Raw genomic sequence first — 144,179 nt, 5'->3', positions numbered from 1 at the left:
AATTAGATGTTAGGCTTACAATAACTGATAAAAATCAAGAAAAAACAATTATTTCTCTCGAAATGGATCGTGCAGATTATTATCTAAAATTCCAAAATATAGAAGGGGAGAATTTAGCTGAAGCCATGGCAGAAATGTTGGCGGAAGCAATGGAGGAAACTAAAGAAAAGATATTAAATGGGATTGATGAGGTTTTTAGAGTACACACTAGATATGCAATGAGAAATAAATTACCTAGAGAGGTGCATGTAAGATTTACCAAGAAAACAATAAGAACAGAGATATTACAGCTGGCAAGGAATAGCTCAATAAAATACAAAGGCAGAGAAATAGTGGTGCTGAAACAAATACCTAGCAGAGTAAGAGATTTGAGAAGAGAATATCAGTTTTTAACAAAGTGCTTAATCAAAAAAGGAGTGCGCTTCTGGTTGTTAATACCGGAAGGAATATTGGTGAATTGGCAGGAACAAAGACACAGACTTGATTCCATTGAGAAAGCGGAATTATTTTATGAGCAATATTTGGGGCTACAAGAGGAGGAAAGATTGAGAGAGGAAGAGATTAAGCACCAGGAAGAAGCAAGAGACACAGGAACGAGAAGAAAGAGCAATAAGAGAAGGGGCAAGATCAAAAGTTGCTAAAGTTCAAAGAGAGATAAGAATAACAAGATCAGCGAAAGCTAGTAATAAGTAAACTATGGAAGAAGAAATAAAAGCAATCTCAATAAATATAAATGGATTAAATTTGGTGATAAAAAGGAAAAGAACTCTTAACAAATTAGATAAACTGAATATGGACATAATATGTTTACAAGAAGTCCATATTAGAAAACAATATAAAAAATTGCTGGAATATTCAAAATTGGGAGAATTGTTTACTGCACTAACACATCAAAGTAAAAGAGGTGTGGTATTATATATTTAAAAAAACCATTAGAACCTAAACAAATATTTGCTGATGAAGAAGGGAGGATTCTTATGGTGGAAGTAACAATGAACTATAAACAAATACTTTTGGTGGCGATATATGCAACAAACGACAATCAAGAAGAATTTTATGGGAAATTACACAGGAAAATAACAGAATTTCAGTATGAAAATATCTGGATGATGGGTGATTTTAATGCGATAATAGAAGTTGATTTGGACTATAGGACAGCGGTTCTCAACCTGGGGGTCGCAACCCCTTTGGGGGTCAAACGGCCATTTCACAGGGGTTGCCAAAGCCCTCTCTCGCCCCCCCCCATGCCTTCACTCACCCTCACCCTCTGCCTCTGTTGGATCGCCGGTCCCCGTTCGCTTACCCCGCCCACTCCCAATCTATTGCTACCTCCGGAGTCCCAGCTGATGGCTAGAGGGAAAAAAACTTTAAATTCTTGCTGCGGGGCTTCAAAGAGCCGCCCTACAGCTGATCAGTGTTAAAAGAAAACAAATGAATAGACCGGTGCCTGCAAAAATAGAAAAAACAGCCCCTTTCCGCTTCAGCATAGGTTAATTACCATAAGTTGATTTGATCAGCCTCCGGACTCTCAGCTGATTTGCTCTCAGCTGTTTTGCGGAGGGCTCTGTTGCTAGCTAGTTGCAAAGAGGTAAATTCCTGGAGCAGATTTTTTCCCCCTACCTATGCTGAAAAAGCGAAATTGAAAGTAAAGCAGGGTCTTTGCTGCAACGTGACAAAATGAGGCAGAGAGATTTCTTTTTCTTTTTCCTCACCAAAAAAGGTAGGATGGGAAATGGCAGGTTCAAGATTTTAAAACACAAAAGAAAAAAGCTCTATTTAACTAGGGAATTGTAATAATTGAGATACTATTAATTGTATATTGTGTTGAAAGCAGAAATGATTAAGTTGTGGTTTGGAGGAATATATGGGGGAAATTATTTGGTTTATTATTATTGGTAAATATAATTAATTGATTTGTAAGAAATTGGATTGCATGGAAATAATTGGAATATTCATGTTCATATTGATTAATATACAAAAAAGATAGTTATATAACTAATTGATTTATATTAAAATGTTGAATTTGTATTAAACAACTGTATTACATAATTAACCAATGTGAGGATGGATATAAAAATAGATGACAATGCGAAGGGGTATAATATAGAATAGAAGGGAAAAATTGAATTTGATTAAGATTAGAGATGAGGATGAAGGGTAATATTGGTTTTTTTAAAAAATAGATGAGGAATAAATATGGCAAAAAAGAAATATAGAAATTGTAAATTTAATTGAAATGACTAAACACTGTGTTGGAAGAAATATCCTTCTGGGTTCTGCTCCAAATGGGGAAAAAGACACTGGAAACATGGAGACTGCTTGGAAAGATGGTTTAATAGTGGACAGGATCACATGGCTTGAGTTCCTGAACAGAAAAGGGGCAGATACAGTAAATCCTCGGGTTTTTATGCTCTCTCTGGCTTTGCATTTCTTGGGGCCCCGAAAGAGTATCCTGATTGGTTGTCAGACTCCCAGGGTGTGGGGGTCTTAGCTAGCCTTGCTGGCTGATGGTCACATGTGCTTCCCAGGTCACATGCTTCCCAGGTCACGTGTGCTGAGTTTCGGTTGCTAGATGGGGCCGATTGTGTTAGTTTCTGTTGCTATTGTGTTGCAAATGTCCTTTGACAAAGGATTGACTTTCTGCCTCTGGCCCATTAACAAAGGGTGGGGGGCAGGAAGGTGGGAGCTGCTTTGTCTGTAAAATATGCTTCTCCATTTCTCATCCAGGGAAATATAATATTCTGCCTTTTTAATATTTCTCAAAATATTTCATTCTTCTAGGAAAGGGGTGGGTGCTAACCTCCTACAACTGTTTAAATTTGTGAACCGGCCAAATACTCTGTTCAAAGAAAATACGTTGTATGTTTGTATGTGTGTTTCTAATTATTGCTATTTATTCATATTTGTTCTCTTTTATTCTTTAAAGTTTAACAATTCATTCTTTATCTTAATATCTTTATATTTGTTTGGGGTTGGCTTTCTTCCCTTTCATCTTTTTTATTGTACAGCAATCTTTCTCCTAAAAACCTACCACCTCTCTCTTTTCTTTCCTTCTTACTTTCTCTTCCCCCCCTCTTCTTCTTCTCCCTACTTCCTCTTTCTTTCTCCTTCTCCTCCTCTCTTCCTCCCTCTCTTACCCTCACTCCTACTCTAATTTCCCTTCCCTTCCTTCATCCCTCTCTATTGCTGTATCCTTTTATGCATATGGACTACTCAGAGGGCTGAAAAAGTTATTTTTGACTGGTCCTTGCACTTTTGACCAGTCCTCGAACTTATGACTGTCCTCACAATTTACGTTTTTGCCCTATCTTGTCACCATGGTGAAGAGAAGCAGTTGTGAAATGAGTGACACGGTTGTTAAGAATGCTGCACAGGCATAAATGTGAGGATGGTCATAAATGTGAGGACCAGTCAAAAGTCCGAGGACCTGTCAGAAATGACTTTTTTCAGCCCTCTGAGTAGTCCCTATACACATAGCCATGGCCACCCGGTCACATGACCAGCTAGCCATGCCCACTCAGTCACATGACCTCCAAGCCACGCCCACAAAATAAGCTATGCCCACAGAACCGGTAGTAAAAAAAATTAGAACCCACCCCTGGTTGGGGGTCACCACAACCTGAGGAACTGTATTAAAGGGTCGCGGCATTAGGAAGGTTGAGAACCACTGCTATAGGATGACAAAGACAAATAAGAAGCCTAGGAAAACTCTTCCAAAAGCTTTCTTTACAATGATTGAGGAATTAAGTATTCAAGATGCCTGGAGAAAAAGACACTTGAAGGAAAAACAATATACTTTTTATTCAAACAGACATATGTCATGGTCTAGAATAGATATGATGTGGATGTCAATTGATTTATTAGCTAATGTACAAGAAATAAATATTGAAGCAAGCATATGGGCGGATCATAATCCAATTACAATTACATGGAAGGGGCAAAGAAAGAGACCAAGATGGACTTTGAATCAAACAATATTAAATGAAAAAGAGTTTCAACAATTTATGGAGAGGGAATTGGTTTTCTTTTTTAAGGAAAATAAAAAAGAAGATACCTCACTGCAGAATGTGTGGGATACAGTGAAAGCATATATTCGAGGGTTGGCAATGACTTATTTGGGAAAAAGGAACAAAAAGAAAAGGCAAACTCAAAAAAAATTGGAAGAGGAGTATAAGAAACTAGAGATGTAATTACAAAAAGATACTCAATATAAAAGGATTAAAAACCAAATGGATTTGAAAAAGCATGAAATGAATTTAATTGAAAAAGAGGATTTGGCACATAAAATAAAGACTTCCAAACAAAATTTTTTTGAAAATGCAAACAAGCCAGGTAGATGGTTGGCATATAAAATGAAAAAGGAGAGAGAGAAAAAATTAATCAACTAATGGATGAGGAAGGAACTATATGCTATCGAAATGAGGAAAAGAAAAAAATAGTACAGAATTATTATGAGAAACTCTATAAACAAGAGACAATATCAGGAGAAAAGATAAAACAATACCTAGAAAGGTCTGCATTATCTAAAATTCCAGAAAAATACAAAGAGGCATTGGAGGAAAGGCTAACGATGATGGAATTAACAGAAGGGATTAAAAAACAAAAGAATGGTAAAGCACCGGGCCCAGATAGACTGCCATCAGAGATATACAAAACATTACAGGACGTAATAAGTAATACAATGCTGGATGTATTCAGTGATCTTTTAGTAAAAGCAAAGATACCAAATTCATGGATGGAGGCATATATTACACTTATACCGAAAGAGGATTCAGATCTATAAGAAGTTAAAAACTATAGACCGATTTCCTTGCTAAATGCGGACTACAAGATATTTGCATCAATAATGGCAAATAGACTAAAGAGGTTGTTAAATGATTTTTTTAAAAAAATTTTTTTTATTAATAATACAAATTAAAATCATTGGACATGGTTTGACTTCTCCAGTTTAGACATTTTCATCCAGTTTTACCTTGCAACATTGTTTCATTGTTAAATGAATTTATACATATAGATCAAAATGGTTTTTTACCTAAGAGGCAGATTAGAGACAATATGAGGATAATTTTGAACACTTTGGAATATTATGAAGCACAAATGGCACAGAAAAACAAATGGCATTGATGTTTCTTGATGCACAGAAGGCATTTGACAATGTGAATTGGCAATTTATGATAAACCAATTACAGACTATGGCCTTTGGGGGGAGATTTATAAATATGATCAATGCAATTTATAGTAAACAATAGGCAAAGGTGATGATAAATGGAGATATGACTGAGAAGGTTAATATCATGAAAGGAACAAGACAGGGATGTCCTTTATCCCCATTGTTATTTGTGTTGACATTAGAGGTATTAAATAGAAATATAAGACAAAATGAAGAGATAAAAGGGATGAAAATTAAAAAAAGAATATAAGTTGCAAGCATTTGCAGATGATTTAGTGTTTATTCTAGAGGAACCTCAAGAAGTAGGACCAAAATTAATAGAATTAATAGAAGAATATGGAGAGGTGGCAGGGTTGAAAATCAAAGATAAAACAAAAATACTGGTGAAAAGCATTACAGAGAAACAGAAAAGGGATTTAATGGAGAAATTAGATATTCAGATTACCAAGAAGGTAAGGTACCTAGGAATTCAACTAACATCAAGATGTGTAACGATAAAGGAAGTTGATTATTATAAATTGAAAAGACAAATTGGACTTGGAGAGATGGAAAAACTTACAATTATCATTAATGGGAAGAATTGCAACAATTAAGATGAATATATTACCTAGATTGTTGTTTTTATTTCAAACAATACCAATAAAATTGGAAAAAATACTTTGAAAATCTTAATAAAATGATAATGAAATTTATATGGCAAGGGAAAAAAGCGAGAATTAACATAAAAATGTTACAAGATGCAAGAACCAGAGGAGGGTTTGGATTACCAAATTGGGAATTATATTATCAGGCAGCAGCATTATTGTGGATGAAAGAATGGATTGTATTAAGAAACATAAGGCTATTGACTTTGGAGGGACATGATTTACAATTGGGTTGGCATGCCTTTTTATGGTATGGGAAAAATAAGATACATAGTTATTTTCAAAAACATTATTTAAGAAATGCTTTATTGTTAACATGGGAGAAAACTAGAGAACATTATTTGAGGATACTGGTTTGGCTTTCGACAATGGAAGCACTTATACAGCCAAATATTATTAATATGAGAAATATTTTTAGATATAAAGATATTTTGACTGAAAAGGGTGAGCTCAAAACTAAAGAAGAATTGAAAAAACAAGGGATTGATATGGTTTGGTACACGCAACTGCAAATACAATCTAGATATGAAAAAGATGGTTTTTATACGGAATTGACAGAACTGGATAAGCTATTACCAGGAACAGATGAGAGGGTGATAAAAAAAATTGTATAGTTATTTACTGCATATTAAACTAGAAGAAGAACAAGTGAAGGAAACAATGATAGCATGGGCAAAAATTTTTGGTTACATGATAGAATTAGAAAAATGGCAGCAATTATGGGATAGAAATTATAAGTTAACAATGTCGACTGCATATAAAGAGAATTTGTACAAGATGTTTTACAGATGGCATTTTCCACCGGCAAGGCTGGCAAAGATGTTTAAAGATAAATGAGCAAAATGTTGGAAATGCCACCAGACACCGGGGTCGTATTATCATATGTGGTAGACATGCATAAAAACCAAAAAATATTGGATAAAAATATGTGCATGGTTGGAGGAGATGATACAACAGCATATTGATCTGAAACCTGAATTATTCTTGTTGGGGATTTTACCAGAAACTTACAATAAAGAAAATGTATATTTGATAATTCACGTAATAACTGCAGCTAGGATTGTATTTGCACAAAATTGGCAAAATGAAGAGATTCCTACGGATGAGAATGTGATTAGGAAAATATTAGAATGTGCAGAAATGAATAGGTTAACACTTGAAATTAAAGAAAAGGAACAATCTGATTATTATAAAATATAGCCATGATGGCGAACCTATGGCACGCGTGCCACAGGTGGCACGTGGAGCCATATTAGTGGGCACGCCAGCTCAGCTCTGGGGCACATGCATGCGCCGGCCAGCTGATTTACGGGCCTTCTGGGCCCACCAGAAGTAGGGAAACAGGCTGTTTCCTGACTCTGGAGGGCCTGAGGGGGTGGGGAAGGCCCGTTTTTCTTTCTTACCTGGCTCCAGATCCTCTCTATTTATCTGGGAAGGGCGAAAACGGCCTTTCCCACTCCCTCGGAGGCCTGAAAAGCCCCGTTTCCCAACTCCCGGTGGAACAGGAAGTGACTTTTTTGCTGTCCCCAGCCTCCAGAGACTCCTAGAGATGCTCCTAGAGACTGCTAGAGAGGCTCCTAGAGACTCCTAGAGAGGCTCTGGAGGCTGGGGACAGCAAAAAACGTCACTTCCTGTCCCACCGGGAGTTGGGAAATGGGTAAGGTGACCAGATTTTAACATTGGTAAAGAGGGACATTATGGGCGTGGCTTATTTTGTGGGCGTGGCTAGCTGGTCATGTGACTGGGTGGGCGTGGCTAGCTGGTCATGTGACCGGGTGGCCATGGCTATGTGTATAGGGTAAGGTGAACAGATTTTAACATTGGTAAGAGGGACACCATTGTGGGCGTGGCTTATTGTGTGGGCGTGGCTTGGAGGCCATGTGACTGGGTGGGCGTGGCTAGCTGGTCATGTGACCGGGTGGCCATGGCTATGTGTATAGGGACTACTCAGAGGGCTGGAAAGTCATTTCTGACAGGTCCTCACACTTTTGACTGGTCCTCACACTTATGACCATCCTCACATTTATGCCCGTGCAGCATTCTTAACAACCATGTCACTCATTTCACAACTGCTTCTCTTCACCATGGTGACAAGATAGGGCAAAAACGTAAAATGTGAGGAGAGTCGTAAGTTCGAGGACTGGTCAAAAATGCGAGGACCAGTCAAAAATAACTTTTTCAGCCCTCTGAGTAGTCCATATGCACAAAAGGACTAACCAGAGGGCTGAAAAAAGTCATTTCTGACAGGTCCTCGCACTTTTGACTGGTCCTCACACTTATGACCATCCTCACATTTATGCCCGTGCAGCATTCTTAACAACCATGTCACTCATTTCACAACTGCTTCTCTTCACCATGGTGATAAGATAGGGAAAAAAACGTAAAATGTGAAGACAGTCGTAAGTTCGAGGACTGGTCAAAAGTGCGAGGACCAGTCAAAAATAACTTTTTCAGCCCTCTGAGTAGTCCATATGCACAAAAGGACTAACCAGAGGGCTGAAAAAAGTCATTTCTGACAGGTCCTCGCACTTTTGACTGGTCCTCACACTTATGACCATCCTCATATTTATGCCCATGCAGCATTCTTAACAACCATGTCACTCATTTCACAACTGCTTCTCTTCACCATGATGACAAGATAGGGCAAAAATGTAAAATGTGAGGACAGTCGTAAGTTCGAGGACTGGTCAAAAGTGCGAGGACCAGTCAAAAATAACTTTTTCAGCCCTCTGAGTAGTCCATATGCACAAAAGGACTAACCAGAGGGCTGAAAAAAGTCATTTCTGACAGGTCCTCGCACTTTTGACTGGTCCTCACACTTATGACCATCCTCACATTTATGCCCGTGCAGCATTCTTAACAACCATGTCACTCATTTCACAACTGCTTCTCTTCACCATGATGACAAGATAGGGCAAAAATGTAAAATGTGAGGACAGTCGTAAGTTCGAGGACTGGTCAAAAGTGCGAGGACCAGTCAAAAATAACTTTTTCAGCCCTCTGAGTAGTCCATATGCATAAAAGGATACAGTAATTGAGAGGGATGAAGGAAGGGAAGGGAAATTAGAGTAGGAGTGACGGTTAAGAGAGGGAGGAAGAGAGGAGGAGAAGGAGAAAGGAAGAGGAAGTAGGGAGGAGAAGAAGAGGGGGGGAAGAGAAAGTAAGAAGGAAAGAAAAGAGAGGTGGTAGGTTTGAGGAGAAAGATTGCTGTACAAGAAAAAAGATGAAAGGGAAGAAAGCCAACCCCAAACAAATATAAAGATATTAAGATAAAGAATGAATTGTTAAACTTTAAAGAATAAAAGAGAACAAATATGAATAAATAGCAATAATTAGAAACACACATACATACAATGTATTTTCTTTGAACAGAATATTTGGCTGGTTCACAAATTTAAACAGTGTTTAGTCATTTCAATTAAATTTACAATTTCTATATTTCCTTTTTGCCATATTTATTCCTCATCTATTTTTTTAAAAAACCAATATTACCCTTCATCCTCATCTCTAATCTTAATCAAATTCAATTTTTCCCTTCTATTCTATTTTATACCCCTTCCCATTGTCATCTATTTTTATATCCATCCTCACATTGGTTAATTATGTAATTATGTAATACAGTTGTTTAATACAAATTCAACATTTTAATATAAATCAATTAGTTATATAACTATCTTTTTTGTATATTAATCAATATGAACATGAATATTCCAATTATTTCCATGCAATCCAATTTCTTACAAATCAATTAATTATACTTACCAATAATAATAAACCAAATAATTTCCCCCATATATTCCTCCAAACCACAACTTAACCATTTCTGCTTTCAACACAGTATACAATTAATAATATCTCAATTATTACAATTCCTTAGTTAAAAAGAGCTTTTTTTTCTTTTGTGTTTTAAAATCTTGAACTCTCCTCTTTTGCCCTAAATAATTTTCCATTGTTTGCACTTACCTTTTTTGGTGAGGAAAAGGAAAATAAATCTGCTGCCTAATTTTCCAACCTTGCAAGCAAACCGCAAAGCCAACAGCCTGTTTTACTTTCACTTTCGTTTTGAGCTTGGTTTGCACAAAGAGGAAAAAAAAACTGAGCAATTTAGCAAGAGCAGAGCCCTGTGCAAATCAGCTGAGAGGGGGAAGCCGAGCTAATTAACGTAGGGCGGCCCTTTGAAGCCCCGCGGCAAGAGTTTAAACAGGTTTTTTCCCTCTAGCCATCAGCGGGGATTCAGGAGGCAGCCGGGAACCAGGAGGCAGAATGAAAAATCGGGACTTTTTTAAAACGCCGCGGGACGCGGGACAAATTGCTTAAAAGCGGGACTGTCCCGCCAAAAGCGGGACGTCTGGTCACCTTAGAAATGGGCCATTTCAGGCCTTTGGAGGGCCTCCGAGAGAGTGAGAAAGGCTGTTTTCGCCCTTCCCAGATAAATAGAGAGGATCTGGAACCAGGTAAGAAAGAAAAACGGGCCTACCAAGCCATCATGTGCCAGGAGCGGGGGGGGGGGTTTGCACGCACATGCGCGTGGGCATGCACGACCCTCCCCCGCCCCCCCCTCTCCTGGCGCGCGATGGCAAAAAGGTTAGCCATCACTGACATATAGGAATTATTTTATCAATGGTTAGAGAATAAATATGAAAAGTGGAAAAAAGCAGATGAGTGAAATAGAGAAAATGTTTTAACAAAGTTAAATAAGTTTATTTATCAAATTTATCAAATAAAATAAGTTAAGAGGATTGTTATAGTATTAGGTATGGTATATATTAGTATTAGTATTAAGTTAAGAATAGATAAAATAATAAATATGGCCATAAATCATAATTGTTATTGTATAAAATATTTGCACAAAATATTTGTACCCAGACGACACACTGTTTAATGGAAGATGATGTTCGAATCAAAATAAAATTTTAAAAAATTATTTTTTAAAAAATAATCAATTTTACATCAAACAAATTGTCATTGGCCACTGACATAGCATCCATTTTATTAAGCTGTTCTGCCATCGTATTATTAAGCGGAGTGTGGGAAGTGTGGGAAGGACACCCCAAAAGAAGACAGGAGGACAGACTTTCAACAGCTGAAATTCACAACCACCTGGAGAGGCCCCTTTTATCAGCACATGCTCAGAATGACATGCCTGGGACAAATCTGAACATGCCCTGAGCACACCTGTCACGTACAGGCCCACATGCCTTATGAGCATGCCTACTAACATGGCTCTACAGTGCTTGCTCAGAATGACACTAGGGGCAAACCTGAACATACCTTGAGCACGTTCCACCCCCCCCACCTGTCAGCAACATGCATGCTCTGAATGGTCCTCTCATGTACATTAGCCACACTGGCATTTTATGTTATTTTATGTTTAACCCTCACAAACTTAATGTGAGTTTGTGTGACATCCCAGTAAGGCTTTCTTTACTTCACTTTTTTACTAGGGGTAAAATACAATTGTAGTCTATTCATTGTAAACAGCCTAGAAAATGAAGGGACAAGCCTCACATTCCTTGCATTACAACAGAAAAAAGGGTTAGGGAGGCTTAGTGTGTTTTGGTATTGATTTTACTCTGTTTACTTCCTGGTCTGTGTAAACAAGGCAGCAGTTTTGGGTCACGTAAGGAGTCACGCTGGCTGCTGACCAATCAGAAATGCTTCTGGGTGTGTTACTAGCCTGCCATGTGCTCCGTATGCCAATCATTTTGTTTCAGCCAATGGGAACCCTTTCTGGGCATGTTAGAGGCCAGCCATGTGCTCTGGCTGTTAATATATTGGAGTATTTGGGGAAGAATAACCAAGTCCCTGCAGTGCTTATATTTTTGGATGCGGAGAAAGCATTTGATCTGATGTGAATAAAGTAGGAATTATAGCAAATAAGAAATAATGTGAATAAAATAGGAATCATACAGAGTCAGATATATGGGCTCTGGGGGACCTCTCTATTCACATTATTATAAGGGGAAGACGTGCTTAGATACATGAACTCTGAGAGAACCTCTCTATTCACATTATTATAAGAGAGGAAAGTGCTTGTTGGAAATTACATTAACAAACAGTTAAACCCCATTAAGTGGTAATATATCTTCTGAGACCTAGATGTCACGAAAGGACCGCCATATGGAAAACATCTGAGTGACCTCACTGTGAATGACACAAAGACCTATATGTTACAAAGAGTTACTTAATCCAATAAATTTACCTAAGGACAGCAGTAACTCTCCCATTAACAACTACAAGCACTTAAGAAAAGTTGTGTGGCTAAGATAATTTTATAAACTAAAATTAATGGTTTAAGTAATTAGATGAACACATTATCCAATGTATGTAACCATATAGGGAAAATCGGATGTATGATCTCATGTTAACCATATATGGAAAATGTATGATCTCACTGAATCCTTTGTCTTAGAAATGTATAAAACCAGTTGTATCAGGGTTCTTCCCTTGTTCAAAGCTTCAGGTAAAAAACTGGCTCTGAACCTTGTGCAATAAAACTGTCTCTGGCTGACCTAGGAATGTTGCTTGGTCCTTTCATTCCACAACAGATCAATTGAATTGGCATTTTTTAATGAAAATAATAGAGAAGATGCAGTTTGGAGATTATTTTACCCAATCTATTAAGGCAATATACCAGAAACAAACAGCACAAATAATAATCAATGGTAGTTTAACAGAAACTTTTAAAATTGAAAAAGGAACAAGACAGGGATGTCCCCTGTCTCCGCTACTGTTTATCTTGACTTTGGAACTTTTGTTGAATAAAATATGTGGGTCAGATAAAATAAAGGGAATTAAAATTAGGCATTATGATTACAGATTACGAGCAATTGCAGATGACTTGGTTGTTACTTTAACCCAACCAGTGCAATCGGCTATAGGTTTAATGGATATAATTAATCAATATGGACAAGTATCTGGATTTAAAATAAACACACGGAAAACAAAGATAATAGCTAAAAATATGACTATAAACCAAAAAGAAGAACTAGAAAGAGTAACACGATTCGAAATAGTAAGAAAGGTTAAATACTTAGGGGTTTATATTACAACTTCAAATGTAAAATTATATAAGTATAATTATGAACCGTTATGGCAAAAAATACAGAAAGAGATGGACAATTGGAAAAAACTACAATTGTCCCTGTTGGGAAGAATAGCAGCAATAAAAATAAATGTTTTGCCTAAGTTTTTATTTCTTTTTTAAATGATACCAATACTCAAAAAAGACGCAAATTTGGGGGAATGGCAGAAGGGTATTAATAATTTCGTTTGGGCAGGGAAAAGACCGAGAATAAAATTAAAGATAATGCAAGATATACGTGAAAGAGGAGGTCTCAAAATGCCCAATTTAAGATTATATTATGAAGCAGCTGCCCTATCAGCAATCAGTGATTGGATTAATTTAACAGAAGAAAGAATTTTGAATATTGAGGGATATGACTTGTTATATGGTTGGCATGCCTATTTATTATATGACAAGAAGGTGGATAAGACTTTTAAAAGCCATATATTAAGGAATGTTTTATTGGGTGTCTGGAGAAAGTATCAATATAAACTAAATGATAAGATACCTATATGGGCAGTACCCAGACATGCGATAGAGAATATAAATGTAGAACAAAAACAAGATGTGATTACATATAAAGAGCTTCTTAATATGGAAAGAGGTACATTACAGTTAAAGTCTTTGAATGTATTAAAAGAAGAAAGGGTAATTCAAACTTGGTTTCAGTACGGACAGTTACAAGCTAGATGGAAAGAGGATCAGAAAATTGGTATCATGCAAACGGATGAAAACTTGGTAAAACAAATCAGAGACCAGAGTCAAATGCATATAAAAAGGTTGTACAATACATTGACAGAAATAGATTCAGAAATGGAGTTAGTTAAAGATTGTATGATAAAATGGGCACAAAATATTGAGGAACCAATAATGATGGAAACGTGGGAAAAAATATGGGTTAGAAATGTAAAATTTACGCAAGCTCAAAATCTGAGAGAAAATTTTTATAAAATGTTTTATAGATGGCATCTAGATCCTAAAAAGTTAGCTCGTATGTACCCAAGTTTACAATCTAAGTGTTGGAGATGTGAGTGTGATGATGCCACGTATTATCATATATGGTGGACATGTAAAAAAATCAAAGCATTTTGGATAAAAATATGGTAGATTATGCAAAACATTCTTAAAAAGAAGATAAAGTTTACCCCACAGCTGTTTTTGCTGGGTATAATTACAGATTGTACGGTTATAGAGACTAATTTGATTTTAAATTTAATAACTGCAGCAAGACTTTTGGTGGCGCAGTATTGGAAGAAGGAAGATTTGCCTACGATTGAAGAATGGACACTAAAAGTTGCGAATTTAGTAGAGATGGCTAAAATTTCAGCATATTTGAAGGACTATTCAAATGAAAGATATATTTTGGAATGGAGAAGATGGATTGACTATATTCAAAACAAATATCGGACTAAAAAGTTTCAAATAGTTTATGAATGAAAATAGAGATTTTAGAAAAGTACTTATACTTAGTCAAGTAAAAGGGGAGTTAAAGCACAAAAGGAAGATAGGAGTCTATAGATGGTTAGCTTATGTTAGTATATGTTTGTTGAATGCTATACCCTGTATTTTGCTCTGGGAAGTCGGGGGAGAGGGTTGGGGAGGGAGGGGGGAGGGGGGAGGGGAAAATACTTGTAAAATTCTCTAAAATTTTTCAATAAAAAAAAAAATCGTTTCTGGGTGTGTTACTAGCCTGCCATGTACTCCGTATGCCAATCATTTTGTTTCAGCCAATGGGAACCCTTTCTGGGCATGTTAGAGGCCAGCCATGTGCTCTGGCTGTCAATCATTTTGTTTCAACCAATAGGAATCATTTATGGGGGCAGAGCAATCGTGTCATAAGCAATATCTGCAAATCACCGCCCCCTACAGACATGGACCAATCAGAAATACTTCAGGTCTTATAATGCAGAAGATATAAAGCAAGGAATTGAAAGAGAGGTTGTAATGCTGCAATACAGGATTACAGAATTTGCGATCAGAATCAGAGGCTTACAGGAAAATAACAGTGATGATTTAAGAAAAACATCTGCTCAAGTTTTGGCTGGGATCTTAAAGGTTCATCCTGAGGAGGTATTTAGTAAAATTAATAAGGCTTATAGAGTGAATTCCTGGATTGCAAAGCAAAGGCAACTGCCTAGAGGTGTGGTGATTTATTTTACAGATAAAGAGATAAGAAATGATATTGTGCAAAAATCCTTTAATTCTACTTTACAACTGAATGGGAGAAAAATTTGGATATATAAGGAATTGCCGCCTAAGATGGTAAGAGATAGAAAGAAATTTGGACTCTTGGTGTCTGAGTTAAGAAGACAAAATATTTTATTCAGGTGGGATGTCCCAGTGGGTATAATACTGAGATATCAAGGAGTAAGATATCAGTTAAATACTGTTGAAAAAGCGGAAGAATTTTATCATAAGGTACTTAAAAAGCAAAATCAACAAGAGACAGAAATTCAAGAAAAGCAGAAGGAGATGGAGACAATGAAGAAACAACAAGTTAAAGAGGTCTCCACAGATGAGCCGCTTTTGGATTCTCTTTCAGAGGTCTCAGCTGGATTATTTAATATAAGAGAGGCGGTTCCGGACCTTAATGCAATGATTTGTCAAGCCACAAACCAGCATGGAAGTCATTCAGTTGATATACAATTTACAGAACCAGAAAGATCTCAGCCACAAAAGCAAACCCAACAGGATCAAGTTATACATCAGCAAAACCAAATAGTTGACACACAACCTACAGAAAGGAATTTAGGATGGAGATCCAACCCACAAAAAGTCAAGAAAAGAAGAAGTAGGTCTCACAAATATAAAAACTTTTAAACTAAACAACAGTGCAATGCCAGTTACTTATGAGAGGACTGAATATACGAAAAGATAATTGGCAAAGTATTGGTTTATTTTATCCTGAGGATAGGGCAGATCTCTGTGGTGCTGAATTATTTTGGGATGTGAAAAAGGCCTTAAATCGAATGGTTGGAAATATCTTGTTTGTTTTTTTTGGATTTCCGGATAAATATATTACGTGTATGCTGAGTTATATGGCAAGAGATCTACTGGATTGGGGCACGCAGAAGATCTGGTTGTTACCCTATTATGATGGTTGGAACTAATAATCTGGATAAAAGACACCTCCATAAACATTATATGGAATATAATTATAAAGTCACTCGGGTGGTTGTCGGGGTTTTTTTTTTTCTTTCTTCCAATATGAAGATACTTGTTACTGATGGGGGCAGATGGTAATTGAAGATACTGAAAATACTGCTGGAATAAGGATGCGATGTTACCCTAACATGGGCGATGGAGTTTATCATCCAGTTGAAAGATATTACAGAAGATGCTATATGGATTACAATCTTAAAGTTTTTTTTCTTTTAGGATTTTATTTACATAAGGGAATATTTTTCTAGGGGAGTGGGCAGATGAATAAAGATATTAAGAATAATTATGGTAATTTTGTAGGAAAGTGGGTGGAGATAGGTTAGGTTATGGATTGTTTAGTTTAAAGAAAAGGGATATTATGTTTAGATGTGAATATATGTAATGAAGGGGGGGAAGGAAATGGGTAGTTGAACTGAACAAGTGTTAAATTAGGATTTATTGAATAGCCTTAGAGTGGAAGTATGCTTTGAAATGTTATATCGTATGGGGGGTAGTAAAAGGGCAGATCACGAGCAGAAATTGTTAAATTGGGAGATATAATATTATTATGTTAAATCAGGAGTTATTAGACATTGTTATAATAGAATCTCACTTTGAAATGCATATTATAGTATAGTATAAGGGGGGTATGATAATTTTATTAGAAAGAAAGGGTCAGTATATGGAGATGGAGTAAGTGGATAGTAAAGCATGATATAATCTGTTATGAATTTGGGTTTTATTATGAATAAGTCAAAGGGGAAGGGGGGGTGAGGGGGGTTAGGGAGGAGGGGGGGAAAAGGGGAAAAATTTGTATTTGAAAAACTTTTTCAATAAAATAGAAATACTTCAGGTGAATGATTAATACATCACAATACTTCCAGGTGAAAGGGGTTATGGGACAGGAAGGGGGGAAGGAGATGACATCACAGTATTTGGCGGTATGCCTGAAGTGACATCACTAGGTGCGGGGCTGAAACCAGTATGTACTGTCTTTTAGTCTTCAGCCATAAAATATGTGGAGAGTGTAGAACTGGGGCAGGGAAGGCTTGCAACTGAGAGGCTTTTAGTTCTGAGGAGAGGATGACTGTCAGCCTCTGCTCTTTCAATGCTTGCTTGCTCGGCTGCCATGGTAACGGGGAGGGGGAGCTAGAAGGGAGCTAGGGGGGAAGTGTGCTGGAGGAGAAACGAAAGTGAATCTTAGCTGCAGTCTTTTCTTTGAAGTGGATATCAGGTCAACGGTCGTGGCATTCCAGATTGATGACACTGCCAGATGTGTGCTTCCACATGACCCCTGGAGGACCTTTGGATTGGATGATTTATGCTGGACAGTGGGGAGGGGATGTTTTCTATATGTGATTTTCGCGCCTATGCCTCAGATCTTGCTTTTCCTTGGCTGCATTCAGTTCAATTTCAGTAAAAGTACCTTTATCTATGAAAATGGAGTCGGGGTTATTCTTGACAATGACAATGACCTTATAGTTTCTGCCATTCTCATTGGAGATGTACATTCACATTAGAACAACACATTAATCATGAACCAGTTTTTCTGGAAGCTTATAACATCAATTCAGGGTGCTGATTGTCACCTTTAAAATTAGCTTAGTGTTCTGTCCCCGTCTCACACATGCACACAAACAGTCAGCCAGGAGTTAATAAGACCAGCAGTCAGGAATTCCTTTGAGATAACAAAATTGGCAGCAACCCAGTAGCTGCCTGCCAAAAACTTTACTCACAAAGGGAGGTTTTTCTCCTCCGTCCGATAAACCAAAATAAGTCCACAAAGCCAAAGAATTGTCAAGTCCAGTCCATAATAAATCCAAGGAGGGCATATAACAAAGTTATAAGGAAATGATGCTGTCTTTAGTCACAGACCTGAGATTGTTTTTGTATCCCAAGATAGCTTTTCCAACTTTGGAAGGACTCCAATTTGTACAGGCAGGCTGATTGGCTCTTAGGTTAAATTTCTCAAAGTTTAATTTCTGATAAGAAACATGTTCTGCTCAGTTTCTTGCATTGTCTCTGAATAGACATACAGTAGATCAGAATAGTTACTAAAGTAATGCTAGCGAAACAAAACAAATAGTGTGTCCTTAGGAATACTGTTCCCTGTAAAGCTACAGACATGTGAAAAAGAAAGTACACCCTCTTTGAGTTCTATGATTTTACAAAATTGCAAAAAATCCAAGAGTTACATCTCAGACATTACAGGCCTGTTAGCATGTTAAATTTCATTTCATTACATTTCATAGGAGCGGGAGCGCTTGACTGAGGAAGTTGCATAATGAAAGGCTCTTGTTTGTTAATCGAGTCTCGTTTTTCTTATGGCAGCTGCGACGGAAATCGGGAAGGGGAGCCTAGGGCTTCTTTTCAGGGTAGGTCTTATTTTCGGGAAAACACGGTAGATTTATTGCAAACTTAAGCTCTCTAAGAATCTTTTTTTTAAAAAAAACAAGTTTTATTGGTTTTTTTTTCTTTTCTCCTCTCCCACCTTCACCCACATCTTTCTTTTTTTTTTTTGAACAGAGTGTTGGTCGTTTCTTATCTTATACAATTAGTCAAATTCAAATACATTTTACTCAATTACAATTTTTGTCAATATCGTCTTCCCCCCTTTCCTTTTTTTTGAATATACCTCAGTATTTCTATACTTGCATACATAAACACCTTCTTCATTTATCCCTAAATTCTAACTTTACTATTTGTACATATTTGTCCTCTTTTATACTTAAACAATTCATTCTTTTTCTTAATATATTTATATTTGTTTGTTCAGAGCTGCCTTTCTTCCACTTTTTTTTATTATACAGCAATCTTTCTTCTCAAACCTAACCTCTCCCTCTTCTCCTTCCAACTTTCTTTCCCCACCTTCTTCTTCTCTTCTCTACTTCCCCTTCCCTTCTCCTTCTCCTCCGCTCTTCCCCCCTGTCTTACCTTCTCTCCTACTCTGCTTTCCCTTCCCTTCCTTCCTCCCTACTCTTCCGTCCCTCTCTCTCCTTCCTCCTCCCTTCCAATTCCTTCATCTCTCTCTATTACTGTATTCATTTTCAATTTAATGTTTTCCATTGTGGAGTTCAGGCAACCCCGATCCCTTATCTTTTTAATTATTAACAATATATTTCATCTTGTTCTCTTTTTTCCTTCAAATCTTTACTCAAACAATTTTCTAATCTCTTATCTTTTTTACTTTTACCAATATATTTTTTCTGCTTTACTTCTTGCAAGTATAACATTTAAATCATTTTTATCATTTCAATTTCATTCAGTTTTACATTCAATTTCAATCATTAAATATATTTCTCAAAACATCTTAACAATAAATTTCCACTTATTCAAATATATATTTATAAAGCGCATCTTAATCCTTTCTCATTTTACCCAATCTGATTAGTTCTTAAAATATCTTAATTTGTCTTCTTTTCTCTTTTTAATTATGTTTCAAATATATAGTTTGAAATATTCCAAATATTACATTTACCCCAACTGGTTTATTCATATTGTTAAAACTTATCATTCTATAAACCTCCAATATTATTGAGCATGTGACATTTATTACAGTTTTCCCTTTGTTTCTACTTTTCTTTTCCTTTTTCGTATCTTTTCATTATTAATATTTTGTATCTTAAAATCGTGAAATCTTTGCCCTTTATTTCCCATTATTTTCCATCTCTTTTCCATCTTTCTTATCTTTCCACTGTAAATCCCAGTGTAATCATTTAAGGTTTTTATATTTTTCCTGTTCCACCCTCTTTTCCTTCTTTGTTTCTTTTCTTTTTGTCCATACTTAATATTACAATTGTCTAATTTTCCATAGTCAGTCTCTTTGTCTTTGTCTTCTTCATTATCCCACTCTCTTTCTTGTTTCTCATTAGTCATTTCCTTTTCATCTTCAGTGCATTCTAGCTCTGTCTTTGCCTCCTCAGATTTCGATTTTCCATGCAAATTTATAATCATTTCCTTAATTTCCAAACACATCGTCTTTGTCAGGGCATTTATTAATCCCATGTTTGGCTCTGGGACTAATTACCCTGGTTTGGAGGAGATGGATCGTGGCTTATTCCAAGTTGCAATAATCTGAAAAGAAACGCGAAGGAAGGTTTCTAATAAAACTCATTTATTTGTTATAAAGAAAATAAAACACCTCACTAACTAAGAAAAGTAAATTGTTACATTTTGGCAAGTGAGATCTCCTGCCGGTCCAAGACGGACCTCTCTGGCAGGAGAACAAAGGAAAAAGTGTGTGAGAGGCAAGTGAAGGAATGTGGGTGGATACGGAAACATGTAGCTTACTGATAAGAAGTTGGCAAAGCTACAGAGAGTCTGACAGTCCAGAAATAATGAGTTCAGCTGGCAAATAAAATAACGCAGTGACATTCCCCTTCTTTGCCAGTTGAGCGAATATCAGTTCATCATCAAATAAGGCACATCTTCTTGCGCAGATACTCGTGTTGAGCTGCTGGAAGTGGTTTGTTGAGCATATCAGCAATTTGATCATGTGTAGATACATATTGCATTTTGACAAAACCTTTTTTCACTAAATGCTTTATGTTTTGGTAACGAATGTCAATGTGTCTGGACCTAGAACCTGTAAAATGAGATTCAGAAATATAAACCACCGATTCATTGTCTTCCATCACGGTGATTGGTCGGATCGGGTGTGTCCAGATATCTGTGACTAAAGCATCAAACCAAGTTAGGGAATTACATGCATCTGAAACACAAGCATATTCAGCTTCAGTAGATGAACAAGAAACAAAATTCTGTTTACGTACTTGCCAATAAACAGGACATCCATTTAAGAACATCATATAACCTGAAGTACTTTTGCGTGATTTCTTATCACTTGCCCAATCAGAATCTGCATAACAACATAATTCTGCGTAATCAGTATGTGTTGGTTCTAACAATAACTTCATGTGTTTAGTGTATTTTAGGTATCTCAATAATTTCTTAATACATGTCCAATGAAACTGTTTTGCCTTACCTACGTGTCGTGATAAGAGATTAACACTAAGTGCAATGTCGGGTCTGGTCCAACTACTAATGTATAACAGTGACCCAATGACTGAACGATAAAGTGTTTGATCCTCGAACTCAGGACTTTCTTCTTGTGTCAAGTTGTGAAAATCTGTTTGCATGGGTGTCTTTGTTGTGTTAGCATCTTTCATGTTGCAATGATGCAAAACTTGTTCAATTTTATCTTCTTGTGAAAGACTAAACCCCTTCTGTGTTTTTTCAATCTGAACACCTAAATAAGTGCTAATATGACCTAATGATTTCAATGTGAAGTATCTCTGCAAAGCTTTGGCAAAAATTTCACTCATTTGCTTATTTGGACCAATATAAACAATATCATCAACATAAACAAGAACTATCTCATATGCATTGTTAGATCTTTTTGTGAACACGCACTCATCAGTTTCGGACTTAATAAAGCCCATTGAATTTAGTTTGTCAGTAAGACATAAGTACCACATTAAACCAGATTGTTTCAGACCATAGAGACTTTTGTTTAGGAACCAGGTATCCCCTTCTTGCTGTCGGAATCCTGGAGGACTTCTCACGTAGATCTCTTCATCTAGGTCTGCATGTAGATAAGCCGTGTCAACATCAAACTGGAAAACTTCTAAACCAAGGATAGTTGCAGTTGCTAAAGCAATTTTTACACTCTCAGTTCTGACTGTCGGTGAGTAGGTATTTGTGTAGTCCTCAGGATAACGTTGAGCGAAACCCTGAGCTACAAGTCTGGCTTTGTACAATGACTCACCATTTGGTTTCTTTTTGATTCTGTAGACCCATCGAGTGCCAATGACCTTTTTGTTTGCTGGAGGTTTTGCAGGTGTAAATACTTTAAGTTTCTTTAGACTGTCCATTTCAACCTGCATTGCATCATACCATTTGTCTTGCTCTGAATCAGGGAGCTGCTTGATTTGCGTGAAATTATCAGGTGGAAGTGTGACATTGCAAATCAAAGGCAAGGGTGCTTTTGTCAGTTGCCAAGAATATCGTTGTGGAGGGATTCCTTTTGTGGCCCTCTTGGAACGTCTCGGAACAACTGTCCAATCTTCTTCCGCTTCGTCCTCGTCCTCACTTTCATCGCTAGCGTCAGCATCCGCGGCTTGCGAAGACGGAACATCGGGTTGAGAAGAATCAGTGAAATCTTGATCATCAATCTGCGTAGCATCAGCAGTATCATCTCTAGGAAAATAAACTCCAGGATCATTGGAATGAATCCTGGACCAGTCAATATCTTCCTCAAAATTAGCAGATTGGGAAATCACAATTGCATGTTTAGAGTCAATAAATTTGCTCCATTTTGAGTTATCAATACCCATAAATCTCAGTCTCTTTGCTGCTGGACCTCCTTTTCTTCTTTGAGCTAAGGGAATGTTCACCATAGCGTATGAACCAAAAATATGGATGTTTTTAAGATCAGGCTTGTAGCCATACAACATGAAGAAAGGAGTCTGATTTGTTACACTGCTCCAAGTACGGTTGACAATGTAATTTGCATACTTGATAGCTTCACCCCAGTATATCTTATCAAGATTGGCGTCTTCTAGGAGACAACGCATCATGGTTTGCAGTACCTCTCTGTTGTCAGCCGGTGTGTCAGGGGCTGAAGTCTGATGAATAATTCTATTCTTACGCATCCAGTCCTGGAAACGCTGAGACATGAACTCGGCACCACGATCACTCTGGATTCTGGCGATGCGAACTTGGTGTTGGGTAGAAACAAGGGTTGCAAAGTCTTTAAAGATCTGAAAGGTCTCTGATTTTTCTTTCATAGGATATACATATCCATATCTAGAATAATTATCAACAATTGTTAGAAAATATTTTCTACCACCAAATGATGGCGGGAATGGACCAACTATGTCAATGTGAACCAAATCAAAAATGCGTGTTGACAGGCGTGTAGCGTGTTTGGGAATGGCTGCTGCTTTGGATTTGGCCTTTTTGCATACAGCACAATCCAAAAACACCTTACACCCCTTTAGATCCAAACCTTTTGCGAACTCCGGCATCTTCCTAAGAACACGGAAACTGGCATGCCCCAATCTTCTATGCCATTTATGGATACACCTGGAATGCAAAGGTTTACCTGTTAGTGAATTCTCAACATTAACATTTTTATGCGGAACCTCAGGCTTGCTCTGAGCAACCTGTTTACCAACTCTCTTTTTGTTGGCTTTAGGAGCCTTAGGAATAGCAACAGGATCTCTCACTGGAGCATCTCTCTCTGGGCCTGTGCTCTGCCTTTTTGGAGTTTGCATACTTGCCTGTGTTTGTGTTTTAGGCTTTGGCTTTAAGTAATAAACACCACCAATTAATATGGTTTCAGCAACAATATCTCCATCTTTAACTATGTAACTTGCTTTTTCAAGGTGGTGAACCTGAAACTTTAACATTCTAGACAAGTGACACTGACTAAGCAAATTACTGGTTGCTGTTGGTATGTAATAAACATCAGGAATGAATGCATCGAGCTCTTCAACATAAACAGTTCCTTTTCCTTTGACCTGGCAAGAATGATTTGAAAAAGAATAAAGTTCACGTAGTTCTGGTTCAGGCTCGTGCATTTCTGTGAAGAGTTCCTTTCTGTAGGTAACATGCAATGCTGCACCACTGTCCAAAGTCCACAGGAGTCGTCTGTCGTACTCTGGTTGAGGTTGTGGATCATTGGTTAAAGCCAGTGTGGCGAGTGGAGTTTGTGGATCACGCTGGGGACCACGACAACCTTGTCTTCCGCCTCTGCCTCTGCCTCTGGAATCTGTTCCTCTGGGCTGGTATGTGACAGGAGCTGGAACTCGTTGGGGACAATCCCGGGTGGCATGTCCCACACGATTGCAGGTGTAGCATCTTGGCATCCTTGGAGCATAGGTCCTTCCTCGGAAGGGGGGTCTAGCTGGAGCTCTTGATGCGGGTGGTCCTCTCAAGTATGGCGTAGCTAGCATGAATGCCTCTTCTTCAATTAAAAGTCTACAGACATTGTCCACTGTGCGTTGAGCAATAGGGACTTGGTTAATCTTTGTAACAGCATCTTTCCATTCATAGTTCAAAGAGTTAATAATGATGCTGATCATTTGAATATCTTCAATGTTATGGCCTCTTTCTCTCAATTCTGTTCTCAGTCCTTTCAGTTTGGTTAAATGTCCTCCAATTTGTTCACCAGGTTTCAATCTCGAACCGTGGAGTTCAGACATTTTTAGTTTTGACTCACCAGTTAGTGGAGAGACAGAAAATGCCTGATAAGGAGCCTGCACTTGGTACGCTGGCTGTGCTGGCAGAAATGCCTGTGGTATTTGCTGTGCCTGTTGTGGACCTAAAAATGGTCTTGGTTGTGCCATTGGAGGTGGGCCAGGAGGTGGCCCTATTTGCACTTGTGGCTGTGGCACATATGCAGGCATTTGTAGCTGCTGTGGCTGATGCACTGGAATCTGCTGTATTCCAGTTGCCATTTGTGCTTGATCTGCAATATTGGCATGACCTGCTGGAGATGCAGTCATTTGCCTTTGCTGTGTTCCATCTAAAAGGACACCAACACCACCAGCGGGTGTTGGAGTTTGAGCCCGTGGAGACACTTGTGGCGTTTCAGCTTGAATCTCTGAGTGAGTTAGAGACAGGTTTGCCAGGGTCTGCTGTAGTAATTTAAAATGTTCATCTAAGCTCCTTTCTCTTTCAGCTTCCTGTAGTAAATTACTTTCGCCAGCAGATGGTGCTGCACCTTCGGGCAGCTCAGTTTCAAGAAATGATTGCGTGGCAGGTTTATATGTAACTTGATCAGGGAGACTTTCATGTGATGTATGCAGTGCTCTCTGGTCTGATTGGCCTGACACAAAATCCACCAGGGGGAGTGTCTTTGGCTCTGAGGAAGAAGACAAGATGGCCTCTTTTGAAAATCTTAAGTCATGGGACTCTGTCTTTTCTTGTTCCAGCATAAACAAATCTCTCTTAAATCGAGACAGTTCATTTTCATAATATTTTACATGCTCACGATAGGATTTGATGGCCATCTCACGCTGGGTGAGCTCAGGGCTTTGAGAAGAGTAATGAATTACTTCTCTCTCTGCGTGGGGGTGAAAAAGCTTTGCCGTTTGTGGAAACTTTCTTGGCCTGGCACCAAGCACATCGTAATCTGTGGGCTCTGGTAGAATAGATTCATAGCATGCAAATTGAGAAGAAAAAGCTACCGACCTCAGTCGCAGTTCATTATCTTCAAAAGCAGCTGTTCTGATATCTGTCCTTTGATGTGTTTCCGAAAGCATTTTCAGATCTTCTTCACCCATGGCACCTTCTTGTTCCAATTGCGTAGCCGTAGCAAGAGGCTGGAATCTTGAGGGCGTTACTATCTCCTGTTCTTCTTCCAAAGAGGATAAAGCTCTGTGCTTCATTTTTCCTTTTTTCTTCTTCTGTTTCGGCATCTTAGCAAAATAATTAGCGTACCTCAGTAGCTAAAAACTAATTGCCTATGCGCTCTTATCAGAAGTAACAAAACAAGGAAAAAGCCATAAATCAAACCATCCTCGTGCTACCAGAATGTCAGGGCATTTATTAATCCCATGTTTGGCTCTGGGACTAATTACCCTGGTTTGGAGGAGATGGATCGTGGCTTATTCCAAGTTGCAATAATCTGAAAAGAAACGCGAAGGAAGGTTTCTAATAAAACTCATTTATTTGTTATAAAGAAAATAAAACACCTCACTAACTAAGAAAAGTAAATTGTTACATTTTGGCAAGTGAGATCTCCTGCCGGTCCAAGACGGACCTCTCTGGCAGGAGAACAAAGGAAAAAGTGTGTGAGAGGCAAGTGAAGGAATGTGGGTGGATACGGAAACACGTAGCTTACTGATAAGAAGTTGGCAAAGCTACAGAGAGTCTGACAGTCCAGAAATGATGAGTTCAGCTGGCAAATAAAATAACGCAGTGACAGTCTTTATCAGTTCATTAAGTTCCTGTTCCATTTTATTCTTTCTGGGTTGAATTATTCCAGTTTTAAGTCACATTGAGGTCCCTCTTTTATAATCATCAAAGTCTATCCTCTTGTAGGCAAAACATATCCTCCTTAGTTCTCGCCAGTTATCTTTTTAAAAGTTCAAGGTTTCATTTCTTCAAAGGTTTTCACAAAGTAAACAATTCCATGTCATGCTCTTCCTTCTCCTGCAGATGTCTCTCTATAATCCACAGTTCCACTCGACTAATTAACAAATCACCATTTTATTTGTAATCCACATCCGTGTTTATTGAGTCATAAAAGAGAAAAAAGCCAGTTTTCACCTCTTCTTTCACTTTTATATACCACCAATCAGTTTGTAATCCAATCCAAATTGAATCCAAGTTCCAGATTTACATTTACATTTGTCAATCACTTTTAATTCTTTATTCGGGTTTTTCTATGGCGCGCTTGTCATTCTCACTTTCTCTTTCCATCCGCCATCTCCCCCTGCCGCTATTTAGCTGCGATTTCCATGCCGGGGTAATTTTAGTAATAGTTTAGTAGCTAAAAATATTTAGAATTTTCTTTTTATTGTCTGTGGGTTAGCCAATCACTCACCCAACACCAGCACTCTGTCCAAATCTTCCCTCCTGCACATCGCTTGCTCCAGAGGCTCCAGCTTCATGGCGATTCACTCTGATCGCCGCCCCCCCCCCCGTCACTGGCTCAGAGAGAGTTTCTCGGGCTATCCAAGGGACTTGCCTGTCCTTCTTTAGACACCGAGCTACCTCTCTTTCTTCACTGTCCCTACAGGACAGCTTCGGTCCGAAGACCTCCCCGGTGTCAGTTCGTCTGGCTGGTTTTTGCCAAGCTCGTCGGAGCCCGGCATTTTCCCAGCCAGTCACGCTGCGCCGCTTCCGGATTCAGCCTATAAGAATCTGAACTACTAATGGTCAAAGCAAATTGGCAGCAGACAAGAGTCAACGGAATTCAAGGTGGGCTGGAGTTAGATCTCTTGTGGGCGTGAAGGGACATGACACCGATGACACATTTGACCCCTCCCTCAGGCTTAGCCTGGTCATCTTCAACAATGACAGTACAATTAGAAAAAGGCTAAACAAGTATGGTTTGTTTGGAAGGGTTGCCAGGAAAAGCCTCTTCTCTCTAAAAATAACATGGCAGCACAGCTTAGCTTTGCAAAGTTGCATCTGAACAAATCACAAGACTTCTGGAACACTGTCCTTTGGACAGAGAAGACCAAAGAAGAGCCTTGCTGGTACAGTGGTCTAAGCACCCTGTTATTAACACAGCTGCCCGCAATTTACTGCTGGTTCGAATCTCTCCAAGGCTCAAGGTTGACTCAGCCTTCCATCCTTTCTAAGGTAGGTGAAATGAGGACCCAGTTTGTGGGGGCAATAAGCTGACTTTGTATAAATATACAAAAGTATGAAGGCTATTGCTTAACGCATTGTAAGCCGCCCTGAGTCTCCGGAGAAGGGCGGCATATAAATAAATAAATAAAAAAAAGTGGAGTTGTTTGGCCATAATGCACAGTCCCACGTTTGGAGAAACCTGTTGTGGCCCCGCCCTCTGAGCCTGTCCCATCGGAGGAAGAAAGCTCCGAGCATGAGGAAGAGGAGTCAGCCAGGCCTCCCTCTCCAGGCCCCTCCCTTCTGGCACTGTCTCAGGTGCCGGCCGAGGGAGAGGAGATTAGCAGGGAGACAGGTGGCTCGGATGAGAGCGAAGGAGAAACATCATTCCTGGACGCACGCCTCCGAAGGCGTGATAAACGATTGCAGCAGCTCAGGAGGCGTGCTAGGGATTAGAACTGAGTCACTGGACCACACCCCAGAGACTATATAATAGAGGGTGGTGGCCAGTGATCCTTGTGACGAACAAAAGTAAACCTTGGATAGTCACTAAAGCCTCGTCCGGAACTGCTGAGAGAAATATTATTCTGATTGGACTTTTTGTACACTAAGTATCTTATCTTTCTGTTTTGTGGAAATAAACGCACTTGGCAGACGGTGTGTAAATCGCTGCCAAGTTGGAGATAAAGACCTGGGTGTGTGCCAAAGTGTTTCCTTAACCCTCGGCTGGCTGTGTTTGTGTGTGTGTGTGGACGGGGACAGATCAAAACCAAACAGCATATCAGCATAAACATTTCATACCAACCATCAAGCAGTGGTGGAGGGGTTATAATTTTGGCTTTTTTTTTCAGCCACAGGACCTGGGCACCTTCCAGTAATTGAGTCAACCATGAACTCATCTATATACCAAAGTATTCTAGAGTCTAATGTGAGGTCATCTGTCCAACAGCTAAAGCTTGGCCGACATTGGTCATGCAACAGGACAATGATCCCAAGTACACCAGACATTCTACAACAGAATGGCTGATAAAGAGAAGAATCAAGGTGTTGCAATGGCCCAGTGAAAGTCCAGACCTCAACCCGTTTGAAATGCTGTGGCAGGACCTCAAGAGAGCTGTGCATAAACAAATGCCCACAAACCTCAATGAATTGAAGCAATGTTTTAAAGAAGAGTGGGTGGAAATTCCTCCACAACAATGTGAGAGACTGATAAAGTCATATAGAAAATGATTACTTCACGTTATTGCTGCTAAAGGTGGTTCTACAAGCTATTGAAACATAAGGTGTACTTAGTTTTTCACACATGGCTTCTCCATTTTGGCTTTCTTTTTGTAAAATAAATGATGACATGGTGTAATATGTGTTGTTGTTCATCCGAGGTTGTATTTACCTACTTTTAAGAACAGCTAAGGACCAGATCAGTGGTGGGATTCAAATTTTTTTACTACCGGTTCTGTGGGCATGGCTTGGTGGTCATGTGACTGGGTGGGCAGGATGGCACCTTGCTGTGAGTGACATCGAGTTGGTCATGCCTACTCAGTCACATGACCGATGCTGCAGAGACAGCGCAATTTCCTACATACCTCCCCCCTCTTCGGCTGACAAAATAAAAGCCCATCTTTTACTGCTTGCCGAGCCTGCCTGCCGAATGCTGGCAAAAGGAGGCTAGGGGGAAAAAAAGAGGGTTCCTTCCAGCCCTATGATTCTATGATTCAAACATATTCTTTCACTGACCTTATGATAACCATAGATAATAGATCAATTTGTTATTGAAGAATATATTTTAAATAGTCATGGGTGGCTACTGTTAATAAAATTATTATCATTATTGCACCTATCAACAATCCATTCCCCTCACTCCTTGTTTTTCTTTTTTCTATCCCACTCAATCTCATGAATCCTGTATCCTCTTTTTTTTTTTTTAGTTTTTTTTATTTTTTTTCCACACATACAAATTACATCTTTTCAGAATAGAGCTTTGTTCCGGTCATCAATTTGTTCAATTTTTTGTCATCTTTAACAAAATTTTATCTATTCTATTTTGCCATAACACTTATTTCTTAATCTTAAATCACATATTCAACTAATACCATCTTTAAAAAATTAACACATATTTACTTAATCAAAACAATTACCCTTCTATTAACCCACCTTAAATCTTAATTCAATTAATAACTCATAATACATTTCAGTACAATTCAAACATATTTATATTTCATGATGCTCATTAAATCCTTATTCCATTATTACTTTATCAAATTTAAATCTTAGCTTTAATCTTAAAAATATAGCAATTTAACATTTAAACATAGTTCTTAATTCAAATAATGCTATTTAATGCAATTTCCCAATTATCCCAAATTCTATCTATTAAACCATACCATTTATATAACACCAATTAAGTAATTTTTGTTTATAAAACATAATCATATATTGTTTCAATTTTCTTTACTTTTTGTACTTAAGTAAAAAATGTTCAAATTATTACAATTCTTATACATATTTAAGCAATATCCCAATTATTGTAGCTATCAATTTTCTAATTTAACCTTTTCTTTTATCCTTTCACTGTTAATCCCAGTATACTCATCTTTATTCCACTGCTAATCCCAGTGTGATCATCTTTGTTCCACTGTTAATCCCAGTGTGATCATCTTTATTTTTCTCACTGCTAATCCCAGTGTAATCATCTTTGTTCCACTGTTAATCCCAGTGTAATCATCTTTATTTTTCTCACTGTTAATCCCAGTGTAATCATCTTGTTCCACTGTTAATCCCAGTGTAATTATATTTATTTTTTTTACTATTAATCCCAGCATAATCATCTTTAACTTTTGTAAATATATTATTAAAAGTATTCAAATTATAACAATTGTTATAGGTATTTAAACAATATCCCAATTATTATAACCATCAATTTTCTCAAGTAGTACCTTCTAACATCTTAATAAAAAATTGGTTCATTATGTCCATTGCTATATTTTCTTTTAATATAGTCTAATTTACCTATATTTTAGCTTCAGTCCCTATTTCATTTCTAAATGTCTGTAACATATTTCTTCTCATATTTATTAATCTCAGTATAGTTATTTTATAAATCCAAGTCCTGGATTTTTTAAATTTCCTTAATATTTTCCAACCTTTTATTCTTTCATCGTTCACTATTAATCCCCATGTAATCATCATTATATTATTGTTAATCTCAATATAATCATCATGTTATTGTTAATCTCAATATAATCTCTAGAGACCTCCTTTTTATTATTACTATTCACATGTTCAATTATTAATTCATATTTATTCACAATGTCTTTATCTTTTTTATTTTCCACTTCTATGTCATTATTTCTCCATCTTCATTTTCTTATCCACTCGTGTATACTCCACTTCAATTTTTATATCCTCAACTTTTTGTCCTTTATGCAACATTATAGTTATTTCTCTTATTTCCATTCTCCAAGTCAAATAATTATTCCAATTATACAAGTTCCGTTGTGTTCCCTTCTATGTCTTTTTTTATTCCTCCAAAAGTCAAACCTCTTGTAGACAAGAAAATCCTTCTCCATGAATTCTCATAGTTGTTATCTGTAAAGTTCACAATTTTCCAAAACAAAGAACCAAGTTGCAATGTTCCTTTTTACTCCAGATGGTGTCTCTCTGCAATCCACAATTTCCAATTGCTTAACAAGTATCCAGTTTGTTGCAATTACATCGCGATCTTACTTAGCTTCTCTTTTTCTTTTTCTTGTTCAGTTTAAAAATATCAGATCATATTTAAAGTCCAGTCCAAATTTAAGTTGCTCTTCTCACTTCTTTTTTCCTTTTTTCCCCTTTTATTTATACATCACTTTTTTTTCTCTTTTTAAAGCTTATTATCCATTCTTTTTGTATTTCTTGCAATTTTTTTTAAAAAAAAGGGGGGGGAAAGGATCTCTTTCTTTCTTTCCAATCTTTTGACCGTATCTAATTGTTTAGAGTTTCCAAATAGTTTGTTCAAAAATCAATTTTCAATTGGGTTTTTATCTCTTCAAAGTTACTTTTCAAAATCTTCTTTGCCCCCTTGCTCCTTAGCCGCTATTACACATTAGGGGTCTTATAATTGTAAGATGTTTCTCTTGTTGTTATTCAAGCCTGAGTTGGCTGTCACTCACCCGGCTTCAAAAAGACTCCGTTCTGTTTCTTTCTTCTCTCCAGCTCTACACTTAGTCTGGTTGTCCCAGCTTCGTGGCAGCTGCCATGGCTGCCGCCCCCCACTGCCGACTCACAGAGAGTTCCCTCTGACCTCCGAGGAACTTGCCTATTCCTCTTGGTCATCCAAGGCACCTCTCTTTCTTCCCCGTCCCTACAGGACGGTTCCGGTCTGAAGACCCATCGGCAGCGGTTCAGCAGCCAGGGTTTTCGTGGTACTCATTGGAGCCCACTAATTCCCCGACTGTCTTGCTGCGTCGCCAAACCGGAAGTCAATCCTGTATCCTCTTAAACAAGTGTGCTCACAGTATTTTGTGGCATGCCTGAAGTGACATCACTAGGGGCGGGGCTAAACCGGTATGTACTGTCTTTTAGTCTTCAGCCATAAAATATGTGGAGGGTGTAGAACTGGGGCAGGGAAGGTGTCAGGGTTCCAAGTAACACCCCCAACGAAAGAAAACTCCAAGGCTTGAAGTTCCTCAAAGTTCCATTTTATTAGAAATGTTATATTGGCACATTTGGGAAAACCGGAATCTGAAAGCTTCCCACTCATCTGAAGGAGCTAGCGAGCCAGGTGGTGGTTGCTACAACACAAAAACATTGTTAGAGGTTCCCTTCCCTCCTGTGCCTGGGAGTTGAAGGCCAGATGTAGAAGGTCCATCATAGGCGAGTGTCCCACCTCCCTGCAGAGCAACCCAGAGGGGCTGGTTAACTTCTTCTTTGAAACTGGGTGGGGTGGGTGGCAGCTTGGTTGGCCATGGCTTGTCAGGGATGCACTGGTGAAACTGCTGAACTAAATCAGGGACATAACATACTGTGTTTTTTCCCAGGAGCGATCTGCAACAGGGTAGCCTTTCCAATGAATCAAATACTGAACGCCTTTGCCTCTTTTCCTACAGTCTAGGACACTGAGTGCTGAAACTCGAGCATGTGCACGCCAGAGCACTGGAACCCAGACGAGAGCAGCTGGCCAGTGTGCATGCGTGTGGTGGCCAGCTGCTCTTCCAGGTTCCATCACATGCATGCATGCCGGACAGCTGGTCTGGCATACATGCGCACCGGCCAGCTGCTCTCTTCCGGGTTCCGGCACGCCAATGCGCACTGGCCAGCTGGTTTTCTGGCCAGCACGCATGCGTGCAACAGAACCTGGAAGAGCAGCTGGTGAAAGCACGTGTGCCCACAGAGAAGGCTCTGCATGCCACCTCTGGCACGCGTGCCTTAGGTTCACCATCACGGGTCTAGGATTTCTTCCACCTTGTATTCTGGTTCTCCCTCCACTATGACTGGAAATGGAGGGGGATGCTGGGATCATATTGCGCTTGGGGGAGCAACTTTGGAAAGTAAGGCTTGGTTAAATACTGGCTGCACCTTCATTGATGGAGGCAATTGGAGGTGGAAGGCTACAGGGTTGATTTAGAATAGAATAACAGAGTTGGAAGGGACCTGAGCCGCCCTGAGTCTTCAGAGAGGGGCGGCATATAAATTTAATTAATTAAATTAAATTAAATTAAATTAAACCTTGGAGGTCTTCTAGCCCAAGCCCCTGCCCAGGCAGGAAACCCTACACCACTTCAGACAAATGGTTATCCAACATCTTCTTAAACATTTCCAGTGTTGGGGCATTCACAACTTCTGCAGGCAAGTTGTTCCACTTATTAATTGTTCTAACTGTCAGGAAATTTCTCCTTAGTTCTAAATTGCTTCTCTCCTTGATTAGTTTCCACCCATTGCTTCTTGTTCTACCCTCAGGAGCTTTGAGGAATAGTTTGACTCCCTCTTCTTTGTGGCAACCCCTGAGATACTAGAACACTGCTATCATGTCTCCCCTAGTCCTTCTCTTCATTAAAGTAGACATACCCAGTTCCTGCAACCATTCTTCATATGTTTTAGCCTCCAGTCCCCTAATCATCTTTGTTGCTCTTCTCTGCACTCTTTCTAGAGTCTCAACATCTTTTTTACATTGTGGTGACCAAAACTGAATGCAATATTCCAAGTGTGGCCTTACCAAGGCATTATAAAGTGGTATTAACACTTAACGTGATCTTGATTCTATCCCTCTGTTTATGCAGCCCAGAACTGTGTTGGCTTTTTTGGCATCTGCTGCACACTGCTGGCTCATATCTAAATGGTTGTCCACTAGGACTCCCAAGATCCCTCTCACAGTTACTACTATTGAGCAAGGTACCACATATACGGTACCTGTGCATTTTGTTTTTCTTCCCTAAATGTAGAACCTTGCTTTTTCACTGTTGAATTTCATTTTGTTAGAATGTTCAAGTCTGTCAAGATCCTTCTGTATCTTGAGCCTATCTTCTGGAGTGTTGGCTATTCCTGCCAGCTTGGTGTCATCTGCAAATTTGATGAGTTCCCCATCAATCCCCTCGTCCAAGTCATTGATGAAGATGTTGAAGAGCACTGGGCCTAAAACAGAGCCCTGGGGTACTCCACTGCATACTTCCCTCCATGTAGATGCAGTTACATTGAGGACTACACGTTGAGTGAGGTTGGTCAGCCAGTTACGAATCCATCTGTTGGTGATGCTGTCTAACCCACATTTTTCTACTTTATCTAGTAGTAGGTTGTGGTCTACTTTATCAAATGCTTTACTGAAGTCCAAGTAAATTATATCGACAGCATTCCTCTGGTCCACTAATTTTGTCACTTTGTCAAAGAATGTAATAAGATTAGTCTGGCATGATCTGTTTTTGACAAACCCATGTTGGCTTTTGGTTATTACTTGGTTTGCTTCTAGGTATTCGGTGATTCGTTGTTTGATTGGCAATAAGGCATTTTAAAATGCTGGAATTACTTGTCAGAATTTTGATTATTTGTTTGAATAAATACAAACGAACTTGTTAGAATCTATGCTACGTTGAAGTTAAACGGAAGGCGCCATCTACTGGTGAATGGAATACATTATATTCCTACAACCCTGAGAAAAATACTGATAAGACAGAGGAGAAAGTGGAAATAACACCTGGAGGACTGCTGTGCTATCTATTGCTTTATACCAGTGGTTCCCAAACTTTTTCAGTCCACCGCCCCCTTGGTACTACAAACTCATCCTCAGTGCCCCCCACCCAGGGGTGGGTTCTACTTACCTTTACTACCGGTTTGCAATGGGGCCACGCACACGCGCTCACTTCACTCACGCATGCACGTGCTCTTCTGCACATGCGCAGAAGCGTTTTGGTGATGTCGGGATCGGTAGGCGGGGCCTCCTGTCAGTTTTACTACCGGTTCTATAGAACCGGTGAGAACCGGGGCAACCCACCACTACCCCCACCCCCACCCCCTATAAATAGCATTGTTCAGAATAGCACTTTGCACGACCCACTAAGGAAGATAGTAACAGTAAAATACACGGAATACAGCCATTTTTGGCCTCCTGAAGCCTTGCCCCGCATGTCCCGTTTTTGTGAAAAACGGGCCCGTTTTTCGCAAAAACAGGGTACGCAGAGCCTTTGGGAGGCCTGCAGGCTGCTCCAATACAAATCTATCCCTGTAACAAAAATAGCTAACACTATTAGTTAACGCTAAAGAAATCCCCTGAATCAACCAATCTAGAGCAGTGATTCTCAGCTGGGGGTTCCTTTTGAATTTGCTGACCACCAGCGAGTGGGAGAAAGCAATTTCACAGAGGAGGGGATGGAGAGGGCTGTGGGATGAATTCACACCCATTCCCAGACCCCCTTGGGATCAACCTGCAGCCCTCCCCTGCCTCTTCAGGCGGTGGAGCGTGTGGGGCGGGGATGCTTTTCAAGAAGTCACAAGGAGGGCTGAGAGCTGGTTTCTGTCCCACAAGTAAGATTTGGTCCAGAACCAACCCCAACATGAAGGTCTTTTATTTGCTCCTTGTACTCCTTGTCTTTGCATTTTTAACAGGTAATAAATTAAATTTCTGATGATGTAAAAATAGCTCATAACTCACCTTTCTAGACAGCTATTATCATGTCTAAAAGCAAGATACTCTTCTCCATCTTTTGTCTGGAGTACCATTTAATCCAGAGCCTTTTAATTCCAGAAGTCCAAGTTTCAAGAATGGACTTCTGGAATTAAAGCTCCATTTTTTAGCTAAAACTTATTTCACACCTGTTAGTTTTGCTTGAGCAGTGTGAACAATTGACAGTGTGATCCTCCAAAGGTCTGAAAAATATATCATTGATTTTTCTTTGGCATTTAAACTAGATAACCAATGTGAAAAAGTGCATCAAGGAAGGACTGGAAAGCCAATTCATACTGAACTGTATTGGGTTTTCTGTTGTTATTTGAATAAAATGAAAAGAAATCAAATAGTGGTACCTAGTGCAGAAAAAGAGATGAAATAATGGGTCATTCTCAACACTTGAATTCTCTACACTTAAAATATCTAGAAATTATTATGGTTAAGTGAGTTTTGCCCCATTTTACGATTTTTCTTGCCATAGTTCAAATCAAAGTTCAAATCAAAGATTTCTGAGACCAATGTTGAATACTTAAATTTCAGTAGCTGTCAGCGTTCCAGAAAACCCCCAAGTCCCAGTAAAGACGCAGAAGCAGGCATTTTCCAAAGTCCTTTTTACTAGAATAGGTAAACTGGCACATCTGGGAAATCCCAAATCTGAAAAGCCCGGGCTTTCCTTCAGTAATTCAAAGCTCCCAAAACCACCCCCTTTCTCCTCAATCGATCACATGCTCCAATCAACATCCATTCCACCTTGACCCAGCCCCTGACCACTCCTCCTCCAGATGCTGGATCACCCTGACCTTGACCGATAGGAAGAATGCTATTATGTCTACTAATTCCCCTCTCCTAAATCCCCCCTCCTACTTTCCCACACATGAGGAGGTGGCAGCATTGAAGCTTCCGGCCTAATATGGCTTCCAAGGCTGACAGGCGTCCCCCCCTGCAGAAAGAACCACCTCCTGAAAAATAAAACAGACAAAACTGTTGTCTGTTAATTGTTAATTCTTTTTTAAATATTTAAATTGGGTTGTTTATTTTAATTATATGGGCCAAACTATTTAATATTTTTAAACTGTTTTTAAATTTTATATTTGTGGGTTTTATGCTGGCTGTACACCGCCCTGAGTCCCTTTGGGAGAAGGGCGGTATATAAATTAATTAATTAATTAAATAAATAAAAACACAAAAGAAGGGGTTTTAGCTTAGCACCAATCCCTTTAACCCCCCCCCCACCCAGGAGGACCTTTCGGTTTGTCAGGAAATTTGTCATGAAACTGTTTCATGAGTGCATCAGCATTTACATCCCAACTCTTAACCCAAGTAGCTTCAGTCAAAGGGTAACCTTTCCAGTGCACCAAATATTGTAATCGAGCCCTGTAGAGTCTAGAGTCCAGGATTTTCTTCACCTCATAATGAGTCTCCCCTTGTATTACTAAAGGAGGGGGCGGAGCAGCTGGCAAAGGACTGAGGGTAGATTCTCTGACCGGCTTCAATAAGCTGCTGTGGAAAACGGGGTGTATTTTCCCTAATATGCGAGGGAGCCTAAGTTGGACAGTCACTGGGTTAATCACTTTCACTATAGCAGCAGTTCTCAACCTGGGGGTCGCGACCCCTTTGGGGGTCGAATGGCCATTTCACAGGGGTCGCCAAAGCCCTCTCTCGCCCACCCCCATGCCTTCACTCACCCTCACCCTCTGCCAGATCGCCGTTGGCTGTTCGCTTACCCCGCCCACTCCCAATCTATTGCTGCCTCCTGAGTCCCAGCTGATGGCTAGAGGGAAAAAAACTGTTTAAATTCTTGCCGCGGGGCTTCAAAGGGCCGCCCTACAGCTGATCAGTGTTAAAAGAAAACAAATGAGTAGACTGGTGCCTGCAAAAATAGAAAAAACAGCCCCTTTTAGCTTCAGCATAGGTTAATTACCACAAGTTGGTTAGATCGGCCTCCCGACTCTCAGCTGATTTGCTCTCAGCTGTTTTGCGCAGGGGTCTGTTCTCTGTTGCTAGCTGCAAAGAGAGCTGGAGCAGATTTTTTTCCCCCTAGCTATGCTGAAAAAGCGAAACTGAAAGTAAAGCAGGGTCTTTGCTGCAACGTGACAAAATGAGGCAGAGAGAGATTTCTTTTTCTTTTTCCTCACCAAAAAAGGTAGGTGCAAAACTGCAAACAATGGAAAATTTAGGGCAAAAGAGGAGGTTCAAGATTTTAAAACACAAAAGAAAAAAAGCTCTATTTAACTAGGGAATTGTAATAATTGAGATACTATTAATTGTATATTGTATTGAAAGCAGAAATGGTTAAGTTGTGGTTTGGAGGAATATATGGGGGAAATTATTTGGTTTATTATTATTGGTAAGTATAATTAATTGATTTGTAAGAAATTGGATTGCATGGAAATAATTGGAATATTCATGTTCATATTGATTAATATACAAAAAAGATAGTTATATAACTAATTGATTTATATTAAAGTTGAATTTGTATTAAACAACTGTATTACATAATTACATAATTAACTAATGTGAGGATGGATATAAAAATAGATGACAATGTGAAGGGGTATAATATAGAATAGAAGGGGAAAATTGAATTTGATTAAGATAAGAGATGAGGATGAAGGGTAATATTGGTTTTTTAAAAAAATAGATGAGGAATAAATATGGCAAAAAGGAAATATAGAAATTGTAAATTTAATTGAAATGACTAAACACTGTTTAAATTTGTGAACCGGCCACATACTCTGTTCAAAGAAAATACATTGTATGTTTGTATGTGTGTTTCTAATTATTGCTATTTATTGCTATTTGTTCTCTTTTATTCTTTAAAGTTTAACAATTCATTCTTTATCTTAATATCTTTATATTTGTTTGGGGTTGGTTTTCTTCCCGTTCATCTTTTTTATTGTACAGCAATCTTTCTCCTCAAACCTACCACCTCTCTCTTTTCTTTCCTTCTTACTTTCTCTTCCCCCCCTCTTCTTCTCCTCCCTACTTCCTCTTCCTTTCTCCTTCTCCTCCTCTCTTCCTCCCTCTCTTACCCTCACTCCTACTCTAATTTCCCTTCACTTCCTTCATCACTCTCTATTACTGTATGCTTTTATGCATATGGACTACTCAGAGGGCTGAAAAAGTTATTTTTGACTGGTCCTCGCACTTTTGACCAGTCCTCGAATTTACGACTGTCCTCACATTTTACGTTTTTTGCCCTATCTTATCACCATGGTGAAGAGAAGCAGTTGTGAAATGGGTGACATGGCTGTTAAGAATGCTGCACGGGCATAAATGTGAGGATGGTCATAAGTGTGAGGACCAGTCAAAGTGCGAGGACCTGTCAGAAATGACTTTTTTCAGCCCTCTGAGTAGTCCCTATACACATAGCCATGGCCACCCGGTCACATGACCAGCTAGCCATGCCCACAAAATAAGCCACGCCCACAGAACCGGTAGTAAAAAAATTTAGAACCCACCCCTGGTTGGGGGTCACCACAACATGAGGAACTGTATTAAAGGGTCGCGGCATTAGAAAGGTTGAGAACCACTGCACTATAGGAAAGGGACCTATGAATTTGGGTCCAAACTTCTTGCTGGGCACTCTCAATCTTAGGTACTTGGTTGACAAATACACTGTATCACCTATTCGGAAAGGTGGTTGGAGACCCCGATGTTTGTCGGCCTGAGCCTTATATTTTTCCGCTGACTCCGCTAAAGCTTTTTTTGTATTCTCCCAACCCTTTTTCAATGAGGTCATCCAGTCCATTAAGGACATGGAAGTGGGCGGTTCTCTAGGCAACTCAGGCATCGGCACAAAATCCATACCCATAGTTATTTGAAAAGGGGTCAACCCAGTACTGCTGTGTACTGCATTATTATAAGCAACTTCTGCGAACGGTAGCAAGTCCGCCCAGTTCTCTTGTTGATAATTCACATAACACCTAATGTACTGTTCCACCATTGAGTTCTATTTTTCAGCCAATCCGTTAGTCGACGGGTGAGAAGCTGAGCTAAGTCCCTGGGACGACCCAATGGATTGTAGAAATTCCCTCCAGAACTTAGCGGTAAACTGGACCCCACGGTCCGATATTATTATTCTTGGGACTCCATGTAGCCTGTAGATGTGTTTCACAAACAGCTTTGCCAGTTTTTTAACTGAGGGTAGTCCGCTGCAGGCAATGAAGTGGGCTTGCTTGGAGAATAAATCAATGACAGTCCAAATGACTCGGTTGCCCCCACTGTCGGGGAGCTCAACTATGAAGTCCATTGCAATCTCCTCCCAGGGCTTGGTGGGTTTGGCCACAGTCTGGAGAAGGCCAGGGGGCTTCCCTGGTCGGTATTTCATAGTGGCGCAGGTGGCACAGCTCCTCACATAGTCTTCTACTTCAGTTTTCATCTTTGGCCACCAGAATTGCCTCCTAGTCAAATGGAGGGTTTTTAAAAACCCAAAGTGGCCCCCTAGGTGAGAATCATGACTTCTCTTCAGTACCAGGAGCCGCAGGCTGCAGGGCACGTAAAGTTTATTCCCCTTCCACGCCAACCCGTCCCTTAGGGTGAGGTCCGCCTGGTGTTCTTTGAACCAGGAATCATTAGAGAGCGCCGCTTTTAGCTCTGCTGTCAACTTGTCTTCGGGGAAGTTGGAACCCTGGTGCGTTTGCGCTCTGGTGTGGGCTTGGGTGGCTGGCTGCGTCTCTGAAATCATGGTGTGAACTATCTCTTCCCGTCGGCTGTCAAATTGGGGTTTGCGGGAGAGAGTGTCAGCCAGAAGGTTCTTACCCCCTGGGATATATTTCAGGTTAAAGTTAAAGCGTTTCAAATATTGAGCCCAACGAACCTGTTTTGGAGAAAGCTTCCTCGGGGTCTTCAGTGCCTCAAGATTCTTGTGGTCAGTCCAAACCTCAAAAGGCTCCTCCACCCCCTCCAGGAAGTGTCTCCAGGACAGGAGAGCCCATCACACCACAAACGCCTCTTTTTCCCATACCGCCCACCTGCGCTCAGTGTCAGTTAACTTCCTTGATACATAAGCACACGGCATTAGATTGTTCCGGGGGTCCCTTTGTAGTAGAACAGCCGCCACCACCACATCACTTGCATCAGCCTGAACCACAAAGGACTTATTCGGGTCAGGATGCTGTAGGATTGGCTCCACCGCAAATAGGCATTTTAACCATTCAAAGGATTTTTGGCAGTCCATTGTCCAAGCTAAAGGCTGGCTAGGTTTTGGCTTGGTGGGAGACAGGCCGGTTTTTAGCAGTTCTGTCAAAGGGAGTGCGACCTCAGCGAAGGAAGGGATAAATTGTCTGTAAAAGTTTGCAAACCCCAGGAAGCTCTGGAGTTGCTTACGGGTGCATGGGGGCTTCCAGGCCAGTACTGCCCTCACCTTTTCTGGGTCCATTTCGATCCCCTTATTCAACACCCTGTATCCCAAGTAGTCAAGGGCTTCCTTATGGAACTCGCATTTGGACAATTTTGCATAAAGTTTGGCTGCTAGGAGTTTTTTCAGCACTTGTCTGACCAATTTGACATGGTCTTCCATATTTTCGCTGAATATGAGAATGTCATTGAGATAAACAAGAACCCCTTGATATAAATGCTCATGCAAAACTTCGTTGATCAGTTGCATGAAGATCCCTGGGGCCCCCTGGAGTCCAAAAGGCATGACCCGGAATTGGAAGCTGCCCAAGGGGCAGTTAAAAGCAGTCTTCCATTCATCTCCCTCCTTTATGCAAACTCGGTAGTAGGCTTCTCTTAGATCTAGCTTGGTGAAAATTTTTCCTTTCGATAGGTAGTTCAGTAAGTCTTTCATCAGTGGGAGAGGGTAGGTATTTTGTATGCAAATGCAGTTGACAGACAGACCGAAAGTCGACACATAATCTTAAGGAACCATCTTTTTTTTCTTTAAACAGTACGGGGGCAGCCATGCTGGATTTCGCAGGCTTGATGAACCCTCTGGCTAGGTTGGTGTCAATATATTTCCTCAACTTGGTCATTTCAGCAGGTGTCATGGAGTACATTCTAGGTTTTGGCAATTTAGCCCCTGGTTGTAATTCGATGGTGCAGTCTGTGGGCCGATGAGGGGGGAGGAGGTTACATTCTTCCTCACTGAAAGCTTCAGCTAAGTCTGCATACACTTTAGGGATCTGATGTTCACCTGGAGGTCTGTCTGAACAAGCTGCTGCTGTCTCTGGCAGCTGGCCGTTATGGGTAGGTTGCTGCTTGGGAGGAGGGGTAGGGGGTGATGGGCCAACTGCTATTCTGATTTTTCGGTATCCATCTTCCCATGTGATGGTGGGGCTCCATTTGTCCAGCCAAGCCAGGCCCAGTATGATAGATTCTGACATCTTTGGGGTTACTATAAATCAGTGGTCCCCAACCCCCGGTCCGCGGACCGGTGCCGGGCCGTGGAGTACCTGGCACCGGGCCGCGCAGCGGCCGGGGGACAGGAACGCTGCAGCGCAAAGGCTCCTGGGCCGTGCGCAATGGGCCTGCGCAAAAGCTCCTGGGCCATGCCCCCACCCCTGCGCACGCTCAGCGGGCCGCGGCGATAAAAAGGTTGGGGACCACTGCTATAAATCATATAAGTTCATGATGTTTCCCCATCTCTAATTTAATCAGTTCAGTAATATGGGTGGCAGGGACTCCCCCAATCAACGTCCCATCCACCTGGTGAAATATAATCGGGTGCTTTAAGGGTGTTGTTCTGATCCCCAGCTGTTCTACCACTTTAAGCCCAATTAAACATCTGGTGCAGCCGATATCTATTATTGCTGGGAGTTCTGCTTGTTTCCCTGTTTCTAGCAACACTAGTTTTACTTTAATTGAGAAGGGGGAGATGGGCGCATTCACCATCGGGTCTTCATCTCCTCTAGCCTCGTCGGGAGGGGCTCCTTTTGCCGGAGGGTCCTCGCTCTGTTCAGTGGGGAGGGGAATCTCCATGGCCTGTCTGGCAAATCGGCTGGTGTCTGGGGCTTTCCTTGGAGCCCTCCTGCCTCGTGCAGCTGTGGCGGGTCATTGTTGTGGAACTGGGGCAGGGGCCAGGCACTCAGAAGCTCGATGTCCTGTCTGTCCACAGCGATAGCACTTAATGCCCCCCCCTGTTGAGGGGGGGGTGAGATTTGTAGCTTTTGAAATGGGGCTTCTAGATAACGTTTTTCGAGGCGGCTGCTGTGCTGGGGTTTGGCTGGGGGGGGTGGACTTCACTGTCTAGAGCAATGGACATGGTATACCAGTCGTGGAGACGCTCAGGCACTCCCCGGATCCCACAGGCTTTTCTGACTTCTGGGTCAATAGCTTCTTTAAAGTAGTGCAGCAGTATGCGGTCAGGCCAATGGCCTAGATTCCCTACGACTCGTCTAAAGTCCCATACAAAGTCTTTTATAGGTTGATTACCTTGCTTCATGACCTTTAGTGTGGCTTCGTTTTCATTTATGTGGTCTGGGTCCTCAAATCGGGACCGGAGCAGTGTGATAAACCCATTGGCATCATTTAGTTCAGCAGCACCCTCATTATGCAGCTGGGCTATCCATTCAGAAGCCTCCCCCTCATTCATTCCATCTGAGATTGCCGACACTAAGTCTTGTTCTGATTCGTATTGCTCAGCATACTGATCCATGTGAGCCCAGACCCTGCTGAGGAAATAAGCTAGCTTGGCTGGTGTCCCGTCAAAGGTTGCTCTGAAGCGGGGTGGTGGTGGCCTCGCAGGTGGAGGGGCAGCGGCCGCGGCTGCTTGGGGTAGAACTTGCTGCAGGGCTGCTTCTGGTTGTTGCATTCCAACAGGCTGTTGCATTCCAACAGGCTGGTGTAAAGTTTGCTGTGCTGGAGGGGGGGAGCAACGGCATCGGCTGTTGGGGGAGGGGGCCTGGCTGCTGATCTGCTTGCTGTGCTGGAGGGGGGGCACTCCAGCCGGCTGCTGGATTAGTCCCCCTGTGATGCCAGGATCGTTTGGCCATAGGAGGGGGGCCAGGGGGATCCCTGGAAGCTTGGAATAGACGGCGCGGGATACCACTGGCCCTGGATCCATCCCTGGCCGGGGCTTTGGTAATGCTAACACAGGCTGGCGAAGGGCCCAAAAAGGGGTTTTTTGCCTTCCGTATGTCGGCTGAGCCTGATGCCCCATTGCTGCAGGATTGGAATGTTGCGCTAATCCTGTTGTTTGGCCCCTGGGTGGGTAAGGGGGGGGGTCTGTGTCCTACGAATCCCCCCCAAGTCCCGGATCAGGGAGGGTGAATGTTGGTTTTGCTAGCCTCCAGCTCACCTCCAGGGGTTGGGAAGGGGGGGCGAAGCTCCCTACTTCCATCCAGTTGATACTCTCCCAGGAATCTGATGCCTCGGCCCAAGCCCCAAGTCGAAGGGCTTCCTCTGCAGCCTCCATGGCTCGTCCCCTCTCATCAGAAAAAGCAGGCAAGGGATCGGCAATTCCTCGGGCATCCGGGGCCCTGGCAGGCCTCCCTCTGATTTCTCCTTTCTCTTCCATCTTCACTGAGTCTTTGCATCACCTGAGGTTTTAGGTCGATGCTGGGGCTCAGTACCCCTGACAGCCTCCTTACGGGGTGCTGTTAGGTTTTAAAGAGATTCGGGATAATGTCAGCATTCCAGAAAACCCCCAAATCCCAGTAAAGACGCAGAAGCAGGCATTTTCCAAAGTCCTTTTTACTAGAATAGGTAAACTGGCACATCTGGGAAATCCCGAATCTGAAAAGCCCGGGCTTTCCTTCAATAATTCAAAGCTCCCAAAACCACCCCCTTTCTCCTCAATTGATCACATGCTCCAATCAACGTCCATTCCACCGCGACCCAGCCCGACCACTCCTCCTCCAGATGCTGGATCACCCTGACCTTGACCGATAGGAAGAATGCTATTATGTCTACTAATTCCCCTCTCCTAAATCCCCCCTCCTACTTTCCCACACATGAGGAGGTGGCAGCATTGAAGCTTCCGGCCTAATATGGCTTCCAAGGCCGACAAGTCACCAATCCCAGTCTTAAAATTTATTTATTTATTTATTTATTTATTGGTTCGATTTATATGCCGCCCTTCTCTGGAGACTCAGGGCGGCTTACAATGCGTTAAGCAATAGCCTTCATACTTTTGTATATACCTGCTTAGTAGGGCTTTCGGCCCCCCCAAGTGGTGTTCTTTTTATACAAAGTCAGTTTATTGCCCCCACAATCCAGGTCCTCATTTTACCTACCTCGGAAGGATGGAAGGCTGAGTCAACCTTGAGCCTGGTGAGATTTGAACTTGCAGTAATTGCAGGCAGCTGGCAGCTAAGTGCTACTTAACAGCACTTTAGTCTGCTGCGCCACCAAGGCTCCTTTAAAGCTCTAAACTCTAAAATGAGTTTAGAATCAGTGGGAGTCACTGATAACAATGAACTAACTAGCTACTGATAATGAGTCCAGTCCTGCCTTTCTTTTCCTTCTGTCCAAGTTTTGCAAGTACTTTTTCCAGGTATATGTTTTATTCCAAAGTATACAAACCATTATTGTTAGGGAAAAAATGGGTCTTCCAAACAATTTTAAAAGACACTGTCAGAATGACTCTGCTCTCAGGCCCCCTTGTGGCTCCTTGAAAAGCATCCCCCCCACATATGTAAATGAAAAGAATAAGCTTAAAAATCCTAGCCTTTTAAAATTGAAAATATGGAGAATTGGGAGGATGAATATGAGACACTAAGGGAGATGTTTCAAAAAGTGAGGGAGGCATTTAAGGGAAATAAGCAGAGAATTGGTTAGCTTGCAAAAAAAAGAAAGAGAAAAGATGAATGAGAAGCAAGAGAAACGAGATAATATTGAAAAGGAAATAATTGAAAAAAAAAGATAAAGATGATTACACTGGGTTCAATAGTGATAGAATAAAAATGGATATGGGAAAATACATCTCAAATATGAAGAAAAGAGAAATAAATGGGGTAAGATTGAGAATGAAAAGTAATAGAGTTAAAATTAAAGGAAAAAGGCTGAAGGGGAGATATAAGAACAGGAAAAAGAAGGTAAAGAAATGGGAGAAAGGGAGGAAAACATCAAGAAAGAGAACTGTGGAGAGACTAAGAGAAAATGGTTAAGAGTCAGTGAAAATGTTAATTTGTTAATAAAGAGAAGGATGCTAGTTTGTTTATTATTTATTTATTTATTTATTTTTTAAACTTGTATGCTGCCCTATCTCCGAAAGGACTCAGGGAGGCTCTCAACAATAAAAACAAGCAAAATCAAGGTTAAAAATACCCAATAATATTATAAAAAGACCATTAATATCCCCTTTAAAACCCCTTCAGTCCAAACCAGCCAGGCGAAATAACCATGTTTTCTAGTTGTAGAAATTATATGTGAAAATGCTGTTAAATGAAAAATAGAACAATGTAATGTGAAAGAAAGAATGATATTGGAAGAAGCACTAAAAGGAGAGAGTAAATTATAATATAAGAATTAATTGAATTCTTAAAAATTATTGTTAAAAGTAAAAAGTCTAAGGATTGGAAGATTGTTTGAGTAAATATTTAAAAGAAAAAATGGAATAAGATGAAATATACTGCTAATAATTAAAATGATGAGGGGAAATTTTGAGAAATATACTTGATAAATGAAAGAAAGACCGGGGTTGTCTGGACTCCATAGTGGAAAATATAAAATTGAAAATGAATACAGCAATAGAGAGGGATGAAGAAAGGAGAAGAGAGATGGAAGAAGGAAGGAGAGAGAGGGAAGGAAGAGAAGGGAAATTAGAGTAGGAGTGAGGGTAAGAGAGGGAGGAAGAGAGGAGGAGAAGGAGAAAGGAAGGGGAAGTAGGGAGGAGAAGAAGAGGGGGGGAAGAGAAAGTAAGAAGGAAAGAAAAGAGAGAGGTGGTAGGTTTGAGGAGAAAGATTGCTGTACAATAAAAAAGATGAAAGGGAAGAAAGGCAACCCCAAACAAATATAAAGATATTAAGATAAAGAATGAATTGTTAAACTTTAAAGAATAAAAGAGAACAAATATGAATAAATAGCAATAATTAGAAACACACATACAAACATACAATGTATTTTCTTTGAACAGAGTATGTGGCCGGTTTACAAATTTAAACAGTGTTTAGTCATTTCAATTAAATTTACAATTAATAGTATCTCAATTATTACAATTCCCTAGTTAAATAGAGCTTTCCCCTTATGTTACTCATTTTCACATCTTAAACTCTCCCAATAACCCAAATAGTTTTGCCCATATAATCCTCCAAATCACAACTTAATCATTTCTACTTTCATCACAATAGATAATTAAAAATATTTCAATCGTTACTATTTCCCTAATTAAATTTAAAAATGTTCTAGCTGTTATCCAAGCTACAACTTAATCCTTTTTACTTTCACCACCATATACCATTAAAGGTATTTCAATTGTTACAGTTTATACTTATTCATATTTCTAAAAAAAATAAAAAAATAAAAACTTATTCTCTAGATTTCAAAAATACAAAGACAAATATTCCAATTATTATTCATTTCATTTTTACAATCATGTTTTCCCATTTATTTCTTACTATTCATATTTCAATTCTAAATATGTATAACATCTTTCTCTTTCATTTCTTTTTCTTTCTTCCCATTTTTATTTTTGCCTTTTTCTTTCTCCTTTTTTTCTTTTGTGTTTTAAAATCTTGAGTTCTCCTCTTTTGCCCTAAATTTCCCATTGTTTGCACCTACCTTTTTTGGTGAGGAAAAAGAAAAGTAAATCTGCCTCTGCCTAATTTTCCAACGTTGCAGCAAACAGCCAACAGCCTGCTTTACTTTCAGTTTCGTTTTCAGCTTGATTAGCACAAGGAGGAAAAAAAATCTGCTCCAGCAATTTAGCTCTTTGCAGCAAGGAACAGAGCCCTGGGCAAAACAGCTGAGAGCAAATCAGCTGAGAGTCAGGAGGCCAATCTAATCAACGGGCTAATTAGCCTATGCTGAAGCTGAAAGGAGTTGTTTTTTCTTGTTGTTTGCTTGCAAGGAGGTTGGTACTAGCCTCCTGGGAGGTTACACGAGGCTGGCTCCAGGGGATTATCAATACTTCTCTGAGTGAGGGTAACTTCCCCACCGCCTTGAAGGAGGCAGCGGTGAGGCCCCTCCTCAAGAAGCCTTCCTTGGACCCAGCTGTATTAGCAAATTATCGTCCTGTCTCCAACCTTTGCTTTGTGGCGAAGGTTGTTGAGAGTGTGGTGGCACGACAGTTTCCCCGGTTCCTGGAGGAAATGGTTTATCTAGATCCGTTCCAGTCGGGTTTCAGGCCTGGGCACAGCACGGAAACGGCATTGGTCGCGTTGGTGGATGATCTCTGGAGGGCTCAGGACAGGGGTTGTTCCTCTGTCCTGGTCCTATTAGATCTCTCGGTGGCTTTTGATACCATCGACCATGGTATCATGCTGCGCCGACTGGAGGGGTTGGGGATAGGGGGCACCGTGTTGTGGTGGTTCTCCTCCTTCCTCTCCGACCGGTCGTAGTTCGTGTTGACAGGGGGGCAGAGATCGACCTCGAGGCGCCTTGTGTGTGGGGTGCCGCAAGGGTCGGTTCTCTCGCCCCTTCTGTTCAACATTTATGTGAAGCCGCTGGGTGAGATCATCCGTGGTTTCGGGGTGAAGTGTCATCTGTACGCTGATGATACTCAGCTGTACATCTCTACCCTGGACCACCCCAACGATGCCCTTGATGTGATGTCCCGGTGCCTGGAGGCCGTGCAGATCTGGATGGGGAGAAACAGGCTCAGGCTCAACCCGTCCAAGACCGAGTGGCTGTGGCTTCCGGCATCCCGATATAGTCAGTTGGTACCATCGCTGACTTTTGGGGGCGAGTCGTTGGCCCCCACAGAGAGGGCTCTCAACTTGGGTGTCCTCCTGGATACACGGCTGTCTTTGGAAGAGCATATGATGGCTGTGGCCAGGGGGGCTTTTTATCAGGTTCGCCTGATCCACCAGTTGCGTCCCTTTCTGGATCGGGATGCCTTACGCATGGTCACTCATGCCCTCGTCACGTCACGCTTCGACTACTGTAATGCTCTCTACATGGGGCTCCCCTTGAGGAACACCCGGAGGCTCCAACTGGTCCAGAATGCGGCTGCGTGGGTGGTGATGGGGGCGACTCGACGCTCCCATGTAACACCTCTCCTGCACGAGCTGCACTGGCTCCCAGTGGTCTTCTGGGTGCACTTCAAGTTATTGGTTACCACCTTTAGAGCGCTCCATGGCTTAGGGCCCGGGTATTTACAAGACCGCATTCTGCCACCAGTAGCCTCCCACCAACCAGTACGCTCCCACAGAGAGGGGCTCCTCAGGGTTCCGTAGGCCAAACAATGTCAGCTGGTGGCCCCCAGGGGGAGAGCCTTCTCTGTGGGGGCACTGACCCTCTGGAACGAGTTGCCCCCGGAGATACGGCGGATCCCGGAACTGTGCACTTTCTGCTGTGCCTTAAAGATGTTTTTGTTTCATCAAGCTGGGCTGACCTGACCATATTTTAAAAATTGTTTTAATTTTAAATTGCTAAATTATGGGTTTTTTAATATGGGGGTGTTTTAACTGTGGGCCAAATTAATTTAATTGGTTTTTAATATTGTTTTAATTTTTGTATTTTCTGTATTTTATCTGCTGGCTGTTCACCACCCCAAGTCCTTCGGGAGAAGGGCGGTATACAAAATAAATAAATAAATAAATAATAATAATAATAATAATAATAATAATAATAATAATAATAATACAGTAACTATATTACTGTATTTCCGGAGGAGCAACATCAGGACTGAGTAAATGGTTTCCAGATTGACTTTTTAAAAAAATTATATTTTAATTTTTTTAAAAAAAATATACATCCATATTGTGTGTGGACAGAGTTGGTTCTGGGTATCATTCATATTAATCCAATTCTCAGTAACAATATTAGTAATCTGTATCACATTTATCAAATTTAAGTAATCCTCATATTGTTTAAACATACATAAACAAAAAATGCCTAACTCCTCATCTTTATCTCTATCTTCATCTCTATCTTTCTTGTTCAATCTAAACATTTCTCTATTATGTATAGACAAAGTTGTTTCTGGGTATCATTCATATTAATCCAATTCACGCTAACAATGTTAATAATCTCTATCAGATTTATCAAATTTAAGTAATCCTCATTATATTATTTAAACATACATAAAACAAAATGCCTAACATCTGTAAACTTCTAATCTTTCTATTTTTTTATTCATTCTATTAAAAATTTATATTCTAATATTTCCCCTATCTAATTTTATTTCTGCCTCTTTCAGTTTACAATCAGTCTACTTTAATATTTAAAGGGCAATTCTTTCTAACCATCATCTCTTTCAGAGATAACCAGATCGACTTTCTGAGGGCAAAAATAATTGAGACTCTGGGGCAGTGATAGAACATTGACAGACTACTGAGCAATATTTGGACTTTTCAAAAAAGAAGGCAAGATGTTTCAGCAGGGGGAAATAAGTAGGTTGCAAAAAGAATTGGTGGTGATGTTCCAAAGCATTCATGATACTATGGCAAGGAATCACAAGGAGATAATGACCTTAATGAATAACATAAATGGGAAGTTAGAAAATGCTCCACAAGGGATAATGAATAATGATCAAAAAGCCCAGGAAACAGAGGAGACAATGGAGACACCAGGGGAAAAGACAGAACTAAATAAACAAAACAAGAAGATAAGAGGGAGAAGGTAATAAAAACTTATGAAGCAATTCAGGTAACATTCATACTAAAAGACCAAAAAATGATACTAGATAAACAGAAAGATATCTTTGAAAAGAAAATGAAGAGTTGGGCAGATCCTCTGGAGGTTTGGCAACAAAAGATAATAGAGATGGAAGAAATACTTAAATTAAACAGGAAAGATGTAGATAGAGAATAAGACCCAAGGGAGGAATTTGGGAGGCAAGTTGAAAAACGAATAAGAATTGAACTATTAAAACGGACAAGAGATGACGGATAGGGGAAATGTTTTGTAACACAAGATCGGCTTTACTAGGAGCTAGAATAGAGGCAGACACAAGAAATAGGGGGAATATTATTATGCAGATTTTTATATAATATATTAAAAGTAATAGCTAGATATAAAGATTAGAGGTTGAAAATGGTGATACTATGTACATTCTAATTACACTGTTATTGTTATTAGAATGGGGGACTAAAATGTTGAACAATGAAATAATGAAGGCTTATATTTTAATACAAATATGTATAAGAATAAGAACAATTACATAAGTATGATTTAAATAACAAATAATAATACTATCATTACTACTTGTATTCAAATGAATGATACCCAGATGCCTCACTGTTCATTTATTGATATTGATGTATATTTTTTTTTTAAAAAACCAAAGTGCTGCATGAGCATCTGTATAAGGGGGTGTTGGTGTACCTGAACAATAGCCTCATTTATTCTGAGACAAGGGAAGACCACATGAAGCTAGTGTGGGAGGTGCTAAGAAAACTATTGAAAGCTAAGCTCTACACTAAACTATCCAAGTGTGACTTCCATAAAACCAGTTTAGACTATTTGGGGTATCACCTGGAAAGGTGAAGGCCATTCAGGAGTGGATAGCCCCTCACACCAGAAAGCAACTGCAGAGCTTCCTGGGCTTCACCAACTTCTACCGCCAATTCATCCCCTCATTCGCACAGATAGCCCTGCCTATCACCAAACTATTAAAAATGGGCAGAGGGGGAGTGAAACCTAAACCCAGCCAGCCGCTCTCTTGGAGTATGGAATGCCGAGTGGCTTTCAAAAAGCTTAAAAGGCTTTTTGCAGCAGAGCCAACCCTTAAGCACCTGAATCTGGAGGAGCCATTTGTAATACAAGCTGAAGGCCAGCAATATGGCAGTAGGGGCCATTTTGCTCCAAAAAAATGTGAAGGGGATGCTGCAACCCTGCGCCTACACTTTCCGGAAGCTGACTGACACTGAAAGGCGTTGGGTGGTGTGGGAGAAGGAAGTGTATGCCATTTGATGGGTGCTGCTGACTTGGAGGCAATTCTTAGAAGGCAGTAAGATTCCATTAGAAGTGTGGACTGACAACTATAACCTGGAAGATTTATGAACCCCAAGGAAGCTGTCCCCTAAGCAAGTGAGATGGGCACAGTACTTTAATTGGTTCAACTTCACCCTTTGATATTTGCCAGGTGGAAAGAATTTCCTCATCAATGTGCTCTCTCAGATGCCCCAATACAAAAGCACCCAAGAGGAAATAGTTAACTCCATCACTCCCTCCAGGCAACTGGCAGCACAGGTCTTAGTGAGGTGGTGGCTAGCCACTCCCCAGCCGGCCAACGGCACGCTGCTCCAACAGCTAAAAGAAGCCCTGAAGAAGATGAATGGCTCAGAGATCACAAAGCTGACCTGACAATGAGGGAGGACCTGGCGTGGAAGAGAGACAAGCTGTATGTTCCAACCAGCCAGAGGACCCAATTCTACAAATGAGCCATGAGGTAAAGCCAGCTGGACACTTTGGGTTTGTAAAAACCCTTCACCTGACTAAAAGACAATTCTGGTAGCCCAAGATGAAGATGGACATAGACAGTGGTGGGATTCAGTCAGTTCGCATTGGTTCAGTAGAACCAATAGCTAATTTTTGGTTGAGTTTGGTGAACTGGCCTCTCCTCCCCACACCTGGCCTCTCCTCTCCTCCCCACACCTGGCCTTGCCTGGTCTAGCCTTACTTCATCTCGTGGGGGCAGCAGCAGCAGCAGAAGCCTTGAGGAGGTAAGTGCACCTGGGCGCCCCCTCGGAGAAGCGGGGCTGGGAAGGGTGCCTGGGGAGGTGAAATCCACTGAAATCCCTTGCTTGAAGCCTCCCATCAGCTTGCAAATGCCTTTTGCACCGTTCCAATCTTGGGCACGAAGAGCGTTTACAAGCTGGCGGCAGGTTTCAAGCAAGGCGATTTCACTACCCCAAAGTCTCCTCTACTTGCAAATGCTCTTCATGCCGAGATTGGGATAGTAGAAAAACCTGCAGCCTACTCGATTAAAGAGGCCATGGAGACCTGGTCCGGGGCGCAGAAGGGCAGTCGCCTGTCCCCCTCTTAGACACAGTTGAATTGGTCTGTAGCAAAGGCTCAATTTGATGTGGAGCTAACCATTCCCTTGGCGCCTAGTCAATTAGCTTCATCACCCTTAACTACCAAGCCAAGCCGCCTCTTTCCAGGATGCAGCACTTTTGACAGGCCGCAAAATAAATCTGCGCTGCAGGGAAAGAATCGTCAGAAGTGGAATTCACACCTGTGATGGACCAGCCCCATCCTCCCCGTTCCTACATGTCTGGCAGTGTGATGACCTGGGGCATGGCACAGAGGCAACGCAGTCAGCTGATAGTTCAAACCGCCCCTTTATTGTTCCAACTTTCCTCCAAATGCTTCCACATTTCTGGCAAGTCCCAGACCAAAGTGATCACACGCGCGCGCGCACACACACACACACACACACACACACCTCCAGCAGCCTCTCCTTGCAAGTGGTCCAGCACAACGCTGTGAGCACAACGGCTGCAAAGCAAGAAATCCAGCAGGCCAAGGGAATAAGTCCAGGAAGCAAAGGAACAAGGCAATTGATCCAGGAAACTTCAAACGTTGGCAACGGCACACAACACTCCATGAATTCAGCATTTGTTCCCAACAAATTCCCCTCCCCACAGCATCTCCTTAAGGCTCAGTCCCCAGGTATGCCTTGTGAAGAGCGGTGGGGCGCTCTCCTCCCGAGTTGTCAGATCAAACCTGCACTGTTCCTGCCTTCTCTCCACTCTCCGTGCTCGAGGATCAGGAGGGGGTGGTCCTTGCTCATCACCTGAGTTCTGTCTCTCATGTTCACTGCTTAGCCTCTCTTGGTCATCCTGCCCCCATTCCTCCCTGCCTACAAGTTGTCCCAATCCTGAAAGGCCTTGGCCTGACTTGGCCTGCTCCTCCCCACATTCCTCCGAAGCCAATGAAGCCGCCCCATCAATCTCAGTCAGCTCCAGTTCCAGCTCGTCTTCCTCAGCAGGTTCAGACTCCAACGGGGGCATGACAGGCAGGCTGCAGGGTGGGCAGGTGCTCTCAAAAGAGCTGTCTCCACTGGGAGGCAGGGCGGGCACTGGGGCAAAATTCTTGGAAGAACTTTTCCTGTTTGAGGGGTGGAGAGGAGAAGGGGCAGCCTGGAAGGCAGCTGGCAGCAAAAGCACCGATTTGGGTGCGGAGAGTCGGGCTCGGCAACTGGGCATCTTCCCTTCCCGGATCAGGGTTTCCTGCCGCTTAGAGCCATCAAAGCATCTTGATGAGCTCGCTGCCCTCCCTTGCCATGTAATGGGCTCCTCCGCGGGGGAGCAGGTGGACTTGGATGAGGCTGTCCAGCTCCATTTGCTCTTTCTGGCCTGTGATGTGAACAGTTCCGGATGGATTGAGCGCGATGACTTTGGCTTGCTCTGCGCCAAGCTGCGGGTCTGGCTGGCGGAGGCTGAAGCTATTTTTCAGTGCCTGGACACTGACCGTGACAGCGCCATCACCTTCCACAAGTTCGTTCGGGGGTTTCACAGTGGCGTTCTACTGCCGTGGTGGCGGAGCGACTGTGAGGAGCTTCCTGGGGAAGAGAGCGACATGTTCTCTAACTCTATCTATCTATCTATCCATCCATCCATTTCTCATATTTAGGAACTGCCCATCTCCCACATAGAGTGACTCTGAGCAGCGTACAAATAGTATCATATATATATTCTCGGATTGCACACCACGCCAGGCTATGTTTGAATAAAACAACTCAGTCACCACGCTTCAGTTCTCGATGTTGGTTTATTCCAGCCCAGGTCGGTTGTAGTCAATGCCGAGTGCAACAAAGATTTCACACAAAGTCGGCGCTGGGAGCTGCCGCCTCCCAGCACTCTTCAAATAGCCCGCAATAATCAGCCCACCAATCAGCCTCAGTTCTGGGGTTTGTTTTTAGCCGGCTGCGGTAGTAACTGATGACATCAGCACCTGCCTCTTCTCCCGGCACGGAGTCGCCTCACCCGGCCGCGGTGTGTCCGACCGCCTGGGTTACAACATATAAATCACCCCCGTCACCGCTGTGCACACCCCCCTACGTCCCTCTGCCCAGCCCAGTGGGATTCGCTGGTGATGTTTCAGGATCCCTCATGGTGGACTCTGAGGTCTCTGCTCCGCTTCTCCAATCCCCCGACGCTTCTCCCTAACCCCCAGATGTGTTGAGCCGACGTGAGACTCGACAGACGGCCCCCTCTACCAGCAGTCCACCTGCAAGAGATAACACAGAGTTACATTATGTCATCGGTCCAGGTTTATGGGGATGTTTGCGGTGAAAATGTTTGAGCAACTGGGTAGCCTGGAGGTCTGTCATGTGTATCCATGAAGCCTCTGATAACGGATATCCCTTCCATTTCACTAAAAATTTGAGTCTGCCTCTACTGTACTTCGAGTCGATGATATCATCAATTTCATATTGATCGTCCTTTACGGGACCAGGAAGGGGCTTTGGGTTCGTCTCTCTATCTACAGGTTTTAAGAGGCTAATATGGAACACTGGGTGGATCTTACCCAACAAGGGTGGCAATTTTAAGACTACGGTTACAGGGTTAATCACTTAGTCCCAGGTATTGTGGCCCTAATTTCCTACACGGGATTTTCAGCTTGATGTATTTTGTGGATAAATATACCTGGTCCCCCACCTGTAAAGGTTTGTGGTCCGCCCTCTTCTTATCAGCTTGTCTTTTATATTCCTCTGCTGCTTTGGACAATGCAGCCTGCACATGTGGCCATACCTGTCCTATTCTAATACTCCATTCCTCTGGGGATATCTGTTCTTGGTTTTGTTCCTCTAGTTCTGAAATAGCAACGAATTCTTTACCAGCTATGACCTTGAATGGTGTTACCCCAGTGCCCTGGTGTACAGTGTTATTATATGCACTTTCAGTGAAGGGTAAGAGGTCTGACCAATCGGTCTGTTGATAGGACACATAACAATGTAAGTACCGCTCTACCATGGCGTTTGCTCGTTCTGCCGACCCGGTGGTACTGGGATGAAAAGCCGAACTTAGTCCTTGTGAGGATCCTATCAAGGTAATGAAATTGCGCCAGAACTTTGCCGTAAATTGTACCCCTCTATCTGATGTGATCCGATGAGGGACCCTGTGCAACCTATATATGTGCTGTATAAAGAGCTTTGCCAGTTTCCTAGCAGAGGGTAATCCACTGCAGGGGACAAAATGGGTCTGTTTGGAAAAGAGATTTATGACAGTCCATATGACCTTGTTCCCATTACTCTCAGGGAGGTCTACAATGAAATCCATAGCGATCTCTTCCCAAGGGTTACTGGGTTCCGCAACGGACTGCAATAACCCCAGAGGCCTCCCAGGTCAAGGTTTGGCCATCGCACACACCCTACAGCTTTGTACATAATGTTTAATGTCACTACGCATTTGTGGCCACCAGAATTGACGTCTCGCCAGATATAACGTTTTTAGAAAGCCATAATGACCCGCCAATTTCATATCATGGCACCTGTGCAAGACTGAAGGTCGCAAAGCAGTAGGTATGTACAGCTTGGTTCCCATCCATGCAAGCCCATCTCAGTGTGTTAACAATGAGTGATGTCCAATAACCCACGAGTCTGTGCATAACGCCAGACGTAAGTCGTCATGCCATGACTGCTGGGGTTCCTTAGTGCGTGAACACTCCTCCCTTTGGTGACTGGGTATCATAGCCTGGACTGCCTCTTCTCTCTTACTATTGAATTGAGGCATTCGTGATAAGGTGTCCACTAGGAAATTCCTTCCCCCAGGCACATATTTCAATTCAAGGTTGAAGCGTTGGAAATACTGTGCCCAATGTACCTGCTTCGGGGACAGTTTCCTGGGGGTTTGAAGGGCCTCCAAATTTTTATGATCAGTCCACACTTCAAGCTTCTTACCAATCCCCTCCAGAAGGTGTCGCCAGGTGAGTAGCGCCCATCTTACCGCGAATGCCTCTTTTTCCCAAATCGCCCAACCCCTCTCTGTAGGTGTTAACTTGCGAGATGTATAAGCGCAAGGATGTAATACACCTTCTTTGGTTTTCTGTAGCAAGACAGCTCCCACAGCCACATTGCTAGCATCAGCTTGCACTACGAACGTTAGGGTAGGGTCAGGGTGTTTCAGGATCAGTTCACATGAAAAGAGGGACTTCAGGTGCTCGATAGCTCGTTGACACTCAGTCGTCCATGCTAGCACTTGACTTGGTTTTGCCTTAACTCCAGTGTCTTTGGTACGCAGCAGATTAGTCAATGGCAGGGCCACCTAAGCAAACGCTGGGATAAATTGTCTATAAAAATTGGCAAAGCCAAGAAAACGCTGCAGTTGTTTCCTCGTTCGAGGTGCTTGCCACTCCAGGACTGTCTTCACCTTGTTAGGGTCCATTTCCACTCCTTCCCCCGAAATGTGATATCCCAGATAATCTAACCTAGTACGATGGAATTCTCATTTCAAGAGTTTTACGTAGAGCTTAGCCTTCAACAATTTAGTTAACACAGTTCGCACCAAACAAATATGCTCCGCCATTGTTCGTGTGTAGATTAATATGTCATCTAAATACACAAGGACTCCCCAATATAAATGGTCATGCAGGACTTCATTGATGACCTGCATGAAAACAGCTGGAGCACCTTGTAGCTCGAAAGGCATCACTCTAAACTTATAACTACCTAGTGGACAGTTAAATGTGGTTTTCCACTCGTCACCTGCTTTTATGCGTACTCTGTAATAGGCTTCACGCAGCTCAAGTTTGGTGAAATAACGTCCGGTAGACAATGTTGCTAGAAGATCCTTGAATAACAGTAAAGGATATAAGTATTCCACACAGACCGCGTTTAGGTTACGAAAGTCCACACAGAGGCGCAAACCTCCGTCCTTCTTCTCTTGAAACAACACTGGTGCCGCCATACGTGACCTGCTAGGTTGAATAAAGCCTCTTGCCAGATTTTTATCGATGTATTTCCGGAGCTCTTCTAACTCATTTTGGGTCATGGCATACATGTGGGGTTTCGGTAGTTTAGCCCCAGGCACTAATTCTATGGCGCAGTCGGTCATTCTATGTGGAGGTAGCAGTTCACATTCCTCCTCATTAAACACATACTTACATCTTTGTATACTTCTGGGTATCCTAGCCCATCATCTATCTCTCTTTGGACCTGTTCAATCTGCTCTTCTGGTTCTGGCAGTGGCCTGACAATCAGCCTTATTTTTCTAAACCCATCCTCCCACCATATGTGGGGTTTCCATTTATCTAACCATGCTAATCCCAATATAAGAGGTTCGATCATTCGTTCTACTACAATGAACCGTATGTTTTCCTTATGTTCTCCTATCTCCAATTCCACAAGTTCAGTGACCTGTTTCGCTGGTGCTCCCCCCAACAATGACCCATCCATTTGCTCAAAACGAATTGGAGTCCTCAACTGTACAGTGCGGAGGCCCATGCTGTCGACTATCGTTCGACACATCAAACATCTGGTGCACCCGGAATCTATCAAAGCGCCCCGGGAGCGTGTAACTGATGTGCGTAAATTCCTCAGAAGTACAGGTATGACAAATGGACGGATCGGTGCACTTACCATAGGATCGTTTGGGTCACTGTCCTCGCTGTCATGTGGTGTTGCTGGTATGCTCCCCGACCCAACCGGGCTTTTTGCTTCCTGAGGAGCAGAGCGGGGACCACCTCCGGGGGTCTGGGTGGCCATTCTGGACTGTTCTACAGTTGAACGAACCCTCTCACATGGTTTTCCCCCTGTCACCGGGGTCTGGGGCCCAGTCGATTGTACTGGGGGCAGGGGACACTCAAATGCCCGGTGGCCCATTTGGTTGCATCAAAAACATCGGAAAGGGCCTCTCCTACTTGCTTCCAGGGACCGAGTAGGGAACCCCATTCCAGTTCCCCTGACGGTAGCCGGCTTGTCTCCAGGGCGGCGTTGTTGACTAGAGTCCAATCTGCGAGGCCGGAACTCCTGTAATACGACATCCAAATCCACAGTGGCTTTAAACCAGTCTGTCAATCTAGGGGGTAAGCCCCTGTAAACACAAGCTTGGCATATCTCTTTGTCCAATCCCAAACGGAAGTGGTGCACTAACATTCGCTCCGGCCAGTTTCTAAGCCCCCCGGCTAGTGCACTAAACTCCTTTACATATTCTTTTACCGGCCGTCCTCTTTGCTTTAACGACACCAACTCCCCCTCCACCAACTGGGTTGGTATCATCCTCAAAACAACTCCACAAAGCTTCCAAAAATAAACCACCATTCACCAATTCCTTTGCGTGGTCGCTGTGGAGGTCAGCAACCCAGTCAGCAGCCTCCCCTGTCAAGACAGTGGTAATGGCAACCACCATAGACCACTGTGACGGGTACAGACGACCATATAAGTCCATATGGCTGATTATTTGACTCAAAAACAACGATACCCTATCAGCACTTCCATCGAACGTGGCCTGAATCAGTGGCGGGACCCAGAATTGCTGCTGGGGCCACATCCCAGGCGCCCAGACAGGGGTTGGTCCGGGTGGTGGTCGAACTTACTGTGTATCCCTCCCATCCACCCTACGCTGACTACTCTGTTTACGTGGGCCAGCGTGTTCGAGTGACCCAGTCCGCTTTCGTAGCTCCTGATCCACCCCATGGAAAGCTTCCCCTAAAGAGGTGGAGGTAGGTGCAGTCACTTGCTGGTCTGTCACCCGGGAGCGACTAGCCCCTTTGTCCACATGCAGTTTCGGGCTGGCCAAATGGAAACATGTGTCCATTCCCCCATGTGGCCCCCCTCCGCCTTGCCAGGTGACTGAGGCATCCACACCTGTTGCCCAAGGTTGCCATGAGGGAGCATCCCTGAAGCTAGCCTCCCCAAATCTCTCTCTCAACACATCGAGAGTAGTTGTTCCAGGACCAGTGGAGTAGCTCCACTCCCTGTCCTCATCCTCCATCCATCATCGTTCTCTCCACCCCTGGAAGGCCAGGTCACCCGGATGAGGAGTTGGGGGTTTAGCCAGACCTGCAAGAGCCGAGCTGTGCCACCACTCGCCGGTCGAAGACTTCACTGAACCAGGAACAGACGCCTCCAAATCCTCTGACACACATTCCCCCTGCTATATCTTCTGTTGCAATATTTTCAGGATCAGACTCAATAATGATAATAAGAGTTAGAGGTTTAAATATATTTCTCTTTAATTATAACAGGCATTCTATATTCACTGAATATTCACAGATAGAAGCAAGGAAAATGGTGAAGGTGGCTCCTTATATATACAAGGGGTGGAGCCAAGAATGGGAGTGGTGAATTATGAATACATTAGGAACCAAAGAATAAGTTAACCCCCGATGTCCCATATATACATTATTTACACATTAGGGAATAAGGCATTTACATCTCACAAATCCCCCTCTAAATGCCGGTTCGCTATACAACACCAATTACATTCAGATTCAGGACAATATAAGACATATAATTTTGATGTTAAATATTTGTGCTGTTTAGAAGGTAAAGGCTTCGTCAATATGTCAGCTAATTGTTCAGAGGTATCACAATGCACTGCTTTGATAAATCCATCTTGAGACAATTGTCTCACATGCTTAAATTTTATATCTATATGCCTGGACCTTTGTCCAATGGCATCGGATCTGGATATTTCAATGGCTGCTTTATTATCTTCATGCATAACAAAAGGCAAAGCAGGTTTTTTCCAAACATCTGAAATCAAATCATTAAACCATACAAGGTTATTTGCAGCTTTGGACAAACAAACATATTCCGCTTCTGTGGTCGAAGTGGCTACCAGTTCTTGTTTACCAGTGTACCAGTAAACTGGACAGTCATTTAATAGAAAAATATAACCAGAAGTGCTCTTTCTGCATGATATATCTCCAGCCCAATCCGCATCTGCGTAACATGTAAGTTTTGGTTCTTTATCATTACTAGGTTCTAATACTAAGCAAAAGTCTAATGTACTTTTCAGATATCTTAGAATTCTTTTGACTGCTTCCCAATGATACATTGTTGGTTTGCTAACATATCTTGACAATAAGTTGAGTGGTAATGCAATATCTGGCCTGGTCCAATTAGATATATAAAGAAGTGAACCTATGACTGATCTATAAAATGTATTATCCTTGAATTCAGGGGAAGATTCATCAGTGTTTCTAAGGAAATCAGTTTGCATAGGAGTGTCACAGGGTTTGGCATTGTTTAAATTGCATTTGTTCAGAAGTTCAATGATTTTATCTTTCTGAGTAAGTTTGAATCCCCTTCTAGTTTTGTTAATTTGTACACCAAGGTATTTGTTTACTTTACCTAGAGATTTCAACGAGAAATGTTCGTTTAGCTTATTTACAAAGGTTTCTCTTCTCTCCTTGTGTTTTCCTATATATAAAATATCATCTACATAAATTAATACAAATTCAATATGATCATCACTCTTTTTTACAAAGAAACAGTTATCAGCAGTGGTAGCGTTGAAATCCATGGTCTTAAGTACTTTTACCAAGCAATCGTACCATCTTTTGCCAGATTGCTTTAATCCGTATAGACTCTTGTTCAATAGCCAAATTTCATTCTTATTAGTGTATTGACTGTGTGGTGCTCTTACATATATTTCCTTATCTAGTTTTGCGTGTAAATACGCAGTCTGTATGTCATATTGAAATACATCAAGATTGAGTGCAGATGCCACTACTAGAGCTGTTTTAACACTCTCTGTTCTCACTGTGGGGGAGTATGTGTCAGTGTAGTCCTCCGGATATTTTTGTGCATAACCTTGTGCAACCAATCTAGCTTTGTATAGAGTATTGCCTCCTTCTAGATTCTTAATTTTATAAATCCACCTGGTACCTATAATCGTTTTATCTTTAGGTGCAATCGCAGGTGTAAACACATTTAATCCTTGCAAACTTTCCATCTCTTTTTTCATAGCTAGTTCCCATTTTTCCTTTTCTTCACGAGGGAGTTTTAATACTTCCTCATATGTATTAGGTGTCATTTGTTCACCATCCATATGCATTATGTAATCTCTGTATTTATTTGGTACTTGATTTCTATTGTTTCTAATAGCTCTTTCGGGTTTGCTATGGTTATCATGCAAATATCTTGCTTCCTTTTTTGTTAATGTGTCTGTCTTTATTTTGTGCTGACTATTTGTCCAAGTTTTGGTTTTGTTTTTATTTTTGTTGATATTTTGATTTTCTATTGTCCCTTCCTTACAAGATTTTGTATCTTTGCATTTATTTGGAAATATTTCATTAAGATGTAATTTAGACCAATTGGCCTGTTCATGGAACACAGCTGTTCTGGAGACTATAAATTTGTTATTATTATCAATGAATCTGTACCCTTTGGTGCCAGTTTCATATCCCATAAATCTTAATCTTCTGGATACGTTTTCTCCCTTTCTTCTCAACTGCTTAGGTATGTGTACGTCTGCAGTGACTCCAAATATGTGCATGTGTGCTAATTTGGGTTTCCTATTATACATCACCTCATATGGTGTTTTATTCACAATACTGGACCAGGTTCTATTTTGAGTGTAATTTGAATAATGTAAGGCCTCTGACCAAAATTGTTTGCCTAAACCAGCATCCTCTAATGTGCACCTAATCATGGTTTGTAGTGTGGAATTCTTTCTCTCTGCAATCCCGTTTTGGAACGCAGAAAATGGACTAGACGTGAAATGTAGCATTCCTCTATCCTTTAACCATTGGGAGAATTCTTTAGACATGAATTCACATCCCCTATCTGTCATAATTTGTTTTATTCTGATATTATGTTGTGTTTCTATGCGTTTGTAGAATTCCTTAAATTTCTGAAAGGTTTCATCCTTGTGTTTTAATGTGTAAACAAAACCATAGCGACTGTAATCGTCTACTATTGTTAGGAAGTAACGTTTTCTATAAGTGATTGATGGAGTTAATGGACCAACTAGGTCCATATGTACTAAGTCAAAAATTTTGTTAGTTGATCTGTTGGATTTTTTTGGTCTGGGACTAGTTTTTAGTTTAGTGGATTTACATACTGAGCATTCCAAATAATTTTCACAATTTTTTATTTTGACACCTTCTGCGTGTTCAGTCATTTTTTGTACTACAGGAAAACTTGCATGTCCTAACTTCCTATGCAAGATGTGAGCACACTCATCATGAATTGGTTTACCTATTCTTGGTTTCTTCTCATTGTGTGTATTTGCGTGATCATGAGATATTTTACATTCATCATTGTCACTGTTATTAATATTTTCATCATCTGCCTCAATACAATCTTCCATATTTGAATCAATGTTATGTAACCATCTTTCTTTTGTTATCAGATAGGGTAGGCCTCCTTTAATCATCACAGTGCCTACATTTGTTTTGTCCTTCTCTAAAGTTGCTTTCCCCTTTGAGAAAACTATATTGATGTCAGAATCTCTGCTTAGTTTTATGGCACTTAGTATGTTATGAGGTATTTCTGGAATTAACAATACCCCCTCTATTTTTCCTAGGCCAGGCAAGGTCACATTTCCTCTGCCTAATACTTGAACCTTTTCTTGATTAGCTACCTTTATTACAAATTTATCTTCTGTAAATGAAGACAATATATTTTTGTTATTAGTGGTGTGGTTGGTTGCCCCAGAATCAATAAGCCAATTATTGTTCTCATTTTGTTGTGTTTTAGTGCTGTCTTGTTTATTTAGTCCATTCAGTGAACCAGATTTTCTCTCTTTTGAATTTTCTCTACCCCCTCTACTATCTCTGTAATTTGGTGGGCTTCTATATTTATGTCTATCTGTGGAAGACTGTCTATAATTGTATTTGCTCCTATACTCTGACCTATGTCTCTCCTTTGAGATTTTGGGACAGTCTCTTCTATTGTGTTCCCTGGACCCACAATTATGGCATTTAAAAGCTTCATTGTATTTTTCCTGGAAAGCTACCTTCCTAAAAGATTTGTGTTCTGTGTGATTGCTGGAACGATTTTTTCTTGAATTGTCTTCTGCTATCAATTTGTTAGATAGACTTTCTATGGATAAATATCCTAGATTGATGGTGTCTAAGTGTGACATAAAACTATCCCATGATGAATCAAGTGAATTGATAATAACACTTTTCATTGTTTGATCTGAAATCACTTCCCCCCTCAAATGCAGCTCAGCTCTTATTTTGTTTAGAGATATCAAATGCTCACTTATGGAAACCCCTGGTTTTACTCTGGAAGAAAAGAAATCCTTAGACATTCTTGTAGTGGTAGCTACACTATCGCTGTGAAACAGATTAAACATGCATTGAATTATTTCTGAAACAGTTAGGTTTGGTTTGATGCTATGATACATTGTAGGAGACACGCTAGATATTATTAAGAAAAATGCTCTATGATGTAAACAATCTATTTTTAAAGTCCAAGGTCTTCTTGGAGGACTAGTGATAAAGAATAGCAAATTTTCTTTCATAAAGACAACCTGGAGCTGTTGATACCATTCTTGCAAATTAATGCCATCAACTCTAAGTTTTGGGAAGTCACTGGGTAAGTTTCCCACATTATTTTGTTCATTACTTACAACCTGAGGTAGTCCGTGGTCTCGCAAGTGCAGGAAATTGCAAAACGGCATGGGGATGCTCGCAACGAGTCTGCGCGGTTCTCTGGCCAGTTCAAGTCTTTCCGGACCGTCTACGTAGTTTCGCACATGCGCGTTGCTCACTTCTTCTTTGGCGTCGTCGTGGAAGGTTCTCTCCATTGCAGCTCGCTCGCTCCGCTCCTCTTCAGACGAGTCGGTTTCTGGCTCGGTTTTAGGAGTTTTGATGGCGGCGACTGCTCTTTTCTTTCTTTTGTGTGCGTTGGTACTTGATCCGGTCTGCGGTGTAGGGCGGAATCGACATGGCTCTCTGGGCTCGGGCGTCGTCGCTCTCGAAGTCAGGATGGGAGCGTGCAGGTCTTGAGGTATCGGCTTGTTCTCTAGCTTCTTCGTTGTCGCTTTGGAAATTTTTAATTTTGGCCCAAATGCAGCAAAAAGCATCTTCATTGCTGACTTTACTTGGGATTTCGTTAAGTCGTCTTCGCTTTCTGATTCTGGTTCTTCTGAAGAGTTTGAATCTTCCTTTTCGCTTTCGTTGTCTGATAACGTTTTTCGCGCCAGAGATTTTGAACTGAGCATTTTGATTGGCTCTGCTTCGCTCACTTTGGAGGCTTGTTGGAACCAAGATGGCTGCCATTCAAAATTTCGCGCGGGATCACATCTTTTCTTTTTCATAACGACTTTCTCTGTAGTCATATCACTCACAGTTTTTTGGTCTTTGGGTTTCTCTTTAGCAATGTTTTTCTCTCTCGCTGCTCCGCTGTTTTTCAGCATTTCTCGGAGATTCGCGATGAGGCTTTCATCATTCTTCTGGCTTTTTAATAGTTTTAATATCTCTGACCTGAGTTCGTTATTTTCTATTTCGATTTCCTCCTGGTCATTATTTTCATTTATTGGTTCTTCTTCTTCAGTGGTATATTCTTCGGATTCTCTCGAAATCGCGTTTGTGGATTCGTTGATTATTTCTTGTTCAGTTTCTATTTCTTTGCTGTAGGCCCTGTTGTTGAGCCTATCTTTCTTAGACATCTTTAAGTATTTATTGAGTCAATTAACCATCCTCAGCTACCAGCTTGTTGCAATATTTTCAGGATCAGACTCAATAATGATAATAAGAGTTAGAGGTTTAAATATATTTCTCTTTAATTATAACAGGCATTCTATATTCACTGAATATTCACAGATAGAAGCAAGGAAAATGGTGAAGGTGGCTCCTTATATATACAAGGGGTGGAGCCAAGAATGGGAGTGGTGAATTATGAATACATTAGGAACCAAAGAATAAGTTAACCCCCGATGTCCCATATATACATTATTTACACATTAGGGAATAAGGCATTTACATCTCACATCTTCCTTTCCTTCGGACGCACCATGGGAGGCTCACTAACCGTCTGTGCTTCCGTGACCACCTCCAAAACCGTCTCCTCACCAACCTCCTCCGCCTCCGGAACGTCAGTTATCAAGCCCTCAGCCATCTCACCAGCTCGCCCAATCGTGCAGAAAGGAAAAGAGCAGCGCCGACTTTCTCTCGGATTGCACACCGCGCCAGGCTATGTTTGAATAAAACAACTCAGTCACTACGCTTCAGTTCTCAATGTTGGTTTATTCCAGCCCGGGTTGGTTGTAGTCAATGCCGAGCGCGACAAAGATTTCACACAAAGTCGGCGCTGGGAGCTGCCGCCTCCCAGTGCTCTTCAAATAGCCCGCAATAATCAGCCCACCAATCAGCCTCAGTTCTGGGGTTTGTTTTTAGCCGGCCGTGGTAGTAACTGATGACATCAGCACCTGCCTCTTCTCCCGGCACGGAGTCGCCTCACCCGGCCGCGGTGTGTCCGACCGCCTGGGTTACAACATATAAATCACCCCCGTCACCGCTGTGCACACCCCCCTACGTCCCTCTGCCCAGCCCGGTGGGATTCGCTGGTGATGTTTCAGGATCCCTCATGGTGGACTCTGAGGTCTCTGCTCCGCTTCTCCGATCCCCTGACGCTTCTCCCTAACCCCCAGATGTGTCGAGCCGATGTGAGACTCAACATATATTGGTCAAACATCAAGGCTTATGCTGTGTTTCTAACCATTGCTTCCCATTCTTTTAGTTTAAATTAGGGTTAAATAATGGCATATGCCTGACTTAACTGGGGCTTTAACAGAGCTGATTGGAGGTGACAAGACTTCCATTAATTATAACTTTTTTTTTTTTAATTTGATTTATATGCCGCCCTTCTCCGGAGACTCAGGGCGGCTTACAATGCTTTAAGCAATAGCCTTCATTCTTTTGTATATTTTATACAAAGTCAGCTTATTGCCCCCACAAACTGGGTCCTCATTTCACCTACCTTAGAAAGGATGGAAGGCTGAGTCAACCTTGAGCCTTGGAGAGATTCGAACCAGCAGAAATTGCAGGCAGCTGTGTTAATAACAGGGTGCACTAAACCCTTGTACTATCAAGGCTCATTTTGAGGATCTCAGATGTGTTGGATTGCACATTTTAGCCATCCTTCTCAGCATGGCTATACTGACTAAAATAGATGAATTACTGCATTTTGCAAGCACAGTCACAGTATTAAGAGTTTACTTTTTAAACAATATTAAAAGTTTGTGCAATAGATCTCTTTTTAAAACTTTAAATCATTTGCATGGATTTAATGCTTGCCAATTAGGAAAGGGATTAAGAATTACTAGAACTCTCAGCAGCACTAGCTGATATAGTGTTTAAGGATGCTGTAAATTATAGATCAGTATCAAAGTGTACTTTCTTTTAAGTTATACTTTACAGAACTTATTGCAAAGGTGTAGCTAAATAGGTATATATGTGGGTCCAGTATCCTGTTTTAGAAGAGCTATGTAGATGGTGGAATGTGGTTTGTGCAGGAAAAGTTTGTTTAAGCATCTGCCTTTCTTATCTTAGTAGCATGGAGACGATGTTTACTCTCATACTCTGTAGTCCAGCTACTTTGGTTTAATAAGACAGGACAGAACGAATTGCAATTCCTTTGTTTAGCATAAGTGTACAGACCTAATGTGTCTGAATTATGAATAGCAGACCTCATGCATTGTTTCAATGATGTTTAGAACAAAATGGATATGATCCCCAAAGAAGTAGGGCAAAATTAACTGCTTATTGAAAAATCAATTTTTAATAAAGTTTATGATATTCTGTTTTTAATTTAATTTCATTTTTAATAAAGTTTATGATATATTTAATAAAGTTTTTGATATTCTAATTTACAGAGGTTTTTTTAAAAATATAGAATTTAAAAATTATTCTTTAGTGATATTTCAGTTAATGAGTGGATGCTAGGCAGCAGACTCAAGATATGCACTGGTATTATCTATCTTTGTAGGAATTACAATATATATCTTGTCTTTCATTCAGGAGCTCAAGGTGGTATATATAGCAATAGCACTTAGACTTATACAATATATTGCTTCATAGTGCTTTACATCCCCCTCTAAGTGGCTTACAAATGTTAGCATATTGCCCCCAACAATCTGGGTCCTCATTTTACCAACCTTGGAAGGATGGAAGGCTGAGTCAACCTTGAGCAGGTCAGGATCAAACTGCTGGCTGTGGGCAGAGTTTCCCTGCAATACTGCATTCTAACCATTGCGCCACCACAGCTGCTTATATAGTATTTCTGCCTCCTAATTTTTCTTGCAGCAACAACTCAGGTTAGGCTGAGAATAATGGTCTTGGCACGAAGAGCCTTTGCAAGCTGATGGGAGGCTTGAAGCAAATGATTTCGCTGCCCAAAGTCTCGTCGGCTTGCAAACACTTTTCATGTCATCCCAATCTTGGCATGAAAAGCGTTTGCAAGCTGACAAGACTTTGGGGCAGCAAAATCATTTGATTCAAGCCTCCCATCAGCTTGCAAACACCTTTTGTACTGACCCAATCTTGGCACAAAGAGCGTTTGCAAGCAGACAAGTGTTGTGGCCCGCCAGTGGCCAGAAGAGCTGGCAGCAGATTTGGACAGTGAGGAGGTTGGGGAGGAATGTGGGCCAGTCCTGGAGTCTGGGGAAGGCTCGGATGATGGTTCTGAGTCGGAGGCAGAGAGGGGGCCAAGGCCATCTGGTAGTTCTTTGCTGCCTTCGGAGTCTCGGGAGTCTGACATCAGCGAGGCAGAAGAACAGTGTGAACCTGTTCCCAGTGTGCACATGTGCAGAGCTGCCAGGAGACAGAAACAATTAAGAAAACAGGGTCAACTTGGGAGTAAGGCTTGGAGATGATTGGCCCCTCCCATAAGACATAAAAGAGAAGTGAACGGGACGTGAGCTTTTGCAGGAAGCAATTAGTTCATCTGATCAGTAAAAGCTGTGGAAAAGTTCCGTTTGATTCTGTGCTAAGTTTGGCCTTGCCCTGCGTGTGGCAATTAATTCTCTGGCAGCATTCCAAGGGAGATAAGGTGAGTGTTTGTAAACACTCCCCTGCAAGACTGTTTGATAAGCCTTTCAACTGGGAATGGCAATAATTCACAGCCGTCTGAATTAAAGAGGTTTGCCAGGACTAAGTTTGTGCTGTATACTGTCTAAGAAAGCCTAGGTCAGAACAACAAGACTATGGGGCAGCAAAATCATTTGCTTGAAACCTCCCATCGGCTTGTAAATGCTCTTCATGCCGAGACTGGAACAGTGCAAAAGGCATTTGCATGCCAATAGGATGCTTCAAGCAAGGGATTTCACTGCCCTAAAATCTCGTCTTGCATGGCTGAGGAGGGTGCCTGGGAGGTCGAATAGTACTGCACGAACTGCAACGGGGGGGAGGGGGTGAAAATGGGAAGCCACTGTGGGCAATGGGCAGGCAGTAGTGGGCAGGGGCTTCCTATTTCTCTCTTGCCTCTGTGCTTGGACTCCAGCCTAAAACTGAAAGGGCAGTTTGGCTGCCCCCCCCATGCCCCAGCACCGTTCGGCCCTCCCTCTGGCACCTTCCCCAGGCTTTGGTGCTCACCCTGGATCACCCCTCCCAGCCTTGTCTGGCCTATCACAGGTGCCCCTCAACGTGAGTGACATCGGGTTGGCCACAGCCACCCAGTCACGTGACCACCCAGCCACATCCACCTGGCCCTTTGAGGGCGACCATAAAGCCCTCAATGAAATTGAGTTTGACACCCCTGCTTAAAATGGTTATTAGGGCAGACGACCGGTTGTTAAATTATTTGAATCCCACCATTGGACATAGAGAACTATGTAACCACTTGCCCAGTGTGTGCATCTATGAAACGATTGCCAGGGAAGACCCTTGGGTTGCTACAGCTGGTGGCTAACCCTAGCAGACCATGGGAGGAAATCACCATGGATTTCATAGTGGAACTGCTGGAGAGTAATGGGAGCACCGTAATCTGGACTGTGGTTGACCTATTTTTTTATCAGGTTCGCCTGATATGCCAGTTACGCCCCTTTCTAGATCGGGACTCCCTACGCACAGTCACTCAGGCACTCGTCACTTCCCGCCTGGACTACTGCAACGCTCTCTACATGGGGCTCCCCCTGGGGTGCACCCGGAGGCTCCAGCTGGTCCAGAACGCGGCCGCACGGGGGATTATGGGGGCGACAGGGCACTCCCATGTGACACCTCTCCTGCGCGAGCTGCACTGGCTCCCAGTGGTCTTCCGGGTGCGCTTCAAGGTGTTGGTGACCACCTTTAAAGCGCTCCATGGCTTAGGGCCGGGGTATTTACGAGACCGCCTTCTGCCACCAATAGCCTCCCACCGGCCAGTACGCTCGCACAGAGTGGGCCTCCTCAGGGTGCCGTCCGCCAGACAATGTCAGCTGGCGACCCCCAGGGGGAGAGCCTTCTCTGTGGCGGCGCCCACCCTCTGGAACAACCTCCCCCCAGAGATACGTACAATAACAGACCTCCGGATTTTTCGTCGGGCCCTGAAAACTTATTTATTTCAACTAGCTGGGCTGGCTTGAGTTAAATTTTAAACTGATTTTAAATTGGGTTGTTTTTAACTTACGGCCAAAAATATTTAATCATTTTAAACTGTTTTTTAAATTTTGTATGTTCTGTTTTTTTTTTTTTTTTTACTCTGGCTGTTCACCGCCCTGAGTCCTATTGGAGAAGGGCGGTATAGAAATGGAAACAAATAAAATAAAAAACAAGCGCACTTCATCGCACGCCTGAAGCTTCCCTCAGCCCAGAGGTTGGCCAAAATGTTCGTGCAGCATATTTACTGGCTGCATGGAGTCCCAAGGCGCATCATTTCAGACCAGGGGGTGCAGTTTATAGCAAAGTTTTGGTGGGAGTTCCTAAAGCAAATACTGTAGGGTTAGCTCAGAGACTTAGTTTGGGGTTCCATCCGTGCACCAATGGGGTGGCAGAAAAAACTAACACAATGGTGGAGCAATACCTATGTTGCTATGTAAACTATCAGCAAACCAACTGGGCAGAGCTCCCACCTTTCAAAGAAGTGGCTTATAATAACTCGGTGCATAACAGTACTGGATTCACCCCTTTTAAGTAACCATGGGGGTTGAATTTGTACCAATGCCAGAGTTTCCGAGGGAACTTCCCCCCTCAGTAACAATAGCTGAATTGACCCACCTTGAAGCACTTGAACAAAGTGAATTGGTCCCTGCCAGATGCTGATGAGTTAGAAAAGGCTTGGCTACTGTTTTTTTGTTTGTTTGTTTGTTTTTGCTTTAATTTATATGCCGCCCTTCTCCGGAGACTCAGGGCGGCTTACAATGTGTTAAGCAATAGCCTTCATACTTTTGTATATTTATACAAAGTCAGTTTATTGCCCCCACAATAAGGGTCCTCATTTTACCTACCTTTGAAAGGATGGAAGGCTGAGTCAACCTTGAGCCTGGTGAGATTTGAACTTGCAGTAATTGCAAGCAGCAGATGTTAATAACAGTGCTTTAGTCCACTGTACTATCAGGCTCTGTTTGATATCTACTGCACATCTGGGAAGTATGATCTTGCAACTGAGCAAGTAGAGTGCTGCTTACAATACAATAAGGCAGGGGTGTCAAACTCACATCATAACGGTGGCGTCTTGTGACATATTGGGACTTTTCCCCCCTTTGCTAAATCGGGCGTGGGCGTGGCCAGTGTGTGACGCATCCAGCCCGTGGGCCGGGAGTTTGACAGCCCTGCAATAAGGTAAGTAGATGTGAATCCATTGTAATGGCAACAAAAGAATTTTTTCACAGGACTGAGTTTTAAACAGGCATCCTGCCTAACGTTCGATTTGGGTCTAACTTTATTATCAAAGGTCAATGGAGATTCTCAGTCATCCAGGTTATGGTTGTCTCAAAGGTGGTTTTTAAAGAGGCAACTGGACTTTCTGGTGTTTCTTTGAAGACATTTCTCTTCTCATCTGAGAAGCTTCTTCAGCTCCGACTGGATGGTGGGGAATGGAAGGATATATACTCCTTGCAAACAGATGGTCATTTGCATTCTTTTAGTGAGTCGTTAAGGCCACCTAGAGGTTTATTTGTGTCCTCAGGGTCACCTGAGTAGTGCAAATGGGTATGGAGCCTTCTTGAACTGTTGAAAGGACTGTGTTGTAGACTGGAGATAGATGATGTCATATCCCTCCCCCTCTGTTGAGAGAGGGCTGTTCAGTTTTGACATAGATGGCCTCTTTGACCCACTTTCAAACCAGTGGTCCTCTCTGTCCAAAATGTGGACTTTGCTGTCTTCAAAAGAGTGGCCTTTGTCTTTTAAATGCAGATGGACTGCTGAATCTAGTCCTGATGAGTTTGTTCTCCTATGTTGTGCCATGCGTTTATGAAATGGTTGTTTCGTTTCCCCAATGTACAGATCTGCACATGGCTCACTGCATTGTACTGCATATACCATGTTGCTCAGTTTGTGTCTGGGTGTTTTATCCTTGGGGTGGACAAGCTTCTGCCTTAGTGTATCTTGGGTTTGAAGTGTGCACATATGTTATGTTGGTTGAAGAGCCTCCTGAGCTTTTCTGATATTCCTGCAACATATGGAATGACAAGGTTGCCTCATTTATTGTTCTCTTCATTGTCTGTTATGGAGGAGCTCCTGTAGGGTCTTTTTTGATATTTGATGAAGGCCCACTTGGGATGGCCACACGTTCTGAGGGCTTCCTTGATGTGTTTACATTCTTTTTCTTTTCCATCTTTTCTGGTAGTCAGGCCTTCACCTCAGTGGTGTAGGGTTCTGATGACTCCCATTGTGTGCTCCAGTTGGTGGTGAGAATCAAAATGTAAATATTGATCTGTGTGTGTGGGTTTTCTGTAAACTTCAATGTTAAGGCTTCTGTCTTCCTTTATTATCAAACATATAATGAATTCTGATTCTGAAAGCTTTCTTTTCTTTATTCAAAATGGCAGGCCCGCAGGGGAGGGCCTTCTCTGTGGATGCCCCAGCTCTCTGGAACCAGTTACCTCCTGAGGTCCGGACCATCCCCAACCTATTGGCCTTCTGAAAAGCAGTGAAGACCTGGCTTTTCCGGCAGGCCTGGGGCCATTGATCTCGCTCTTGTGAATGGCGTGAATGAGTTTTTAATGTTTTTAATTTTTAATTTTTTTTTATAATGATTTTTTAAAATGTATTGTGAGCCACCCTGAGTCTTCGGAGAGGGCCGGCATATAAATTGAATTAATTAAATTAAATTAAATTAAATTAAATTAAATTAATTAAATTAAATTAAATTAAATTAAATTAAATTAAATTAAATTAAATTAAATTAAATTAAATTAAATTAAATTAAATTAAATTAAATTAAATTAAATTAAATTATTAAATTAAATTAAATTAAATTAAATTAAATTTTCCTGTAATATTCCCTGCAGAGTTAGTTCTTTGTTTCTCTTTCTAGTTTTATCAGAATTTGAACTAATGTTACATAGTACCGATTTGCAATATCCAGTCATCCCAGCATTCTTTGAAAACATATTCCAGAGCATTACTATCCCTGATGTAAATTGTTGCCCTTTGAAGCACACAGCTGTGCCACAACAGATCACCTCCAAACTTTTAAAAACCAACTAACAATTTGTCCACTTTGTCCTCGCCATCCACAATTCAAAAATACTTTCAGGTATATTTCAGGTATAGTTCCAATAGTTTCAGGTAAGGTATTTGCTTAGTTCAAACTATCAACAGCTGAGCACAGAAAATATCAATTCATGAGTGCTTATTCTGTTTCAAATTTGCAAATGATTCTGAGCTTCCAGTGCTAATATGAAGAAACAACCTTCTACCTTTTCATCACAAAAAAGGGTAAACAAATCTCTAGCTTCTCCCACACACAGTCCATATAATTCATGTGTGTGTTTTATTTGTTGGTTTGTAAAAATTTCTTTTGAGAGGATCATAGGAACTTTATTGGAAGAACTGATATTTTAAAGCATTAGCTAAAGCATTCTCTAATTATGCTTAGAGAAGCCCCAAAGCCATCTTGCCTTGGCGCAAGATTGTTGTCCCAGAAAGCTTGGGTCCTTTTAACTGGCGTGCAAGTCCAATGAACCACACCAGAAAGGTGGAAAGGAAAAAATACCCTTTTATTTGCAAATAAAAGGGTTATCCAGAAGCAAGTTACAAATGAGCACACCCCTGCTTGGAGTGGACCCTCTTTTATACAGTACAATTTTGAAAAGCATACATTGTAATGAACCAATCATGGGAGCATACAGTACATCGTTATAAGCCAATCATTAAGAGCAACATTATGCATACATCTTCAGTAGTCAGAGTAACACACTTCAGCTAAAGTTTAGAAGGTAGGCTGAGACTTTTACTTTATCACTAAAAACATTCCTAAACAGCTTGGTACTATGATCTGTTAAGTATAAATGCCCACCATTCATCATCCCAGGTATGATAAGGGTTAACTCTACATCCACCTAGATCCTCCCCTGACCCCTCCTTACCTTAGCTCCGCCTCCCAGGTACTTAAGACATGGTCCAGGAGTCCAAGAGCCACTTCCAGCCAAATACCTGTAAAAGAAACATTGATCAATAAAGAGCATTGGTTCACTGCATCCTGTGTTTGGAGTTATTGGGTAAGATCCTAGAAATCAGTCACATGGTCTTATGCATCACTTTAATGGTCAGGCATTCCTGAGCAGAAGGCAGATGGTTTCGCTCAAGTTGCTGTCATCTCTGCTTAGAAACAGAAAACTGATGGCAGAACAAGACCTACTGGTCCATTGAGTCTGCCCTTTGAAGTTTTTTGCCTTTTTGTTTTTGTTTTCTTTTTAATTTATTCTTTTTAATTATTATTTATATTTTTTAATTTAATTTTTAAAATTTTTGTCAGATGATGGACATGTGTTTATCCCAAGCATGTTTAAACTCAGTTACTGATGTCTGACCCACTACCTCTGCTGGAAGTTGTTTCCAAGCTTCCACTTCTCTTTCTGTGAAGTAATATTTTCTTTTTTTTTTTTTTTTAATAGACTTTATTGAGATTTTTTACAGAACAAAAATAAATGAGAAAAACAAACAAACAAACAAACAAACAAAACAATCATTCAAACAATAACATAGAACACATAAATATAATAAACATTTTCAATTTGTATCGGATATGCAGTGTTTTAACTATTTACATAAATAATACTTGTTGATATTTTGACTCACTTTTAACCAATATTTAACACACCTTTGATCTTTCTTCCATTTTGTCATGCAACCACTTGTACCACCTTTCCCACACCATATAGTATACTGACTTTTCATCATTTAATTCATAAGTTAATTTAGTCATCTCTGCGCACTCGAGTATTTTCTTAATTGTAAGCTCTTCTGGTGGTTGAATTTTCTCTTTCCAAAACTGTGCGTATGCCAATCTAGTGGCTGTGATTATGTGGATCATTAAATGTGTCATTTCCTTTCTATATGGCTTCTTTATTATTCCCAGGAGGAAAATCTCTGGTGTTAGTTCAATATCTTCCCCAATTATTTCGTGTAACCATCTCCTGATCTTACTCCAATATCCTTTCGCTTCCGGGCATGTCCACCACATGTGAAAGAAGGTGCCTTGGCCATGGCCGCATTTCCAACAATTGGGATGTATATTAGGATATATCTTCGCTAGTCTGGCCGGGGCTAGGTACCACCTATGAAACATTTTGTAATGATTTTCCTTATATGCCACCGCTCTGGTCAATTTGAGATTTCTATTCCATGCCTCCTCCCATTCCCCGAAATTTATATTGCACCCTATATTTTTCTCCCATGCAATTATTTGATTCTTTGTAACATCTTCAAACTTCTCATCGCTTAACAGATAATTGTATAATTTTGCCAGAATCTTTTTATTTGTTCCCATCAGAACTTTATCCAATCCATTTGGTCCCGGTTCTAGACCATATTGTTCTTTGTCCCACTGATATCTGGATTTTACTTGTGAGTAGGTCCACCAATCTAAGGTTATTCCTTGCTCTCGTAAGGTATCATTTGGTTTAAGCCTCCCTCCTTCGTCTAGAATATCTTTATATCTGGCCATTTTCTCCCTCTCCCACCTGTTTGGGTGAGTCAGGGCCTCCATCGTTGAGAGCCAATTTGGGATTTTCTTGTAGTGTTTTTGTCTGATCTGGGTCCATGTTTGTATCAAAGAATCTCTAATTTTATGTCTATGGAAATATGTCTTCTTTTTCCTCTCCATTTCCCAAATGTGGGCGTGCCAGCCTTTTTGCAAGTCATGGCCTTCTAGAGTAAGAATTCTCGCATTTTCCAGGGTGATCCAATCTCTTATCCAAACTAGCTTGGCTGACCTATAATATGTTTCCCAATCCGGGAGTCCAAATCCGCCTATATCTCTTTTGCCTCTTAAAATTTTAATGGAAAATCTCGGTTTTTTCCCCTCCCATATAAATTCTCTAATGATTTTGTCTAATTCTAGAAAGAATTTTTTATCTAAATTTATTGGTATATTTTGGAATAGGAATAATATTCTGGGGAGGATGTTCATCTTGATTGTGGCTATCTTGCCCAAAAGTGATAATCTTATTTTTTTCCAGTTATCTAGGTCTTGTTTTATTTTTCTAATTAGGGGAATATAGTTATCGTCTTTCAGAGTCGAACATCTTGATATAATCCAAATTCCTAAGTATTTAATTTTTTTGGCAACCTGTAGTCCTAATACTTCTTCTATCTCGTTTTGCTGACTCTCAGTTATGTTCTTAATCAATACTTTAGTTTTAGTTTTGTTCAATATGAAGCCTGCCACCTCTCCATATTTACTTAATTCCTCCAATACTTTAGGTCCTGACTCTATAGGGTCTTCAAGGATTAGGGCAACGTCATCTGCAAATGCTTGTGTCTTATAAGTCTCCTTCCTAATCTTCATTCCTTTTATTTCATCGTTAGCTCTAATTTTCCGTAGAAGGACTTCTAGGGCCAGAATGAACAATAGAGGGGATAGGGGACAGCCTTGCCTTACTCCCTTACTAATTTGGAATGTTTTAGTCCTATCCCCATTCACCAGGATACTCGCCTTTTGGTTGTTATAGATGGATTTGATCATCATTTCAAAATTTGTTCCGAATTTCATAATCTCAATTTGTTTAATCATAAATTTCCAATTTAGGTTGTCAAATGCCTTTTGAGCATCGACAAAAATCAGAGCCATCTGTTTTCCGGGGTGTTCCTCATAGTACTCTAGCGTATCTAGCACAATTCTCATGTTATCCCTAATTTGTCTCCCCGGTAAAAATCCGTTCTGGTCTTTATATATCCAATTATTTAAAATCTTTTTCATTCTTTCCGCAATTATGCCCATGAATAGTTTGTAGTCCGTATTTAGAAGCGAAATTGGTCTGTAATTTTGAATTTGTTTTAGGTCGGCACCTTCTTTCGGCATGAGTGTGACATGCGCCTCTTTCCATGACTCTGGAATTTTATGGTCCAACAGTGCGTCATTAAAAATTTCTACTAATTTCGGTTGGAGTATTTCTTCTAATTTTTTATATATTTCCCCTGGAAATCCGTCAGGTCCTGGGGCTTTATTGTTTTTCAATTTGGAGAGGGCTATTTTTAATTCTTCAATTGTAATCTTTCTATTAAGCATTTCTTTCTCTTCATCAGTTATTTGTGGGAGTTCTGCTTTTATCAAATACTTTTCTATTTTGTCATCTGATGTCTCCCCTTCTTTATATAGAGATTCGTAATATTCTCTCACCCTATCTCGTTTTTCTTCCTCGTTAGTCAATAATTTGCCCTTAGAGTCCTCTAAAATATGGATTATTCCCCTTTCATTTTCCTTTTTTAATTTATAGGCCAGCCACCTCCCCGATTTGTTAGTGTTCTCAAAAAGATATTGTTTCGTTCTTTTCATTCTTTGTGCTAATTCTTCTTGCTCCATGATATTTACTTTATGCTTCCACATCATCCAATTTTCTTTGGCTGCTTCATCTTCTGGATCATCTTGGAGTTTTCTTTCTGCTTCTCCTATATGATTTAAATAGTCATCCAGGGTCTTCCTTTCTTGGGGGGGTGAAGTAATATTTTCTAGCATTACTTTTGAACTTCCTTCCTGTCAGTTTGAGGTTATGCCCAGTGGTGGGATTCAAATAATTTAACAACTGGTTCTCTGCCCTAATGACCGACTGGGTGGGCATGGCTGGGTGGGCATGGCCAACTTATTGATCTCACCCTTAGGAAATTTCTTAGTCCAACTCACAATAAAATAGCACAATAAAATAGCACTGTTCCAATTGAAGGGACATAATAATAATAGAATAGGTAGAATTAGTGGGACATAATAGTAGAGTCAGTAGAATTGGTTTGACTTGCTGTTTTGCTTCTGTAAGAATTGCTTTGCTAAGAATTGGAATTGCCTCTGCCATTTGCTTCTACCAGTGATCTCACTTCTGTTATCTTGTTTTTGTGTACAACTCAGAGCCTGGTGCGGGTTATGTCTTGGCTTGGCAGGGTTACATCGGGCAAATACCTGTGTTGCTAAGCACCCAGCCCCCCTGTTCTTTGCTGCACAGCCAATGCAGGGCTACAAGGAAGGCATGGGCCAGGGGGCCAGAATTGGGTACTAAGCATTAAGTAATCATTAAGGCAGAAGGGGCGATCTGTCAGAGAGTATATCAAGGAGTTCTGAGCCCTCGCAGGACGCCTGCGAGCCTGGCCAGAATGGCTGCTAGTGCACCATTTTTGGTTGGGGTTGGATAGGGACATTAGACAGGCCTGTGTTTACAGAGGCTTGCCGCCCCGGATAACGGAGTGGTTCAAGGCGGCCATAGACCTAGACGTGGGTTTGCGGGAATTCAGGTCCCAGGGAGGGGACAGTGGTCAGCAACGATGACAGGTGGACAGACTGTCGCCCGGCAGGGGGACGGGTACTGGATGGAATGGTCCCTTTCCTCTCCGTTCTTCAGAACCAGCAGGCAGAGGTGTATTTCGTTGTTTCCGCTGCGACCAGCCAGGACACCGGGCTCTTGATTGCCCTTTACCCCCTATTCAAGCTAAGATACCACCGACAGGGACGGCACGCACACTGAGGGGCCGCGGCTGTCTGGGCACAGACCAATCCCGATTGGCTGCCCAAACTCCACGTGGCAGTCCACGGTCTACTGAAAAGGAGGCGACGAGTCCCAGTGCACCTGAAGGAAATCCTGTAACCGTCAATGACGAGGAGAGCGACCCGAATGACCCCATGGTAAGTGCGCCGATACGCCCCTTTATCATATCAGTCGTGATACGGAATCCACGTACCTCTCAAGTGAGTCACAGGGGAGCATTGATAGATTCTGGTTGCACCAGATGTTTAATTAGCCGAGTGATAGTTGAGGATCTGGGGTTACGCACAGTGCAATTAAGAACCCCGATAAGGTTCGAACAAATGGATGGCTCTGTACTGGGGGGGGGCATCCAAACTCATTACTGAACTCATAGAGTTACAAATAGGGGAGCACAGGGAGGCCCTGCATTTTATCATAGTGGAACGGATGGTGGAACCCCTCATTTTGGGCTTAGCATGGTTGGACAAATGGAAGCCCCATATTTGGTGGGAGGGGTGGTATCGGAAATTATGGCTGGTAATAGGTCCAGAGCCAGAACCTGAGGAACAGATGGAACAAGCTGGGGGACAGAACGAGGGCTCGTATGGATTCCCAAAGGTGTATAACGATCTCAAAAGGGTTTTTAACGAAGAAGAGAGTGAGGTATTACCACCCCATAGACCAACAGATTGTGCTATTGAACTGATCCCAGGGGCTAAACTGCTGAAACCCTGGATGTATGCTATGACACTGGCCGAGATGGAAGAACTTCGACGGTATATCGATAAAAATCTCGCAAGAGGGTTTATCGAACCTAGCAGATCGCAGTTGGCGGCCCCTGTGTTGTTCAGGGAAAAGAAAGACGGAGGCCTGAGTCTTTGTGTCGACTTCCGGGGATTGAACACGGTGTGTGTGGAGTACCTATACCCTCTACCTTTGATTAAGGACCTCCTGGCCGTATTATCCACCGGACGAGTTTTTACCAAACTCGATTTGCATGAGGCCTACTATCGTGTGCGCATACGACAAGGAGATGAGTGGAAGACCACCTTTAACTGTCCCCTGGGGAGTTATCAGTTTAAGGTGATGCCGTTTGGACTGCAGGGAGCCCCAGCCGTGTTCATGCAAGTCATTAATGAAGTGTTGCATGAGCATCTTTATAGAGGCGTATTAGTATATCTAGATGACATCTTGATATACACAAAAACGATTGAAGAACACATTCAGCTGGTACGGCAGGTGTTGAGCAAGTTGCTAAAGGCACACCTTTTTGTTAAGTTATCAAAATGTGAATTTCATCGGACGCAGCTGGATTATCTAGGCTATCGGATTTCAGGAACGGGGGTGGAGATGGACCCGAACAAAGTAAAGACAGTCCTAGAATGGCAGGCACCCACAACGAGGAAGCAACTGCAGAGCTTCCTTGGCTTCGCAAATTGTTATAGACAATTTATTCCAGCATTTGCACAAGTAGCGCTGCCGTTAACAGACCTCTTACACACTAAACATATGGGGTTGAAAGCGAGTCCTGGTCAGAAATTATAATGGACAATGGAGTGTCAACAAGCGTTTGAACGGTTGAAGAACCTTTTCTCTCGAGAGCCGCTCTTAAAACATCCTGACCTGGGTCTCATGTTCATCGTTCAAGCAGACGTCAGCGACGTAGCCGTGGGTGCTGTGCTACTACAAAGGGCCAAGGACGGGGTGTTACACCCTTGTGCCTACACCTCCCGAAAATTGACCCCGACGGAGAGAGGCTGGGCGATTTGGGAAAAAGAGGCCTTCGCGGTCCGTTGGGCTTTGTTAACGTGGCGACACCTCTTAGAGGGGATTGGTACTAAGTTTGAAGTGTGGACTGATCATAAAAACCTGCAGGCCCTCCAAACACTGAGAAAGCTATTTCCTAAACAAATCCGTTGGGCACAATATTTCCAACGCTTCAACTTCGACCTGAAATATGTACCGGGGGGAGGAATTTCTTGGCAGACGCGCTTTCATGAATGCCTCAGTATCAGAGCAAAAGAGAGGATATTATCCAAGCTATGATACCAAAAGGCCCTAACGAAGAATGCTTACACACTACAGAACCTGCATGGCAAACTGACCTGTGGCGCGAAACAAGTAAAGACCCCTGGGTCTGTGCTCACAAGTTGATATTAACACACCAGAATGGAATCGCCTGAATGGGACCGTGCATTTACATACCGACGGCTCTACGCCAATCAGTGTTACAGCGATGTCATGATTCCAAATTGGGTGGTCATTTTGGTTTCCTCAAAACATTACATCTGACCAGACGACAATTTTGGTGGCCACAAATACGAAAAGATATTAAACGATATGTAAAGGACTGCTCCACTTGCTCAACTACCAAGTCATGATCTGGACGGCCCTTGGGCCTTTTGCAATCAGTGGCTAATCCCACAGAACCCTGGGAAGAGATCGCGATGGACTTTGTGGTCTATCTACCCCTCAGTAATGGGAATACCGTAATATGGACCATAGTCGATCTCTTTTCCAAGCAGGCTCATTTTGTTCCGTGCAGCGGATTGCCGTCAGCCAGAAAGCTCTCAAAAATGTTCATCCAACATGTCTACCGCTTACATGGTGTCCCACGATGCATCATCTCGGACAGGGGGGTCCAATTCACGGCACGGTTTTGGTGTAACTTCCTAGCCTCGATTGGGTCATCTCAGGGCCTGAGTACGGCCTACCATCCTAGCACCAAAAGAGCAGCGGAACGGACTAATGCCATGATAGAGCACTACTTACGTTGTTACATATCTTATCAACAGAACGATTGGGCAGATCTGTTACCTTATGCTGAAGTAGCATATAATAACGCCATTCACCGCAGTACGGGAACCACACCTTTCAAAATTGTCTCGGGGAGGGAATTCAGGGCCATCCCCGAGTTAAATAGCCTAAGCCGAGATCACGTATCTCCAGAGGAATGGGGTAACCGGATAGGGATGATATGGCCGCAGGTGAAAGCCACATTAAACAAAGCAGCAGCCGAATACAAAACCTATGCCAATAGGAAGCGGGCCACTCATAAACCGTTTCAGGTAGGAGATCAGGTGTACCTCTCCACCAAATACATACAGTTAAAAACTCCGTGCAAACAACTAGGGCCCCAGTACCTTGGTCCATTCCATATCTGGAAAGTGATTAATCCCGTTACCGTGGTTCTGCAATTGCCACCATATTTGGGAAAAATCCACCCCGTCTTCCATTCTAGTTTGCTGAAACCAATAGAGCGCCCGACAAATACCAAACCCCCGGGCCCTGTAAAAGACGACCATTACGAAATAGACGGGATCCTGGACTCACGGGTCTGGCACGGTGGGTTACAATATTTAGTGAAGTGGAAGGGATATCCTTTAGCTGAAGCATCCTAGGTAGCCGCCACGGATCTTAACGCTACAAAACTCCTTAAGCGGTATCATGAGACCAATCCTCAAAAACCTGGTTCCATAACCTAACCTCTTGTTTTCATGTCTTGCTGGTGGGCTCCTGGTAGAGGGGGCCGCCTGTCGAGTGTCAAGCCAACTCGACACTGAAGTGGGGAGGGGATATCCGGCAGGACCATCAGTGACAGGGCAGCTTTACCGCACAACGTTTCTGCTACGTCGTGACGGGGGAGGGGGAGAGTGCTGATTACAGTCTCACACAATGGTGGTGGGGGGTGTTGAATCCGAAGAATAGGCGGTCGGTCACCCCATGGCCAGGACAGGGCTATGTGAGGGGAGGGAGAGCCGTTCCCGGCTGCTGCAAAAGAGGGGCGGGGCGGAGCCCGGAAGTACTGCCAATTGGCTAGAGATGCTCCCGGTTTAATTTGATTATTGTTAAAAGGGCGCTGGGAGGCAGCCACTCCCAACACCAACTTTATGTTCCTTGCAACGTTCGTGTATGACTCCACCGGGATATGAGGATTAAACCTGTTAACAACCTCGTGGTTTGTCTGCGAGTCATGTTTACAGCAGGTCGAGCCAGCTCGGTGAGCAGAATACGACATGATGTCTCTGAAGGTATAAAAGGACACCATACCTTCCCCAAGGTGTGGCCTTCCTTACATGCACCTTGTCTGTATGTTCATGGAATGGTCTACACAGCCTTTTGCTTTGATCAAAATAAACGCTGATTCTTTCTCAAGCCTCTGGTTAAATTCTTCTTTTGGCTCATTGTTGACTTAGAGCCGTGATGGCACAGTGGTTAGAGTGATTAATTGTTCTGTCAGGAAATTTGAGGGGCTCCTACAAAAATGAGGTGGTCAAACTATTTTCCAAAGCACCAAAAGGCATGACGAGAAACAATGGATGGAAACTAACCAAAGAGAGAAGCAATCTAGGATTAAGAATAAATTTCCTAAGGGTGAGACCAATCAACCAATGGAATAGCTTGCCTTCAGAAGTTGTGGGTGCTCCATAACACACAAGCAACACAGTTACAAGATAATTTGAAATCTTCACAGTCTAATACTGTAAGCTAACTCTTAAATGCTGAAAATGCAGGATCAAAATACATAAACATAGAAACAGCATTGCAACCCTATTCCAAATTAATAAAATCAATTCTGTTAATTAGAACATGTATTTAAAAAGACATAAGAACTCTGACAAGAAACTCCTGCTCTATATTAACATTTTAAAAACTCCTTCCCTAGCCTAATCCTGTCAAGAACAAGGAGCGATTTGATCTAGAAATGAGGAATTTTCTGAAAGTGAGAACAATCAATCAATGGAACAGCTTGCCTTCGGAAGTTGTGGGAGCTTCATCACTGGAGGCTTTCACAAAGAGATTGGACTGCCATTTGTCAGTAATGGTATAGAGCAGTGGTGGCGAACCTATGGCACACGTGCCAGAGGGGTCACTCAGAGCCCTCTCAGTGGGCACGCGCATCGTTGCCCCAGCACAGACTGTGATGTCTGGAGACGTCTGGAGAAAGGGCAGCCAGCGCAGGCCTAGTGGTGAGCCATCTTGCTTTAGGCGTACAATGCAGCGCCCGCTTCGCCAACCAAGTCCCAACCTCTGCACTTCCCCAGACCACTTCTGGAATCAGGCTCCGACCAAGGCAGCAAAGGCACAGGGGAAGCCCGGCAGCATGTTTACAAGATGGCAGCGTCCAAGAGGGCTGAAGTGCTGCATCTCTATCAGGCCTTGCTGCGAGAAAGCCAGGCTTTCAACACCCATGGCTATAGGTAGGAAGAGGGGGGGGGGTCTTGGGAGTGGAGCCTTTGGGGCCAAGTCCCTCTTCTGTCCCCATGAAAATCATCCCACCCCACTCCAGTTAAATGGGTGTAGGGTGATAGGGTTTGTTTTAAATGGATAAAAAGATCTGTGCCGCTCGTTGTCAAAATCCAAGTGGAAGAGAGGAGGGAAATGGTTTTAGTTTTAAGCATTTTATTTTATTTTTTACTTAAATACTGGGGTAGAGGGGAGTAAGTAAAAGAAGACCAGTTCACCAATCAAGAGTTAAAATGAAAGTTTATAGTTTACAAAGGAAAACAAGACAGAAATATAATGCTTAAATTCAACTTACTCTGTCTTTATTTTGGCGCTTACTGACTTGTCCTGTAAATGTGTTTGGTTTCATAATGTTGTAGAATAAAGGAGACAAGTAGATATAGTGTATACCAAATTTTAATGAAAATTATCAGTACTTTTGATCAGTGACATCATCAAAGTAAACAAACCCACGTGATGATTACGTCACCAGATCATGCCCCTAAACGGAAGTGACGTGCTCAGCCCCCACCCTCTGGATATGACGTACATACCCCTCCTCCCTGGATGTGATGTGCATAATCTACCCCCACGTGGTGCAGGACTCACAAGGTCATAACCCTAGCCGGATATGACGTGTTGACCTAAGCCCATCAAGATAAGCATGAGTAAACCTAACAGATAAGGTGTGGTGCAATGTCAGCCCTATTTTCAGATAAGGCGTGGTGAACCTACCCCCATCAAGAAAGATGGGGCAGTCAAGCCTCTGGGGACATGATTAGCTTAACCCTAGACTAATTCTATGGACATTCAAAACCAAATAAACAAACAAACAAACAAACAAATAAATAGCTAAGTAAAGTGAATAATTAACAGAGGCCTGTGTTTTTGGGAAACAAACCCTACTGGGGGGGGAGTGAAATAAAAAAAAAGGCTTTTATTTCTAATCATTCTAGCCTAATGATGCTTTTAATTTTTGTGGAGTTTTAAAAATCAGTGTCTCAAAAGCTGGGAAAAAATGAGCCCCTAAAAGGCATCCCATATAACGCCTCTCCTGCGCAAGCTGCACTGGCTCCCGGTGGTCTTCCGAGTGCGCTTCAAGGTTTTGGTTATCACCTTCAGAGCGCTCCATGGCTTAGGACCTGGCTATTTGCGGGACCGCCTGCTACCACCAATAGCCTCCCACCGACCAGTACGCTCCCATAGAGAGGGGCTCCTCCGGGTGCCGTCGGCCAAACAATGTCGACTGGCGGCCCCCAGGGGGAGAGCCTTCTCTGTGGGGGCACCTACTATCTGAAACGAGCTCCCCCCGGAGATACGGAGGATTCCGGATCTGCGTACCTTCCGTCGCGCGCTTAAGACGTTCCTATTTCATCAAGCTGGCCTGACCTAAACTTTTCCTCTTTTTAAATGGGAATTCTAAATTTGGTTTTAAATTATTGGGGTTTTAAAATGGTTCAGCCAAATTTATTTAATTTGTTTTATCTCTATTTTAAATTTTGTATCTATATGTTTTATTTTATGGCTGTTCACCGCCCTGAGTCCTTCGGGAGTAGGGCGGTATACAAATTCAATAAAATGAAAATGAAATGAATCCAGGGCCTGCATTTAACCCCCTTTTTTTCTAAAAGGTACTTTATTTATTTATTTATTTATTTATTAAATTTTTATACCGCCCCCTCTCCCGAAGGACTCGGGGCGGTGAACAGCCAAAATTAAAAACACACAATACAAATATTAAAATGCATTAAAACAGAATTAAATTATCTTAGGCTTCACCAATTTAAAACCCCGTTACCCATAAAATTCACCAATTAAAAATTTTTAACCCAGCCCGGCTTGCTGAAATAAAAACGTCTTCAGGGCCCGGCGGAAGGTCCGGAGATCCGGGATTAGTCGTATCCCTGGGGGCAGCTCATTCCAGAGGGCGGGTGCCCCCACAGAGAAGGCTCTTCCCCGGGGGGTCGCCAGCCGACATTGCCTGACAGACGGCACCCTGAGGAGACCCTCTCTGTGGGAGCGTGTTGGCCGGTGGGAGGTTATCGGAGGCAGAAGGTGGTCTCGTAAATAACTGGGTCCTAAGCCATGGAGCGCTTTGAAGATGAGAACCAACACCTTGAAGCGCACTCGGAAGACCACTGGAAGCCAATGCAGCTCGCGCAGGAGAGGTGTCACGTGGGAGCGCCATGCCGCCCCCATAAGTACCCGCGCGGCCGCATTCTGCACCAGTTGGAGCCTCCGAGTGCTCCTCAAGGGGAGCCCCATGTAGAGAGCATTACAGTAGTCGAGGCGGGAAGTAACGAGGGCATGAGTGACCGTGCATAGGGAGTCGAACTTATTTCTAGGTGGTTTTAAAATCATTTCCTCGAATGCAGGGGGGAAAAAACCCACAGCCCTTTTAAAACCCACAGCTGGTTTTTACCTTTGTAAAAATCTAAAGACACATATTTTACCAAGTGCCCCCCTCAAATCCTCATGTACATGTAACCATTCGAAGCACGGCCTTAATAAAATTTATTCTGCCCCCTACAGCAAAAGACAAGGAATATTAACAGGAATTAAAATGCTCACAAGAGGCAAGCAGCCAGGAGGCAAGTAGGGGTTAAGACTTGTTTGGGACATTCCCGGGCATGTCATAACCCTGTGATTCTGGGCATGTGCAAGGCTCAAGGACGTGTCATTGCAAGGGCAGGGGAGTTTGTGCAGGCAGGTTTAATTCCAGCAGTCTTCTGAAGATGGCAACCTCTGATGGAGTTTTGTTTGCTGTAAATTTGTTCCCCAAACCACCCAAGCATGGGCGTAGAATAAGAAAAAGACCTGAGCTATATGGCTTCATTGAAGAGAACAAACTTATAAAGCCTTGTTATTGCAGGTTCTGCAAAACATCAAATGGTAAGTAAATATAAAAATTAAGAAAACAGTATTTTGATTAGTTGAAACAGACAACCTAATTCTACCTTATTTCCTGTTTTAGAAATGGTGGGGTCTCAAAATGTCAGCATGCCTCAAATTCTGAAAGCATGTATTGTTAAAATATTACACCATTGTTTAATGGGGTGTCTAAAATCAGATGAAGACCATGTGGATGGTACCAGTGAAACAGAGCTTATTAACAGCTTATGCTTTAGACTTTCTTTTTTTTTTTAAATAATTTTTATTAAACAGGTTTTTTTAAAACAAACAAAAACAGATATTTACATCTTCTTTTCAACATCCTCGCATCAGTAATCCATATTTATCCATTTTCTCTTTCTTATCTTAATATATCTTTTATACATATAATTCTAATATATCATATATATACCATTATACTATATTCTATTATTATAATTATTTTATTTACATTTGACATAAACATGTACCCAATTTCCTTTTCACCATTTTTATTTCTTCCCATTTGTTTCTATATTTCTCAACCTAATTTGACCATTATTTAGTCCTCTTTTATCCGCCTTTCCCCCCCTACTTTTTCCTCCAACCATTTATACCATTTCTCCCAAACTAAATAGTATTCTGTTTCATCTTTTTCTTGTATCTCCTTCGTGAGCTTATCCGTTTCCGCACACTCCATAATTTTTCTAATCACAACTTCTAATGGTATGTCATTGTTTTTCCAGTTTTGGGCGAAAACTATTCGTGCTGCTGTAATTATATGGATGATTAAGTATCTTATTTCTTTTTCATATGGCCCAGTAATTATTCCCAGTAGGAAAGTTTCTGGCCTCATTTCTATTTGTTGATTTGTAATTTCTTCTATTTGTGTTTTAATTATTTGCCAGAATTGTTTTGCCTTATGGCAGGACCACCACATGTGATAATAAGTTCCTTTTTGGTGTTTACATTTCCAACTGTAGGAAGTTAGTACCCACCCCTTTCCTAGAACAATGAAATATTTTAGAAAATATTAAAAAGGCAGAATATTATGTTTCCCTGGATGAGAAATGGAAAAGCATGTTTTAAAGACGAAGCAGCTCCCACCTTCTTGCCCCCCTCACCCTTTGTCAATGGGCCAGAGGCAGAAACTCAATTCCCTCCCATCTTTGTCAATGGACCATCATCTGCAACACAATAGGACCCATCTAGCAACAGAAACTCACCACATGGCACCTGGGAAGATTATATCAGCCAGCAAGGCTAGCTAAGACCCCCACCCTGGGAGTCTGACAACCAATCAGGATACTCTTTCGGGGCCCCAGGAAGTTCAAAGGCAGAGAGGGCATAAAACCCGGGGACTCGCAGCATCTCCCCCCTTTTTCTGTTCAGGAACTCAAACCATGTGATCCTGTCCACCATTAAACCATCTTTCCAAGCAGTCTCCATGTTTCCAGTGTCTTTTTCCCCACTTGGAGCTGAACCCAGAAGGATATTTCTTCTAACAATTTGGCACCCCAGATGGGACTCCAAGCTAGGTAAGCTTCCCTTGCTAGCAGCAGACCCATTGAGTCTGTGGGTAAGTTTTTGTGGACCTTGGCCATTTGGAACTAGGTTTTAAAGGGGTTTTGAGTGTTGAGCTCAAAGGCTGCTTGGAAAGAAGGTGAGTAACTCTAAATTTTAATTTTAAAGCATGGAAAATCATGGGAAATGTGTGTATGCCTGCATGTGTGTGAGGGCCCTTCTCCCAATCACAGCTGGATCTTGCTTCCTCTGCATTTCCTAACCACAGAAAGACCAACAGTGTGGAGAGCATGGGAATTTTGCCAGAGCACAGGACCTTCTGTTAGGGAAGGAGGAAGTGTGTGTGTGGGATTCCACCTGGAAAACAGTCTGATTTCACCTCTTTGAGTGACCTCTAGCTGCACCTCTGCCTACTGCTAGCTCCACCGAGCCATGACCGGTAGGATAGAGAAAGCAAGGGGGGGGGTTGCCGAACGTGGAACTTTGTGTTTAAAAGGAACGGAAACCAAGCAAATGCCAAGTGAAAGTGAAATGGGTAATAAAAAGTAAAGGGAGTCCCTGGTGTATTCCAAGAAAGCAGCCCCAGTGTATGTGTATTGAGTAGGGAGGTGCTAGTACTAGCTGTAGGGGCAGTGAGGTCCTCCCAGATCTTTTTTTTTTTTTTAATCTGAAAACCTAGACAAATTCCCTAAATAGGAAGGGGCCCGTACTTCATGAGGGAATCGAAGTCCTTCCCAGAACCTTTTTTTCCCTGAAAACTGAAGGAGTGTCACCCGGCTAAGCCAAAGTGAACCTTACATTTCAAGGATCATGGGAAGCGGTAGCTCGAGGGTGATGGGAAATCCCCTGGAAGAGTTGATTGTGGCCTGGGATGCCAGGAGGACGCCAGTGTTACCTGGCATGAGCAAAAGGAAAGCTCAGAAATTGTGCAGAAAATGGGCTATGCTAAGAGATAACACCGGGAGACAAATTTGGCTAAATAAAGGTACTTAAAAGAAAAGGGAAACATATAAATAGGAATATTGGGGGTTTTGTTTGTTTTGTTTGTTTGTCTCTTTCTCTGTCTTCTATGCAACCACGTGGTATGTTTAAGATTTGTGCCTTCTCTAATTTAACTGAGATTTATGGTGGGAATGATCAGTGTGTGTGTAAATCTCAGAGTTCTGTTTTCCTCTCTTTTGTCCTCCTTGTTTTTATGTGTGTATGTCTATGTCTTTGTGCACCCTCGAGGTAATTGTAACTGTAAAATGGACCTAGAGACAAGAATTTTAAATTGTTAGAGAGAAAAAAAAAGGTTGAAACAATGGAAAATGGGGAGAGAGAGAGAAAAAAAAAGGAAGAGCCTTTGCCCTGTGTTTGTCTGGCCAACAAGAACAGAGTAAAGAGAACTTTTCATTTTATTTCTATTTTTTTTCTCCTTCCCTCTCTGTATCTTAAAGTAACAACTCAAGTTTATGACGAAACGTTTTAAGTTCATTTACAGAAAAAAAAATCAGTCTTGCACTCACTGTATGTGTTTAAATGGTTTTACCTGTTCATTTCTTTCCCAAAGTATGTGAATCCAGTTTTTTCTTTCTCATCTGTTGTGTCTCCATTTTGTTGAAACTGCATTATCTGTTTAGTAACTGCAATACTGTTGTGTTGTTTCTTTTCAAACTCTGCCTGCAAGCTATCTACCCCCCCACTCAAGCCCCCCCCCATCTCTAATCCTGTTACAATGCCTTTCCTGGGAAGATTACCCACAAAAGGGGGAGGGGACCCTGTTCTCATGTCTTTCAGCCCTGCACAGATGACTCTGTAACTGTGGAAGCAGAGCACATGGATCCAGGTGCTGCCGCCAGAGGAGACCTTCCATCTGTTTGAGCCAGGAATTGGGTTTGAATCCAGCCTCCACTGAAAGTCATCACAGCAACCAGAGTGGAGCAGACCTTCCCAAGCCTGACTGACCAGCCTTACCACCACGCACGTCACCCAGCAGACATGAAAGAAAAGACCCTGAGATGTACACATAAAGACCAAAAGACTCTTTTCAATCCCCAGAAGACAGTCTGGAGAGACTATGGGGGAGGGTGGAAATTCATTGTAAGGTTTTCTTTCTTGTCTCATTTATATTGTAATCAGTTTATTGTAAGGATTGTATTTGAGAGTGGTTGCCACAGCAAGTTCTGTACACCTTAGATTTCTGTCTGGTGGGGAGGAGAAATATGTCCAAAATGTTTGTATTGCCTGTATTGTAAAAGTAGCTGTATACACATGCACACACAGAGAGACACACCATTCAGAATTAGACTGAAACTATTCCCTTCACACAAAGCTTCTCCTAGGTTGATTTTTGCTCTGTGGCACTAAAAGCCCAAGTATTCATATCTCCCTGCTAATTCTTCAGGCAATTCCCTCACTTGAAAAGATAGCAGAAAAAGAAATCTCCAAAACCCAAGCCCTGACTGTGACTCACAAATGATGCTGCCCAGTTGCCCAGTAAAGCACAATATGTTGCGCTGGTGGTCTCATGAGTAGAAGTCCCAGGGCTCATTGTGTGTAATTTTTTTAAAAAAGGGGGAAAAAGCCTGGATTGCACACAGACTAACCTCAATTTGGACTCACAAATCCTGGATGCACTAAAGTAAGAGCTAGGCAGGTTTAGTAACCAACCCATGAAATGGCAGCCTGTAATTTAAAGGAAAACCATGGCTGTGAAAAATTTTGGGATGTGTGCTTGCTTGAAACCTTACTGGAAGCTCACAGAAAGTGATATCTGAAATCTGAAATTAATTGGCATAGAAAATGGATACTGTAAATTTCTTTCCAGAACTTTCCCCCTGGCTGCTAGACCTTCATGGATGAAAGCTTTTGGAAGCCACTGAAGGAATCCCTTTTCTATTTCCCCTATCAATGCCTTCCCCTTTGCATTAGAACAATTAAAAGCACCCATCAAGTATCCCTGATCTGATCAATTTTAATCTTTTGCCAAGAACATGTTTCAAAACTCACGTTTTGAAAAAAAAAAAGGGAGGGATTGTAGGAAGTTAGCACCCACCCCTTTCCTAGAAGAATAAATATTTTAGGAAATATTAAAAAGGCAGAATATTTAATCCCATTAGTTCTGTTCAAGAGTTAGTTGTTGGTCGGGTCTTTGTCTCTTTAAAGTTACATTTTAAACTTTCTATAGCCCCTTTGTTATTCAGCCGCTGTTTTAAGGCTAGGGGTCTTATAGTTAAAAATATTGCTCTAGGCGTTGTTACAAGCCTGGGTTGGTTGTCACTCACCCGGCTTCAAAGAGCTCCGTTTCACTCCACTTTCCTCCTGCACATCTCTTAGTCTGGTTGTTAAATATTGAGACATGGTGAAAAGACTGGATATTTTAAAATTTGAACTGGATCTTAAAAAAGAAGATTTGATATTCTTAAAATCAAAGGAAGAAGAGTAATTAAATTGGACTGTTATATAATTGAAACAAAATGGATACTTGCATGACTAATGGAAAATGTGGATTGTAGAGGGATACCTTCTGGCGTAAAAAGGAACATTGCAATTCGTCTTTGTTATGGAAAATTCTGAACTTTACAGATAACAGCCCTGGGATTTTGTGGAGGAGTTTTTTCTTCTTGTCTGCAGGCAGTTTGATTTTGGTGAAAAGAAAAGGAAATTACAATGGAACTCCTATAATTGGAACTATAATAATTTAAAAAACTGGCGCAGGAATAAAAGAAGGATCTAGCACAGGCTCAAGAGAAGGGAACTTGATGCATTATATCTGGAATAAAAATAAGAAATAGATTTAATATGACATATGGAGGACAAAATTTGAAGACTTTGAAAATGGAAGGAAATATATGCTAGCAGGCGAGAAAATGAAGAAATAAGGAATACATGGCTGGAAGATTCAAACAATGTGTTTAAAAATGAAACAATGTATAGGTGGATAGTAACAATAAAAAGGAGGTTTTTATAGACAAATATGGATGAATAAGAATATGAGAAGAATATGACATAGATATATAAAATTGAAATATTGATGGAAATTAGAACATAAGAGAAATTAAGCATGTGAAAAGAGATTTATAAATATATATAAAGGTTTTAAGTAAGAACTGAGAGAAATAAGGATTATTCCTGTAAAAAGTATACCCTGAGCTATGCCATTTTAAGTGCCTTATTTTACCTTATATAACCTGATTATATAACTATACTAAAGGAACATAATAAGAACATGAGAAGAAGAACTGTGTAGTTCCTAAAATGCTTGTTTTGCAGGATACATGATGCGTATTTTTGAGGAAACCAATGTTCTGGGTCACTCTGCCCCTTTAAGAAGGGGAAGTACGCACATAATGATACCACGTACATAAGTGGCATTTTTTGTAGGGTATTTCTACTGAAAAGAAAGGGAATTTCCAGGGCGGAACATGTGCCAAATACTGTATGTTATATAAGATCTGAAACTGATGCTCTAGGGACTGCTTGTATCCTGTTGTATTGGACTCCTCTATCCTGAAAATTGTATTTAAGATCTGTGAGTAGAGGACCTAATTGCTCCCCTTTCCTTTGGAGGGGAGACACTTTGCAAAGTTACAATAAACTGTCTTTGGCCTGTTCATAGTCTCTGTTTTTATTCCTAAAAAGGTAAAGGCTGGTTTCCTGAATACCACAATTGGTGCCCGAACAGGGACTTGAGGACTTTTCGTCTGGTAAGGAAATTATCCTGATAAGCGTGCACACACTGGTTTAAGTGTACAGGCTTATTTCCTTCCCAGTCGGAATTGCTCTTCTTAAACCCTGAGGCAGAGACATGAACGCCAAGGCAGTGGAACGTTCCTGGGACTACAGTGCACTGATCGGAAGTGAGTATATGTTTTTGGAGTTTTTCTTTTTGGTGGTTTGTATTTGTGTATGTTTGGGGCTGTTTGTGTATGTGTATGTGTGTGTTTGTGTGGCCTGTGTGGTTTGTGTGTAATTACTAAAACAGGTAGGGACAGTATGGGGCTTTTACTGGGAAAACATGTTGATGATACTAACAATGAAATACCCTCCATCCCTCCAATATTCCCCTTAAGGGAATTGTTAACTCAGTGGACAGAGGATTGGTTGAAAGCCTATACTAAACAGTTAGATAAGGTGACTATGATTAATTATTGTACTAGGGTTTGGCCGACGTTTGTGTTTATACAGCCTAATTATAGGTGGAGTAAGTTTGGGGAATCAGACCCATATTGGATTAATGCTTTGAAGAAGGTTTTGGAGAAAAAGAAATTGAGATCTCAGTTGTTATATGTGGAACCATGGTTTCATGTTCAGTGGTTTGACCCCTTTCCCCCGAGAAGTTCTAGAGTTTTGTATGGGAAAAAAGAAGAAGAGAACGGCTGGGATCCTTTAGCTTATGCCACATGTCCTCCTCCCCCTCCTCCATATAATCAGAATGGAGCAGGAACAGTGGGTGGAATTGATGCTGCTGCTGGGAGCAGTGTGGGAGAGACTTCGGCAGTGCGGCAATATCAGCAGTTGAAGAGGGAGGTGGATGAACTGTCAGTAACTGTGAGACAGAATCAACCCTCTTCCCCTCGTGTGACACGATCACAGACAAAGAAGATGCTCCCTTTAAGGGAAATGCCTAATGGCACTACTGGTGCAGGGGTGCCTATTACAACGTTTGTGAATGTGCCTTTAACATCTCTACCTGGGGCTGCCCGTGAAGACCACCCGGAGGCTTCAGCTGGTGCAGAATGCGGCCGCACGGGTTGTTGCAGGAGGGACCCGATACTCCCATATTACACCACTCCTGCACGGCTTGCATTGGTTGCCGGTTGCCCTCTGGGTTTTTTTTTCATTTTTTTCATTTTATTAAATTTGTATACCGCCCTACTCCCGAAGGACTCAGGGCGGTGAACAGCCATAAAATAAAACATATAGATACAAAATTTAAAATAGAGATAAAACTAATTAAATAAATTTGGCTGAGACATTTTAAAACCCCAATAAATTAAAACCAAATTTAAAATTCCATTTAAAAAGAGGAAAAGTTTAGGTCAGGCCAGCTTGATGGAATAAAAACGTCTTAAGCGCGCGACGGAAGGTACGCAGATCTGGAATCATCCGTATCTCCGGGGGGAGCTCGTTCCAGATCGTAGGTGCCCCCACAGAGAAGGCTCTCCCCCTGGGGGCCGCCAGTCGACATTGTTTGGCCGACGGCACCCGGAGGAGCCCCTCTCTATGGGAGCGTACTGGTCGGTGGGAGGCTATTGGTGGCAGCAGGCGGTCCCGTAAATAGCCAGGTCCTAAGCCATGGAGTGCTCTGAAGGTGATAACCAAGACCTTGAAGCGCACTCGGAAGACCACCGGGAGCCAGTGCAGCTCGCGCAGGAGAGGCGTTACATGGGAGCGCCACGTCGCTCCCATCACCACCCGTGCGGCCGCACTCTGCGCCAGTTGGAGCCTCCGAGTGCTCCTCAAGGGGAGCCCCATGTAGAGAGCGTTACAATAGTCCAGACAGGAGGTGACGAGGGCATGAGTGACCGTGCGTAACGAGTCCCGATCCAGAAAGGGACGCAACTGGCAAATCAGGCGGACCTGATGAAAAATCCTCCCGGTCACGGCCGTCAAGTGCTCTTCTAAAGACAGCCGTGAATCCAGGAGGACACCCAAGTTGCGAACCCTCTCCGTGGGGGCCAATGCTTCGCCCCCAATAGTCAGCGATGGCACCAGCTGACTATATCAGGACGTCGGAAACCACAGCCACTCGGTCTTGGATGGGTTGAGCCTGAGCCTGTTTCTCCCCATCCAGATCCGTACGGCCTCCAGGCACCGGGACATCACTTCAAGGGCATCGTTGGGGTGGTCTGGGGTGGAGATGTACAGCTGGGTGTCATCAGCGTACTGATGGTACTCCACCCTGAAACCATGGATGATCTTGCCCAGCGGCTTCACATAAATGTTGAACAGAAGGGGCGAGAGGACCGATCCTTGTGGCACCCCACATATAAGGGGCTTCGGGGTCGACCTCTGCCCCCCTGTCAACACAGACTGCGACCGGTCGGAGAGAAAGGAGGAGAACCACGGTGCCTCCCACCCCCAACTCTTCCAACCGGTGCAGCATGATACCATGTTCGATGGTATCAAAAGCCGCTGAGAGATCTAATAGGACCAGGAACAACCTCTGTCCCGAGCCCTCCAGAGATCATCCACCAACGCCACCAATGCCGTTTCCGTGCTGTACCCAGGCCTGAAACCCGACTGGAACGGATCTAGATACGTCGTTTCATCCAGGTACTGGGGAAGCTGTCGTGCAACCACACTCTCAACAACCTTCTCCACAAAGCGAAGGTTGGAGACTGGACGATAGTTAGCCAATACTGCCGGGTCCAGGGAAGGCTTCTTGAGGAGAGGTCTCACCACCGCCTCTTTCAAGGCGGCGGGAAAGACACCCTCGCCCAATGAAGCATTTATAATCCCCTGGAGCCAGCCTTGCGTCACCTCCCGGGAAGCCAGCACTAACCAGGAGGGGCACGGGTCCAACAAACATGTGGTCGCATTCAGTCTACCCAGAATCCTGTCCACGTCCTCAGGGGTCACAGAATCAAACTCATCCCAGATAACATTCTCAGGACCTGCCCCCGTCATCCCCGCTGGATCTACCCAGTCGGAGTCCAGATCTTCCCGAATCTGAGTGATTTTGTCATACAGATACTGAACAAAATCCTCGGCTCTTCCCTCCAAGGGGTCCTCCCTCGCTTCCTGGTGGAGCAGGGAGCGGGTCACCCTAAACAGGACGGCCGGGCGGTTATCTGATGACGCAATAAGAGCAGCAAGATAAGTGCATTTTGCTGCTTTTATTGCCACTAGGTAATTCTTAATATGAGATCTTACCAGTGTCCGGACAGATTCAGTACGACTGGCCCTCCAACTACTCTCTAGGCGTCTTTTCCAGCGCTTCATCTCCCTCAGCTCCTCAGTAAACCAAGGAGCCAGGTGAGATCGACGCCGGGTCAGAGGCCGCAAAGGCACGACTCGATCCAGAGCTCCAGCGGCCGCCCTATCCCAGGCGGCCACTAGGTCTCCAGTCGAGGCGTGAGCCAGAACCTCAGGAATTGGCCCAAGCTCCATCTGGAACCTATCAGGTTCCATCAGGCGCCTGGGGCGGTACCATCTCATCGGTTCCGCCTCCCTGCGGCGGGGTGCAGCGGTTCGAAGGTCAAGGCGAAGGAGAGAGTGATCTGACCATGACAAGGGCTCGATGACTATGTCCCCTATCTCGAGATCACTCAGCCACTGTCCAGAGACAAAAATCAGGTCCAGTGTGTTTCCCCCCATGTGCGTAGGGCCATGAATTAGTTGGGTCAGATCCATAGCCGTCATGGAAGCCATGAACTCCCGAGCCACCTCAGACATCTCACCCACGGACGGCAGGTTGAAATCCCCCATGACCATAAGTCTGGGGGTATCAACCGCCACTGCGGCGATAACGTTGAGTAGCTCGGGCAGGGCTGCTGCCACGTGGCAGGGAGCCAGGTACGTGATCAGCAAACCCCTCTGAACCCCATGACCCCACTTCACAAGGAGGGTCTCACAACCGGCCGTCTGAGGAACAGTGGCCTCCCTCGGCCTAAGGCCTTCTCTAATAATAACCGCTACTCCCCCGCCCCTCCCCTGTGACCTTGGCTGATGGAATGCCAGGAAGCCTGGTGGGCACATTTCTACCAGAGGGACCCCTCCCTCCGGGCCCAACCAGGTCTCCGTAATACCCGCCAGGTCCGCTCCCCCCTCCTGAACCAGATCACAAATGAGGGGGGCTTTATGTATTACGGACCTGGCGTTGCACAACATCAGTCGAAGGCCCGGGCCCTGAGGGTCTGTACAACCTGGAGAACGAGTGGAGCCTTGGGGGCCGGAGCATGCTACCGCTCGGAGACAGGGTGAGATTCAAGGTGCTGGTGTTAAACTATAAAGCCCTTCATGGCTTAGGTCCAGGCTATTTGTCGGACCACCTGCAACCAGTGTCAACTTCCCATCGCCCGGTACACTCTCACAGAGAGGGCCTACTCAGGGTGCTGTTGGCTAGACAATGTTGGCTGGCGACACCCAGGGGTAGAGTTTTCTCTGTGAGCGCCCCCACCCTTTAGAATCAACTTCCCTTGGGGCTCCAGTTGGCCCCTGACCTTCGTACCTTCCGCCGTGAATTGAAAACCTGGCTATTTATGTCCCCCGGCCTGGACTGATGGGGTAGTATTTTTTAATTTTTTAAAATACTTTTTTGATATTTTTTATGTATATTTGTTGGTTTTAACAGTCACTTGGTCGATTGTCGTTGTGAGCTGCCCTGAGTCCTCGGAGATAGGGTGGCATACAAATTTTATAAAATAAATAAAAATAAATCTTCAGATTTGAGAAATTATAAAAGTAACATGCCGTCTTTACAGGCAGATCCTATTAAATTATCTGAATCATTGGATCTGTTCCTGGGACCCAATCTGTATACTTTTGCAGAATTACAGCACATATTGGGTTGTTTGTTCTCCCCTGAGGAGAGGTCACAAATACGGAAGGCAGCTATGGCTTATTGGGATAAAACTCAAGTAGGGGCGGCTCAGCCCGTTGCTGCTGAAACTAAGTCTCCATTAGCTGATCCTGGTTGGAATAATAATAATTTAGCCAACCGGGAGCAAATGGAGGACCTGAAGTGGATTATACTTCAGGGAGTCAAGACAGCTGTACCTCAAGGAAATAATTTAACTAAAGCCTTTGAGGTGGAACAGTTGCGAGATGAAACACCTTCGGTGTTTCTGGAACGTATTAAGGACAATTTAAATAAGTACTCTGGTCTTTCTCCTGAAACACCAGCTTATGAGTCCTTAATGAAAATGCAGTTTGTGACGAAGGCATGGCTAGACATCAAGAAGAAGATACAGAAAATTGATGACTGGGCTGACTCTGATATTACCGTTCTGTGTATTCGGTAGCCCAAAAAGTGTATGTGAATAGAGATGAAGCAAAGACTAGGCAGAAGAGTCAGATGATGGTGTCTGTGTTAAAGGCTGCAAACAAGCCAGCAGACAGAAAGGAGGGGTGTGGCAGAGGAAAGGGCTTTGTGAAGCAGCCTTCCACTGCGATGAGGCAACAGCGTCCTGGAATTGGGAGAGGTTTCCTCCAGTGGAGAAAGCCTAGTGTTGGTGGATCGGAAAGCAGGAAATGTTTTGCATGTGGCAAGGATGGGCATTTTGCTAGAAATTGTCCTGAGAAGAGGAGATCCCAGAGGGTGGAACAGCGCCTCTATACTCTTATGGGAGAAGAGGATGATTAGTGGGGTCAGGGGCTTTTGATAGCGGGATCCCACCAAGAGCCCTTGATAAATTTATTAGTGGGACCAGAGGAGGAGGAACATGTGTTTTTAATAGATATGGGTGCAACCAGAACTTCTATTTGCCAATTACCTAGAGGGGTGCATCCGACTGGGGCAACCATTAAGATAAGGGGGGTCAAAGGCATATCTTTTGATGTGCCGTTGTTGAAGAATATGAAATTGGGTTGTGGAAAGCGTATTATACATTTAGATGTGATACTTGTACCAGAAGCAGGCATTAATCTGCTTGGGAGAGATGCATTGTCTCTTCTGGGATGTGAGCTCAAGTTCTCTAGTGGTGATTCTACCGTCAATGTATTGACTGAAGAGCAGGAAAGGAACATTGACCTGATAGTTTGGGAAACGGAAGGGAATAGGGGTGTCATGGATATTCCTCTGTTGAAAGTAACTTTGAAGGAAGGGGCAGTTCCTGTAAAAATTAAGCAATACAACATACCTATAGAACTGAGGAGAGAGTTGAAATCAGTGATAGAGAAATTGTTAGCTGATGGATTGATTGAGCCTACTATGTCCCAGTACAATACACCTATATTACCTGTCAGAAAACCTGATGGGTCGATTTGCGTAGTCCATGATCTGAGACGTGTTAACCTGTTAGTTGCCAGTCGACACTCAGTAGTGAGTAACCCCTATACTCTGTTAAGTCGTATACCATTGTCATAAATATTTTAGTGTGATAGATTTGAAAGATGCTTTTTGGACATGTCCCTTAGCGGAGGAGTCAAGGGATATGTTTGCTTTTGAATGGGCTGATCCGGATACTCATAGAAACCAGCAATATAGATGGTGTGTTTTGCCGCAGGGATTTTCTGAAAGTCCAAACCTATTTGGACAGATGTTGGAACAAGTATTGGAGAGATTCTGTGTTGCTACTGGTATTCAGGTGTTGCAGTATGTGGATGATTTGTTGTTATCTGGAGAGAAGAAGGGTGAGGTTGAGAAAGGTACAAATGCTTTGCTGAATTTTTTAGGTAGGAATGGCTTGCGAGTGTCCAAAAGGAAACTCCAGTACGTAGAACTGGAAGTTAAGTATTTGGGGCATTTGATAAACCAGGGAAGTAAAAGGATTAATCCTGAGAGGATAGAAGGAATATTAACCCAACCCTTGCCGAAAACAAAGGAGGAGGTTAGGAAATTGCTTGGTTTGGTGGGGTATTGTAGATTGTGGATAGATGATTACACGGATAAGGTTCGGTTTTTGTATGATACGTTAGTAGAAGAGGAACCATGGACGGTTGTGTGGAAGGAAGGTGATGAGGCTCGATTAAAAGATTTGAAGAGAGAGTTGATTCAGGCTCCAGTCTTGAGCTTGCCAGATTTGAAAAAACCGTTTCACTTGTTTGTAGCAGTGGAGGATGGTATTGCTAAGGGAGTGTTAGCTCAGGCTTGGGCTGGCAAGAAGAAACCTATAGCTTTTCTGTCTAAATTAATGGATCCGGTGGTGAGAGGTTGGCCCTTGTGTGTGCAAGCGGTAGCAGCAACTGCCTCATTGGTTGAGGAGAGCCTAAAGTTGACGTTTGGTGGTGCATTGGTTGTGAGTAGCCCACACCAAGTAAGGACAATCTTGATGCAGAAAGCACATAGATGGCTCACGAATGCAAGGCTTCTAAAATATGAGGTTATTTTATTGTCCCAGGAGAATTTGGTTCTTTCTACTGATAGGAATTTAAATCTGGCAGAATTCTTGTCAGGGGAAAGGAAGGAATGGGATAATATAGAGCATGATTGTGTAGAAGCTATAGATTTACAAACGAAGGTCCGAGACGATTTAGAGCAGCAGTTCTCAACCTGGGGGTCGCGACCCCTTTGGGGGTCGAACGGCCATTTCACAGGGGTCGCCAAAGCCCTCTCTCGCCCCCCCCATACCTTCACTCACCCTCACTCTCTGCCTCTGTTGGATCGCCGGCCGTTCACTTACCCCGCCCACTCCCAATCTATTGCTGCCTCCTGAGTCCCAGCTGATGGCTAGAGGGAAAAAAACTGTTTAAATTCTTGCTGCGGGGCTTCAAAGGGCCACCCTACAGCTGATCAGTGTTAAAAGAAAACAAATGAGTAGACCGGTGCCTGCAAAAATAGAAAAAACAGCCCCTTTCAGCTTCAGCATAGGTTAATTAGCACAAGTTGATTAGATCAGCCTCGACTCTCAGCTGATTTGCTCTCAGCTGTTTTGTGGAGGGCTCTGTTGCTAGCTGCAAAAAAATCTGGAGCAGATTTTTTTCCCCCTAGCTATGCTGAAAAAACGAAACTGAAAGTAAAGCAGGGTCTTTGCTGCAACGTGACAAAATGAGGCAGAGAGAGATTTCTTTTTCTTTTTCCTCACCAAAAAAAAGGTAGGTGCAAAACTGCAAACAATGGGAAATTTAGGGCAAAAAAGGAGGTTCAAGATTTTAAAACACAAAAGAAAAAAAGTTCTATTTAACTAGGGAATTGTAATAATTGAGATACTATTAATTGTATATTGTGTTGAAAGCAGAAATAGTTAAGTTGTGGTTTGGAGGAATATATGGGGGGAATTATTTGGTTTATTATTATTGGTAAATATAATTAATTGATTTGTAAGAAATTGGATTGCATGGAAATAATTGGAATATTCATGCTCATATTGATTAATATACAAAAAAGATAGTTATATAACTAATTGATTTATATTAAAATGTTGAATTTGTATTAAACAACTGTATTACATAATTACATAATGAACCAATGTGAGGATGGATATAAAAATAGATGACAATGCAAAGGGGTATAATATAGAAGGGAAAAATTGAATTTGATTAAGATTAGAGATGAGGATGAAGGGTAATATTGGTTTTTTTAAAAAAAATAGATGAGGAATAAATATGGCAAAAAAGAAATATAGAAATTATAAATTTAATTGAAATGATTAAACACTGTTTAAATTTGTGAACCGGCCAAATACTCTGTTCAAAGAAAATACATTGTATGTTTGTATGTGTGTTTCTAATTATTGCTATTTATTCATATTTGTTCTCTTTTATTCTTTAAAGTTTAACAATTCATTCTTTATCTTAATATCTTCATATTTGTTTGGGGTTGGTTTTCTTCCCTTTCATCTTTTTTATTGTACAGCAATCTTTCTCCTCAAACCTACCACCTCTCTCTTTTCTTTCCTTCTTACTTTCTCTTCCCCCCTCTTCTTCTCCTCCTTACTTCCTCTTCCTTTCTCCTTCTCCTCCTCTCTTCCTCCCTCTCTTACCCTCACTCCTACTCTAATTTCCCTTCCCTTCCTTCATCCCTCTCTATTGCTGTATCCTTTTATGCATATGGACTACTCAGAGGGCTGAAAAAGTTATTTTTGACTGGTCCTCGTACTTTTGACCAGTCCTCGAACTTACGACTGTCCTCACATTTTACGTTTTTTGCCCTATCTTATCACCATGGTGAAAAGAAGCAGTTGTGAAATGAGTGACATGGTTGTTAAGAATGCTACATGGGCATAAATGTGAGGATGGTCATAAGTGTGAGGACCAGTCAAAAGTGCGAGGACCTGTCAGAAATGACTTTTTTCAGCCCTCTGAGTAGTCCCTATACACATAGCCATGGCCACCCGGTCTCATGACCTCCAAGCCACACCCATAAAATAAGCCATGCCCACAGAACTGGTAGTAAAAAAATTTAGAACCCACCCCTGGTTGGGGGTCACCACAACATGAGGAACTGTATTAAAGGGTCGCAGCATTAGGAAGGTTGAGAACCACTGATTTAGAGGATAGTCCATTAACCTATTTATTGATGGTTCTTCCCAGGTTGAGAATGGGAAAAGATTGAATGGTTATGCAGTTGTGAACGGAGATACTACTGAGATATTGGAAGCTGGAAAGGTGCCGTCTGAATGGTCAACACAGACGTCAAGTTTTTGCTTTGTTGCAAGCATTGCATTTACTAACAAATGAAGTAGGAAACATTTACACTGATTCAAAGTATGCTTATGGTATTTTACATACTTTTGGTAAAATCTGGATTGAACGGGGATTGATTTCTAGTAAGGGAAAGAAATTAAACCAAGTTGATCTTATAACAGCTGTTCTGAAGGCAGCTGAAGGCCCTACTAAGCTTGCTATTATACATGTTGAAGCACATAAAAAGGGGACTTTGAAATTGATTATGGGAAATAATCATGGCCGATGATGATTTTAGTTCCTGCATTAACCTTTGATGTAACTCCAGTATTTACCGCTGATGAAGAACAACAAATGGTGAATGAGGGGGTGCGTCAGGTGAATGGGAAATGGATGACTAAAGAGGGAGTGCAAATTCTTAACAAAGCTGTGATGCGGAATGTGATTGAACGTGTGCATGAGGGAACTCATTGGGGAACACAAGCACTTATTGATTTCATTAAACGTACATATGTGTGTAGGGCAATGGTGGGATTCAATTTTTTTAACAACCGGTTCTGTGGGCGTGGCTTAGTTGGGGGTGTGGCTTGGTGGTCATGTGACTGGGTGGGCGTGGCTAGCTGGTCATGTGACCGTGTGGGCATGGCTAGCTGGTCATGTGGCCGTGTGGGCGTGGCTAGCTGGTCATGTGACCGGGTGGGCGTGGCTATCTGCATAGGGACTACTCAGAGGGCTGAAAAAAGTCATTTCTGACTGGTCCTCGCACTTTTGACCGGTCCTCGCACTTATGACCATCCTCACATTTATGCCCGTTGCGGCATTCTTAACAACCGTGTCACTCATTTCACAACTGCTTCTCTTCATCATGGTGACAAGATAGAGCAAAAACGTAAAATGTGAGGACAGTCGTAAGTTCGAGGACTGGTCAAAAGTACGAGGACCAGTCAAAAATAACTTTTTCAGACCTCTGAGTAGTCCATATGCATTAAAGGATTACAGCAATAGAGAGGGATGAAGGAATGGAAATTAGAGTAGGAGTGAGGGTAAGAGAGGGAGGAAGAGAGGAGGAGAAGGAGAAAGAAAGAGGAAGTAGGGAGGAGAAAAAGAGGGTGGGGGGAAGAGAAAGTAAGAAGGAAAGAAAAGAGAGAGGTGGTAGGTTTGAGGAGAAAGATTGCTGTACAATAAAAAAGATGAAAGGGAAGAAAGCCAACCCCAAACAAATATAAAGATATTAAGATAAAGAATGAATTGTTAAACTTTAAAGAATAAAAGAGAACAAATATGAATAAATAGCAATAATTAGAAACACACATACAAACATACAATGTATTTTCTTTGAACAGAGTATTTGGCCGGTTCACAAATTTAAACAGTGTTTAGTCATTTCAATTAAATTTACAATTTCTATATTTCTTTTTTGCCATATTTATTCCTCATCTATTTTTTTAAAAAAAACAATATTACCCTTCATCCTCATCTCTAATCTTAATCAAATTCAATTTTTCCCTTCTATTCTATATTATACCCCTTCCCATGGTCATCTATTTTTATATCCATCCTCACATTGGTTAATTATGTAATATTACAGTTGTTTAATACAAATTCAACATTTTAATATAAATCAATTAGTTATATAACTATCTTTTTTGTATATTAATCAATATGAACATGAATATTCCCATTATTTTCATGCAATCCAATTTCTTACAAATCAATTAATTATATTTACCAATAATAATAAACCAAATAATTTCCCCCATATAGTCCTCCAAACCACAACTTAACCATTTCTGCTTTCAACACAATATACAATTAATAGTATCTCAATTATTACAATTCCCTAGTTAAATAGAGCTTTTTTTCTTTTGTGTTTTAAAATCTTGAACTCTCCTCTTTTGCCCTAAATTTCCCATTGTTTGCACCTACCTTTTTTGGTGAGGAAAAAGAAAAAGAAATCTCTCTGCCTCATTTTGTCACGTTGCAGCAAAGACCCTGCTTTACTTTCGGTTTCGCTTTTTCAGCATATCTAGGCTAGGGGAAAAAAAATCTGCTCGAGCACTCTTTGCAGAGAGCAATAGAGCCCTGGCAAAACAGCTGAGAGCAAATCAGCTGAGAGGCGGAGGGCGATCTAATCAACTTGTGCTAATTAACCGATGCTGAAGCTGAAGGGGCTGTTTTTTCTTGCTGTTTGCTTGCAAGGAGGTAAGTGCTGCGAGGCACAGGGCAAAGGGTGGGGGCCACCCTCCTTGCCATTTAGCCCCTCCTGCCGCCCCCCTTGCCTCTTACCGCCCCCTAAGGCATTCCACCGCCCCCCAGGGGGCAGTACCGCCCACTTTGGCAACCACTGGCTTAACTACTTAACTACTTAACAACCGGTTTTACCAAAGTAGAATCCCACCACTGGGTCTACCCATTTATTTTTGCAGGCGTCGGTCTACTCATTTCTTTTCTTTTAACACTGATCAGCTGTAGGGCGGCTCTTTGAAGCCCCGCGGCAGCTGCGAGGCCAATAAAATTATAAAAAAACACCGAACCATTTGTTAAATTGCTGGCTCGCCCACCCCTCGCCCAGTGGTGCGGAGGGATGGGGCAAGGGGCAGGGCGAGCCAGCAATTTAACAAACGGTTCGGCCGAACCGCCTAGAACCGGCAGAATCCCACCACTGGTGTAGGGGTATGTATACAATAGCTATGCAGGTGGTACGGAAGTGTATACATTGTGTAAGAATACATAAGAAAGTTATGAGGAAACAACCAAGGGGTGGTAGAGACTTAGCTGTCTGGCCTTTCCAACGTATCCAGGTGGATTATACAGAAATGCCAGCAGTTGGGTCTCTTAAATATTTACTAGTCATAGTAGATCATTTGACTGGATGGGTTGAAGCTTTTCCGTGTGCAAGGGCGAATGCTCAAATGACTGTTAAGATCATATTGGAGCAATTGATACCACGATATGGTTTAATTGAATCCATTGATAGTGATAGAGGCACACATTTTACGGCCCAGGTAGTGTGACAGGTAATGAATCAATTAGGAATTGATTGGCAATTACATTTAAGCCACACGCCGGAATTTTCTGGCCGCGTTGAGAGAGTTAACCAGACGATAAAATCTATGTTGAAAAAATTAATGTTAGAACTCCAACTACCCTGGACGAAATGTTTGCCTTTAGCTCTGTTAAGAATAAGAACTAGCCCTAGGAAGGATCTGGGAATATCTCCATATGAGATGATGTTTGGGTTGCCATATACGGGGAAGGTTGGGATGCCTAGAATAGAATTGAAAGATGTTTTTCTGTGAAAATATATACAAGGACTGTCCCAGTGTTTTTCTTTTTTAAGGTCCAAAGGACTATTGGCACAGACTCCACCTCTTGATTTCCAAGTACATGAGTACAAAAGCGGTCCTGATAAAAGCCATTAAGGAGAAGAAATTGCAGCCGGTGTGGGAAGGACCCTTTCAAGTGTTGCTAACCACTGAATCGGCTGAGAGAACCAAGGAACGAGGCTGGGTGCATTATTCTAGAGTGAAAGGACCGGTGGCTTCGCCTTATGGATGGACAGTTGCTACAAAACCTACAAGTCCTCTTAAATTGACTTTTCAACGACAAACCTTAGATGATTGATGACCAGCGGATGGAAGAAGAAATTTGTATTTGTCTGGGAGTAATATTAATCTTTGCTGTGTTTTTGATTGTATTAAGAAAAGATATAATTGATTGGTGTAAATCTATGCTTTGGTATCCAGTGGATGTAAGTTCCCCTCGATTGATTGACACTTTGGTGGTAAGATAATAAACTTTTATCTTTCTGGACAATAAACTGGGGGGGGCGGGGCTAGTCCACTAGGAAAATGGGGCTTAATGTGGTAATGTTCATTATATTACGGGTGCAGATAGGGATGGGAATTTTGGTTGTGTTGCCTAGTTACCCTATAACATGGCAGAAGCTATGTTTCCATACTGAACTTATAGAAACACCTTATAGAAACACCACTGACCCTGATAGACAGCACTGAGGAGGCTGGGATATGTATAAAATCATCTTTTGGAGATGGTATACCGTTGGGAAGATATGCCAAGTGCAACCATACACATGAGATAGCCCCTCAATACATTGACCTTTCAAATAGAATGGAATTCTTATACAATCAATGCACTGAGCGATATGGTAATTATACCCCTTCATATAAGATGTTCCGGATTTTAGAGGAAGGATTACACTTTCCGTATCTGGAATTAAAGGCCTCTTCCAAGTTGATGTTCTTATGTGGTAACATGGCGTTGCCAAAATTACCTTTTGTATGGAAGGGACGATGTACTGTTGGCTACCTTAAGGCACCTTTACGATATACCAGAAGCATTGCGGAGCAGAAGAGAAAAGCTCCGTTTTTAGGGAAAGAGAGAGTGGACTGGGGGGGGGAAGGCTTTGGAAATAAAAGCGCAGCAAGAGAAAAGGGGAAAGGCGCGCTCTGGATTCTGGACTCCGAGCCTTCCCTGATTCTTCCCAATCCCTTCCCATTCCTGGATCCTTCTCCCCCCCCTCTTCATTTTGCTTGAAACTCCTTTCAGGGTGGGAGGGAAAACCAAATAAAAACGGGAAGGAGGCAAGGACAGAAAATGGTGCATGGAGGAGGGCATTTTTCAGCCGCTTTCTGAGACTGAAAAGTTGAGGGGACCCAAGGAAGCAGCAACTGGCCAGGACTAAGACGCCCCCCGCTCCCACCCCCCACCATCCCACGCCGCCTTCTTTTTCTCTCCCAGCCCCTGCTCTTCTCTCTCCCAGAAAGAAGGGGACTAACCTTTAAAAAAAAAAAAGCTCTGCTGCTGAGCAGAGAAAGCAGTAGCTGGGAAGGATGTTGCTACAGGGTTAAAACAACGAAAAAATTGCCCTTCCCCTGTTCCTACCCTCCCTCTTTTTCTCCCCACCAGTTTCTTTTAGCTTTGGCTCTGGTGCCAAAAGAGAGAATTCTCTTTTGTTTGTGAAGTCCCCCTTCTTTTTTTCTCGCCCAGCTGGAGAAAGACGGGAGAGGGCTGCTGCTTCTGCCCCTATCAGTCCCAGCGCAGGGAGAGGGGAGCCGGCACAGCAACCTTTGTAGCCACACAGCTGCAAAGCTTGCCGAGCTCCCCCCCATCACCCCAAATTGCGCCCCACTGCGAGACGTGCATTTTACAGGAGAGTGGCAGCTCCGGGTCATCTCTCAGCTGTTGCGTGCAGGGAGTGCGAGGCAACTGACTTCTTGCACTCAGGAGACATTTTTCTTTACTTTGCAAGGTTTTTCCCTGTACACAACGGCTGAGAGATGACCTGGAGCTGCCAGTCTGCGCTCTGCCAGGCGAGCAGCAGAGCGAGTAAGCCAGCGATCTGCCGGCTTCCTGTAATCTGTAGTTTACTGGTGAGCACCATGCTCACGAGTAAACTTGCTCATGAGTAAACTGCAGATTAGAGGCAACCAGCAGATCACAGGCAGAGAAAGAAACCGCCACCTCCTGCCTCCGTGCATCAAGGAGGCCGAGCAGCAGTGGGAAGAGCACGGGATGGGAGGTGCAGGAAGTGGCTGCCAGCGATGCGCTCAGCTGAAGATATTGTGGGCAGGGAGGCTCAACCCCCTTAGGAGCCTCAGTTTACTCATGAGCACCATTGGCCTTTCTCCCTGCCTCTCCCGGCCACTGTTGCTCACGAGTAAACTGCAGCTAGGATCTCCCGCGTGCTTCCCTCGCAGGCCAGGCCAGCTGGGGGAAACGCAGGGTAAGAGCTCCGGTGCCGCAATCTCCCCTCCCTCCCCACGCACATGGTCCACCACCAGCTGCTGGTATCACCCCTCCACCAACTCTCCCTCCCCCGCCCACCCGCCGGCCCATGCCCTTCGGCCTTACCTTTGCCAGCAGCAGTGAGCAGAAGTATGGGGCTAGATTCTGCAAGTAGTGGCTGGGCAGGGCGGGCGAGCATCGGGTGAGCAGGGTGAGTGAGCAGGGACCCGTTCAGGGGCGTGGCCAGCCAAAGGTCACTAACGGTTCGGGGAACCACTTCAAATTTCCACTAACAGTTCTCCCGAACCGGTCCGAACTGGTAGAAACCCACCTCTGCTTCACGGGGCACAGCCGTCCTTGTCCACGAGTGTGTTATGTATTATGGGGAGGGTGCAGGGGGGGGTGTCTAACAGTGCTTGGGTGTGGTGGTGGGGCAGCTGAACTGCCTGTTCAATTTTAGGCTGGAGTCCAGGCGGAGAGGCAATGGCAGTGGGAAGAGGTCAAAATGGGAAGCCGCCTACTGATGCCTGCCTATTGTCCTTAGTGGTTTCCTATTTTCACTCCCCCTCCCCATTGCAGTTTATGCAGTTCGACTGCCCCTCCCACCATGCCCCAGCACCGTTTGACCCCCCCAGGAACCCTCACCAGCTGTGTGCAAGCACCAATGCCCTGCCAGCCCCCCCCCCCGGGCATCAGAAACAGCCACGCGCAAGCAGCCTCCCCAGGAACCCTTCCCAGTCCTGCTTCCCCAAGGGGGCGCCTGGCGGCACTTACCTCCTCCTCCTTGAGGCTTCTGTTGTTGCTGCTGCCCCCACAACATGAAGGAAGACGTGGCGAGGCAAGGCCGGGCATGAGAAGGCGTGGCTGGGAGGGGCAGGGTGAGGCCAGGTGGGCTGAGGTGAGGTGGGGTGGGGCAAAGCGGGGTGTGGCGAGGCAGGATGAGGCAAATGAGCTGCGCATGCTCAGAGTGAGCGCCCAGCCAGGCCACGCCAAGGCAGCAGGGGCTGGTCCCTCACTATTTCCAGGGCGGCTCTGTGGGCCAGATCTAACCTCATTGTGGGCTGGATGTGGCCCACAAGCCTTGAATTTGACACCCCTGATCTACAGGAATAGGTCCAATGGTGCCCATCACTCATGTTTCATTTCTAGGGAGTTATGATGACTCCCCCGAATGCTTCCCCAGACACCTCTCAGGATGTTAGTTCGGAAGGGGATAAGCCAGTCCCAGGCACATCAGGAGGGAAGGCAGCCAATGGCTCTGAGGCGTGGGCTGCAAATCCAAGCAAGGGGGAGTGATCAATGGAAGAGCGACCTGACAAGCAGTTGGGTGGGAGTGATTCAGCTGAGGCACAGCTGCAGCAGGACAGCACAGAGGCTTTGGGTAGTGAAAGCACATAGCAGCAGCCGGTCAGTGATGAGGAAGAGGAACTGCCTTCTTCACCTGATCTGGAAACATGAAGGGTGAGAAAAGGCAGGAGCAGTGAAAGTCAGCCTGACTACTCGTGAGGTGGCAGCCTCACCCCTCCTGATGGGTTGCACTGGAGGCTGGCTGTTTAGCAGAGCAGACAGATGGAGACGATGCTGGGAATGTGTTCATTTCCTAGTTGTTTGTTCCCTGGACATTGTGATTCCTGCCTTGCCTTGGACTGACACTCTGCCTTAACTTTGGATTGTGCTTCATGGACTCTGGACTCTTCTTGCTTCATGAACCCTCTTGTGTTGTGGATTTAATTTGCCTGCTGGACTTATCTTTTTTTTTTTTTTTGAAAGAATTTTTTTTATTTTAAAACAAAAAACATAAAACATATATCCATCATCCATACAATTGCAAACAGTGTGTTGGTCGGTTACAAATCTTTTGTGCTTCCTCACCATATTCATTACTTACTAATTATCTGATTTCTCATATTACCAATCTAATAAGTATCTTTGTAGTATAATCCCCATTAATCTCTTTTCATAACAATTATTTTCAAATATTTATATTATAACATTCATTTCTTCATCCTCAATCAACAATAGTCATACCATTTTGTATTATATTTTATATATTTCTACCATTCTTATGTTCTAATAATCTCATCCCCATTTCATTTCCATATTTTATTATCTAACCATTGATAAAATAAATCCCATATCTTATAATATTGTTTATCTTCTTGTTCTCTAATTTCAAATGTCAATTTGCTCATTTCAGCACATTCCATAATTTTCTTAATAACTTCCTCCTGTGTTGGTATTTTCTCATTTTTCCAATTTTTAGCAAACACAATTCTAGCCACTGTTAACACATTAACAATCAAATATCGCAATTCTCTATTGTATATTTCTAGTACAATCCCTAATAAAAAAATTTCTGCTTTAAAGTCTATGTGTTTTCTTGTCATTTTTTCCAACCATGTGTGGATTTTAGTCCAGTATCTTTTGGCTTCTGCACACGTCCACCACATATGGTAGTATGAGCCCAGTATCTGGTGACATTTCCAACACTTTTCAGATTTATTCTTGAACATTCTGGCTATTCTCATCAGGGGTAAATGCCACCTGTAAAACATCTTATACAAATTTTCTTTATATGCAGTTGACATTATCATTTTATAATTTTGTGACCACAGTTTTTGCCATTTCTCTATGTCAATTCCATGTCCAAAATTTTTCCCCCAAGCAATCATTGTTTCCTTAACTTGTTCTTCTTCCAGTTTAACCTCTAATAAATATCCATACAATTTTTTAATTACATTATCATCGGTACCTGTTAAAATTTTATCTAAATTAGTCAAGTTATTATAAAAACCTTCTGTCTTACAATATCGTATCTAGAATGTATTTGCATATAAGAAAACCAATTCATCTTTATATCTTGTTCTTCTAATTCTTGCTTTGATTTAAGTTCACCCTTTTCATTCAATAATTCACTATATCTAACAATTTGTTCCTTTCTAAATGTTATAGAATATGAGAATGCTTCAATAGTAGATAACCAGACTGGAATTTTTAAATAATGCTGTCTCCCAATTTAATAACAAAGCCTCTCGTATATAATGTCGTCTAAAGTACCCCTGTGTTTTTATGCCCTTGTACCATAAAAATGCATGCCAGCCCAACAACAAATCATATCCTTCTAAAGTCAACAATCTAGTATTTCTTAACATTATCCATTCTTTGATCCACATCAAATTTGTTGCTTGGTAGTACAATTCCCAATCAGGCAAACCAAAACCTCCTCTTATTCTAGCATCTTGCAACAGTTTTAATTTTATCCTCGCCTTTTTACCCTGCCAGATATATTTTAACACTATTTTATTCAAATCTTCAAAATACTCTTTCCCCAACCTAATTGGAATTGTCTGGAATACATATAGAATTCTAGGCAGTATATTCATCTTAATAGTTATCCTCCCTATCAATGATAATTGTAAATTCTCCCATTTAGCCAATTCTGTCACTATCTGTTGTTTGAGTTTATTATAGTTATTCTCCTTAAGTGTGCTGCATCTTGCTCTCAAATATATCCCCAAATACTTAACCTTGTTTGTGACCTGCATCTTCGACACTTCCGCCAATTCTTCTTTTTGTTTTTTTAACATGTTTTTTGTCAAAATTTTCATTTTGTCTTTATTTATTTTCAAACCTGCTACCTTTCCAAATTCTCCTATCTTATCTATCAAAACACTTATTGATTCAAATGGATCTTCAAGGATAAACACCAGGTCATCTGCAAATGTTTGTTGTTTGTATTCTTCCTTTTGAATTTTCATTCCTTTTATATCTTTTTCATCTCTGATATTTCTGTTTAGTACTTCTAGTGTTAACACGAACAACAGAGGTGACAGTGGACAACCTTGTCTCGTTCCTTTTTTTATTTCAATAGGCTCTGTCAATTCTCCATTTATCATTACTTTTGCTGTCTGTTTATGGTATATGGCTTCTATTGCTTGGATGATTTTTTTCCCAAAGCCCATTTGTTTCAACTGTAATAACATGAATCGCCAATTCACATTGTCAAAAGCTTTCTGTGCATCTAGAAATATCAAAGCCATTTGCTTCTCTGGATGTGCCTCATAATATTCCACAGTATCCAGAATTATCCTCAAATTGTCTCTGATCTGTCTTTTTGGCAGAAACCCATTTTGATCAGAGTGTATAAAATTATTTAAATATCTTTTGAGTCTTTCTGCCAGTATTGAAGCGAATATTTTATAGTCTGAATTTAGCAGGGATATAGGCCTATAATTCTTGATTTGTTGTGGGTCAGTATCCTCCTTTGGAACAAGTGTGATATATGCTTCTGACCATGACTTGGGTATTTCCATCTTTAACATTACTTCATTCATAACTTCTAACAATGGAAGATTCAACGACTCCTGTAAAGTCTTGTAGTATTCCGCTGGTAGTCCATCTGGGCCTGGTGCCTTCCCATTTGTTTTTTAAGAGCTTCAGTTAATTCCATCATCGTTATCTAGCATCATTTCAGTGTCTTTAGAAATCTGGGGTAGATTCGCCTTCTGCAGGTATCGTTTAACACTTTCCTCCTCTATATTCTCTTGTTCATATAGTTTTTTATAATAATCTTGTATAATATTTTTCTTCTCTTTATTCCCAAATTTAATTTGTCCTTGATCATCCACTAGCTCAATGGTGGATTCCTCCCGGTTTGGCACGGTTCCGCCGAGCCGGTAGCGGTGATGATATGACGTAACCGAACCGGTTCTCTTTGTTCAGGAGCTGGGCCCTCCCACACACCCCTGCGTTATTCTTATCTTTTATCTGGCCCCGCCCCCAATTTTTCACTGCCTCCCGAGTCCCAGCTGATCGGCTGGAAGGAAAAAAAACTGTTTAAACTCTTGCCGCGGGGCTTCAAAGGGCCGCCCTACAGCTGATCAGTGTTAAAACGCAGTGTGGTGGTAGACCGGTGCCTCCAAAAACAAATGGGTAGACCAGGATGCTCGAAAAACAAATGGGTAGACCGGGACGCTCCAAAAACAAATAGGTAGACCAGGACGCTCCAAGAACAAATGGGTAGACCGGTACAGTTCTGCAAGCAGTTACAAGCCTGGTAGACCAGTACCTCTGCTAAATCCTAAAGAATTGTCACATGACCATCAAACCATGCCCACAAAATAAGCCACGCCCACAGAACCGGTAGTAAAAAATTTTAGAACCCACCCCTGGTGTGTGGATGATTAATTTTTTTTAATATAATTATTTTATTTTTTACGACAGACAAACATTTAATACATCAATCCTCCCTTCCCTGTGACGCCTCGGTGTTATCTTCTAGGCTTCTTTTCCATCTTCCATAAGTTTCTTCTATCTTCATATTCATCCAAACCATTCTAACATTTCATTTCTAAATCAATATTTTTTTTTTGAAAAAAGTTTTATTTTTAAATAAAAAACAACATAAAAATATCATCCTTACAAACAATTACAGACAGCATCTCGATCAGTTAGAATCATTTCGTGCTAATAATTTTCAAAATCTCATCATACGACAATTATTCTTTCCTCGAACAAAAGATAAATATTTAAACATTTCATCGAAATTTCATTTCATATATACTATCTCATATCCATACCTTATTGTCTAACCATTGATAAAATATCTCCCATATCAAATAATATTGTTTATCTTCTTGTTCTCTTATTTCAAATGTCAATCTACTCATTTCAGCACAGTCCAGCATTTTCTTAATAATTTCTTCATCAGTAATTATCTTCTCTCCTTTCCAGTTTTTTGTAAATACAATTCTAGCCGCTGTTAAAATGTTCCCAATTAAATATTGCAATTCTTTATTAAATGTCTCTGGTAAGATCCCTAATAAAAATATCTGTGGTTTAAAGTCAATATGTCTCTTTGTCATTTTTTCCAACCATATGTGTATCTTAGTCCAAAATCTCCTTGCTTCCACGCACATCCACCACATATGGTAATAGGATCCTGGAGTCTGATGACACTTCCAACATTTCTCCGATTTGTTCTTGAACATTCTGGCTATCCTCGTCGGGGGTAAATGCCACCTGTAAAACATCTTATACAAATTATCTTTACATGCTGTAGACATTGTCATTTTATAGTTATGTGACCACAAAAAAAAAAATTCTAAATCAATATTATAATAATCATTTGTACATAATTATAGTATCAATCATTAATATCTCTTTTCCAACCAACTATAAAAATAATTCCATGTTTTAAAATATTCTGATTCCTCCTTATCTTTAATCATCAAAGTTAATCTATTCATTTCTGCAGAGTCTAAAATTTTTTTTATTACTTCTTCTTCCAAAGGTATTTTCTCTGATTTCCAATTTTGAGCATACACAATTCTTGCATCTGTTATTACATGTATAATCAAATATACATTTTCCTTACTATTTTTTTCTGGAAAGATACCCAGTAGGAACAACTCTGGTTTAAATTCAATACGTTGTTGTATCATTTCTTCCAGCCAGATTTTAATCTTGTACCAATACTTCTACCATGCCATAAAAAGGCATGCGATCCCAGTTGTAAATCATGCCCTTCCAGTGTTAACAACCTTGAATTTCTTAATTCAATCCATTCTTTCAACCATGTCAATGTTGCTGCTTGGTAATATAATTCCCAATTTGGTAAACTAAATTCAATATGTTGTTGTATCATTTCTTCCAGCCAGATTGTAATCTTGTACCAATCATTTTTTTCTTCGGGACAAGTCCACCACATATGGTAATAAGATCCTGGTGTTTGATGACATTTCCAGCATTTAGCTGATTTATCTTTAAACATTTTTACTAACTTCTCCGGTGGCATATGCCATCTGTAAAACATCTTATATTGATTTTCCTTATATGCTGTGGACATTGTTAATTTATAGTTCCTTTCCCATAGTTGTTGCCATTTTTCAAATTCAATTGGATAACCAACATTTCTACCCCAGGCTATCATCGTTTCTTTTATTTGCTCCTCCTCCAATTCAATATACAACAAAAAATTATAAAATTTTTTTATTAAGTTTTCCTCTGTTCCCATGAGTATTGTTAGATCAGGCGCAGGAAAAGAAGACGTGACCAGCGTGGTCCATTCAGTACTTTTATTAGTGAGAATAAGACTGGCGGCTGCGCTGCCGGAGCTCTCCTTTTAAGCGCTCCCAGCAAGTCGCACCGCCCAGAGACAGCATTTTGAATTTCCCGCCGGAGGATTAGCCAATCCCCGGCGGATGTCCTTATAAGGACATAACACCCCTCCCCTCCTAGTTAGTAAACTGTCCATCAATGTTAATTAGAATCACATAGTTGCGCAGGTACGCTGGATGTCTGGTAGTCCTGGTTGACCTGCGCAGTCCCAGTTGAGCTTCGCCGCCGTCCAGCATAGGCGGAGCTCCTGTGTCTCCCAGTTCCCTCCCTGGAACCGGACCGGACTTGGCCGTGGAGTGTGCAGGCTTCGCCCCAGCACCTCCGGCTGGGTCTTGGACCTCTGTCCACTGGTACTGCTGGTCTTCTTCCTGACCTGGATGTCGGGTGTCACGCTGCTGGCTATCGGCACTGATCGGTGGGGAACTGCTGAACCCTGGTAAGTCTCTGGTGTTTCCTTTCAGCTTAACAGCCTTCGAGGTGGTGGGGTCCGGTTGGGTTCCCGGTTCCCGTTGCCATTGTCGTGCATGTTTTTGATGTCGTTGGTTCTCGGTTGTTTGCGGTCGTTGTTGTTTTTTTTTTTGGTGTTGGCCGACCTCACCAGGGTGGTGCAGGACTCCCTCGCCAGGGTGGTGTCAGCCTACCTTGCTGGGGTGGTAGTGACTGCCCTTGCCTGGGTGTAGCAGGCCTGCCTCTACGGAGTGGTGGAGGTCTCCCTTGCCGGGGTGGCACAGGCCGACCTCGCCGGAGTGTTGCAGGACTCCCTCTTCAGGGTGTCCCCAGTCTACTGTCAGGCGGTGGTGGAGGTCTCCCTCGCCGGGGTGGTGCAGGCCGACCTCGCCAGAGTGTTGTGGGACTCTCTCTTCCGGATGTCCCCGGTCTACGGCCTTGTTGCGATGACAGTCTTCCTCGCTGGGGGGTCACTGGCCGGTCTCGCTGGGGTGTTGTGGTTCCCCCCCCTTCAGGATGTCACCGGTCTACCCCCAGGGAACGCCGCTGGCTCGTCTCGCTGGGTCGTTGTCGGCCTACCTCGACGGGGTGTTGCAGGCCTGCCTCGTCGGGGTGTTGCAGGCCTCCCTCGTTGGGGTGTTGCAGGCCTGCCTCATTGGGGTGTTGCAGGCCTACCTCGCTGGGGTGTTGCAGGCCTACCTCGCCGGGGTGTGGCAGGTCTACCTCGCCAGGGTGTGGCAGGTCTACGTTGTCGGGTTGGTTTCATCCTACTTCCCTCCACCTTTTCCGGAGCTGGTCAATGTGATGTCTACAGACCTGTCCGTCTTCCAGCTCCACTCTGTAGGACTTTGGGCCGGTTATGCTTTCTATCTTCCCCTTCAGCCATTTCGGAGAGCCGTGAAAATTGAGGGCAAATACCGGATCTCCTATGGCGAAGGCGCGAAGCGGGCGGCTGGGAGTTGTTGGCACCTCTGGGTTGTACTGGGGGTGCAGCCGGTCCAGGGGTGACCATAGTCTTCTGCCCATCAACAGTTCTGCTGGGGTCTTGCGGGTGGTGGCATGCGGCTTGTTGTGCTGGGTGAGGAGAAAGTTGTCGATTCTTTCTTGCCAGTCGCCTGTGCCCATTTTGGTGAGTGCCTCCTTGGTGAGCCTCACCATTCTCTCCCCCTGTCCATTCCCCACCAGTCTTTAGGGCGCTGAGAGGACATGACGGATGCCCAGCCCAGCCAGGAACTCTTCCCTGGGTTTGGATGTAAGTTGGGGACCGTTGTCGGAAACTAGGACATCCAGCAGCCCGTGAGTTGCAAACAGCCGCCGGAGTGCCCTGATTGTTGCTTCTGATGTGGTGGATGCCATGGGAACTACCTCTAGGGTCAGTTGCCAAGAATATCGTTGTGGAGGGATTCCTTTTGTGGCCCTCTTGGAACGTCTCGGAACAACTGTCCAGTCTTCTGCTTCGTCCTCGTCCTCACTTTCGTCGCTAGCGTCAGCATCCGTGGCTTGCGAAGATGGAACATCGGGTTGAGAAGAATCAGTGGAATCTTGATCATCAATCTGCGTAGCATCAGCAGTATCATCTCTAGGAAAATAAACTCCAGGATCATTGGAATGAATCCTGGACCAGTCAATATCTTCCTCAAAATTAGCAGATTGGGAAGTCACAATTGCATGTTTAGAGTCAATAAATTTGCTCCATTTTGAGTTATCATCAATGCCCATAAATCTCAGTCTCTTTGCTGCTGGACCTCCTTTTCTTCTTTGAGCTAAGGGAATGTTCACCATAGCGTATGAACCAAAAATATGGATGCTTTTAAGATCGGGCTTGTAGCCATACAACATGAAGAAAGGAGTCTGATTTGTTACACTGCTCCAAGTACGGTTGACAATGTAATTTGCATACTTGATAGCTTCACCCCAGTATATCATATCAAGGTTGGCGTCTTCTAGGAGACAACGCATCATGGTTTGCAGTACCTCTCCGTTGTGAGCCGGTATGTCAGGGGGTGAAGTCTGATGAATAATTCTATTCTTACGCATCCAGTCCTGGAAACGCTGAGACATGAATTCGGCACCACGATCACTCTGGATTCTGGCGATGCAAACTTGGTGTTGGGTAGAAACAAGGATTGCAAAGTCTTTAAAGATCTGAAAAGTCTCTGATTTTTCTTTCATAGGATATACATATCCATATCTAGAGTAATTATCAACAATTGTTAGAAAATATTTTCTACCACCAAATGATGGCGGGAAAGGACCGACTATGTCAATGTGAACCAAATCAAAAATGCATGTTGACAGGCGTGTAGCGTGTTTGGGAATGGCTGCTGCTTTGGATTTGGCCTTTTTGCAGACAGCACAATCCAAAAACACCTTACACCCCTTTAGATTCAAACCTTTTGCGAACTCCGGCATCTTCCTAAGAACACGGAAACTGGCATGCCCCAATCTTCTATGCCATTTATGGATACACCTGGAATGCAAAGGTTTACCAGTTAGTGAATTCTCAACATTAACAGTTTTATGCGGAACCTCAGGCTTGCTCTGAGCAACCTGTTTACCAATTCTCTTTTTGTTGGCTTTAGGAGCCTTTGGAATAGCAACAGGATCTCTCACTGGAGCATCTCTCTCTGGGCCTGTGCTCTCCCTTTTTGGAGTTTTTATACTTGCCTGTGTTTGTGTTTTAGGCTTTGGCTTTAAGTAATAAACACCACCAATTAATATGGTTCCAGCAACAATATCTCCATCTTTAACTATGTAACTTGCATTTTCAAGGTGGTGAACCTGGAATTTTAACATTCTAGACAAGTGACTCTGACTAAGCAAGTTACTGGTTGCTGTTGGTATGTAATCGAGCTCTTCAACATAAACAGTTCCTTTTCCTTTGACCTGACAAGGATAATTGGAAAAAGAATAAAGTTCATGTAGTTCTGGTTCAGGCTCATGCATTTCTGTGAAAAGTTCCTTTCTGTAGGTAACGTGCAATGCTGCACCACTGTCCAAAGTCCACAGGAGTCGTCTGTCGTACTCTGGTTGAGGTTGTGGATCATTGGTTAAAGCCAATGTGGTGAGTGGAGTTTGTGGATCATGCCGGGGACCACGACGACCTTGTCTTCCGCCTCTGCCTCTGCCTCTGGAATCTGTTCCTCTGGGCTGGTATGAGACGGGAGCTGGAACTCGTTGGGGACAATCCCGGGTGGCATGTCCCACACGATCGCAGGTGTAGCATCTTGGCATCCTTGGAGCGTAGGTCCTTCCTCGGAAGGGGCGTCTAGCTGGAGCTCTTGATGCGGGTGGTCCTCTCAAATGTGGCGTGGCCAACATGAATGCCTCTTCTTCAATTAAAAGTCTACAGACATTGTCCACTGTGCGTTGAGCAATTGGGACTTGGTTAATTTTTGTAACAGCATCTTTCCATTCATAATTCAAAGAGTTAATAATGATGCTGATCATTTGAATATCTTCAATGTTATGGCCTCTTTCTCTCAATTCTGTTCTCAGACCTTTCAGTTTGGTCAAATGTCCTCCAATTTGTTCACCGGGTTTCAATCTCGAACTGTGGAGTTCAGACATGAGTAAACATGAAGATTCAATTGAGACAGGCCTGTAGCAATTTTCCAATTCAGCCCAAATTTGTCGGGCTGTTGTGTTTGGTGGAAAAGTGACCTGCAGTTCAGTATCCATGGACATCAATAATGTTGTGCGAGCCCTTATCTCTAAATCTCTTATTGCAAAATTCCAAGGTGGTCCAGGAGGGTTAAAAACCATGCAGTGAGTGCCTTCTCTAAGAAGCAATAGTGTAATCTCACTGACCCAGGCTTTATAATTATGTCCTGACATTTTTAGTTTTGACTCACCAGTTAGTGGAGAGACAGAAAATGCCTGGTAAGGAGCTTGCATTTGATATGCTGGCTGTGCTGGAAGAAATGCCTGTGGTATTTGCTGTGCCTGTTGTGGACCTAAAAATGGTCTTGGTTGTGCCATTGGAGGTGGGCCAGGAGGTGGCCCTATTTGCACTTGTGGCTGGGGCACATATGCAGGCATTTGTAGCTGCTGTGGCTGATGCACTGGAATCTGTTGTATTCCAGTTGCCATTTGTGCTTGATCTGCAATATTGGCATGACCTGCTGGAGATGCAGTCATTTGCCTTTGCTGCATAAAGCATGCCTGTGTTCCATCTAAAAGGACACCAACACCACCAGGGGGTGTTTGAGTTTGGGCCTGTGGAAACACTTGTGGCATTTCAGCTTCCTGTAGTAAATTACTTTCGCCAGCAGATGGTGCTGTACCTTTAGCTTCGGGCAGCCCAGTTACAAGGAATGATTGCATGGCAGGTTTATATGTAACTTGATCAGGGAGACTTTCATGTGACGTATGCAGTGCCCTCTGTCTTAATTGGCCTGACACAAAATCCACCAGGGGGAGTGTCTTTGGCTCCGAGGAAGAAGACAATATGGCGCTTTTTGAAAATCTTAAATTATCTCCCTTATCTTGCTCAAGCATAGATATAGCCATTTTTGCCTGGGATAGCTCCTGTTCATAGAATTTTATACGGTCACGATAGGCTTTCATAGCCAGCTCATCCAGGGTGAGCTCAAGGCTTCGAGGAGAATAATGAATTGTTTCTCTCTCTGCGTGGGAGTAATTTTGCTCGGCAGTTTGCTTTGGCCTTGCACCGAGCATTACAAATTCAGAAGGTTCTGGGGGGACTTTTTGAGAGCATGCATATTCAGAAGAAGACGTCACTGACCTCAGTTCCAGTACGTTATCTTCAAAAGCAATTTCTGTGTTATCTCCCTTCGTTCCTTCTCCCACGGCTTCTCCTTGTTCCAGGTGTGTGGCTGTAGTAAGGGGCTGGAAATCTGAAAAACTCCTTTCTGCCACCTTCTCAGCAAAATACATTTTGTATTTGTTTTTCTTCTGTTTCGGCATCTTAGCAAAATAATTAGCGTACCTCAGTAGCTAAAAACTAATTGCCTATGCGCTCTTATCAGAAATAACAAAACAAGGAAAAAAGCCATAAATCAACCGTCCGAGCTACCAGATGTCAGGGCATTGATTAATCCCATGTTTGGCTCTGGGACAAATCACCCTGGTTTAATTAGAGGATGGATCGTGGCTCCTCCTTGTTGCAATATTCTGAAAAGAAACGTGAAGAAAAGTTTCCTAATAAAACTCATTTATTTGTTATAAAGAAAATAAAACACCTCACTAACTAAGAAAAGTTAATTGCTACATTTTGAAAGTAATTCTTGCCGGCTATTTCTCAGCCGGACCTTTCTGGAAAGAGAACAAAGGAAAGAGTGTGTGAAGCAAGTGAAGGAATGCAGACATGTGTAGTAACTTTTGATAACAATTCTTGGCAAGGTACGGAAAGTCTGATAGTCCAGAAATGATGAGCTCAGCTGGTAAATAAAATAACGCAGTGACAACGCGCTCTGCTGCAACGCCTTATTTATTGAACATTTATAGTCAGCGCAGATGCGCACAGATCCATCATGCTTCATTGGGGTCACAATGGGGGTCTCCCATGTCGCATGATCGATTGGTTCCAATACGCCCTGGGCAATTAATTTGTCCAGCTGGGCATCTACCTTGGGCCGCAAGGCGAATGGAACCCGGAGAGGCTTGAGTCTAATTGGTGTGATTGTTTTGTCTAAATTGAAGGAGATGGGTTTTCCCACAAATTTCCCCAGCTTACCATCGAAGACTTCCTTGAACTCTTCGATGATGTTGTCGAGCTCATCCTGGCGAATTTGATGGATCCCTCCAATTGAGAGCCCTAATGGCTTGAACCACTCCACTCCCAACAGGTTCGGGCGGCTGTGCTCCATGATGGTGATGGGCAGGTTTTCATGGAACTTGTGATAGGAGATCTGAAGAGAGGTTCTTCCTAGGACTCCTATGGGATTCCCTCCAAAATCCACGAGCCTCGATCGCAGGGGTTTCAGATCCTTCTTGCTGAAGCCGGGTTTCAATCGCTTCAGCTGATGCCAGTCCATTATGGAGTAGATCGATCCCGAATCTACCTCCATTGAGCATGGCGTCCCTTCCACGTGCACGGTCACATGGAATTTGGTGGCACTGTCGTTGTTGGTGTGAGTGATGGTCGTCTGATGGACTGCCCCGCTCCTGAAGAATTCGTCTTCACCACGTCTGGGTTGGAAAGAGGACCGTTTGGATGATCTTTGGTGATCTTTCCGAATTTCGCGGTTCCAGTGCTTGGGCGGTTCTGGGGCCAGGTCTGCGGATCTGCAGGCCTCTGCGATGTGCCCCCTCTTCAGGCAGCGTCTGCAGGTGGCATCTCTCCATCGGCAAGTGGCCCTTGCATGGTCTCCTCTGCAGCTGCCGCAGCGCTCTTCCCGGTCACCATTTTGTGCAGTTTCCCGCCTTGGGGGTCTGGAGACCTTGTGGATGGCCATTTCCTCATCGGACTCGGATGCAGCGGTGGAGTCATCAGTGGAACTTTGGGGAGCCTTCTGTATCTTGTGGACCGCTTTAGCCTTCATCATTGCGGCCGCTGCTTTTTCCGAGGTCTCCGCAGCCGTGGCTTCCTCTATGACTTCTTTTAGCGGTATCCTCTTTCGGCTCAGGAATTTCTTCTGTAGAGTCACATCCTTCATGCCGAATACAATTCGGTCTCTGATGGCATTGTCCACATTATCAAATTCGCAATTTGCTGCGATTTGGCGTAGGGCTGCCACAAAATCTTTGATGGGCTCTCCGTCCCTCTGGTTCCTCTGATGGAATGTGAAGCGGTTTGCGATTGGTGTCCCCATTGGGGCATAGTGCTCTTGTAGCACTTCTTGGAGGTCGGCCCAAGACATTTCCTCAATGTCCCTTGGCGCCACGAGGTCGATGGCCATTTCCAGTACCTTGGAGCCGCAGTGAGCCAGGAACAGGGCTCTTTTACGGTCATCGTTCAGGTCCTGGTAGTTGTTACCCCTCAGGAATTGGCGAAAACGGACCATGTAGGATCTCCATTTCTCCTTCCCAGGGTTGAATGGGGCGGGCGATACGAGCGGAGCTTGCGGCGATGCCATGCTTCTGTCGGCTTCGGTTCAGTGACTTCAGCTCAGATCAGCTCTCTAAATGGTTGTCGCTGTGCTCCGAAATCGACGCTGTGGTTCTTTTTGTGTCCTTTGTCGCCAGTGTTAGATCAGGCGCAGGAAAAGAAGACGCGACCAGCGTGGTCCATTCAGTACTTTTTATTAGTAAGAATAAGACTGGCGGCTGCGCTGCCGGAGCTCTCCTTTTAAGCGCTCCCGGCAAGTCGCACCGCCCAGAGACAGCATTTTGAATTTCCCGCCGGAGGATTAGCCAATCCCCGGCGGATGTCCTTATAAGGACATAACAAGTATCTTATCCAGTTCAGTCTTCTCCATATAAAAACCATATAGTTTAGCATCTTTTTCATATCTTGCTCTTATTTGCATATACATGTACCAAACTATCTCAATTCCCTGTTGTTCCAATTCTCGTTTCTCTTTCAGTTCCCCCTTATCTGTTAATAACTCATTATATCTGACAATATTTCCAGAATTAAAGACATTTGGGTGTATCAAAGCTTCCATTATTGATAACCATGTTGGTATTTTCACATAAAATTTATCTCTAACCTTCTCCCAGACCAATAACAATGCATTTCTTATATAATGTCTATGAAAGTATGTGTGTATCTTACTTCTACCATGCCATAAAAAGGCATGCCATCCCAGTTGTAAATCATGCCCTTCCAGTGTTAACAACCTTGTATTTCTTAATTCAATCCATTCTTTCAACCATGTCAATGTTGCTGCTTGGTAATATAATTCCCAATTTGGTAAACCAAATCCCCCTCGTAATCTTGTGTCTTGCAACATGGGTTCCTTTCTGATGGGAGCCGCCGTTCCCTGGCTCGGCATGGCACCCTCACCCGACCGCCACCACTGCACTGCCTGCAGTTGGGCCCATCACCTGACCCCCATCACACCTCCTGCTGCACCGCCAGCTGAGCCAACGCCAGGGAAGGAGCAGCGGGTGGGGCAGCCAGCCGCCCAGCCAGCAAATGCTGCCCTCTGCACCTCAGCCGGCCGGTCGCACTTACCCTTCCCCCTGCAGCCTGCGGCTCCCAGCAGGGAGGAGTCCAAGCAAGCCGCCGCACGTTCAGAGCTTCCCTGTTCAGGCCAAGAGCACTTCTGCTGTACGCCGCCATCCGTTCTCCAGGGAAGAAGCGAGCTGCTGGAGGAGTAGGGAGCTGGTCGGGCATCCTCCTCCGACCCAGCTGGACTGCTCGCCATGATGCTGGTGACAGCGGCGGCTTGCTTTCATGCCCCGAGCACAGTGCACAAACTTTCCCCGATGCTTCCCAAACTTCGGTGCGGGGCTGAGGGTGGGCGGGAGGCAGAGAGGGAGGAGCAGGCAGCTGCTATGCCTTGGGGCTATGCCGAAAGCTCCATGCAGAGGCCGTCAATCATGAGCCCCAGGGGTGCCTGCTTCCAAGAGAATGGCTCGGCTACTTTGAAGCGAGCGGCTGGGAAGCTTACTCGCCGAGAGAGGGGCAGGCGGATGCTGCGCTTGTAGGGGGGAGTGGCACCACACACCTCCCTTTCCCCCTGGCTGACTCTGATCCTGGCCCTGCCTCTCCTCAGCCTCTTTCAGCTCTGGAGTTTGCCGCTCTCCGCAGCTCAGAGCTGTTTTCAATCGGGGAGTAAGACAAGAGCGAGCGCAGCATCCGTCTGCCTGTCTCTCGGCTTCCCGGCCACTCACTTTGAAATAGCCAAGCCATTCCCTTGGAAGCAGGCACCCCCGGGGCTTGTGATTGTCAGCCTCCACATGGAGCTTTCGGCCGCTTCTCCAGGAAGCTTCCTCACCGAGAGACAGGCAGACGGAGGCATGAAATCCTGAAATCTTTTGAGACTGAACTAAAACTGATACCTGAAGAATCTGAATCTCTCTCTCTCTCCCCCCTCCCCACCCCCCTCTCTCTTTTCCTTCTGAAAAATTGATTTGGCAAATAAGCACCCCAGTCCCGATCTCTCTTGAGAGATTTAAGATTCTTCTTAGTCTCAAAAGATTTCAGGGCATGGAAAAGGAGAAACTCTGGCTGCACTTCTGCTCCTTCCCCGGTGTTGACTCAGGGACACAACTGCGAAACATGTCCAGAGTCGAGAGGGACGCAGAGAAGCCAGATCCCCCCCTACCCACCCACCAGCACCTGGATAGGGTTGCTGAAAGTAGAGGCGCCTGTAAATTAACGTGTGTTCATGTCTGAAGGCTACTCAGAAGAGATCAGGACCGGGGTGCTTATTTGCCAAATTGATTTTTTGGAAGGAAAAGAGGGAGGTGGGTGGAGGGGGATGAGGGAGGGGGAGAGAGAGAGAGAGTGTTAACTTTTCAGCACCCCCCATCCCGTGATCCAACCCCAACTGGCTTCTCCGCGTCCCAAGGACACACACACACACCCTGCACTCAGCAGCCACATCTACTGGCTTCGCCTTCTTGCGCCCACCCGAGCCATCTGTTGCAAGGCGAGGAGGACGTGGGGTGATGATTGTGTCCCTGTCTCAAAGTCCCCTCGACTCTGGATGGGTTTCGCAGTTGTGTCCCTGAGTCAATGCCGGGGAAGGAGCAGAAGGGCAGCCAGCTGCCCTGCCCACTGGTCCTTCTCCGGCATTGGCTCGGCCGGCAGTGCAGCAGCGGGCATGGTGGAGATCGGGTGACAGGTCCAACCGCAGGCGACACGGAACCCCCGCCCGACCCCCGCCACCGAGCCAGGCTCTCTGGCTGCCACAGCGGGAGGTGGCGATGCCCACAGTCCAGGGGACACGTGCGACTGGCGGAGCGAGCCAATAGGGTTTCTCAGCCCTGCTTTGATGGTGGCCATTTGGTCACCTGCGCAGGCAGCCCATCCCCCCCACCCTCACCGGCTGCTGGTCCGCCAAAGCCCCACCAGCTGCACCTGCTCATCCAGCGGCTCCCAGCGGGAGGAGCCCAGGCAGGGCGGTGGAGTCCGCACATTTGGAGGCCCAAGTGGCCCAGTCAAGATGCTGCTGCCACCACCCACACATACACACACACACGTGCCCCATTTTGGGCCTGGAAAGGCTCCTGCACCAAACTTTGCTGGCACGAACAGTCTGCCAACGCTGCTCCTCCTCCTCCTCCTGCCAGCCTCGAGCTCTGGGCAGCATCCAGCATGGCCATTCACACCGGCAAAAGTTGGTGCAACCCTCTCCAGCCACTTCTTCCAAGGGAGCATGACCGCTTCCCAGCCGGTGGGCCTCTTACCATTTACTGCACTCTCCTCCGGTCCTCGTGGGGGCATCTTGCTTCTCCTTCTCCTGGCTGCAAGGGGTGAGGGGGCACACTGGAACCCAGAAGAGGAAAAGGAGCAGAGCTGCTGGCTAGGCCGGGGTTTCCCTGTCTCCCTGCCCGAGCGGCCCCCAAACCTCCTGTGGGGAGGGAGGGAAGCCCCAGGCCACTATTCCTGCTGCCGCCGGGGAAGCAGCAGTGATGGAACCCTGGTTGCCAGGGGCGAGGGGGTGGTGGCGGCAAGGACTGGCTGGCCGGGGCTTCCCTTCCTCCCTGCAGCAGCCCATGTTGATCCCAGGCAGTGCAACTTTGGGGCCTTTCCTCGCGGTGTCGATGACAAGGTAGGCAGGCAGGCGAGCGGGTGCAGGGGAGCGACTGGGGGAGTGCTCCTGGCTGGCAAGGGGTTGGATGTCCTGGGGCACGCATGTGCACCAGCCAGCTAGTCTTCTGTTTACTGGCATGCATGCATGCGCGACAATCAGCTGGCCGGCTGATCTTTCGGTTTATGGCTCTGCCGCACACGTGAAGGTCAGCTGATCATCGTGCGCGCATGCGCACCAGTAACCAGAAGACTAGCTGGCCGATGCGCATGCGTGTGCCAGAAACCCGGAAGAGGAATGGGTGACGACTCGCGTGCCAGGTGAAATGGCTCTGCATGCCACTTCCAGCACGCGTGCCATAGGTTTGCCAACACGGTGTTAGACTTTCTTTAAAATATATGTGACTTTTTTATTATTTTCTTCTGCCACTAGATGGCACTGCAGGTTAACTTTCTGCCTTAAACAACTACTTTTACTTTAAAAACAAAGTATCTTTTAAGCAATCAACATCGTAACAGTCGGGAACTTCCGGTTGGCGCCACAGGGTAGAGATGGGGAATTAGCGGGCTCCTCAGAGCCCCGTGAAAACCGCGTCTGCCAAGCCCCCGCCGGTAGGTCTTTGGACCTACCCTGTCCTGTAGGGACAGGGGAATAGAGAGGGACCCTCAGACGGCTGAGAGGAATGGGCAGGTTCCTCGGGGCTGGAGGCTTGCCCTCTGCGCCGGCGGTGGTGGAACGGCGGCCATGGTGGCTGCCCTGAGACCGTGGCAACCGGGATACAAGAATGCGCAGGAGGAGAGGTGGAGAAGCGGAGAGCGGAGCTGGGAGTTTGTATGCCGGGTGAGTGGACATCAACCCAGGCAGGAACTGCCCACAAGCGCTGAATTACAATTAGTCTGCCCCAGCCTTAACAGCGGCTGAGAACTATTGGGGCACAAAGACAAAAGACCTGTTGGTGGAAAACATAAATTACTGACTTTTTGGAAATTTTTGACTACAGATCTGGATATAATTTTTCTTTACTTTTTGGTGGATAAATGAGATTGGACTATGTTTGGGAGAGAGGAAGAAGAGGAAATAATTATGCCTTCAAAAGCAAAGGGAAAAGACAAACGGAGACAGATAAAATGGTTGCCAGCTGAAAAGGGAAAGTCTAAATTCCAGGCTGCCTGTTACTTGAAAAGAGAAACTTTGTTGCTTGTTATTTAAACTTGACTATTTTGAGGAAAAGACTCAGAGAACTTGACTTAGGATACATAATTGTTCACTGGAGGATTTATTGAAGATTAGAAAGAAGAAATTAAATGGAACAATGAAAACTGAACTAAATAAACGTGGCAATAAAAGAAGGGTGTGGCAATAGAAGAAGGACATGATGATACCATATATGGAATAGCTTCAGAATCAACTTTGTAGAACTTATAACTTTGATGACGTTGAAATGGAAAAGATACATATTTGGACAGACTGGAGAAAGGAATAATGGAATATATTAAGTAACAAGACAACAAAATAGTATATTTTGATTTAAATGAATGTAACGGTTTCTGGGTGGTTGAATAATGCTAGGAGATACTTTTTTTTTCTCTTTCTTTTTCTTCTCTATACTCTCTCTCAATTTCTTTCTTGTAGTATCCTTCTCTTCGTTTCTTTTCCCCTCTCTATTTTCTTTTTAATCCATTTAACTTCTTTTGTTATATTTCTATTCTATTCTCTTCCTTTTTCCTTTTTTCTCTTTTTTAGTGTTGCCTTATTTTTTTTTTGTATTTCTTTTATTGTAATTATTATTATTATTGCTATTACTCTCCTTTTTTTCTATTATTATTTTCATATAAATATATAAACATTTTGATTAAGAAATAAGAGCATAAATGATTGAAGAAAAACATGATTTTTGGATGTTCTAATGCCTTTTTAAATTTTGAATTTTTAACTAGCACTACTTACAGATTTAATAATCTGGAAGAAAATATTTACTTTTAAAGGCGTTGGATGTTAAAAAGAATTATTTATAGAATTAAGAACCATAGAAAATTGATTTTAAAGTGTTTCAAAATGTTCTCTATTGAAAATAAGAAATAAGCATGGAATGGGAGAAAACTTAAGAGAGAATAGGAGATAAGATATTTATTGAAATATACTTTTATCTTAAATTGGTAAGAGATATGGAGGAGAATAGATTGGAAAACAATATTGGTAACATATTCCGAAACAATTTGGAGCTAAACAACTGAATAAGAGATAAATGTTATGAATTAGTTAAATAAATGAATTTAGGAGTGGAGGAAAGCATGACTCTGGAGATCAGTGAAAGCAAAGCTGTGACCCAGTTTTACAAATAAGGTAGGAGTGGAGGAAAGCATCATACTGGAGAAGAGTTAAAGTAAACTGGGAACCAGTTAAAAATAAAAATAAGAGTTAGGAGTGGAGGAAAGCATGGGCTGGAAAACAGTTAAAGCAAAGCTGTGAACCAGCTAAAATATTGAGTTAGGAGTGGAGGAAAGCATACACTGGTCAACAGTTAAAGCAAAACTGTGAGCTAGCCAAAAATAAAAAGGTAGGAGTGGAGGAGACTATACCTGGGGATCAATTGAAATAAAGTTGTGAACCAGTTAAAAATAGGGGTAGGAGTGGAGGAAAGCATTGCTGGAAGGCAACTACTTGAGTTGTGAACCAGTTTTATAATAGATTCAGGAGGAGTTAAGGAGAAGGTTGGTGTGCAGTTAAAATTATACTGTGAACCAGCTAAAATAATTAAGATAAGGAGTGGAGGAAAGCATTGCTGGAAAGCAGCTGATTAAGATGCGAACCAGCTAAAAAATAAATTCAGGAGAAAGTGGAAGAGATTTTACCGGAGAATAGTAGTTAAACTGTGAACCAGTTTAAATAAATACAGATAGGAGTATTGGAAAATATAGCTGGGAAATAGATATTTAAGCTATGAACCAGTTAAAAATTAGATTTAATAAAATATGAGAATAAACTTGAAATAAATAAAATAAAGTATTGTGGAAGTAACAAACTATAGAAGGAAATGTTGATTGTTTATGAAATGACTTTAAGAGAGGAGGAAAATACTTTTTGTCAAGATTATGGATATTAGATGTCATTTAAGAGAAGTAAAATATAGATTTGAGGTAATGGGTTTTAGGATTGAGGAATATATATGAAATATTGATTGTTAAAGTGATAAAGATTTAGAACAGTGTTTATTGTTTAGAATTTTGGGTGTAATAGTAGAATGATAAATGTTTAGAATAAGATTTTTTTTCTTTTTTCTTTCTTTTTTAAAAAAGATGTAAATGGATAAAATTTGGAACAAAATTGATTGAGGGAATGTGAATAATTGTACTCATTTTATGCCGGACCAAACCCTTGCTCTAAAACGATGTATTTTATGTTTTATGTTTAAAAAATAAAAAATTTTGGAAAAAAAAAACATCGTAACAGTCCATTCAAAAAAAAAAAGAAAAAATAATAGGTAATCCATTCAGTCATTCAAAGCTTTAATATCCAAATGTCCAAATATCCAATTGTTTTTAAGTTTAATAGAAAAGATCAATGGGCTCTCAGTCACGCTTTCCTTGCTGCCCCAGTTTCCAGATGTGGTTGTGAGCACACACCCACACCCACTCCTCACTCTCAGTCTCTCTTCTCCACCCTTTGATCATCCAGTTAGTTTAAGAGAAACTTTCAAGTGATAAAATCAAGTCAGTCTCACCTCGATGTCGTGCCACTGCTTTGGCCACGCCCACTTCCCTGGATGATTAAATTAAAGAAGTGGCAGATAAGGGGAATTCTGTCTTGGCCTTGTAAAACAGGTAGTAGACAAAATTCATGATTAGTGGCAAAATGCCTAGGACAGTGATGGCTAACCTTTTTGCCATCGCGTGCCAGGAGAGGGGGGGGGCGGGGAGGGTCACGTGCGCACGTGCCCACGTGCATGTGTGCGCAACCCCCTCCCCCCTCCCCCCCCCGCTCCTGGCACATGATGGCCTGGTAGGCCCGTTTTTTTTTCTTACCTGGTTCCAGATCCTCTCTGTGTATCTGGGAACGGCGAAAACAGCCTTTCCCACTCCCTTGGAGGCCCTATGGAGGCTGAAAAGGCCCATTTCCCAACTCCCGGTGGGACAGGAAGTGACATTTTTTGCTGTCCCCAGCCTCCAGAACCTCTCTAGGAGTCTGTAGGAGCCTCTCTAGGAGTCTCTGGAGGCTGGGGACAGGAAAAAAACGTCACTTCCTGTCCCACCAGGAGTGGGGAAATGGGCCCTTTGAGCCTCTGTAGGGCCTCCAAGGGAGTGGGAAAGGCTGTTTTCGCCGTTCCCAGATACACAGAGAGGATCTGGAGCCAGGTAAGAAAGAAAAACGGGCCTCCCCCCCCCCAGGCCCTCCAGAGGCAGGAAACAGCCTGTTTCCCTATTTCTGGTGGGCCCAGAAGGCCCGAAAATCATCTGGCCGGCGCGCGCATGCGCCCCAGAGCTGAGCTGGCGTGCCCACTAATATGGCTCCGCGTGCCACCTGTGGTTTGCCATCACGGGCCTAGGACTTTAGTATATTTTATATAGTAACATTATTGTTTTGTACAGGTAGTTCTCGGTTAACAACTTTCCTGTTTAGCAACCGTTTGAACTTAACAGTGCTGGAAAAGCAGTTTTATGATCACTCCTCAAATTTAGAGGGTTGCAGCATCCTGCAGTCACACGATCACCATTTGCAAGCTTCACAGATGGCTTCTGACAAGCAAAGTTAGTGGAGAAGCCGGCAGGTCATGGTCATGTGATGTTTCATGTAATGACCATGGGTGATTTGCTTAATGACTGCAGCAGAACTGATGTAAGTCTCATGTGGTCATGTTAAGAATGTTCGAGGATCAGGCCCAATAACTCCATCACACAAGCAATGTTAAATTATCAATCGTTTATTTACATTATGTTTACCTATTACAGGTGGTCAGCTGGAACTGGCTCCGGACTGCATGGATGGCCTTTAAATACCTATGGGGTGGAGCTAAGGTAAGGAGGGGTCAATGGGTGAAGGGATCTCTGGGAGTTAACCCTTGCAGTCCTTGCCCTGTGGCATGGTCATATGGTCAGGCATTTATACGTGACAAAACCCCCTCTAAATGCCTGACCTAGATGTTTGTGTGAGGTGATCATGCAAAGAGGTCTTTACAGGTGAACACCCAACCTTGAGGTTAAGTAAGCGTGCTGTTTGTTCTGCAGTGGCTTGGTTAGTATGTCAGCTGTTTGTTCCTCCATTTCACAATGTATGGTTTCTATGAATCCAATACTGGAGAGCTGCCTGACATGTTTGTGTTTAATGTCAATATGTCTCGATCTCTGACCTACTGCATCTGCTTTTGATATCTCGATGGCTGCTCTGTTGTCCTCGTGGATAATGATTGGATATGCGGGTTCAGTCCAAACATTAGAGAGTAGATCATCGAACCAAATTAAGTTGTTGGCAGCCTTGGACAAACATATGAACTCAGCTTCAGTGGTTGAGGTAGCTACCAAATTTTGCTTACCCGTATACCAATGCATGGGACTGTTATTTAGGAAGAATATGTACCCTGACATACTCTTCCTGCTTTTTACGTCCCCAGCCCAGTCAGCGTCAGTGTAATACATTAATGTTGGTTTATTGGAGGTTTCTGGCTCCAGACATAAGCAGGCATCTGAACTGTGTTTCAAGTACCTGAGTATTCTCTTGATAGCATCCCAATGGTATGTGGTGGGCTTACCAACGTGCCTGGATAGGAGATTGATGGGTAAGGCGATGTCAGGTCTTGTCCAGTTTGCTATGTACAATAATGAGCCTATGGTAGACCTGTAAAGAGTGTTGTCATTGAATGGTTCTGCTTCATTATACATGTTCTTCAAGAAATCTGGCTGCATTGGGGTTTCACAGGGTTTGGCATCAAACATATAACATTTATGTAGGAGCTCTAGGATTTTCTCCTTTTGAGATAGCCGGAAACCTTTGTTGGTTTTGGTGATTTGTAATCCTAGGTACTTGTCCACCTTTCCTAATATCTTCAGGGAGAAGTGTTTTCCTAGTTCATTGGCAAAATTATCGCATTTGCGCGTTTGGTCACCAATATATAATATGTCATCCACGTAGACAAGGACATATTCGATGGAATCACCTGCTTTTTTGGTAAAGAAACAGTTGTCTGCAGAAGTGGCGGAGAAGCCCATTGATCTTAGGATTTTGGCTAAACATTCGTACCACCTTTTCCCTGATTGCTTTAGCCCATATAGGCTTTTGTTTAGAAGCCGCGTTTCCCCTCTATGTGTATCTTTGCTGGGGGGGGTGCCCTGACGTAAATTTCCTTGTCAAGCTCCGCATGTAGGTACGCTGTTTGCACATCGAATTGGTGTACCTCATGACCTAGGATGGATGTTATCACTAATGCACACTTGACACTCTCAGCCCTGACTGTGGGGGAATACGTGTCAGTGTAATCTTCTGGGTACTTTTGTGCGAATCCCTGTGCTACTAATCTAGCTTTGTATAGCACTTTATTGTCCTCTAGTGTCTTGACCTTGTAAATCCACCTGGTACCAATTGGGGTCTTGTCATTTGGAACTTTGGTTGGGGTGTATACATTCAACTCCTGGAGGCTACTCATTTCCCTCTCCATGGCTTGCTCCCATTTGACCCTTTCTTCCTCGGGTAGGTTTAGTACCTCTTCGTAGTTGTTAGGGGTTAGTTGGTTAGTATGCATGGATAGGACATAATCCTCACAGTCGTCATGGATGGGCTTGCCTGTTGAAGGCTTCCCCTTATCAGGTGCTTCACGAACGTTCAAGTCACCATAGGTGTATTCGCAACTAACCCCCTCTGTTTCTTCATTGTCACCCTTTTCGCCTTTGTTGGGTACAGGATCCACCTTGACGTTTAGATTGGCATTCACCCTTGGGTGATCGTCACTATTCGGGTGAAAGTATGGTAGGCCTCCGCTGACTATGGCCCTTCCTACGTTTTTGCCTTCCTTAGTCATGTGTACCTTTCCCTCCTTAAATGTAATCTCAATGCCGGTATCCTTGCTCAGTTTCAATGTGGCGAGTATATTGTAGGGTATTTCTGGTACAAGTAATACCCCCTCTATCTCTCCTATTCCCAGTATTTGCATGTTTCCTTTCCCGGTTACCAAAACGTTGTTTTGGTTTGCCACTTTGATTATGAAGTTTTCTTTCGTAAATGATGTGAGTAACTTTGGGTTGTATGTGGTGTGGTTAGTGGCCCCTGAATCTAAGAGCCACGTGTTCCCTTTCTTGGTTTGATTGATGACATGTCCCTGGTCCCCAAGTCCATATAGTGAGCCTGTTTGACTTTCTCTAGAGCTGTCCCTGTGCCCTCTTCTGTCCCTTGGGTTGGGGGAGTCCCTGCGCCTGTATCTGCTATCTGGTGAGTGCCTGTCTGGGAATCTTGACCTGTGGTCTGGTCTGTCCCTGCGATAGGAGCGATCCCTATCTCTCGTGTTTCTGGGGCAATCCCTCTTATAGTGGTTCCTGGAACCGCACAGAAAACATTCGGTTGCATTGTGATTCCTGCTTTGAAATTCTACCCTTTTGACCGGTTTGTGATCTCTACGACATATTGAGCGGTCCTTCCTTAGGTTGTCCTCAGCTATCAATTTGTTGGTCAGTGTTTCTAAGGTGAGTTGTTCCAAGCTAAGGCTATCTAGCTGCGTAATGAAATTGTCCCAACTGGGGTCTAGAGAATTAATAATAATGCTTATCATGCTCCCCTCAGTTATAATCTCCCCTCTCTGTATTAGTTCGGCCCTAGTGGCGTTCAATGTTAGTAGGTGCTCACTCATAGAGGTCCCTGTCTTGTGCCTGGCTGAGTGAAACTCCCTGGAAATTCTGGTAGTGGTGGCTACGCTCTTACTGTAAAATAGGCTAAACATTTTATGTAACAGTTCTGAAACGATTAGATGATGACTGATGCTAGGATATATACTGGGTGAAATACTAGCTATCAACATGTAGTACGCTTTATGATGCATGCAGTCTAGTTCAAATGTCCATGGTTTTTCAGGAGGGTCAGTGATCAGAAAAAGTAAGTTCTCCTTTAAAAGGATGACCTGGAGCTGCTGGTTCCACTCCAAGAAATTTGTCCCATCTAATTTTAACTTGGGAAAGTCAGTTGGCAATGTCCCTGTACTGTGTGTGAGGTTACTTACAGGCTGTCGATGTCCATGGTTTTGCGCGTAAGGGAACTCGCAATATGGCAAGGGGATGCTTGGTGTCAGTCTGTATTGACTTGCTTCTATGGTCTTTTCTTTTCTCCTTGTAGGCAGATTCTGCGCATGCTCTGGATTCATTCTCGTCCAGTGCTCGCCGGGGAAGGAGCTTGCTTCCGTAGCTCCTGGATGGAGGCCCCATTTGCTCAGATGTGTCCTCGGTTCGGTTTTGAGTGGCCTCGGGTAGCCGAAGGTCGCTCGGATCGCTGTCCGGACCGCCGGGATGCTCCTTGGGTTGTCTTGGAGGTTCGGAGGGCCCGCGGCAGTCGAGTGAAGATCCAGAAGGCCTGGTCTGGCGCGGTAGCTGCAAGCTGGGATTGGGCCGAAGTCCATGCCTGCCGATAGTTCCAGGTGCCTTGGACGGGATCGTCGGACTGGTGAGTGGTTGGTTCGTTCATTGGGCTTCGCTGTGGGTCTCGGTGGGGGCATGGGGAGGTTTTCAGCAGGATGCGTTTGGCGTGGCACCCATGCCTCGGTGATCGCACTCCCCAGGTAGTCCTTGGCGGTGGCCCCCTGCGTGTAGGCTGTCTCTTAGGGCTCTTCCAGAATGTCGGAAGATTTCGATTTCGAGCTCGGTGGGCAAGCTTATTGGGTTTGATTCCGGCTCGTCCCCGTCTTTGAGATTATTCTCTTCAGTTACTCCCGAGTAGGCCTCGGTTCCCGCCTTGTAGTTTAAATATCGGGAGCCCATTGGTTGTTGGTCGGCCATTTTTGATGATGTCACCATCCAAGATGGCTGCCAGGAAAAAGGCACGAATTCGTCTTCGGCCTTTTCAGAGGGTATATGGTAAGGATATACATCTCCTACCATATCATTGATCGTGGAGTTCGGTCCGGCTTCGTCTTCTCTGGTTGCTGCTCTGCAGTCTCCGATTATGGTTTGGAGTTTCGCGACGAGGTCTAAGTTGGTTGGGACCGAGTCTATTAACTCCAGCAGTTTTCTCCTGAGGTCGCTTTCCTTGCTTGCGGTGGTTTCGGATTCATTTTTCTTTTCGGCTTGTCCCTCATTGGTTCTGGCCGGGGTGCTTGGGTCGGAGATCTGCTCGTGGGCACCTGGCATTTCTTCTGGCATGGCTCCCGCCGGCGATAATTGTGCTGCCATTTTTTTAGCGAATTCTCGGGTGTTTGGTCTTCCTTTTTTTTTCAGTCAGCTTAGGGGTTCCTGGCATTTCTTGGGTTAATTGGGCTATCTAACCATCCTCTGCTACCATTTTGTTAAGAATGTTCAAGGATCAGGCCCAATAACTCCATCACACAAGCAATGTTAAATTATCAATCGTTTATTTACATTATGTTTACCTATTACAGGTGGTCAGCTGGAACTGGCTCCGGACCGTATGGATGGCCTTTAAATACCTATGGGGTGGAGCTAAGGTAAGGAGGGGTCAGTGGGTGAAGGGATCTCTGGGAGTTAACCCTTGCAGTCCTTGCCCTGTGGCATGGTCATATGGTCAGGCATTTATACGTGACAGGTCATGTGATGTTTCACTTTACGACCATGTTGCTTAGTGATGGAGTTGCCAATCCCAGTTGCAGTTGTTAAGTGAGAACTACTTGTACTGTATTGAATGCAAAAGGCTAGTAATGAAAGCTAAAACTGATCAGAATTTTGAAGAGGGTAGGCCAGCCCTGTGTGGCAAATACTATAATGCCATCGTATAAATTGTAAAGCTACAGTTTGAATAGTTGTTGGCCCACTTCAACTTAATAAAATGATTGTTAACAAAGTGATTGGGGAAATGTGTAAAATTCATGCGAATAGAATTTTTCCTAGGGAAGAAAGCTAAGGAATTTAAAACCTAATGGGAAAAACCATATGGACCTAAACTGTAATGAAAAGGAAAAAATGAAGTTTGTGACCAATTAAATGGTGGTCTACTTCTTTGTCTTGTAATTATGTTATGGAATAATTGCTACAAAATTCATGACGGCATTAAGGTGGCATTAAAATATATCCAGAAGTATTTGTGGAGAATCGTGGTTCTACCAACAGTTATTAACTATGAGAATAGCTTATGCCCCCAGTTACAAGTAAATATGTCCTGATAGTACCAAGAAATGGCTTTTATTGTCTTACTCTGTTTTTGAACCAGAAGTATCTACACTATCACAGTTAAAAATAGAATTTGCTTAGTCCAGGGCGTGGCTATTTAAATGAGAAAATATTGACTGTTGTAATTTCTTTTCCCTTTTAGTCTCAAAGACCAATCTTTCTGTTCATGAGGACAAAAACTGAGTACCTTATGTGAAGGTGAGTATAAGATTTGAGTATACATCTTGCATCCTTTAGAATTAGAGGGAGATGGGTTGTTCAGAAATGTAGAAAATAAAATAAATAAAAATTTGTTTAATTATTGATTATGTTAAAATATACCTTCACAGGGCTGCACTGAACGTTTTGTATGTAGTCCAGAAGAAGTTATGGATACTATAGATGAAGGAAAATCAAACAGGCATGTAGCAGTTACAAGTAAGAGGTTTTAGTTTAATTTTTTAAGAAGTCAGGTTACTCTAATTAATAATTACTACTTTTTCCAGTGGATAACTATCTAAATTATATATCCTTTTAAAAATTTCTACAAAAGATAAAATATTAAAAAAATGGAAAAAAGGAATTGAAAAGGAAAAAAATAATGAGGCAGAATGTGCAGGGAATGAGAAAAAAAGAAAGGAAATAAGAAAAAAGTCATCAAATCCCAATTTTTTTTTTTCAGTTTCAAGAAAAAGTCCAAAAGAATAGTCTTTTCTTTAATCAGAAGCCTTTTCCTTCAAGGAAATGTCAATCTCTGTAACAATTTCAGTAATTAAATAGCAGTGATTTTCCATTTCCTACTAGGAAGAGTTATCCACTAGTAGGGAGACTTGCAGGCTATGGGTCTTTTACATATACAGATTATAAATTGTGGGATGTATAATCCAATATACTGAAGGACACCAGGGTGGGGAAGACTTTAAGACTCATACAACTGTCTGATGTCTCTCCTATCCTGAATCTAATCCATCCTTATGGGGGGAAAGCAAGTCACTTCTGTGGTGTTGTCTAGATAGCCACAAGGAGTCAAGCTTGACTTAAGAGTGTCTCTATTTTTGTAATTCCTTCCTAATTGCAATGGCAAATAAATATGGTTTTAAAAATGAAAGATTTAGTTTCTTAGATTTGGTACAGTTCTTTGATAAAGGAATATATTGTTTTTATTAGATTGATTTATTTTGCTTTGATTTATGAGACACTTATAATTCAACAGTAAAGACTGTTTCCAGAATGGACATTTATAAAGCTTTAAAACTGTTCTTTTACAGATATGAATGAACATAGCTCTCGGAGTCATAGCATCTTTCTCATTAATGTAAAGCAAGAAAACACTCAAGCAGAGCAGAAATTGAGTGGATAGCTTTATCTTGTAGACTTGGCAGGTAGTGAAAAGATAACACTTTAAAGTTTTGAAAGAACATGAAAATAAGGTATCATTTATCTCTCAACATTGGGTCTCTCCCAGAGGTGGGTTGCTACTGGTTCGGATGGGTTCGGGAGAACCATTAGTGACCTTTGGCTGGCCACGCCCCTGAACCGGTCCCCGCTTGCTCACCCCACTCGCCAGATGCTCGCCCGCCCTGCCCAGCCACTACTTGCAGAATCTAGCCCCGTACTTCTGCTCACTGCTGCTGGCAAAGGTAAGGCCGAAGGGTATGGGCCGGCGGGTGGGCGGGGGAGGGAGAGCTGGTGGAGAGGTGATACCAGCAGTGGGTGGTGGACCGATGCGCGTGGGGAGGGAGGGGAGCGCGTGGGAGATCGCGGCACCGGAGGTCTTCACGTGCGTTTCCCCCAGCTGGCCTGGCATGCGTGGGAAGCACATGGGAGATCCGAGCTGCAGTTTACTCGTGAGCAACATTGGCCGGGAGAGGTAGGGAGAAAGGCCAATGGTGCTCACGAGTAAACTGAGGCCCCTAAGAGGGGATTGAGCCTCCCCGCCCACGACATCTTCACCTGAGGGCATCGCTGGCAGCCACTTCCTGCACCTCCCATCCCATGCTCTTCCCGCTGCTGTTCGGCCTCCTCGATGCACGGAGGCAGGAGGCGGTGGTTTCTTTTGCTGCCTGTGATCTTCTGGCTGCCTCTAATCTGCAGTTTACTCGTGAGCAAGTTTACTCATGAGCATGGTGCTCACCAGTAAACTGCAGATTACAGGAAGCTGGCACATCATTGGCTTACTCGATCTGCTGCTCGCCTGGCAGAGCGCAGACTGGCAGCTCCAGGTCGTCTCTCAGCCGTTGTGTGCAGGGAAAAACCTTGCAAAGTAAAGAAAATCGTCTCCTGAGTGTGAGAAGTTAGTTGCCTTGAACTTCCTGCATGCAACGGCTGAGAGACGACCCGGAGCTGCCACTCTCCGGTAAAATGCACATCTCGCAGTGGGGCGCAATTTGGGGTGGCAGGTGGGGCAGGGGATGGGGGGGAGCTTGGCAAGCTTTGCAGCTGTGTGGCTACAAACAAGGTTGTTGTGCCGGCTCCCCTCTCCCTGCCGGCCAGTGCCTCCCAAAGCCACCAGCGTTGCATGCAGCCGCTGCGCTGGTACTGATAGGGGCAGCAGCAGCCCTCTGTCTTTCTCCAGCTGGGTGGGAAAAAAAGGGGGACTTCACAAACAAAAGAGAATTCTCTCTTTTGGCACTGGAACCAAAGCTAAAAGAAACTGGTGGGGAGAAAAAGAGGGAGGGTAGGAACAGGGGAAGGGCAATTTTTTCGTTGTTTTAACTCTGTAGCAACATCTTTCCCAGCTACTGCTTTCTCTGCTCAGCAGCAGAGCTTTTTTTTTTTAAAGGTTAGTCCCCTTCTTCCTGGGAGAGAGAAGAGCGGGGGCGGGGAGAGAAAAAGAAGGCGGCATGGGATGGTGGGGGGTGGGAGCGGGGGGCGTCTTAGTCCTGGCCAGTTGCTGCTTCCTTGGGTCCCCTCAACTTTTCAGTCTCAGAAAGCGGCTGAAAAATGCCCTCCTCCATGCACCATTTTCTGTCCTTGCCTTCTTCCCATTTTTATTTGGCTTTCCCTCCCACCCTGAAAGGAGTTTCAAGCAAAAGGAAGGGGGGGGAGAAGGATCTGGGAGTGGGAAGGGATTGGGAAGAATGAGAACGAGGAGGGCTTCCCGGCTCAGGGAAGGCTCGGAGTCCGGAATCTAGAGCGTACCTTTCCCCTTTTCTCTTGCTGCGCTTTTATTTCCAAAGTGCCCCCCCCCCCCGTCCACTCTCTTTCCCTAAAAACGGAGCTCTTGGTCCGAAGCGGGCGGTGTGTAACGAAAGCAAGATTTAAAGCAGCAGTTCTCAACCTGGAGGTCGCGACCCCTTTGGGGGTCGAACGGCCATTTCACAGGGTTCGCCAAAGCCCTCTCTCGCCCCCCCCACGCCTTCACTCACCCTCACTCTCTGCCTCTGTTGGATTGCCGGCCGTTCGCTTACCCTGCCCACTCCCAATCTATTGCTGCCTCCTGAGTCCCAGCTGATGGCTAGAGGGGAAAAAACTGTTTAAATTCTTGCCGTGGGGCTTCAAAGGGCCGCCCTACAGCTGATCAGTGTTAAAAGAAAACAAATGAGTAGACCGGTGCCTGCAAAAATAGAAAAAACAGCCCCTTTCAGCTTCAGGATAGGTTAATTAGCACAAGTTGATTAGATCAGCCTCGACTCTCAGCTGATTTGCTCTCAGCTGTTTTGCGGAGGGCTCTGTTGCTAGCTGCAAAAAAATCTGGAGCAGATTTTTTTCCCTCTAGCTATGCTGAAAAAACGAAACTGAAAGTAAAGCAGGGTCTTTGCTGCAACGTGACAAAATGAGGCAGAGAGAGATTTCTTTTTCTTTTTCCTCACCAAAAAAAGGTAGGTGCAAAACTGCAGACAATGGGAGATTTAGGGCAAAAAAGGAGGTTCAAGATTTTAAAACACAAAAGAAAAAAGCTCTATTTAACTAGGGAATTGTAATAATTGAGATACTATTAATTGTATATTGTGTTGAAAACAGAAATGGTTAAGTTGTGGTTTGGAGGAATATATGGGGGGAATTATTTGGTTTATTATTATTGGTAAATATAATTAATTGATTTGTAAGAAATTGGATTGCATGGAAATAATTGGAATATTCATGCTCATATTGATTAATATACAAAAAAAGATAGTTATATAACTAATTGATTTATATTACCAGAGCCTTGGTAGTACAGTGGTCTAAAGCACCCTGTTATTAAGACCAGCTGCCTGCAATTACTGCAGGTTCGAATCTCACCAAGGCTCAAGGTTGACTCAGCCTTCCATCCTTTCTAAGGTAGGTAAATTGAGGACCCAGTTGTGGGGGCAATAAGCTGACTTTGTATAAATATACAAAAGGATGAAGGCTATTGCTTAGCACATTGTAAGCCGCCCTGAGTCTCCGGAGAAGGGCGGCATATAAATCAAATTAAAAAAAATAAAAATAAAAATAAAAAAATAAAAAAATATTAAAATGTTGAATTTGTATTAAACAACTGTATTACATAATTACATAATTAACCAATGTGAGGATGGATATAAAAATAGATGACAATGCGAAGGGGTATAATATAGAATAGAAGGGAAAAATTGAATTTGATTAAGATTAGAGATGAGGATGAAGGGTAATATTGGTTTTTTTAAAAAATAGATGAGGAATAAATATGGCAAAAAGGAAATATAGAAATTGTAAATTTAATTGAAATGACTAAACACTGTTTAAATTTGTGAACCAGCCAAATACTCTGTTCAAAGAAAATACATTGTATGTTTTTTTTATTTTCTTTGAAAAGTTTTATAATAGATACAAACTGCTGTTATTAAATTTAAAACCAACTTAGTCTCTATTACAGTACAATCCGTAACTGTTCCCAACAAAAAAAAACCTGTGGTGTAAATTTAATCTTTTTCTTTAAAATATTTTGAATAATCCACCATATTTTTATCCCAAAAGCCTTAATTTTTTTACATGTCCACCATATATGAAAATACGTAGCATCTTCACACTCACATCTTTTTTAAGTATAGGTATCATTTGAAAAAGAAATAAAAACCTTGGTAAAACATTTATTTTTACTGCAGCTATCCTTCCCAGCAAAGACAGTTGTAATTTTCTCCAGTTTTCCATCTCTTTCTGTATTTTTTGCCACAACGGTTCATAATTATGCTGATATAGTTTCATATTTGTAGTCATAATATAGACCCCTAAATATTTAACCTTCTTTACTATCTCAAATCCTGTTACCCTTTCTATCTCTTTGGCTTCTAGTCATATTTTTAGCTATTATCTTTGTTTTGGCTGTATTTATTTTAAAACCAGATACTTGTCCATATGGATTAATTATATCCATCAAGGCTGTAATCGATTGTGCTGGTTGGGCTAGGGTAACAACCAGGTCATCCACAAATGCTCTTAGCTTATACTCATGCTGTCTAATTTTAATTCCCTTTATTGTATCTGTCCCACATATTTTTCTCAGTAAAATTTCCAGCGTCAAAATAAACAATAATGGAGACAAGGGACAACCTTGCCTTGTTCCTTTTTCTATATTAAAAATATCTGTTAAACCACCATTAATTATTATTTACGCTGTTTGTTTCTGATATATTGCCTTAATAGATTGTATAAAATATTCTCCAAATTGCATCCTTTCTGTTAATTTCAATAAAAAATGCCAATTCAATCTATCGAAGGCTTTCTCAGCATCCAAAAATACTAGCACTGCGGGGACCTGGTTGTTCCTCCCCAAATACTCTAGTAAGTTAACAATTTGCCTTACATTGCTTTTCATTTGTCTACCATTTATAAAACCAGTTTGATCATGATGAATCATTTGCTGCATAACTGTCATTAATCTATTTGCTAATATTTTAGCAAAAATCTTGTAATCTGTATTTAAAAGTGAAATTGGCCTATAGTTTTTTGGATCTGTATGATCTTGACCCTCTTTTGGGATCAAAGAGATAAAAGCTGTCTTCCAAGTTGGAGATACCTCTCCTCCCTGTTGTATATTGTTAAATAATTCCTTCAGTGGTTCCACCATTTCCCCCTGTAAACTTTTATAATAAACAGCTGTCAAACCATCCGTCTCAGGAGCTTTACCCACTTTCAACTGCTTAATTGCAAACAGAATTTCCTCGGAAGTTATCAATTGATTTAAACTATCCCTCTGCTCTTTTGAAGTCGTATAAATATTCTCTTTCTGCAAATATCTATCTATATGTCTTGAATTTTATCACCAGTATACAGCCTTGAATAGAACTCTAAAAAATATTTTTTAATCAATTCTTGCTCATAAACCTATTTACCCTTGTATTTTATTTTCTCTATAGTCCTTGATTTCTGCTTTTTCCTTAACAAATATGCTAACCAGCAATCTTTCTCCTCAAACCTACCACCTCTCTCTTTTCTTTCCTTCTTACTTTCTCTTCCCCCCTCTTCTTCTCCTCCCTACTTCCTCTTCCTTTCTCCTTCTCCTCCTCTCTTCCTCCCTCTCTTACCCTCACTCCTACTCTAATTTCCCTTCCCTTCCTTCATCCCTCTCTATTGCTGTATCCTTTTATGCATATGGACTACTCAGAGGGCTGAAAAAGTTATTTTTGACTGGTCCTCGCACTTTTGACCAGTCCTCGAACTTACAACTGTCCTCACATTTTACGTTTTTGCCCTATCTTGTCACCATGGTGAAGAGAAGCAGTTGTGAAATGAGTGACACGGTTGTTAAGAATGCTACAATGGGCATAAATGATGACCAGTAATAAGTGCGAAGACCGGTCAAAAGTGCGAGGACCTGTCAGAAATCACTTTTTTCAGCCCTCTGGGTAGTCCTTTTGTGAACATGGACTACTCAGAGGGCTGAAAAAGTTATTTTTGACTGGTCCTCGCACTTTTGACCAGTTCTCGAATTTACGACTGTCCTCACATTTTACGTTTTTTGCCCTATCTTATCACCATGGTGAAAAGAAGCAGTTGTGAAATGAGTAACATGGTTGTTAAGAATGCTGCACGGGCATAAATGTGAGGATGGTCATAAGTGTGAGGACCAGTCAAAAGTGTGAGGACCTGTCAGAAATGACTTTTTTCAGCCCTCTGAGTAGTCCCTATACACATAGCCATGGCCACCCGGTCACATGACCAGCTAGCCATGCCCACCCAGTCACATGACCTCCAAGCCACGCCCACAAAATAAGCCACACCAACAGAACCAGTAGTAAAAAAATTTAGAACCCACCCCTGGTTGGGGGTCACCACAACATGAGGAACTGTATTAAAGGGTCGCAGCATTAGGAAGGTTGAGAACCACTAGTCTAAGTGCTATTATTTATTTATTTATTTATTTGTCATATTTCTATGCCACCCACTCTCCGAGGACTCTGGGCGGCTTACACCAAAGACAGTATACTAAATAGCATATTGCCCCCAACAATCTGGGTCCTCATTTTACCCACCTCGGAAGGATGGAAGGCTGAGTCAACCTTGAGCCAGTGAGATTTGATCCGCTGATCTGCTGAACTAGCAGTCAGCTGAAGTAGCTGCAGTACTGCACTCTAACCACTGCGCCACCTTGGCTCATATTGCTGCTATTGCTATCAATACCTGGGAAGATCCTGGAAAAGAAAATCAAGCAAAAAAAATGGAAGCACCTAGAATACGGGTGTCAAACTCACTGTGTCATGTTGCCAACACATGATGTATTGTGATGTTTTTTCCCTTTGCAGAGCTGGGGTG

At 42.8% G+C, this 144,179-nt stretch overlaps 1 protein-coding gene across 1 annotated transcript; it reads right to left on the bottom strand.

The window, feature by feature from the left end:
- Positions 1–118,771: 118,771 nt before the first annotated feature.
- Positions 118,772–120,487, bottom strand: LOC139317684 (uncharacterized; the record flags this gene model as incomplete). Its single annotated transcript, XM_070944762.1, has 1 exon — positions 118,772–120,487. A coding segment is annotated over exon 1 (1,716 nt), but the record flags the coding sequence as incomplete, so codon positions are not given.
- Positions 120,488–144,179: the final 23,692 nt, after the last annotated feature.

The sequence above is a fragment of the Pituophis catenifer genome, unplaced genomic scaffold, assembly GCF_029215685.1.
Source record: "Pituophis catenifer annectens isolate HBS135680 unplaced genomic scaffold, rPitCat1.0.hap2 SCAF_5, whole genome shotgun sequence".
In the NCBI taxonomy this organism is placed as follows: Eukaryota; Metazoa; Chordata; class Lepidosauria; order Squamata; family Colubridae; genus Pituophis; species Pituophis catenifer.
The sequence above is the reverse complement of the archived record's forward strand: the minus strand, read 5'-3'. Positions and strand labels throughout refer to the sequence as shown.